The 139,395-nt window shown below is 40.7% G+C and overlaps 2 protein-coding genes and 1 pseudogene across 8 annotated transcripts; 2 read left to right on the plus strand and 1 right to left on the minus strand.

The window, feature by feature from the left end:
* Window positions 1-1,092: 1,092 nt before the first annotated feature.
* vav3 (vav guanine nucleotide exchange factor 3) lies at window positions 1,093-98,899 on the minus strand. Of its 4 annotated transcripts, XM_023949928.1 has the most exons (28): window positions 98,488-98,894; window positions 83,054-83,170; window positions 54,138-54,196; window positions 53,978-54,043; window positions 53,154-53,262; window positions 51,060-51,161; window positions 49,296-49,364; window positions 48,913-49,016; window positions 48,645-48,744; window positions 47,388-47,483; window positions 42,681-42,749; window positions 42,236-42,322; window positions 42,079-42,164; window positions 40,735-40,867; window positions 39,014-39,123; window positions 36,054-36,155; window positions 32,528-32,619; window positions 31,422-31,444; window positions 29,567-29,585; window positions 25,319-25,449; window positions 22,572-22,637; window positions 20,468-20,502; window positions 20,227-20,343; window positions 17,464-17,551; window positions 17,063-17,192; window positions 9,354-9,434; window positions 7,514-7,665; window positions 1,093-4,495 (listed from the first exon to the last, which is right to left on the minus strand). In XM_023949928.1, the coding sequence occupies exons 1-28, from the start codon at window positions 98,692-98,694 to the stop codon at window positions 4,451-4,453; spliced, it is 2,595 nt and encodes an 864-aa protein (XP_023805696.1). In that variant the 5' UTR covers window positions 98,695-98,894; the 3' UTR covers window positions 1,093-4,450. The 4 variants fall into 4 exon arrangements, with proteins under 4 accessions (XP_023805696.1, XP_023805697.1, XP_023805698.1 ...); XM_023949929.1 differs by lacking the exon at window positions 9,354-9,434 and having other exon boundaries at window positions 98,488-98,891; XM_023949930.1 differs by lacking the exons at window positions 1,093-4,495; window positions 7,514-7,665; window positions 9,354-9,434; window positions 17,063-17,192; window positions 17,464-17,551 and adding an exon at window positions 18,139-18,445 and having other exon boundaries at window positions 98,488-98,899.
* Window positions 98,900-113,868: 14,969 nt separating this feature from the next.
* LOC101155972 lies at window positions 113,869-125,169 on the plus strand (annotated as a pseudogene). 3 transcript variants are annotated; one of them, XR_002292598.2, is made up of 10 exons: window positions 113,873-113,995; window positions 114,355-114,429; window positions 114,772-114,975; window positions 115,697-115,795; window positions 117,636-117,728; window positions 117,798-117,954; window positions 118,037-118,152; window positions 121,614-121,691; window positions 122,618-122,757; window positions 123,434-125,169. The product of XR_002292598.2 is annotated as a crystallin J1B-like, transcript variant X1 (transcript). The 3 variants fall into 3 exon arrangements; XR_002292599.2 differs by having other exon boundaries at window positions 113,876-113,995; window positions 114,772-114,951; XR_002292600.2 differs by lacking the exon at window positions 121,614-121,691 and having other exon boundaries at window positions 113,869-113,995.
* Window positions 125,170-125,533: 364 nt separating this feature from the next.
* Window positions 125,534-135,748, plus strand: LOC101156208 (endophilin-B1). Its single transcript, XM_023950215.1, has 9 exons — window positions 125,534-125,858; window positions 126,211-126,352; window positions 127,485-127,613; window positions 128,368-128,501; window positions 129,769-129,861; window positions 132,178-132,267; window positions 132,339-132,439; window positions 132,700-132,910; window positions 134,899-135,748. The coding sequence occupies exons 1-9, from the start codon at window positions 125,796-125,798 to the stop codon at window positions 135,004-135,006; spliced, it is 1,071 nt and encodes a 356-aa protein (XP_023805983.1). The 5' UTR covers window positions 125,534-125,795; the 3' UTR covers window positions 135,007-135,748.
* Window positions 135,749-139,395: the final 3,647 nt, after the last annotated feature.

Genomic DNA, 139,395 nt, shown 5'->3' on the forward strand with positions numbered 1-139,395 from the left:
ACGACCGCCGCAGCGCCGTCGACTCCTGATCCCCACATTCATTTACACTTATTAGCCGACAGGCTGCTGAGAAACAGAGCCCCCCCCCCCCCCCCCCCCCCCCCCCCACTGACTGCAGCTTGTTTTTGTGCCTTTGGAGGAAATGCAATACTTACTCTCTGAGTGGTTAAGACTTTTTATTAATTTTAATAAGACTTACTGTTCATGCTGAGCTAAAGAAAAAAGAAAGTGATGAGTCAAACAAGAAGCGTTTTAACTTTGATTCCTAATTCAATTTCCTAATTTCTAATTCCTAATTTAAAGGTTTGTTTGTTATTTAACTTTTAATGTCGTATCCAGAAAAATAAGAGCGGAGGGCGTCTTGTGTTGGACAGATTAAACTGTTACAGTAGGGGGTTATGAACCTTCTGACACAGGAGGTGTATATTTGTATAAACCCCTTTTGAACTCTATTTGTATTATTTAGATTTATACATTTCTCAAAAAAGAGATGAGAAAAATGGAGGGGGATGTTAGAGATGGAAGATAAAGAAAAACAAAAGGGAGATTAAACTGTTGGAGTGTTAGAATTTAAAAAAGTAAATTTTTCTTTTTTGTACTGTGAAACTGAGATTTGGGCTGAATCTGAATCCTTCTTTTACCCTTTTGGCTCCTCCCTATTGCTCCAATTGTAGGTGTATTGTACTCAGAGTAACGTTGATTTCAGTCTGTTTTTTTTACATGTTGCAAACAAAGTTGGCATATTTACAAGTATATGCTATATATATATATATATAAGTATATGCTAATTCATCTAACACTTCTTAATTTCTATCTAGTTCCTGTGAACCGAAAAACATATGATGAATGGGTTTTTTGTGCCTTGTACAGAAATTATAGGATGTTTTTTTTATTTATTTCATGTGGCCCCAACAAGAAATGTTAACAATAATTGTTTGCGTCCCTAAAAGCATAAAGTTATTTAGAAAACATTCATTTCTAAGTTTTATATTTTAATTTTTCTTCAGTGATTTCCGTCGCTGCAGGGTTTATTAGAGAAGCGAGGGGCCATTCTATCCTGATGGATCCAAAAAGCAGAGAATAAGACGTCCAGACATTAAAAGAAGTGTATATCTTTATTGTAGGCTCTGTACATTATTTACAGTATGATACAGCAGCAACACAGGCTTCTGCTACACAGTCAGGATTGCACGGTTTTAGAGTTAGGCCACAGCGGTGGGGTAGCGCGGTTATCAAACACGGAGGGCACGGCGAGCACAGCACACGTCTTTGGCTTCATCTGGAAACTCGGTCGACTGAAATGAGTGACGGAGGACTGAAGGGACTTTGGCCACGCCCCTTTTTTTCTAGGTTTAAGGAATGAATTCTGCCAATGTAACGTGTTGGAAATGAACTCCCTAACTGGCAGAGCACAGAGGCAACAGGCGATGGGCTTTTCCCTTCTCCAGCGGAGGTTACAGCCCGCAGAGGCAGAGTGACGGTGCACAGACGGAGATTGGATGAGAGATGGATGAGGAAAGAGGGCAGTAAAGAGAGAGAAGTGACACGGTGAGATAGAGCCGGAGCGACGGGAGCCGACAGAGAGATGAATGCGGCGAGGTCGCAGAGGTGAGGAGATGCTGTAATGATTAGATCACGGATACCCTTGAGCCTTCCAGCCTTCCTCCTGCACAGGAAAAAAACTTTGAAAAAAAGGGAGGCAGTGATTGGTAATCCACTCCTGCTGCTTAGGTGAACTCGGACAGCGTTGCCATTTACAGATAACCAGCTCTTGCGCTCCCAGATGAGGAAAAAAAGGGACTTTTGTTATATCACGTTTGCGCCACTTTGGCGTCGCAGCACCCTCCAAAAAAAACAAAAAAATACCAGAACTCCTGCTGCTCATCTAAAGATGTCACCTCCAAACTCTAACACGAGGAGGTTTGGATGAATGCTTCCACCTAGTGGCCGTGTGGGTGTCAAACTCACGCGTGTAAACGTTGGTACGTCCAGATCAAGTTTTCTGCCCTCATCCGATTCCGAGTCATTTGATTTCGAGTATTGTCGATACAGACTCCCGATCCGATAATAAACATTTTTCTTTTATTAATCGTCTTTTATCATTTAGCACTTAAACAGAGCATTTCTGTGACGTTGCTTTAACCAGGAAACAAAAAACAGCTGTCATGTGACCAAGTTTGGTGACTTTAGCTTTAGGATCTTCAGAACCATTGAACATTTTTGATCAGATGGGATTTATATCTCCATTCAAAATTCATAATAGTTCATGAAAACTTTCCTCTTAAACGAATATGATGATGACTTTATTAATTCACGTTTTCCTGGACCTTTCACTTTGTAGACGGTCCCTCGCGAGCCTCTCGTCTGTCGGCTGAACAGAGAGCGTCATTCTTGATAAAAAGAAACTAAAATCTTTTTTCTTTTGTACGTCGTTGTTTGCATTAAGACAAACCAATAGAGACACTTGCTGTCTGTTTGAAACATTTATCAAGAGTTTTTTAGCCCTGAAGTTCGAATCTGTGAACATCTCGCTAACGTTACTGACCTGCTTTTATGCGCCTCCTGCTCATTGTGATCAACCATGACTTGCATCCGTCTATTCATAGGCTTAAAACATACAACCCTGATCATAATAATACGAATTAAATAAATATCTGATCCCTGATTGGGCTGGAACATCCGATTCTGATCAAGTCTGAAACGAAGTGATCCGGCCCGATTTCCGATCATGTGACCAGATCGAGACATCTCTAGTTTGAAAGACCGTTTTCATGCATAATGGCTTCATTAAGTCCACAGCAAAGACTGTCTTTACATCAGTCTGGGAAGTTGTGTATCTATGACAACACCTAGAGGCACAGATGAAGATGTGGCAGAGAGGCGGCGGCGGGAAGAGGGGCGGGGGGTGCTAAGGCAGCAAAGATTGCCTCAGGGTTGTTTCTCCGAGCCGAATCCCCCTGGTTAGCCTCGTGACAGCTTCCTTCATCTCACTTCACATTTCCATTTCTCTCCCGACTTCTCCTCAGCGGTCAAGTCGGGGAAAGTTTAGAGACGGGAAAAATCTGCAGAGAGGAGCGGAGTGAAGTGGGAGTAAAAATAAATAAAGAAAAGACTTCCGCTTTGAACTGTGGACATGAAAAAGAGCGGCCTTCACGCACGTGGCGGTGACCGGCGTGCCCTCTGTAGTCTGAGGGAAAATAATTAACAGTGGAGTAAACGGACGTGTTGGTACAACAACAGCCTTTTGAAGCCGCCTCAGCAGCAGAGAAACCCGCCGCCTGTGAGAGGAAGAATAAACATTCCCACACAAAGCCGACCTCCGAGGACTTCTTCTTCCTCTTGTTGCTTTAGATGTTGTTTTTTTTACGTCTGTTTATATTAAAAGAAGGTTGTTCAGTAACAGCTTCTTTCAACTGTGGGATAAACCTCTTTGAGGATTAAGGAGACCTTGCAGAGAGTGGATTTATTTATTCAATGTTTTGGCTTTTTTTTCTGTAAGAGAGCCGTGTTTCGACCAGAAGTCGTTCAAAAAGCGTCGACGGAACAGATTCGGATCAGCGGAAGGAGGCGGTTTTATGTCACCGCACTCGTAAAAACGAGGAATCCAAACGTCCAGGTAGGGCGCACGGCGACGAGCCGCTAATGTATCCCATCCGATAAGCCGTCACCCAATAGGCCTCTGTTGGCGGAGCTGCCACAGATAAGAGCGGTAGATCGCTCTCGCTTAAAAAAAAAAAAAAAAAAAACATGAGAGGCGGCGATGGAGATAAAGAATGTAGAGGGAGGAGGGGAAGAAAAAAAAGAGGAATCAATTGAGGTGTGGTGATGCTATCCAACACTACATTGGGTGCGTGCGCCGCCATCATGACGCGAAATGTGGGTCGCAGAGTCATCAATAACAACCTGCGCAGGGAACGCCAGACAAGCAAGGTCAAAGCCGGCTACAACAAGTGAGGAGAAGATGAGGGGGAGAAAAAAAAGGAAAAAAGCTTTCTGTGTTGCTCCTCCAGAGGGGCGATGACTTTCCTCCCTCGGCGGGGGCGCTGATGGATGATGGCGAGGAAAGATGAGCGCGTGAACGGAAGAGCGGCTCCTGAGTGCTCACTCGTGGGAGCGGTGGCGACAGCAGAGTTGGCAGGCGGGAACAGGTGGGAGTTGGGGGTGTGGGTGGGGAAGCGATGGCTGAGTTATGGATAGACGGATGAATACGGCGTTCCAAACCCCCCCCGCTGACAGTCAAACTGCTTGTTGGTACAGTCCTTTAGCCGCAAGCAGGAGTGACGGCGCATCTGCGACGTCTTTTAGCCCTTTTCACTACCGAAGGCCTCTGGGTTGGTTTAGGCATCGAGGCGCCCAGGAGGTGGCGGGGAAAGCAGAGGGTTGCTGCTCCCGTGCTTGCTTTGCGGTGCTTTTTTTTTTGTCCCGTCATCTGGCTCCTCCTCCTCAGGCTTCACTCCTCACCCTCTTCCACGTACGTGGACGGAAACCAGCCGACCTGACGAGAGAAGGAGATGCAAATGAGTCGCTCTCTAACTTCCTGACCCAACACCGCCGCTATATAAAGCCATTCCTCTGCGCAGTCACGCTCTTATTTTGAAAAGAGTCTTCGCATCAGATGCGAGGAAGAAGCAAAACGAGGGGCCGAACTAGAACATCAAAAGAATGAAAAAAAAAGCAGCTGTTGAGTCAGAAATCACTCGTCAATTCTACAACCAGCAGCTCAGCTTTAACCTAAAAACGCTGCTGTTGTTTTGCCATATCCTCATTAACCACATTAATTAAAGCTTTTTTTTTTAATATTCCCACTTAATCAGGTTAATTACACTTCAATAAAATGACTTCCTGCATGCACAACATTTACCATTTACAGAAACATGGCTATAGATAATTACATCCACTGCATTTTCTAACAAATGATCGGTGTCGGCGTGTGAATGAGCTCCAGAAGGAAACTTCTTCTAGATTCCAGAGCTTCACACATATTGTCAAACACACTTAGACAAACAGGAAGACTTTAATTTGATTATTATGATTGCAATTAGAATTTCTTCAATTGCAAAAGTTGCGTTCTAAAAATAGCCTGCAGTAAATGAAGTCTGCCAAGTAATCCTCTTTATGTTTTACACCTATTCTAGACGCTTTAAGGCCACTTTTCTCAGACAGATGTGAACGTTTTTCACACTTTTCTTTCTTTGTTTAAACTCTTAAAGTTCAAAACTTCGTAGGAAACAGTACTATAGAATGAATTCAAGATCTGATCGCATTCTAAGATTTGGGGAAAAATATGGCAAACCGAATGCATTCTGGACAGGAGACCTGACACGGAGGAGCTTGATTGACAGGGTCTACAGCCAATCAGAACACAGAAGACTGTTTTAAAAAGAATTTGCAAAAAAAAGAAATCTCAGCAAAATTGCATAAGGTGAACCAGGAAATAGCAAGGAACCATTGTATGGAAGTGTTAGCAGTAGGGGTGTGTGCTGGCACGAGTCTGGCGATATGATATGTATCGCGATACGATAAGAATTGGGACACAAGTGTCACTCGTTCTTATGTGGGGCCATTCTTATGGTACTGGCTGCAACGTAGTACGGTTTTGAGAGTTTACATGTTTAATAACAACAAAACTTGCTAGACTGACTGAACATTTAGCACTTAACACAAGCTGATTCTCGGGAGATCTTGTCGTTTTGGTGTGGTGTAGAGCTGCTCAAAGAGGCTCAGTGTGCTCTGCTGCCAACTATAACTTTTAGTGGAAAACTAGAGTCAGACGCTGAAGGACTCTCATAAATAATTAGATATTGTCTTGACAGCATTTTGAATTGATACAAATTTCACTAAATGAAATATTGGGATTTATCACTGATTTTGCCCTACAGCCCTGGTTAGCAGTTCTCACGCGCGTTGTGAGCATCATGCACATGTTAAAAGCATCACATGTTGTGATGCTTCCAGAGTTCAAATATGTGAACTTTGGCTATGTATCTTTTACTTCCTGATTGTTTGCGTGAACCAATCAGAAACTCAGCTTTGACGCGTGACTAGTGATGGGTCTTTACACACTTTTAAGATTTGATACAGATTATTTTTTGCATACAATTATAAATTATTGGTAATTTCTTATTGGTGATTTTTTTTCCAGAAGGATATTTGTTATCCTACAAACAAATACAATCAAAACTGACCATATGTATAACAACTTTAATGTGCAAGGTTAAAAATACAAAACTGTTCTTTCTAAAATACATCCACTCGTGCTGTATTGTGTGGTTGCTAATGGTAACACATACACACTCACAGCTCCACTGGTCATGTGACTGATGGAGCAGCGGAATGTGCCGTGGGCTGGGGGGTATTTCAACACAAAACACTGGACCAACTCACCTAGTGACCAAAAATATCCAGAAATATTACATTCATTTTCTCATTTACAGATTAGTAATTGATACTTTAATAGAGTAGATATCAAAATTGGTGATGTACAGGTATCTGTATTTCAATACATTGGTATCGATACTCTCATCGTTACCTATGACGTCCTGATGATGTCATTAGTGGGTGGAGTCCAAAGCTGATCATGGATATTAGTTCTCCTGAACTTGACAGTGTTTTTTTATTTGTTTGGAGAAAATAATATAAAGCTTCCCTAATGTTTTCTTGTATTATTATTTTTTTAACTAAGTGGACAGCAAGTCTACAAACTTGGTCGTAGATGGTGAACCTCACCGTACCGGCAGAGTCTCTGAATGATCTAATGAAGCCCAAAATGGAGACGAGATTGGAGATATGTTTGTCGAGCTCTTCAAAATAAATAAAACTGATCTCTCAACATCAGGATGTCTTGATGTAGCCATGAGGCTAAAAACGTTAGAGAGTAGCTCCTCCCACATGCCTTAAGTTTCTGAACACATTTTTGAAAAAACATAAAGAAGCAAATTTGACAAAAGAGAGGCAACACACGTCCATTTGATGTGCATGCAGCATAAAAGATGTTTGGATTTGACAAGTAAAATTATAACCTGAGATTTTAAGATTTACATATTTTTTGGCTTTAGGTGTTTGGGTTAAAAAAACAAAACATTTGAGTGTAATTAAAGAGCAAAAGGTATTGAACCACACTTTCAAACATAAAATTCTATATAATTCTTCTAGTAAATGATGGTTCCCAAATGAGACCTAAGACTTTGATTTTTTAGGGGTTTCTCTGATTGGCTAAACCACTACTGAAAAAGCTGTTTTGATATTTAGGATGAGAAAAGTGTTGTCCATGTGGACTGAACCTCCTGGTTCCCTTAGCAGGAAGGACCTGCTGTTTTGAAGGTGTGACAGCTCCAAAGACAAACCGGGACTCCCCAAAGACTCTGCTGTCACTGCTTCTGCTCCCAGGAGCTCCATCAATGCAAACATCTGGTCTCCTAAAGGAGCTCCTCCGAGTTGAATGCAACTCCGCTTCTCTAGCTTAAGAAACTTGGAGCTGCGGTGGCGCGATCCGCTTCCGTGCACGCCGACTCACCCTGCCGTTGACCTCGCCCCGCCACCAGCCGTTGGCTCCGGACTTGGTGTAGATCTTCACCACGTCCCCTTCCTGTAGCGATAACTCACGAGTGTCGCGGGAGCTGAAGTCGTAGCGGGCGATGGCCACGCCTATCACTTTAGGGGTAAGCACTGAAAAAACAAAACAAACAAAACCCCGCCCCTTTTTAATAAACAGATTCTGTCACATCTGCAGCGTCACATACATGCAGCCAAACTCAGATTAAGAAGAAAACTATTATTTTTGTTAAATACCCTATTTCTCACTAATAACCACCAGAGGGCGCTGTAGGTGTGTGTATCGGTATCTGCTACTGACAAAAACGCAAATGAAACGTGGCTTGGTCTTACGCTAGGCTTGGCGAAATCGTGCCAAAGCGACAGCGGATAAGGAATTTGATGTTTTTAGTGATTTGAAGTGATATTAAGTGTTTCATTGACATGCTCGCATTTTTTAATGCTACGGTTATGTGAATAATTGTTTATATTTTGCGCTAATATACTAAATTCCTCCTAAATACGGTAACAATAATGAAGTGTGCATATATTCAGTCTATTACTGTTATCTATTCCATTATTATGATTTGCCTTTAAAGATGAATTGTCAGTTATTGATCCCGTATTCTTTCGCAAAAGTGCGACTTATGCTATGTACATACCGAGTACCTGATGTGCGGTCAAGAATGCGCTGAATGTGGGTTTTTGGACGCACCTTTAGTGGGCCATGGCAACCCGATAGCGGCGCGTGTCCTCACAGTTGGAAGGGGCTTGGTGCAAAATGTCAAACGAGGGCAAATCTTGTGAAATTACTTTTTCACGACTCTGTTCCAATATGTGACTTAGTGCCACATATTGGTACTTGTGTGTGTTGAAAAGGGCGCTACGCATACATCACGAAAAATCCGAGTACCCCAACCTGGTGTAACTTTTATTCCGTATTCATTGACTGCGGGTTTTGTATGAAGAGCCCAAAAAGGAACTTCAAAACTCTCGCATTTACGAGACGCTAAGCTATATACTAATGCCGAAATGCGTATTTACAATTCATAGTTCAAAATATTTGGTAGTAAGCGACCAATTTTAACTAACCTACGGTTCCGTTTGAAAGTGTTTATTTAATTTATTTTAAATAAATCCTACGACTGATGATGTAATGCTCCTCCCATTTCAACTACAGCAGCGATTTGTTTTTTAAACAGCTCTGTTTGGAGCCCTCTGTTCTGCGTCGGCTCGCTGCTTTTGGTTGAAGCGCTTCAGCTTCTGACAGCCGAGCACGCCAGATTAGACGCCTCCTGTCGAGGAAACGGCTCTGTGAGAGACAGATGTGGAACAGGTGAGCTAGTTACCGGCACTCCAACCCGCCCTGCCAGTCTCTCCCCAACCCCCCCACACTGCCAGACACCCACCGCTGGCTCGGCCTCGGCTGAGCTGACAGGTGGAAATGGAATGTCAGACCTCTACAACCCAGCCATGGGGATGGAATATCTAATATAGAGGAGCTCTATGGTTTTCTTTTTTGGACACTTCCACCTTTACTTTGACAGACACACACAATCACTGGACTGCACACACTTCAAACGAAGAAGAACATCATTTTTTTCTGCACAAACTGCAGGAAATAAACAGCCACAAACAGACTGGGACACATGCCGCACATGCAACGGTGAAAACGTCCTTTCCCAGGCGTGCACACACGGCAACCGGATGAGAGATGAAGGGCGGGAGGAAAGACGAGGAAGAAAAGCTGCAGCCGGCATGCCAAGCAGCCCGAGACATCAAAGGATGAAGACAAAGAGTTTGACGGACAGCGATACCTGTACCTGACCAGAAGGGAGCGGAGGAGGGAGGAACAAAGCTGTAGCCGGCAGCGGTTACAAGAGACAGGCCGCAGAGCAATGGGGCTAAGGCGGGGCGGGGCGGGCCAGGCAGGTGGGGTGGGGGGAGGGGTGGGGGGCAGATATGAGAGAAGGGGGGAGGCGGGGATTGGGGGGGTGAAGGAGGAGAGAAGAAGCAAAGAGGAGAAAATGTGACACTTAAGAAAGAAAAGAACAAAGCAAATTTAAGGGCTTTTTTTTGAAAGATAGTTTCAGTTTAGTGACACTGAAACGATGCTAAAAGCTTAGCGTTAGCACGTCATCCACATAAATACAGAATCTGCTCACATTGAAAAATTTTTTTAATTTTTAATTTTCTTTTAATAAACCATATTTTTTGGAGTGACATAGCTTGGCCGGGGGTGTAACTTGCACTCAGGTGCAAGTTACACCCCGTGACTTTGAAAATAAATAAATAGCAACAGCCACTAGAGGGTGCTGCAGGTGTGTTTATAAGTATTTACCACTGATGGCTGCACAGAAGAAGAAGTGCCGCTCATTCAGTTAGTGTGGATGACTTGTTAGCATGTTACAGTATAAACTATACTGTTAGCTTAGCGTTAGCACGTCATCCACATAAATACAGAATCTGCTCACATTGAAAATTTTTTTTAATTTTTAATTTTCTTTTAATAAACCATATTTTTTGGAGTGACATAGCTTGGCCGGGGGTGTAACTTGCACTCAGGTGCAAGTTACACCCCGTGACTTTGAAAATAAATAAATAGCAACAGCCACTAGAGGGTGCTGCAGGTGTGTTTATAAGTATTTACCACTGATGGCTGCACAGAAGAAGAAGTGCCGCTCATTCAGTTAGTGTGGATGACTTGTTAGCATGTTACAGTATAAACTATGGCTCTCTGAATAATTGTTCATAAGTTGCGCTTATATAATAGATATCTCCAATGTTTTGTGAAGCTAAATACAGTTGCAACTATGAACCATGCAAATATTCAGTCTATTATTGTCATCTATTCTGTTATTAGTATTTGCCTTTCAAGACGAATTGTCCATTTTCTCGTATTTTGTTAAATACATTTTTCCCAAAAGTGCGACTTATAGCCCAAAAAATATGGTCCTCCATATGTATCAAGACTGTAGCATAAAAAACATTACCTGACTAAAATTTCCTCAAGACTTTTTTTAAAAAACATTTCCGACATTCATTTAAACTACTTTTTTGTATTTTCTAACATTTGTTTACAATGGTAATGAGTCTAAGCACAGTAGCTCTTTTAAATAGAGCTTCAGTTCAATATTTTGACCTTTATTTTTTCCGCGAACATTTGTGAGATTGAGTGTTAGCAAATATTTTTTAAACTTTTAGCGCTTTAGCCAATTTCTTAAGAGGAATAGTCATCCAAGAGATGTCCCCGTGTTTTAGCTTTGTATTCTTTCTCAGGTTAAATCCTTAAAGCTTCCAATTGCTTCAAATGTTTTAATTGCTTCAAATATTTTAATTGCTTCAAATTGCTTCAACTGTTTTAATTGCTTCAAATATTTTAATTACTTCAAATTGCTTCAACTGTTTTAATTGCTTCACATATTTTAATTGCTTCAAATTGCTTCAACTGTTTTAATTGCTTCAAATATTTTAATTGCTTCAAATTGCTTCAAATGTTTTAATTGCTTCAAATATTTTAATTGCTTCAAATTGCTTCAACTGTTTTAATTGCTTCAAATATTTTAATTGCTTCAAATGTTTTAATTGCTTCAAATTGCTTCAGTAAACCCCACAGTTCTTTTTTGAAATGCCAACATGTTAACTCTGTGGTAAATAACAGGCTAGCTGCTACAACTATATATAAAACAAGTGAAAAAGAAGAACTTTTGTACTTGAAATGATTCATGCAGTCTTTACTGTTTTGTACTGCGATACCAACTTATGCATGGAGGGGTGAGTGGCTTGCACAAAAGTCCACAAATATATAATCAACTGAAACATCTAGATTTTGTAGATTTTTTTAATATTTTGTAGGTTATGCAAATTAAACTGTTTGTTATTCAAACAACTATTCAGAATAGCGTCAAAGTCTATATACAAAAGACAAAACTCAAAAACAACAAAAAAATCTAAATATGTAAAAAAGAATAAAAGAAAAATAAAATATGTTAAATTTCGTTCACTCTATAGATATTTTCACCAGGTTTTCTTGTTTTGTTCTTCGTCTAAATGAAATAACATTTGCTCTAAAAGCACAACATCGTCTTCCTGTCAGGAAACGTTTGACAAATGGTGGAGGTTGGGATTTATTTTTTTACAACAAACACAGAGAGTCCGGCTGCAATGAGACTCCGGGGAGGAGAGGTTAGAAGCCAAACACTCAAAAGTCCACCACTAAGATTTGGTTGCTGCGATCCATCCATCTTCTACACCCACTTAAGTGCAGGGGGGGGTCGCGAGGTCTAGAGTGAGGTAACGCAGAGTGACAGGCAGGGTGCGCCGCAGTCCATCAGCACGCTAACACGTGGAGACAGACCGCCGGCGCTGCCTCGCACCTACACCCCACCTTAGAGCCCTAATTAAGCCGACACTTGTGTTTTTGGCGCAAAGGAACAGAATCGTACAGAGGAAAGTCCACTTCGCCTGTCAAGTCGGCCGCTGCCGAATGTAAAGTTTATATAAAGTGAATCCTGACTGATCAAGTAGAAGGGAAGCTTTTTCTGGAAGGATCTGAGGCCTTATGACTAAAGTCCAACAGTTTCTCTGAACCAAAATTCTAACAAGAAGAGTTTTCAGTTTATGTAAATAAAGTTTAATTCAAAAAAAGTTGGTTGAAATGTTTGCGAACACTCCAGACAGAAGCTAAATAACATGTCCATATTACCTCACAACTATTGAATTTGTCTGCTTTTATAACCTGTGTATTTATTTATGTTTATGATTGTTTAGGTATTTATTGCAAGGGTTCTGTGGTGTTTGGTCCTGTTCTGAGTTGTCTTGTCAGTCGCACCAGTTTCAGGTTAATCATCATCCACAGCTGTCTTCAGTTCAGTGATTTTTCCCTCAGCCTATATAAGTCTCTGGCTTGTCAGGTCACCAGTTCTGTTCTGCTGAGTCACCTTTTGCCCTGTTCACGGTTCTTTATTTAATGTTTGACTTGAAGCTGCCAAGTCTCCTACAAAATGTAGGAGACCCCAAATGAGTCCTTCATCCCCTTTTCCTGACATTTATGTCTTGGAAAAACAACCAGAATTGGGTCACAGATGAGATTGATGCTCAACTGGATCTGTATGAGGTCAGATCAGGATCCACTTGGATTGAATGAAAAAAACAGATTGTAAATAAAAAAGTGTTCATTTAAAAACATATTTAAACTTGAAAGAAATATTAAACACTTTACAAAACAGAAAATTGTACATTTTAGATTTTTTTTTTTCCAAATTTGAAGTATTTTTTTAATTGGAAGGAAAAATTAACCTAAAACTCTTATTTAAATAAAAATGTTTATCAGCTGCTTTTATTTTTCCATTCCTCTGTCTCTCTGCTTTCAGTCCTCAATTTACAGTTTCAATTCAGATTTTTCGATTTGTGAGCCGAGTCTACTTTTATGTGGGGGCGGTGCATTAAGACCATTGGCTAGTGGGACCTGATTGACATCAGGAGACGAGGTTATGATGACATCACTTTAATTAAAACAATTTTTCCAACTCTTAATATTTCTATAATCTTAAAATGTGTACTATCGGGTTTAAAACTGCATAAAAAAGCACATTTTGTTTTCAAATGTACAATTGTGTTCTTATGTACTTGTAGCTGACATGTTTGGCTCTCTGCTCCACGTTGATGTTGGTCTTTATGAATCAAAAGGAGACAGAAAAGAATCCAGACTGAGCTGAGCTTTCAAATATGATAGAGCGAGCTGGTGCTAAAGAAGAAAAACACCAGCGATGTTTTTTACTTCTAAATGAAAGGTTTATATTTACTTTTGTGACTGAATTTATTTTTAATATATCTTTTCCTTATATTTTTATTTATGTATTTTAATTTTTTGAGTTTTTTAATATTATTTTTTCCATATCTATTTAAGTTTTATTTTTATTTGTTTTAGTATTCTTTCCATTATTTTATATGATTTATTTTAATATTTCTATATCTTTATTTCATTTATTTATTTATTTGGGAAATTCTGAACACCTAAAGAGAAAAAAAAGGAAATTCTGATAAAGTCAACAGCTGCTTTTTTTTCTTTTTTTCTTTATTGACATTTGTTTCATATTTCTCTAAATTATTATACTAGTTAACTTATCTTTGATTCCAGTATCAGAAATTTGTCTGACAGAGAATTCTCAGCAAAAACTGTGCTGCTGCCACCAGTCCCCACCACAAAGTTCCCCGCCGCCCGGCGTTATTAAGACGGTGTCGGGCCGGCAGAGCTTTTGAAATGAGCACAGATCAACGGGCTGAGAGACAGCTCAGCTAATGCTATCCAGGTATGAGGGACATGAAGAGGGATCGTCCTCCAGCGGCAGGATTGGACGGGCTTAATTTCTATGGGAGCTGGCTGGGAGAGAGAAAGGAACACACAACTAATGTATACTAAAAAACGGTCATAGAGTGAAGATCAAAATGATCAAATCTGAATTTTTTTTTAGCTGAGCTGTTTGAAGAATTCATACAAATCTATCAAAATATGATTTTAAAATAGAAGGTTTTAGGTCAAAAAGTTGGTTTAACTGTAGAAACTGACGATGAATAGATCCTGGCCAACAACAAGTCATTGGAAATGAACTCATTTGAGCCGCTGTTGTCTTGACTTGTTTTTAACAGACTAAACCCCAGGCTCAGTGTCTATAAATGCGGTCTGTCGGCTCCTCGAACCCATGCTGCTTTAAGACATGCAGCGGCACGGCTCCAGAGGACATTTCCTTTGACTGTCATTGGAAAGTCGGAGTATCTGATTGCTTCTGATGGATTTTGTCCTGATCGTGTGTCAAATAAATGTTTTTCAGTTTTAAGATGCAATAGAAAAATAGAAATATTTGTTGCACTTTTCCTATTTGATGATCCGGTCACAGAGCATGGATGGACGAAGGAATTAGGATTGCTGCCTCCTCTCAGTGATAAATAATCTCTGAATGAGTAGGGAGTCAGGTTTGCAGCAGTGAAGACTGACGCGTCTGCAGAGTTCAGCAGAAACAGCAACTGCAGGCATGAGAGCCTCGATGCGTTCAAGTACCTCGCTAACTATCAGAAATGTTGGCGACGCAACAAATAAAAACAACTGAAAAGTGAGTCTAAGCACATTCCTGGACAAGAAAATACTTCTGAATGCATGGCAACCTTTTTTTAGTACATTTCAAACTAAATTAACTTTCTTATTGTGAACCTGAACGTTCCTAAAATGTGTTGGCTATCTTTTGAAGTATTTAAATACTGGATTTAAATATGAAATATTTCCCTACATATTAAAGTGGAAAAGCTGGACATCCTGCTATTTTCATGTTTCAAATACCTTATTTTATAATTTGTTGAATGTTACATAGTGTGTGAAATACAAAAAAACGTCTTTAAAGAATTGGTGTTTAGTCATTTTCCGCTGCGGCTAGCCTTGACTAAACAGACACCAGAGTCATTTATTTTGGGGAAAAAAACAAGATATTAGAAAAAAATCCCAAGACATTAGAAAACATACGACAATGTAAGAAAATAGGCGAAAAAATTCCAAAAAATGAAAAAATGGAAAGAACAAATGAAGACGTAAGAAAAAATACGAACACATCTGAAAAAAATCGGAAAAACTGTAAAAAAAAGAAAACGGACATTAGAAAAAATACCTAGAATCTTAGGTCAAATACCGTAATCCCCGCCCCCCCCCACCCCCGTTTTCAGGGGGTTGGGGACCAGAGACTCCATAAATAAGCAGAATCTATGAATATGGAGAACCACCTCCACCCCGGTGGCAGCAGAATGTCCGTCACCGATCCTTACTCATCAAAAACATTTCTGATGCTTTGTAAAACATTTATGAAAGAACATACTCAACTTAATTCAGAGTAATAGACTGAACCATAGTGTACTTTATAACATTAGAGGAGTGTCTCTCTGTCTCTGTGCCTAAAACCAGGAGTCCATGCTTCCACCTTCATTAGTTAAGTGCGATGAAGAGGCCAGTTTCTTCCTTCATTCATTAATCTGCATGATAATTATTTTCCGCAAATATCTTCTTCAGAGTACCAGGATATTTTCTGGCTGCTTCTGAGTCATGCAGGGGCACAAACTTGGGTAATAGCGATGCAGGAGCCGCTGGAAATAGGTGTGAAATATTCTTTAGCAGCCGGCGAGGAAGCTGACGGAGCGGCGAGCTCTTCATCTCCGCCTCCCTCCTCCCCCTCCTCCTTCAGACGCAAAAGTCTTGTGTTTAATCTTAGTGATGAACGTAAAGCGATCCGCGGATACGTGAAACCGCGAATGTTGAAACGCAAACAAGCAGGGGAACACTGTATTAAAGAAAGAATGGAGTCAAAAGAGTCATAATTTCAGAGGGCTCATATATTTGCTTAGCTGTAGTTCCAATTCTCCATGTTCCACGACGCTCCAAACGATTTGATCTGCAGTGATCCGACTGAGAGTGTTATCTAAACTAATAGCATGCTCTGTAGATTCTCTGAGCACCGTTTGACAGATGAGTCAAACGCAATTAAAACAGAGGAGACTTGACCCTCTTGGACCAAGTCCCACTGATCAGCTCCTGATTCCTGCTTCATATGTCATCTACAGATCTATCTGGAACAAAAACAAACAGGAATTTAAATCTGTTTAAAAATAAATTAGTGCCTGGCCATGATTTCAATTTTTTAAGCAGGAATAATTACATGATTTACTGTGAATAATTCCAATTATTACCATTTCTGGCTGCAAAAATGTATCAATTAAATACATTTACAAAATAAAAAATAATTTGTCAGGAACATGCAACAAAAAATACATTTTTTAAAACTTTATTAACTTTTTTTTCTTTTTTATACTGCATAGAAACAGTCTTACCTTTGAATAAAATAAAATAAAACACTTTTTTGAGTTCAATCTTTATATACATTTTTAATAAGAAGTACTTAATTCAAAACTAGAAACAGAATTTAAATTTACAAATTTGTAGTTTTTTACTATTAAAATGATCCTTTTTAGACATTATGCTTTATGGTCATCAGGTCAAGCTTTTTACTACCTTAAAATAAAAATAACTTCTACAAATAATTTTGACTATCTCCTTAATAAATTGTGATAAAGTGTGGATTTTTTAGCATGGATTTCAAAACTGAATTCCCTGCAAGTTTTTTTGTTGTTGGTCACCCCACATGTATTTAGCGTGAAAGCGTCATCATGATGTTCTGATTGGCTCTCCTGGTCTTTCTTCCCGCCTTTCTCTGACGTCGTCTAGTTTTATATTCGTTAATGAAATGGTCAATACCTTGTAGTTTTTAATAAATATTACTTCTGTCAGCAAAAACATTTAGCTGAAGCAGACTGCGATGAACATTTGACCAATATAGGAACGGAAGTAGCATTGAATTAAAACATGTAAACAAAAAGTACCTTCAAATAATCATCAGCATTAACTCAGTGATGAGTTAACTAAATAAAAATGGTTTTGAAGTCGGGATTTTAACTCTGCTCTTTGAGCGGATAGCGTCTCGTTAGCAACAGGACTCACTGTTTCCTCCTGATCGGTTGAGGCGATGCACAGCGGCGTTCTCCGCCTGGCGGTAGGGAAACTGCAGGGTTGTGTCCAGACTCTTGAAGCCTTCTCTCAGGGAGTGGTGCTTGTAGTACTCGATCAGCTCCTTAATCAATGCACAGGCACACAGCCGTAATGAATCCAACAACTGTGCGTCGCATTTACGCCTCAAGTGTTACGACTACAAAAACACACGACTCTGCGCATTTGGACATTCCACTTGAAGAAGAGGAAAGCCTATGCAGAGATATGTTTTATGCACACGACTGGACAAAAAAAGTCTGTTTTTGGATGCTTCATTAGCTGGACGGGATCATTTATTTATGAATTGCAGTGGTGGAATGAAAGAATAAATACAAAAGATAGAAAAGACTCACTAATATGCTCCTGAACTTCTTGTTCTCTGCGATGTAGTAGCAGCCGTCCTTGGTCAGGATCTTTATGTGCTTCACATCATTGTTGTACCTGTGGGCCATTGAATAAGTTATGAGTATAATTTTCCTCTCTGATCACCGCCATCGATTTGTGGCCGGCCTCTGGCCCTCCCGGAGAGCCGGGCCATCCCTCTAACGCGCGGGGGGACCCGAAGCTCGGTGGCCAGAGAGCGATGGGTGTTTAGGAGGCAGTGTGTGTTCCTGCCGTTGTGTTTGCATTCACAGAGGTGGCTGATGGGAGCTCGGAGTGTGGAACACAAAGGCTCCTTTGAGAACAGCTTTGCTGCAACAATCTGTGTAAGTCTTGTTCTGTTTCTCAGTGTTGTGATCAAATCCAGGTAGCAGGTGGCTGGAACATTGTAGCCAGGAGAAGCTCCCATTTATTTACATGCTAATATGTTCACATTGTCAAACAGAACTCCATAAATGCCTGTTTTTGTGCAGTTTTCTCACAAAAACATGACATTTTTATCGGCGAGGTTCAACCTTTTTCCGATCATTTCATCTTAAAATGGCTTTCGTGATTTTTGAATCGAATTTTGGCTTTCCTACTAAATTTTAAGCTACATTAGCGTTTTTACCCAGAGAGCTTTCTGCAGAGCGGTGTACGTCTAAAATAAACCTATTTTAATATTCTATGATTGACCTTTAATTGAATGAAAGACAGAATAAGGTCATTATTTGTAGTTTCTTTTATTTTAATAAAAGAAAGTCCTCCTCTGTGGTGGGGCGGGGCGGGGGCGGGGCTGTCAGCTATTAGAAATCCCAAAACCACAAAAGCAATCATTATTTTATCTTGAGATGGGGAGCAACAGGATTTTTCTAGCCCGCCGCCATTGCGGGAGGCGAGCATTTCACTTTGAATCCAGTCGGCCACGCCTCCACCTGTGAGCAGATTCCAGCCAAGCAGAACACCTGAGTCCGGCTGGAACCATTCGCCATAAAACAAAACCCACATTTCTATTATTCTTTTCTGCTGACAGAATAAGGATGAATTGAGAAAAAATCCAATAAAAAAAGCTTCAAAAATAAAAAAAGCTACAGAATTCCAGGACAAATATCAAATGGACAGCAGTGCATCCAGAAGACTGATTCCTTTTTTTGGGCTCCTTGGAAGCTAAAGTCACACAGACTGAAATGCAGACAACGTGAACATTAAAATTTCCCAGCCTGAAGTTGTGAAGTGCCTCTTTGTGTTCAGCTGAACAGAAACTGTTTCTATACGTGGCACAAAGGAATCTGTGAAATTCCCCTGGATTTATTTCTTGTCTTTTTATTAAATAAAAACACTAAAAAACACAGATTTAGGCCCTACAGGTTCCACACTTTGATAAACTACAAGAATCTTTTCATTATGTTGTCATTCGTATTAGAATTGTCCACTGAATATTGAATATTGTTAATTTTAATTGCATTGCTGAGCTAACTTTTGTTTGTGGTGTTTGACAGGTTTAGCATTTATTTTGACATTTGAATTAATTTTCTTCATTTTTCCTTTATAACTTTTTTTTAGCCAATTAAAAAGTAAAGGTTTAATACTAGCATTGGTAAGCTTTTTCAGCAAACATTGTCTTCACTGTGCAACTTTTAGCAATATTTAAAAAAAAGCAAATTTTTTCTTTTTCTTCTCTTCTCTTTATCTTTATCCAACAATTGTTAGGTAGTTTCAACATAATTAAACAAAATGATTCCTTTCTTTTAATCAAAACATTTATAATTGGTACATAAGAACATTGTCTATTTAAAAAATATGTATTATTAAACACAGCCTTACATTTTTGATTATAAATAATTATAAATCATTTCATGCATTTATAATTGGAAATATTTGATAAAGGTTTCTTTTCTTTCACAAAACAAACTAAGAACATTTTTAAAAGTAGCTTTTTAATTGCTCATTACTTGCTTGTACATGATTTTAATTAGCAAATGTTTTAAGTCATTGTTGAAAGCACAATGTATTTTTGACCTGATCCATGATCAGCATCTTGTTTGATCAAGTCCACTCCGCCCACTCAGACTGGGGTTAAGCACATCCCCCTCCCAAGATCCTATTAAACGGACTCCTCCAGCTCTGCAGTGCAGCTGGGAGTTGCATCAGGTCAATACTGTGGTTTGGCTAGAAGCTAGCAGAAACAAACAATGAACCCTAATTGTTTTTTTTGTAGCTAGATAACCAGGGGAGCTAATCATCTCATCTCGCAGACACATATACCAGCTGGGGTCAGAGGAGGACAAAGCGAAATGTCTGAATTTGAGCACTGGCCATCTCCTTAAAGGTTGATATCAATGTTTATGGAACCAGGATATCATCTGTGTTAAAGCATATGATTAGTGATATGCAGATTTTACAGGGGTTGTAGGTACTTGATAAGTAAATCCAGTAACTTATCTTGACATGTTTTATTATTCATTTCAAACCAACTCTGACAAATAAGGTTGTCTTTTTGTTTTTTTTCTACGCACTGAAGATCTAATAACGCTTTGACACCTGCAGGACAAACCGATATTAGATCAGCCTCCGGGGCGAGGGAGCCTACATGAAGGGCCAATTGGTTTGACTGTGTACGATGCATTTAGTGTCACTACAGACTGTCGAGTCATTTCCCCTAAACAAGAACATGAAATCTCAATCAGCTGGGTCCTAACGAGTTTAACGCAGCGAGGCATATTATTGCTAATTAAGGAGTCACACGTTGGACCTACTTTATGCTGATGGCGTACTCGGTGTACTCTTTGCTGCGATGGCGAACCAGGTAGGTGCTGTTGACTCGGTTTATGAGCTCCGCCTCTGCCTGCAGTCTCTCCATGGGACCTGCAAACCTGCAGCAGGGAAAAATGGTGTGTGTGTTTATGCATTCAGGTTGAAGCACGCCGGATTGCATTTGTGTCTGCGCTTCCTTCCGCCCTGCGATGCGTTTCGGCCGGGGCGGAGGTGTGAACGTACCAGGGCTGGGAGGAGAAATCGACAGGCTTCGGGACCTGGAGCAAGGGGCAAAAAGAAGTGGACATGTGTTTTTGTTGTTGTTGACACTAAGCTCTCACTAATCTGACACAAACTCAACCCCTTTAGCGTCAAAAAAAAAAAAAAAACCATGTCAGTGGCGCCAGAGAAAGGCTTCCAGCCTGATACTTATGACAGACGCTGTTACGCAGAACAGCCTCAATAAAACCGCTAAGTGCTCTCCTTATCTTTACTGCACCGAGACATGGCAGTAGGAGTTTATCAGCAGGAGGCTTCATTCTGCTGACGCAGCAGAACCGTCTGAGTTTGAAACGCAACATGACAACCCCAGCTGTGCCAAACGAAGAAAAAGCACTTTTGCTTAGCGTCCCACTTCAAGAAAATCACTGTTTCTATCCATCAAGAAATGACATATTTATCTGAAACTAGTATTTCTTTCAGGTACATTGCAAAAACACCACATTTTTACAAGTATATTTTGTCTAGTTTCAGGTTCAAATTTCTCTTTATACTTGATAGAAGACCAAACTAACCTACTGGTAACTTTTCAGTAACACTACGCAAAATTTTTGAGCAAAGGTTTGGTTTGTGAATAGTTGGAGGTCTAGCTGTAGACGGAGGTTGACTTATATCCTCTTTTTTTTTTTTTTTTTGGTTGTCTGGACCCATGGAGGGTCGTAGAGAGGAGCGGCCGCATCTTAACCCTTGTGCTATCTTGTGGGGTCCAGATGACCCCCACACTTACATTGAGGTGTTGTCCCTACCATGATAAAGGTGGATAGATTTCATGTAATCCATGGACACCAGTGAAGATCACAAATCATTGAAGAAAAAAGGTTCAGTGCACTGTCTAATGTTGGGAGTTGGGTCATGTAGACCCACTAAAGTGCCTTGGATAGCACAAGGGCTAAGGGGAGCGCAGGTGGGTCTTGAAGTTCCCCTGAGGCTTGTACGGCTACCGTGAAGGATGTCATGAAAGTGGAACGTACGGTTGTTGGGTTTGTGGTAAGTCAAGTATTCGTAAGACTAATGTATGTTGCCAAACTAATGGCGGTACGGGTGACACTGTCGTCCGGTGCCCTTATGTCACACTGTACTCGTTAGTAAGGTGTGAGTACTGGCTCATGACCGACCGCACACAAACGTCAGAAAGCCCTTAACAGTCAGGATTGCGCACTTATCACTAGAACAGCCCCAAGAGACTCTTAGCGCACGACTTGGGGTGGTAAATCTATCCTTGCTGCTCAACATGACCTGTAACTTGCCCGTAGAGAAATGTGCCTGAATATTTCCGCTCTATGGCTTCACCGAGTGATCTACAACCTCAATGTGTATCTCGTGTAGGTTAGCCCAGTTTTCGTGATTCGTAGGTTTTATGGTACATAACAGTAAAAATAGATTGAAATCAAATCAAACTTTAAAAACATAACACAAAGTGCGTTACATTAAACAAAATAAATAATATAAAAACAAGCGCAAAATCAAAATAGAGCTCCCTCCCCAGACCTACACACAACCCCCCATCCCCTAACTGATGAAGATAGACAATGGAAAATAACTTCAGAAGACAATAGTTTAAAGGTAAGCACATTTTATACCTAAGACAAATGATCTTAAAATGTGTCATTCTACTCTCACTTTTAAGATAAATATGTTTTAGAATTAAGGTGGACTTGAAGTGCTTAAAATAGGACATATTTGGAGAAAAGGTGTATAAATATAATCACTTTAGAGATATGAAATTCTTTTTGAGCAAAATACGCTTTTTTTAACCCTTAAGCATCAGAACTGTGGCTCCGGCGTTTCCATTCTTTCCACTGTGATAACTCTTCTAACCGTTTACATAATTAAAGTCATTCCAGCGGATTCTGCAACACTTTACGTTAGCAATGCACTGCATTTTGCTCTGCATCAGACTCGGCTGATTCCCCATGATGGCGTAAATGGCCAAAGATTTACGAGACGTCAAAAGCGACAACTTATTTTAAAAAGACATAGAAGGCAAATTCTACTCTTCTATTTCACCTAAAACATGAAAAATAACTTGGAAAATATCTTTTTCCAAAGTAGAAAAAAAGCTGCTTACGCATGGACAAGGCCGCACGGCTTCACTCGGGAAGAAGCCGACTTCTTTTGTCTCCAGGATTCTGCCCTGAAAGCACAGACACATAATTGTGTTACGCACATCTGGCCGAGCGCGTTTTCAGAACACAGGAGCAATGAGCCGGCAGCGCAAACACACAGCGGCAGCTCGCTGTCGGAGGAATTATTCCTGGCAGGAGGCGAGGAAGAGTTCCTTAGTTTTCTCAGGATGATGAGCCTTGAAGTATATTTGTTTCCCTCTGTTTATTGACAAAAGCAAACACTTTTTGTTTAATTTGGGCATTTTTTAAGTTGAAAAGGAAATGACTGGAAGTTTAAAACTCCAGCTTTTGTCAAACAAACACTAACATCCATTTAAAAACCATTTTTCTGGTTTATTCGTTTCTTGAAAAAGAAACAAAAGAAGAAAAAAAAGAACCCTTTTTGAATTCTGTCACAGCTCCAGTCGATAAGTGGTTAAGGCGCGCCAGATTCAAGGGGATTTATTCGTCACACGCTGCACACTCTTCAGGCCGTGCACGGATATTAGCCTCCTGCCGTGAACGCCTGACACAAAACCAAAAATATATAGAGAAATGCATCCAAAATGAATGAGGGAAGCATTTACCTGAAGCTGGGAGATGAGAAACACAACTAATCCAACTCTTAAAATGCAGTAAAACCATTCCCTTTTACTTTATTTTTTTCAAAAAAGGACTTGACCTCGTTAAAATGTGTCTAACGTACAAAAAATACCAAACAAATCAGGGATTTCCCGGAGTCTCAGAGATGCTCCTTGACTTATATGCTATGATGAGTTCTTCATCAAACAAATGAACGCATAATAATTACCAATTACACCAGCATGGAATTAACCAGGCCTAATGAAGCTTTTCCTAATGATGGATTCCAGATTAAGTCATCACGTTTTTTTCCCCCCAGTAAATGTCAATATTAATCCAAGCAAACCTTTTTTTTTTCATTTTAAGAACAATAAAGTTTCATGTTGGCATGGCAACCCAATCCCACTATTACCACTACTTACTGCACTATATACAGGGTCGGAGCTAGAACGTTTTATATAGGGGTTGGGAGGGGGGCAGAAGACTTTGGAAGGGTGGCAAAACACCAGAGTGGAAGGCCATTAAAAACTAAATGATTTGAAATACACATTTTATTATTATTATTTTGTTATTGTTGTTATTCTTTATTTAAAATATGCTAAATATGTTTAAATAAAATGCTTTTGTTATTTTTGTAATGCTTAAAGAAGTTTGTATTGATGATTTTAATAATAATACTATTATTGGCTCAAAAACTGCGGGGCCACCCTAACCCCCTATATAGTGCGTTCTCCTTTTTGTAGGGCTGTCTGAATCTACAATTCCAAAATCCAGTGAATTTCCCAGAAGTCTCTGCGAAAAACCAGTGTGCATCGATTATAGACCACAATGCATTGCGTCTGAACAATTTTTGCCAACAAAAATGTATTTAAATGTATTTTTTTAATAAATCATCAACGTTTTTATCTTAAGAACACAGTGGATTCATAAATAATTGTCGCAATACACATTATCAATTAGATTTTAACTTCGTAAAATCGATGATGTCATGTGTGCCGTTAAAAAAAATAAATAAATAAAGTAGTGAGTATGGTGTCCAAATTGCTTTTAAAAACCAGGGCACTACATAGGGCCACACTTTAGAGCTTTTTGGTAGTTAGGGGTTAGGGTGGGAATTCGGACACAACCCTGATTAACTCATGGCTTTATGACAGGCCCCCATCCTATTTTTTTCAGTCAAAGTTGACATGATTTTAAACCGTATTTCAGTTGAACTACTTTAAAGACATTTTGTGAAGGAACCTTGCTCTTTTCGGGGGTCAATCTTCTCCTGTTGTGCTCCTCCGCTGCATCCTCTCACAGACTAATCATGATCAAATCTGCTTACACAGAAAAGGTAAACAGACGGCCGCCGCTGAAAGAAATGAAATTACTGCGATCGATTCCATCTGTCACACATTCCTGGAACAGAAACGATTATAGAGCTGCTGCCGCAAAGGTGATGGGTATTGAATGTTTGCTAACTATGGGTCTGATTCTTCCTCCAGAAACACTTTCACACCCGCTAATTGAATTCTTTCTGCGTTTTAACCATTTTTTATTCAAGTGTAGGGAGATTTGCTGGAATCAGATCATTTGAAGGGTATATAAGTGGCTTTGCAGACTGTAAAAACAGCCAAAGTAGATGTAATCTTCCTGAAATGAAAGACCCACTCAGATGAAAATCGTGTTTTGGTGATTTCAACATGTTCTTGTGGTATTTTCATAATCATAATCACAAGACATCTGGGAACACTTTTAGAATATATATCAAAAAATGATCAGAGTGGGACTTTAAATAAAATGTTTTTAAAAAAAAATGTAAATGTGTTTTAAGAAGTTGTTCAATATTAGACATTAAGGGACACTTTTTGTGTCTAAAAACTGCAATGGACCACAAGTCAGGATGTTTCCTGAATCAATCACTAGTTTTAGTTTGAGTTTCAGGAAGTGCTTTTATTTTGTAGTAGTGTAAAATGTAAACATCAGTGGCTTATGTTCCCGCAAAACTTTTCTCGATGACAAGATTGTTTTTGAACTTCTAACCCTGTGATTTACCTGGAATAATTCAAGTGACGGCATCAAACCAGCACAAGCAGATTTAATGAAGTTTAATGCATCTTCCCAAACACTCTGTCAAATACCTCACCTGCCACCATCGGCTCTGCAGGTCGGCACATATCAACTCTATGATGTCTCCCGTTTGGATGTAGAGGGCTGGGCCAGAGGCGGGGCTTGGGTCGCCGCTGTAGTTGGTGACGGCGAGCATCTTGGGTAATCCTTTAAGAAAGAAGAACATCATCTAATGAATGTCATGGCAGGCGTCTGATCATTGTTGCCTAAATTTCCTTCTAAAAAAAAGTAAATCCAACTTTATTTAAAAAGTAATTTACATTTTATGCACTGCAGAGACCCGCAACAAAAGAAGACAGACTTCAAAATTAATGTAAATATTTTTTTCAATTCATAAAAGTAAACAAAATACAATAAATTGTACATGTACTGATATAATACTTAACAAATAAATAAATTACAAAATAAAAGATTCAAATCCTGAATCCGACTTCATCACTACGATCTCCTTTTCCCTCCTCTCGTGTCTAAATCTCAAACAAGCTTCGCTATAGTCGACCGGTGAGCAGATCCTCAAAAGTGGCGCCAAAGACACGAGTCCCTCGCAGTTAAAATTCAAGCGTAAAAATGTGGTGGGGAGCGAAGAAGTCATTGGCGGCGAACAGATCTACTGTATCTCTGCCATCTCCTCCTTCGAGATCAGCGCCCCCGCCTGAAAGGGAGCTCTGGAGACAAAGAGGCGAGGAGAATGGAGTCTCGGGGGAACCAATCGGATTGCTACCCACATGAGGACGAGCCGCGCGTTAGCGTACCTTTGAAAATAGACAACGAGAGGAGCGTTTTAAAGATTATAAAACACTTCGGGCTGAGGCAATCAAACGCCCATTGATTTTAACACCGCTTCAGTCAGAAATCATTTTCTGCGGCATAAATGGACGTAGGGGCTGGAGGGGTAAAAAGGGGGAGAGTGAAACGATTAGAGTCTCTTCGCCGCATCGCCTGCTGCATGTCGCTCCAGCTCTTTTACTGGGGCAGGTCATACATGTGCCCGTGTCTGTCAGCACGCTTTGATAGTCTGAGATGCTCAGGCAGTTTAAGAAAAAAAACAACAACAAAAGTATCTAAAAAACTGGCTAATAAAATGTTTCTCAAAGATATTTTATGTAGGAAGAAGAGTGGGAAACAGTGATGAGGTCACAGCAAATTCACCTGAAAGTGAACTGAAGCTTTAATGGACCGTTTATTGTTCTAACAGGAAAGTTGAAGAACTAAAACTAATGTCTGTTTTCTTGTTTTGTTAACTATCACCTGTAGCTTAAATTAGATGGATTTAGTCATTTATAGAGTTATGAGGTGCACTGTCAATGAATGGTCTGTTTTCGAACTTCTGTGATAAATAAGGTGCATCGATCCATAACATGCATTAAGCAAAACAAGAGTCTGTGAGTCAGTCAGACTTTATTACTGCTCTTGGGGCGTTTACAGTAACTCTAAAACTTAGTTGAAAGACGCAACACGTTAGGTACGTTAAAAGCGTTAGCCAGTTAGCGTCTTTACAATACCTGTAACTCTGTACCTTTGTTAGTAACACATAAAAAGAAAAACACTGTTAACGTATTTACAATAATACCCCACTCTGTTTGCAGCGTGTAAAAACCAGACTAACGTTGCTGTGACTATGCTAACTCAAAACCTTGTATTATGTAAAAAAACCAACACTCCAACGCGCTACATGTTAGCTGCGTTAGCGTATTCACAAAATACCCCACCTTTTTGGAACACGTAAGAAGACAGACTAACGTTGCTGTGACTACGCTAACTCCAAACCTTGTAACATCTATAAATATTTGTATATTGGAATAAACAGTGAGATACCACTATGTGTTAGTGTATTCACAATAACGCCAGAGCAAACACAGTGGTTATGTCCGAATTCCCACCCTAACCCCTAAATACTAAAAAACTACATAGTGCGGCACTATCTAGCGCCCTGAATTTTAAAAGCAATTCGGACACCATGCCCACTACTTTTCTTTTTGTTTGGCGGATATGACGTCATCGTCTTCACAAAGTTAAAATCTAATTATTATGAGCATTTTGCGATAATTATTTATGAGTCCACTGTCTTCTGAAGATAAAAACGTTGATGGTTTATAAAAAAAAAAAGATTTAAATACTGTAAATTCCGGACTACAAAGCGCACCCGATTACAAGCCGCACCCACCCATTTTCACGTTTTTAACTGCTTTTAAACATACACAAGTCGCATTGGAGTAAAAGCCACATGTATTAGGCAACATAGTAAATCTGACCAATCACGTCCTGATTCCCAAACACACTGTGGGAGGAGTCAGCCTTTCTCATGGACTCATGCATTTTGAGTATACCCACACCCGCTAAAAACCATGGTGTTCTGTTTTTGTATTCTGTTCACAAGTTCCTCAGTTATGGTTTTTTTATTTTTTTATTTTTTTTTGTTTTTTTTTACTTATTGACAATCTAGGTATCATACATAAAATTAAAAACAGTAACCATATAATCAACATTACATCCCTCAGTTATGATGAGGAAATTTACATCCGCGATCCCCCATTTCCCATGAGTCTTAGGGGTTAAGAGGCGGGGCCTCGCCACACTGTTGTACGTGTTTAAGAATGAGCAAGTATCAGCAGTGCATGGAGGGGTGAACGGGAACAGCTCTCCTTCCGCTTGTGTCGCGGCAGCGTTATGGGAGTAACAGGGCTGGTTAAAAAACACACCAGTAAAATAAAGCCGCGGCGACTGAAAAGCGCGCGCCTCAGCGCGATACGCGTGCCCCAGCGCAGCGCGTGCGTCAGAAGTTTCCTTCCACAACAAACACTGTTGCGCCGCGGACGCCTCTCTGCGCTCCGCGCTCGCCCCGCGCGGTCCCCTTCCCATCTTCTCCGACACCTCTGGCCAGGGTGGAGCAAATCGTGTCTGTGCAGAGCAATCGGACTTAATACTGTACGTTTTGTGGATGAGGGGCGAATGCGTTGTTACGTGTGGGAGCCATCAGACTGCCATCGACCCCGCAGCTCTATGTGATGAGCAGCAGGAGAACATGTCTCCAGCTCACACGGAGGCTGTGAGCTTTTCAATGCAAAATTCCGCTCAGTCCTTAGAAACCGTAAAACCGATCACGTAGATTTGTGTTTCCAGTCGTGTCCCGGCAAAATAATTATTCCCACATATTCACGTGCAGCCAGCCGAGTCACTATGACTCAGAGGTAAATTCACTCCGGAGCATGCGCTGTTCTCTCCGTCACTCAGCTGACCAGCTTTTCCAAACCCGTTGGTGATGGTGGATTTTCTCACGCTGCTTTTAACAATTGCTTTTAACTTGAAAGCTTCATCATATCTTAGCGGCGATCACGCGCACATTGGGTCTCATGGCACCAAAGGATTCTGGGATGCGGCCGGGCATGCGTGTTTCGTTTTATTGAACCATGACTGAAGTGTCTAAGACCTGAAGTGAGGTCCATGCTGTTTAGCTGTTTAGTGTGTTGAAAAAAAAAATGACTTGTGCTTGGTGTCAGATAGAGAATTTAAACCATTCACTGAGATTGAAAGTACGTACATGGCGGCCACCAATTAAATCCATAAATTAGCCGCATCACTGAACAAGCCGCAGGGCTCTAAGCGCAGGAAAAAAGTAACGGCTTATAGTCCAGAAATTACGGTACATTATTTGGGTGTCCCGTCGCAATGCATTGTGGTCCATATTCACCAATCTAGTGAGCATTGATGCACACTGGTTTTTTCGCAGAGACTTCTGTAAAATTTCCAGGGTACTGGATTTTGGAGTTGTAGATTCGGACAGCACTAACTACAACATGGCGAACGCATTATAGAGTGCTCTATATAGGGGTTAGGGTGGGAATTTGGATATACCCTTTGTCGGAGCGCTGTGAACCTCTCAAAATTGCACAACCAGAATGAATCCATATACCGTATAAGGAGCTCCGGGTTATAAGGCGCACTGCCACTTTTGAAAAATGTAAGGCTTAAGTTCCCCTTTTAGTGCAGACAATTTGGTAATTTTAACTTATCTGGTATTTATTCTCATGTTTATAGATTTATTTTTTGAGGTATTTCTTTACAAGCTAGGAGCCAAAACACATGACCTGAGGGTTAAAATGTCTGTTTAAATATTCAGTCAGGAAACGGCTACAATTGAGTAAAATTTAAATTGCTCAATGGGTTGAAACATAAAACTTTTCGGGTTAAGTTAGACAAAATAATCCTTTTTCTCTACCGCACATGTTATAAATTTCTAGTGAATAATTTATTGTTTTTTGCTCACCTGGATCTCGATGTTTGGCCTGTGAAAACAAACACACAGTTAAACTCAAACTGTACCTGAATATTTAAATGTCACGTCTGTTTTTAAAGTTTTTAGAAATCAATTCTCATGCTTCATGCAGTAGTTTAACTGGAAAAAGAATTTCTCGTAAAGATTCTATAGGCTGCTCCTGTTTTCACATTTACATATATATATCTTAAAGAAGTTCAAAGCCAGTTAAGAAAATGCCTTATTAAAGTCTTTGTCCTCCTGAATACCAGAGAAAAAGTTTTGTCCAATCAAAACATACAATTTTGATTGGACATCATTAAAAAGCCCTGGATGTTCTCTGTGGGAATCAAAACCACTTGATGTTGTTGTTTCCCTTTCAGCTTTTCCCATCAGGGGTCGCCACAGCGAACGAGTCGCACGGTAAACTTGGCAATGTTTTACGCCGGATGCCCTTCCTGACGCAACCCTCTCAAAGCAACCGGGCTTGGGACCGGCACAGAAGTGGGGAAGGGAACAAGGGGCAGCCCGGAGTCGAACCCTGGTTTCACGGACGGAAGGCGCCGCAAACCAGCACGAGCTAAACTGGCTCCCAATCAAAACCACTTGATGTGGTAGGGAGATATTCAGGTTTAGGAATGTCCTCTACAGAGGACAAATGTGCATTCCTGGTAGTCAGCAGGATATGATTTGTTATGTATCATCAATAGCTGTATTCATATGCACAAAGCCTCAGTCACACGCTGCCGGATTCGGGTTTGACCCACACCGGTGCTGCGGGTTTTTGGGTGTTCCGGACCTGTGGAGGGTCGGAGAGAGCAGCGCGGTTCCTTTGTGACTTGTACACACACTTTAAGGGGCGTCAGGAAACTGGAACGTACCATTGTAATGCGTGTGGTAAATATACTTGCACGGATAATGGAAGTTGAACGTGTTTGTGGCGCTCCAATGATCAATTTTCTAAAGGGTGACACTTCTGCGTTTTGCAAAAGATGCCACCCAAACGTCACTACCAAATCCGAGGCGCTGATTGGTCAAAATTGTTACTTTTCTTGTGTTCAACTGCCGAGTGCTTAGAAACTTGCGTAGTGACACACGTGTGCGAGCGTTCCCCGAAATATATTTACATAGCGTGTTTACAAAGACCTTTTATTGAAAGTAGTTGTGCAAAAGCGCACTCTACTCACTTGAACAAAGACAAATTTGTATGAAACGCCTGCAACTATTGTGTTATATAAGTGTTCTTTCAACTTGTCGCCTGAAGCGTGCCAGTAAAACAACCTATGCATGAACATTTTTGCCTTACGGGCTCGTTGAGCGGTTTACTGGCCAAAAATTTCAAGCGAGCCTGGTGCTGGTTTGCTCATTTTTCACCCGCAGTGACTGAGGCTTTTGGCCTCACATTTCATGACTCGCAAATATATCTTAAAGATGTTCAAAACAAATAGTTTTATATGGATCTACTGTGATGAATCAATACTTTTCTTTATATGCATATTTATCTGCATTTATGTGCAAAAAAAAAGCTGAGAAGCAGCAGACACGGTTTGCACCTTAGAAGCGCTGCAGAGCTGCAGAAGATGTGATCCTCAAAGCGGGACGTTTAGTCCATCGTTTGCATCAAAAAGCAGCCTGTTTCATCATTTCCTGTGCAGCAAGCGGCAGAAGCAGCTGCTGCTGACACCACTGCAGCCTGAGACTGTTAACAGGTCAGGTTGTTACTCAGAGGGAAATCGGTACTTTTTCCAGGCTGTGGAGCAGCTGCAGTCAATTTGGGTCTGCAGAGCAGAGCAGCCTTCAAAGTGCAGTAAACACACACATAGACACACGCAGAGAGACGGAGGAGGAAGCGGCGGCGGCGGCTCACCTGAGTTCTGACAGAGCTGGAATCTGAAAGAAGTTGGAGAACAGGCATGGTGAGTGACGGGCCGGCAACCACACTCCTGCATGTGCTCATCGCCTCCCTCATTAGTGAAGACGGCGGACGCTTTGTTATCTACTGCTCGCCTTCTACCTGACACCCGAACACCAAGAAGCGAGATGCTGTGGCGGCGGTGGTTTTTGTGCTCCAGCGCTTTCCTTTTTATTGCCTCCCTTAGGGACGGATTACACCTTTTCTCCTTTAGATCGGAACACGCCCCTGCACCTGTGCAAACAGACCCACCCCCCGCACACCGCCACCCCTCCCCTGAGGGCATGTTGTTGTTCACCTTGACCCGCTCGTAAAAAGATAAGCACAAGTGACTTATCACTTTTTTTTTTCTCTCTCTCTGCACAGAAAAGTTTCTGCACCCCGCTCTGATTCACGCCAAAGTTTGCACGCCAGCAAATAAATCGTAAATACTTTTTTCGAGCACTTTACCCTGACACGCACACATTGGGATGACGTGCTAAGCTGGTTTTTGCTTTTTCCATTCCCCGCGTTCCTTGTCTCTGAGCTGTCACGGCGCCGGCACCGGGAGCTGAGTGACAGATACACAACAGGGGCGTAATGAAAAAGTCTGGAGTTTCATAAAACTCCTCGGTAAAACTACTATTAGGCTTTGGGGAAACGCGCGGCGACTGACAGTGACATCGCCTTTAAGGTGCTCTGATGTGTCAGAACCGCCTGGGGAAGCCGCCGAGACGCTTTTTGAGTATCTGTGAGAGGGATCGAACGCTCGGATGCCCTTAGTTTAGGGGAATCAGGGCATGCACAAAGGTTTGTGCAGCTGCAGGAATTCCCACCAAGCTGTATTTCTATTCCCAACTTCTTTTTTTATCAAATCACTGCAGCTTTTCACAGCAAAATCCTCCTTATTTGTCTCCAGACAGGGTTTTTTTTTTTTGTGGTTATTTTATTCCGTGCAGCTGTGTGACACCTGTCAAAGTTGCTGCTATGCTGCTTGTAGAGCAAGTTTTACAGCTTCTCCAAAGAAAGAAATGTTGCGGTGCGTTGAATTCTGAGGTAATTGCGGCATGCAACAAACCTACCTGTTTTTCCACAGGAGCCGAAGCGACCCAGACACTCTTTATGGGCGCCGAGTCCACACTTGGAGCACAGGTAACCCTGGTTGAAGATGCCCCTAAAGCCAAAAGAGCAACACCAGTTAAGGAGAAACAGTGGAGGCTTTGGAGATTGGACCGGTCCTTTAAAGACCCGCTCCCATCATCTTTTGATCTATTTTCAAAAGGTTTATGCTATTTTTAGGTAAATCCAAAAACCTGTGTCGTTTTTTTAGTTTCTGCAGAGCGGCAGGAGTTCATTAAAAATACACCTCTGCGTTGTGTTCCCTCCCTGTTGCTGAGAGTTTTCTGTTTACACTCTCTCCCATTGGATCTATTGGTCTGCAAGTGGATGCATCAGAATCGAGCAGAGCGGGGAGCTTGTGGCCCAACAGGCATGTTTTCAACTGAAATTTTAGGTGTACTTTTTTTAATATTTGCCCTGCATCTTGAGGAAAATGACACAACAACATGTTAAAAACACCAAGAACACTATTTTTAATTTAGTAGATCTTTAACTGTGAAATAAGGCACATCCTTTCTAAGAGGAGGGCGTTTTGGCCTTCACTCTTTTAGGAAAACGCATTCATAAAGGAAAATATCAAGCAATCAAAGCTTGGGTAGAAATATTAATGAGAAATAAAATGATTGTAACAAGGAAGGGCAGTTCCCATCTGAATTAGTGCAGATTGAGGAAATATCAAGAAGAGAAAGAGAAGTTGTAAAAATGTTGTTTAACATTGATCTAATGGTTCCATTAAAGCTAAAAAAAAAAAGGTGGTTTTTATTTTTCGAACAACATAACAAATGTCAGAAAAAACACAGTAATTTATTTTTACTGTAAAGTCGTTTTCTTTTATTTTGAAATTTTCCTTTTTTATTTTTAAAATCAATGATTTCCAGTTTTTTCTTATGGATATAATATTCTAAAGTGTTATGTTCTGACATCTGAGCATTTCTACTACTCCAGGTAAAGGTGTACCGTTTTTTTTATTGATCATTCTTCATCAAAATAAAACAAAAATCCCTTCTTTTATTTTAAAGAATCCAGATATCTGACTTTAGCAGCTAACTTCAGCCATAACAAATCTAATTTTGTTTTCACTCAATACATATCAGCTTTATTTATATCGTGCCAATTCATAAGAAAAGCCATCTCGGGGCGTTTCTGCTGCGAAAAATCAATTCAGATCTAACTACACGAAATCTAATCACCTTGAAGGAGCCTGTGAGATAAGACGGGCTTCATAAAAAGTGTAATATCTCATATTCCAGCATTTTTTAAACTGCGTTTCAGAAAGACGGACATTTTTTTAAAGAAAACAAACAAAAAAATCTCTCAAATTAAAAGTCCAGCTTTAAAGATAATCAGGAATTTGTTAGGATAAAAAAACAAAAAAAACAACTGGTTATAAAAGAGACAGGAGCTTTTTGAATGAGAGAGCAGGAAGAAGTGGAAAAATCCAATAAAAACGGCACCACAGTGGAGGTCAGGATGAAAAGGCCACAGAGATAAAAAGGTGTCTTTACAGATATCACTTGTTTAAGACACAAAAATTGATAACTGCAGCTTTTTTTCACAATTTATAAACTTTTTTTTTAATATAAAATTCCATCAGATAAACTCTGTCGCTCCGACTAGCCGCTATGACCTGTTGACGTGACAAGAAAAGTCTTAAAATTCAAAGTCAGCAAACTGAAGAAGTCGTCTATAATGTTGTCAACTCTCATCAATTTATAAGATTATAATATTTGCACTGAAGGGCTAAAAGATGGAACTTTATTTTTTCAGTAAAAACGAATGAAAGTCTGTATTAGAACATTTTTAAGTTGCTTTGCGGTGCTACTTTTCTGACTTTTGTATATTAAAAGCTTAAAAAATGTGATACATTAGGGACATTTGTGGGAAAAAAACAGGTAGATAATGATCTAAAATGAGGAAGAACAAGAGAACTTGGAAGTGTAAAAAGAAAATGCTCCTGATGATAGAGAGGATCATGGGAAGGGTTTCACACAGGTGTAGTTGTCACTTTCCTTACGTTGATTCAGCTCATGTCTAAAAGTGTCAGATAAAGCTTTAGTCTCGTGCACCTGTACGGGCATTTGACCCGAACACGCGTGGTGGGTTTCTGGCTTGTTAGGTTGTAAAGCCGGTCCCGTAGTTCCTTTGAGGCTTGTCTGCCCACTTCATGAAAATGGAACATAGGATTGTCATCCGTGTGGTTAGCGTACTGTGAAGTATTTGTATGGTTTTATGTACCTGTAAGGTACAGATGATGCCTTTATGTAGAATGTTGCACGCACGGCATCCCCTTTGTACAGCGATGGGATTTCCCCACCAACTATATTTCCGATTGTCTAATTTCCTCATTTCTGAAGCTACGTTAATGCCGCCCTTTGCAACGTACATTCTTGTGGCTACTTCTAGTAAAAATTCTATGTACACTTGCGTTTCAGGCTTTCTCATTCAGACCTGTCGCTTTCACGCAAGTTCCTAAAACCATTTTTGGGCTCTAGATACAAAACCGTGTGGAACACAGGTTGAACTTTGACCAATCAGGGACTGAGATTTGGTAGTGAGGTATGGATGACCTCCTTTTGTCCTTTTTAACTCTTGTGCTATTTTGTGGGGTCTAGATGACCCTACTCCCAACGTTAACATTGGAAGTAGCGTCATCTGGACCCAACAAGACAGTGCGCTGAACCTATTTACTTCAATGATTTGTGATCTTCACTGGTGTCCATGGATTACATGAAATCCTCTTCACCTTTATCCACCTTTGTCATGGTAGAGAGAACACATCAATGTAAGGATTGGGTCATCTGGACCCCACAAGATAGCACAAGGGTTATGTCATGGAACCAATGATCATGGAGGAAAAATGACCAACAGTTTGTGACTGACAGGAATTACATGAAACCAAGTCTTATATATTTGGTAAAAGAGCTGCAAAAGAGAAACCGTGAAGCTAGATTCAGGAGATTTGCACCGCCTCGACACATTGTACCAAGACTCTTCTGGCTGTAGGTACATATGCTTGTATCGGGTAAGCGTGTTTAAGAACCCACATTCAGCGTTCTTGAACGCGCCTCACATGTCCAACGTTCAAGTAACATCAGGCTTAAGAAGTTGGACCTGATCTTTAAAGTCTAACACAAGTTTTTATCAGAATAACAGCTCAATAGAACGCATCAAACCCTTCAGGACAAACAGGAATCTATGCTCCTAACAAAAACAATGGTTTTCATCCGTCATCTGTTCTCCTTTAATATTGTTGGTAAATCCATCCAGTCTCCACCAATACTGTTGCCTTGAAAGGGGTTCAACAGCATTTTCGGTGAGATACATCAGGAGACGTAGCCGCTTGGGAGCCAATATTCTTCCAATGATTCAAAACAGCCGCAACAGAGATTCAGGCAAAAGAGGCTTTATCTCTACCGAGCCAGCAGATTGTTAGAAGGAGGAGGGACCACCGTGGCGTGCCTTTCTCTGTCTCGTCACAGCGTCCCTTACCTCAGCAGCATGTGGCAGGAGTTGCAGGAGGTGATTCTGTCGAAGGTGTGCATGCGGAACTCGTGGAAGTTGTCCGCCGCGTTCTCCGGTCGGATGTTGGATCTAAAGAAGAAGAGGGACGTTACAAGTTCAGATTCTCCCGTTCTTCCATTGAGAGACCTCAGCAGTTCTCAAGTATCTTCTGTTTTTAGGCCTCAAACCATAATCTGCTTCTTTTATTTTGAAGCTGTTATTGCAGCAGGTGAACTTTGCCTCACTGGTGCCCCCTTGAAATGAGGAGAACTGCAGGGAGACCAGTCAGGAGGTTTGTTAACCCCCACTGAGACATGGTTTTTATTTCTATCTTTACCCTCTAGTCTCCTGTATTTTCCTGCAAAACATTTTGTCATTCATATTTTTTTTTCTAAGAGCTGTTTATCTTTTAAAGTTATTCAGTTTATGATTAAAATGTGTCATCATTAACAAGATAAATGCAAAGTGTCCAAAAGTAGATGAAAAGAAGAAATGGACCTAAACAGGAGTGACATCATGTTTTATCTAACTACTGAAATCTGCTCTTTTCCATACATATTCTTCTCTCATTTAAAAACTTTAGTAATAAAAATGATGATATGGCACATAAGTCTTTCCCAATCCACATTGGTAAGTGTTGGAGTGAAATAACACTGTTTTTCATTTCAAATTAAAAGTCCTTTCAGGTGCGTAGGAGATGTGGGGAGCTTTTTTTTCACAGACAGCAGATCAACCCGGGAGGGCGCAGTTGTTCCACAAACACCTCCCTGTTGTTAATTTGACCTCCCGAGTCCGCCGCGACAGTTTGGGCTTCCTCACATTATCACCTCGCCGTCTTCTTCAGCTTCGCTTTTCCTCAAAGGCCTGGAACTGGAAACAGTCTTTCACAGGTTTTATTTTATCCTCCTGATTTTCGTCTCTGTTTCCAGCAGCCTCTGATTCCAACAGTGAAGGCACCAGATAGCTACTTTTGACTCCTTTTTCTTTTTTTTAATGTTGCGTCTATAGATAATTATGTAACTCTACTTTTATTTTGGCAAAAAAATCTCTTTTTTGAGCGCTCAATATTCAGTGGAGAAAGTAAAAGACGCTCTAACAAGAGTGAGAAAATGTGAAAAACACAAAGAGAAGAAAAACATTTTTACCTAATTTCTCCTGTGTGTCCAGAGGTGGAGCTACAGGTGCCCCCCACTAATTCTTGAGTCAATATTAAGATCAATATTGACAAAAAAATAAGAAATCATAAATACATGCTTGTTTAAGCATTACAAATAGCAACTCAGCTAAAAGAATAGCTCTTTTAATATTATTAACAATAACCATAATAAAACAGATTGAATATGTATTTTAGATCTTTTAATTTGCAATCGTCTTCTACTTGGGATTTCTCATTTGCCACCCTTCCAAAGTCTTCTGCCCCACCCAAAAATTGATCCATTTCAGTTTTCCGTTGGGGGACGCTTCCGTTTTTTTCTGTCTCCAGTGTCTAAATGTTGACAGAGAACAGTAGCAATAGTGCTAACAAGATTCTTTGAACAAAGCAGCAGTTTGGAGACAGGTAGAGCCTGCAATGCAGACGCTGTTGAGAATTCGTTATCGCCAAGTCAGCAATAACAATTTGTCGCAGTTTTCCTTTTTTGTGGTACCAGCAATGTTTGTGAAACTGTTTACTTCCAGCTTCAGTGACGTTAAGACACAACACTGGTGGTTTATTGGGCGACAAAATAAAAATAAAATCAAAATCTGCAGGTGCATTATTTCCTCAAACCTCTCCCAAAATCAATCCGTTTGGTGGTGAATGCACCGTCTGAATGTGTGAACCAGAGCAGAAAGCCATGAGACAGGATGAGGGGGGAAGAAAAGACGCCTCTGTGTTCCCATTCTGACTGGGGTGTTTCCGTGACTGGTAGAACCGGTTCGCTTGCTACTACTTTATTTATTTATTTTATTTATCTGAATTAGGACAGTGCATATTAAACAATGTTTCAGCAGCTGCTTCAAGATAAATATGCCAGAGAAGCTAAATTTCATCCGTTGTCCTAAAGCAGAATAAAGGGTTCAACAATTACATTTACAATAGCACAATATTAGTGATACAGATATTTACAAAGGCTATTTACTATAAAACTGAGTCTGAAAAAACCCAAGAAGAACACGAATAACAATGTCTGCAGCACTGGTTTGTTTTCAGCCATTGTTTAAGAGCTGTTTTGAAGGTAGAATAGTTTTTACAGTTACTTGTGACTACAACCTGTCACTATGACATGTTGTAATGACCTGTTGCTACAACTTATAGTGATGACCTGTCACTACAACATGTCATTATTACTTGTGACAATTATTTGTCGATACAACTTCTCACTACCACCTGTCAGTACAACTTGTGACTACAACCTGTTGCTACGACCTAATGTTATGCCCTTTCGCTCCGACTAGCCACTACGACCTTTTCATGTGTGAAATTCGTTCTCCCATCGGTGAGCTGCAGCCACGTTCGGAAACCATTTGGTGGTTTAACCCCAAATCCCAACCCTTAATGACCTGTAAAGTGTCAAGCATTTTTAGAGTCTTTGGTATGACTCGGTCTGGATTTGAACTCACGACCTTCCAGTCACAGGACAGACACTATACCCTAAGGCCACTGAGCTGGTCATTATGACTTGTGACAATGGCTTGTCGATACAACTTGTCTCTACAACCTGTCGCTATGACCTGTCTGTCGCTAGAAACTGTCCCTTTGAACTGTTGCTACGACTTTTCACTATGACTACCTTATGACCTGTTGCTATGGTCTGTTTTTTCAGGTTTCTCTTCGATTAGTATGCTCATAAAATGTAGCTCTCTGAGCGCTGGGTTTCAGTGGCACATCTTTTCATTTGGTCCTCCCATTGGCACCATCTGGCTTCGAGAGTGGAACAAGACCTGCTGTGATGGAGTCCCAAACTTACATGGCCATTCCAAACTGCTCCAGCCACTTCTTCTTCAGCTCTTTGGTCTTGAAGAAGAACTCAAAGCCACTCTGGCCCTGATTGTGAGTGAGGTAGAATCCATAGGACCACTGCAACAGATCGGAGTCACAGACAGGAAAGAATTAGACAGATGGGGACAAAGAGATGCTAAGCAGGGGAAGGGGGGACACTGAAGGAGACGTGGAGCAGAAAGGAGGAGAAGGCGAGGGCCAAGCAGCCGTCCCACGAACCCCTGCTGGTTATCAGACAGCATGCACAAACCCCAAACCGTGTTCAGGCCTGTAATCAGCCTTCATGATCCATTTCAAACGTGAGTCCGTCAAAACAAGCATCTGCTGCTTTGATGGGATTGCAAAGACTTTTCTTGGAGACACATTTTAAGGCGGCTAGTTGCGGTTTTGAAGGTCTTGCACTCGAAGGCTGAATGGAGCACAGGCAGAGCAGCAGATCGTGTTTGATGAATGAAAAAAGTCCAGAGAACAGCGTGACCACCGAAAAAACAAAGAGCGGCCGCTTGTTTGTTTGTCTTCACTGCTTCAAAAACCAATAACGTGGAGATTTAGTTCATTTTTTTGTGTTTTTTTTTTTAAACGGAAACAATATCCCCTGCTTAGGTTACCTGCATCGTCGCTCGCACATCACCGCTGCTCTGGTGATGAAGGCTCTTATACCTCCATCATTGCCTCCATAAACATGTCAGCTGCGACTGCGCTATCCGTCACGTCTACCCGTGAACGACAGCGAGTCGGCTCGTTGAAATATGAGCGCAAATGCCCATATGGGCCTAAGCTCCCTAATACCTCCACCCATTTACAACCTCATTATTACCCAAATCAGAGTCTCCTGGCACACCACAGACATCGTTTCTCATTATGATTGGCAATGTTCCCCCAACACACACGCACACACATGGAGCTCAGTATTCACTGTGTGTTTGTGTAGTTAGAACCAAATTGAGGTTTTATGATAACACCATCTGAGTGGGGGGGATCCAGAATGACACTGTTTCAAGTCAAGATGGAAAAACCACAAAATATTTAAGACTCTTTTCTTTTCTTATTTGATTGAAATGAGGCTGGAAGACAAACACAGGTGTGTCATGGCAGCCGGTTTTTATCAATAGGAGCATCTCATTTGGTCGATTTTATGCTTAAAGCATGTAAATAAAAAGGTTGTGGAAGGTATCAGAATACTCGAACATTTGCAATCAGTTACTGAAGATTCAAGTTCAAAGATATGAGATGTCCGAAACCGTTGGTTAACGGTCGCTGTAAGTATAGTAGAATGCAGTGAAAACACACTTCTGGTAATGATAATCGCTTAAAAATTGTAGAATAATGTATGATTTTAAGTACATACATCATTGACTCTATATGATAACTGGACTAAGTGGCCCCCTCCCCTCTTTCCAAAAGGCCAAAAATCCAGTAGACTTTTTTTTCTTAAGTTATAAACTGACCAATAAAGGTTTGTGGTCTCTCGTCGAACGCTTGAAACATTTGATTGGCCAATTCTCCCAACTTCCAACAACCTCACTCCTGATTGGCCTGAGTGGTTGCCATAGAAACAATTACTCTGATTGACTAGAACCAATCACTGCTTACTGACGACATCTGCCTCCAACATGGCTGGGTACGTATTGTGAATTGTGAAACAATCCAGTTTTCATAAACAGTCAATGGATTCATTCAAATCCAGACCTTTCGGTTTTCCTTGTCCGACGTTGGGTTGTTGGTGATCTTGAAGAGGTGCAGGTCAATTACTTCCTTCATCTCGTAGTTGTCTCCGCGCCGCTTGCAGACGATCACCGCCGCGTCAAACAAGAAGATGTGTCTACAAGAGCAAAGACCCAGGCAAAAATCCCACAAAACCATAGCATAAATGTGGGTGGAAGTCACCAAAAAGTCCTCATTCGAGTAAGTACTTAAGTCAAAAAGTGACTAGGAAACAACTATTTTAGTTTTGAGTAACAGTTTTCTTTTCTAATTGAAAAATGACTGGAAGCTGGAATAAAAAAGCATTTTTAACGTGTTTTTGTTTCTCTCGCTCTTCAATTTCAGTCGTTGATTTACAGTTTCAATTAAGACTTTTGGAGTTGAGCCTAAATTTATGTGGTGGCAGGGCTTTGAACCCATTGGCTAGCAGGACATGATTGACATCGGGTGACATGGGTCATGGTGACGTCAGTATCATCTTTAAAACACCATGTGTTGCTGACGAAGTCTGTGTCGTCCCTCCTCTGATGTGGCGTACAATAGTGATAATGCTCTCCCAAAGGTTGGTACGTCAGAGGAGGGACGTCGTAGGCGGGGCCACAACTCGTGACCCGATATTCAGGATCGCCTGATGCTTAAAATGTGCCACAGAACCTTTTATTGTGTGAGTACATTGACCAAACATCAAAAAGGCAAATGGCATTCGGTGTGAGCGTAGCTTCCGGAGTAAAACGTTTAATCCTTTGACATCAGAGCTTTAGCTTTAGTGTTTATATTCTTTTGACTACCATAACTCCTCAACCGTTTACACAATCAACGTGAATCAGCTGATTCTGTCACGGAGAAACGCCACTTTTAACCACTTCAACCATTAACGCCACATCGATGGCGTTAATGGTTGAAGAAGTAAGGTATGTCAGAGGGTGAGTTCCTTAGGTGTCACATCTCATATGTTGTGCTATCCTAGGCACTTTAACGTTGGGAGTTGGGTCATCTAGACCCACTAGACAGTGCTCTGAACCTTTTTTCTTCAATGATTTGTGATCTTCACTGGTGTCCATGGATTACATGAAATCCTCCTCACCTTTATCCACCTTTGTCATGGTAGGGATAACATGTCGATATAAGGGTGGGGGTCATCTGGACCCCATGAGATAGTACAAAGGTTAGAGGGTTACAAGTTACTTTAGTAAAAAAGAACTAGTTGCTTCGTAACTCTGTTTTATGGCCTACAGCGCAAGCATAAGTTTCATGGACATGCTACTGTCAATGCGCCGTCTGGCAGAGTTCCGGCGCCCAAACAGAGTCACCGGTCACGGCGAACCTCACCTGTCCTGCTTCGCCCGCCTGTCCACCGACGTCACTCGCACCTCCCCGTCACCTTTGGGCCTGCCGTAGTTCCTTAAGGACTGATTCTGGAAGAAGAAGATGATGAAGAAGATGTGACAGTATGACAGGAGGCCCCGCCCTCATTTAGGGAACTCACCAGGTTTTCTATGGATTTCTGGTACTGATCGATCTCCCGCAGAGTCTCGTTGTCTCTCTTTACTTCATTCACGTATTGAGCCAGATCCTATAAGCATACATTTCAATTGAATGTGTGGACACGTTTTTTTTTAAACGATTGGCACTTCTGTGAACTAAAAGGGACCCCACCCATATGTCAATACCTAATCAGAGCCTCTGATTGGTCAAAGTTCAACTGGTTTAACCTTCAATGCACAGTTTTTCCTGTTTTAAGCTTTAACAAGTTTTTCCCCACATTTCTAAACACTTTTATGTCAAGGTTAGGGTAAATAATCGGGGCATGGGCATGGGCAATGTCTTGTATGAGTTACAAGTCAAGTATTAGGAACTCATGGATGTTTCGAGACCTCCATAGGTCACTGAGGCCCTCATGTATCTCTGTAGGAGCTAGGATCGGGTCCTACCTTCATGGCGTCCAAGGCCTTCCGTAGGTTACTCTTGTCAGCGGTATCGTGAGTGTGCTTCACCAGCTCCTGAAAGTGGAGACAAAAAAATATAAAAAATAAACTGTTAAGCTGCAGGGAACAGGGAGCAGCACCACAATATAAAATATATTTTAAAAAAATAAAGACGATGTTTGAACTGGAGGTTGGAGATACGAAGTGGGAACGGTTTGCAGCAGGAAGCTGAAATCTATCAGATGGCCGTGGACGCCTGGGCGCGAGTCTGTATCTGAAATGACTTGCCGGTGCTGTGCTGCAGCGTAAACAAGACATCTAGACCTCAGCAGTGACGGATAAGGATGGATGTCACGCGTGTCTGTGACCACACACACACACACAGGCTAAGGGAGATATACAGTACGCATCTGCTGAAATCCCCGGTGTCAGTCAAGCTCAACGTGGGCATTATTATCACTGGCGGGGCCGACAGAGGCCTATTTATCAAGCCTTGGCTCCCACCTCTGCACATCCAGGGAGATACGGCGGAACGGGAATGATAGCGCGGACCGATGGACTCGATGAGGGAGCTGCTGCGGGTTCAGAACCAGGGAGGAGAAAATGATGAGCGCAGGCAGCCGGGAAGAAAAAAAAAAGATGGATGCCAAAAAGGAAAAGAGAGAAAAAGAGAGGTAGTCGGGGAGCAAAAGGAAGTGACAAGACATTAGTTGTGGAGATTCTGGCTGTCACAGCGTGAGAAAGTAACCCAGCAGATGCTTTATTCGGAGAGCATAGCTATTACCCGCCTGTTCTGCAGGGATCTCAGCCCATGTTGACACAACACACTCACTTTGTTACCACACACACTCACACACACACTTTTTTCACTTTTAGAGAGACACATTTAGAATGAAATGAAAGGAAATTGAAGGTTTCAAAATGATTACTTTAAAAAAAATCATTTGTGTAATTTATTAGTTTATTCCTACAGATGACAAGAAAGTAAAATTTGTACACATTTCTAAAATTTTATTTAAAAACCCACTCCGATCATCTTTTGATCTATCTATAGTTTGACGCAGAGCAACTCCCTCTTCCCCCTTTGCTGAGAGCTCTTTGTTTACAAGCTAACATGGTGCAACAAAAGTAGAGTATTGGAGCTATCCAGCCATACAGTTTTGAGCCAGCTACCAGCTCAGACGAGGAAAACGAAGACGTACATGGATCTAGTCGTCCACATCAGGATCAGGCGGAGCAGGGAGTTTGTTTCCCGCCCAGCGTATTTTCTAAGTCACAACTACAAGCTATTTCAAACAGCATCTTTTGATCTGCTCCTCACAAGGATTTGAATAAAGAAATACTCAGAAACTGTCTTTATATGTCCTCCATCATGAGAAAAATGCTTTCTGCCCTTTAGTTCATCTTCATTCCACTAGGGGCAGTAAAAGGGCTTTTCCTGCTCATTTCAAAATGGCTGCCTACTTGAAATCTCAAAAACACTCACAATCGTCTATTAATTGTTATTTAAAGGACAACTTGCTGCATTATTCAGATTTTTGATACATTTTTTCAATGTAAATTTTTTTGCATCAAACAGCAAAGAATAAAAAAACTTTCCATTCGTCGCAGCTTTACAGTCTTTAAGATAAACATTTAAAGAAATTATATTAATTTTAATTCAAATGAATTAATACATCAATTTCATTGTTTTATTTTAAGCATTAAAAACAGGTAAAAAATACACTAAATGAAATTGAAATTATTAAATTAATTTGAAAATAAAGAAAATTAACAAAGATTCGTAATTAATCTAGATTATAGAGACATTTTTGCAGTACTACAGTTGACACAAATTAGATTCAATAAATAGATTTCAAATGAAGTCATGTAGATTTGTATTTGTCATTTGAAAGTGAGTGGAAATGAAAAATAAATTAAATTCTGTTATTTAACACTCTTTTTAAAGATGCTAAAAATCGTATTTTTTCATTGTCAGACTCTGTAACCTTTCATGGACAGATCAGTGTCTGTGGCTCCTTCCTGCTCGGCTCCCTTCATCTGTTCTGCACCTCTTCCCCAATTGTCCTCCATCAGAGGAAATTCCTGCATCAGTCACTCCCCTCAAACACTCATAAACTCAACCTGCTGGAGCAGAAATGAGCAAAAGCACAGACAGCGCTGCCTCTGGTGGACAAAAGGCGAAACAACTCCGCCGGTTTTAAGGAGGCCTTTTTCTATTGCTTTTTTTTTTTCTCCTCCTGAATTGAAACCCAACTGATTAGTTTCTGTCGTCCGTAGATCCAGCTCCGTCATTCAAACCTCCGTCAAATCTGATAGCGGGCATTATCTCGCACAGATGAGAAGTGGGAGGATTGTAGGAAATATGTGCAGACGGATAAAAATAGACAGATCAATTATACAGGTGGTTACACACAGGGCGGGGAAAGAAAAATCTCCCTTCAGTCTCATTTTATGGAGTTTTCAGGGGAGATTTTTCCTGCTCTAGTGCAGAATATCCTATATAAGAACCAAATCAACAACATTTCTATGCAAATCAAGCTTATAATATGAGGAAGGTTGACTGCTGGCTGATTTGAAAAGCTCAAATATCAGTTTTTAGTGATGAAGGGGGGGAGGGGTGAGCTCCTGAAAGTAAAGTTATCCATGATTGAGGACATTTTTTTTTGTTTTTTTGGGGGGGGGGAATTCTGGAGAATTTTTTATATTTTTAACATTTACTGATACGTTTTGGACTTATTAAGCATTTTTAAATTCTAAAAGCTTTTATTTTGAAAGAGCTGGTGAGAATCGGGTTACCGTAGGGTTACCAATGCAAGCTATGAGTATACAATACGTTTTATTTGTATAAACAACCAGCCAAAGAGAGCTGACTCCATGGGTAGGAATCTATTTTGTCACAACAGTTGAAACTTCTGGAAAGAAGTGAAAGTTAATATTTCCAGCATAAAAACAATTGCATGTGTGGTAGACGGGGTCTCTGGCACTAAAATTATTTTAGAGCTATGGCGACAAAACTATATAAGAATATTTAACTGTGTCCAGAGTGATCTGTATGTAGCCAATGATACTGATACCACTGATATAATTAATACACATAATGTTCACCAAGCCATCTCCGGACTGTGGGGTATCTTCTGAGCAGGTGAAGTTTGCCAGTGCAAGGACTTGCAATGTGTTTTACAGCTTTTCTTGTCCATGGATTTTTTACCAGACTCTATGATAGCTGTAATGTTAGTACCAGTGTTAAAAAACAAAACTGGAAAGATTGGTTGCACTGAAAATTACAGACCGATAGCTGTAGCTAGTATTCCCTTTAAACTCTTTGAGATAATCCTGCTGGACATGATTACAGAGTTTGCGAAAACGACTCACAATCAATTTGGGTTTGAGGAAAAGCTTGGTACTCATATGCTCTTAAAGAAATGATTTGGAAATATAGGTGTCTAATTTCCTCTGTTTTTCTGTGTTTTTTAAGCGTTACTAAAGCGTTTGATGGAGTAAATCATAAGAAATTATTTATGAAACTGACGAAGAGAGGTGTACCTAAATGTGTTGTGCGTTTTCTGGCATATTGGTATGCTCAACAAACAATGCAGGTTAAATGGGAAAAACCAGGTGTCGGAACCTTTTGGGGTGAGACAAGGGGGCTTTCTCTCTTCTATTCTGTTTAATTCACACTTGGATGAATTGTCTCTTAAATTTAAAGCCTGTCACACTGGTTGTGTGGCTGGAGATCTCATTATCAACCATTATGTATGCCGACAATCTAGTTGTGTTGAGTTCAAGCACTGCTGGTCTTCAACAACTGCTTAACATCTGTTCAGCTTATGGGCTTGATGATGACATCACATTTAATGCACAAAAAAGTCTGATTAGGATTTCTCAGACAAAAGAAGACAAAAACAAAAAATTCCCTGAGTTTTACCTATTAAAATGCTGTGCTTGTGTGTACTAATAAGATCAAGTATCTTGGGCATGTCCTTTCAGAAGACTTGTCAGATGACGCAGATATATCTACAAGCAGTGTGGTGTGGTGTCTGGCCAAGCCAACACTCTTTCTCGAAAGTTTGGTATTTGTACAGAAGGAGTCAAGGTGACATTATTTAAAGCATTTTATAGTCCTCTGTATACAGCTCATCTTTGGGCGAACTATAAAAGTGCCAGTATGAGAAAGCTGCAGGTGGCGTACAAATGATGCTCTAAGAGTGCTTTTAAATAAGCCAAGGAGGACGAGTGCCAGTGAGCTGTTCGTTTCTCTCAGAATGAACACTCTCTGGGCTTGCATACGCTCACACATGTTCAAGTTTATCTGCAGATTCAATGCTTCAGAGAATACTCTCATCTTGGCTATAAGTAACATTAGATTTAGTGCCATAAGCTTCCAGTCAAATTTATGGAGGGACTGTCTTTTTATTTGTCATTGTGACAAATGTTTTTATGGTGTGGTATGTATAAGTAATGTTTTTATGTTGGTATTTATTCTTATCCTTTTTAATTAATGTATATTTTATTAACTACATACTGTACCTCAACTTGTGTATTCTTTTAAGGTAGTAGGTCTGTGTACTCCTTTTTACTGATTGGTCCATGAGTCTTGAATACATTATTTCTGTCTGTCTGTCTGTCTGTCTCTCTCTCTCTCTCTCCATCTTTCCATCTCTCTCTCTCTCTCTCTCTCTCTCTCCCTCTCTAATCGGGGACAGTCTGTACCTGCAGGAGGAGGTGATACTTCAGGACGCGCTGCATGGGAACCACCAGGAGATCTCTCAGTGTGAACTTTCCATAGTTTGCTCTCTTTGAGCATTCCTGCACAAACACAACACATCAATAGAAATTACATACATCTGCAGGGAATATTACTTTCCGTTTGATTACATCCTTTTTAGTTTGTTTTTTGAAGAAACTGGTGGAAAAATCAATAAAGTTCTGCAGTTTTATTGAAATCTGTCAAGGTAGATGTTTTTATTCTCTTGTAATGCCTGTTTTGCCCACTGGGGGGCGATCTTTAAACACAAAAAAAATCTCACACATTCATTCTAAATGTTCCTTCACTTTTTGCATGGAAATGTTTAATTTAGGTAGAAAACAGGATGAAATTTCATAATAGAATTGCAAAATGTATCTACATTAAAATATTTACATAAAAACAAATCCTAAAAATGTTGCCATTATTAAATATAATTGTTAAATGAGGGATTTAAATTGTGACATTTTTGTGTTACATACATTAATGACTTAAATTTTAAACAGAAAAATATCAGGAGTGGATTTTGTGGACCACTTGGTTTGTGGTAAAATACACATTTTATTTGTAAGAAAAAATGGGTTCTGGATTCTTCTGGGTTAAATCGGCTTTCAAACAGCAACGTGGTCATTTTTTGCCCAACAAATAACACTTTAAAGCCAAAACTAATGTTTTTTTTGTATAGTTTTGAAAAGTGTAAAATTAAGCTAAACAAAATTATATGCATTATTATAAAGCTACTTCCACCATGTTGGATGAAAAAGAAAAGGAAAGTTCCCTTACGTTTGCATTAAAAAAAGACTAAACATATCATTAAATTCATCAGTAGTTTAAAGAAAAATTGACTTAATGTTTTAAAAAAAATGTTAGTTTTGTCTTTTGCAGCTTTAAGGTTATATTTTATTTTGAAAAGGAAGACAGTATTTCTTAACGTTCCAAAAAAAATTCCTCAATTTGAATAAAAATGTATTTTTGAAAAAGCTTTTTAAAAAAAAACAGTTTTTGGATAATAAAAACTGTATAAGATTTATAAGAGCAAATTTAAAATCATAAATGAAAGTTTGTAACTTTTCACTGTAATTGTGAACAATAAAATGTTAATTAATACTTTAATCATGGAGAATAAAAAATTGAAAAAAATAACTAACAAAAAAAACCAATAAAAGTTAAAAGAATCTTACATAATTATGTTTAACAAGAACCAAAAACACTTCTTACTGTACCTCCAGCTTCATGCGTACATCCTCTCTGTTTTTGCAGATGTCATCCAGAGTGGCGATGGCGGTCTCCACATGGCTGCAGTATTTCCCATAGATGAGTAACCTGTTCCATTCAATTCCATTAGTAGAAACAGAAAAGATCTGCCGTTACAGCAAAACTTAACACAAGATCTCAGAGATGCTGACATTTTTTTTAAAGCCGTTTGAACATCAGAAGTCCAGAAAAAGTCCTGCCTTCCTCTTTGATGCTTCAGGTTCTTTTGGTTCATACCTCTCTTTGAAGGCGATGAAGATCTGATAAAGATTCTGAGCACTTCTGTGCAGGACCGAGTCTTGGAGTTCCAGAAGTAAACACTTGTGAACTCTAACTAGTTCCTGGCAAACAAGAGCAAAAGAAAATGTCAATGAATCTATTCAATCAAAACTTTACTTAAAAATTAATTTTGACAGTTTTCTTTAAGTAGAAATTCATTAAAGACCATTTTTTTAAATATTATTTTTTGTCAAAAGTGGTTTAAAAGTTAAATTAATTTGTGGTGATTGACTTTTTTAACTGAAAATAATCTTTACAAAGTAGAATAAACCATTTTCTTTTGGGGGTTCAAATCTTTATATAATCTGTAATTCAGGATGAAAGAAACAAAATGAACTTACTGGAATATTTACAAACACCTTTTCTATTTCCACCAAGGATAAAAACATGGTGAGGGGCGTCATAAAGTGCTGCAAGAGAGAAAAAAAAAAAAAGCAAATGAAGAACTTTAGTTTACATGTTTAGAGATGGGGAATGGAAAAACGGTTCTATATTTATGAGTCTATGTTCAGAAGAGCTGCATAAAGCAGAAACAAAGACGGTCAGTGTTGTGGCACTAAACTCATTGTCATTTTCATGATTTTCCTCCCAGAAAACTCCGACCACACTCATCAGTGGAGCGGACTTTCCGAACATACCATTGCTAAAATAACCATGTAAACAAAACATATCTCGTAATCATTTTCTTTTGGATTTTTATCTATACTGTTGATTTTTCCAAGAAAATTCTTTGTTTATTTTTATTATACTTTTGTTTATTTTTAGCTCAATTTTCAGTCCTGTTTTTTTTAATTTTCTCAATAACTGGCTGGCCTGGGACCACAGGGACAATATTCGTTTCACCCTGTTTCGACAAATAAAGATCCTGGAACCCTTAAACCCCGCCTCCTTGAGGGTGTATTTCACTGTGATTGGTTGCTTGCCTTGGGCAAACTCGGGAGTTATGAGTACGACACAAGTGACAAACCTTTGACTTCAGTATTGAAGCAGGTGAAAAACAAAAGTTCAGGCAGATCAGTTCACCAAATAACCACTAGGTGGCTTCTCAAACAATTTGATTTTGTTTGATTGACAAGTGACAGTTAAATCTGCAGAATTGTAACAGCTTCACAGGGTGTGTTCATGAACTGTCACATGCTAGCGCTGTATCAAAGAAACTCAAACACGACAGTGTAAAATAAAGAACATTTTTATTAGCTTAAGTGACGGCTAACTTCCTCCGTCCTTTTTTGAGTCAATTATTAAAACATAATCTAAAAAATAACAGATTTTTAAAGCAAACTGATGCTCCACACATTTTTTAAAATTTAAAATACACTTAACAATATTTATATTATGACAAATAATATAATAATATTTGTTATAACTTTATTATTATTATTTATTACCCATATTTGATTAAAATAGTTTAACATTTTATCTTACAATACTATGAACATCACTGACAAAGATGACGAATGGTTTTTTATTTTTTTATTTTTTTTTATCAAAAACACGTATTTAAAGGGGGGGTGTCATTTGTTGTGAACACTAATACCAGTACAAATAAATCAAACTTTATTAATAAAGCACTTTTTATACTTTAGTAAGTGCTTTACAAAATAAAAGCATATTTCAACCTTATAAAAACAAAAGCAAAACGAAGACCTTCAAATTAAAATAAGAAAAAAAACGATTAAAAACATACAATGACCTCATTTCATCTTTTAATAATGTCCCAACAAAAAACTAACCTTTTTATTATTTTCTACTTTATTATTTTCTACTAAAACTATGAACTATTTAAAAATTATGAAGTGAAATAGATTTAAAGTAGATTTTAGTAGTAGATTTAAAGACGAGAAAGGTACTGTTTTCCTTCTCCATGTGCTGAAGAACATGATGTACCCAAAAGTGTTTTTCAAAAAGATATTCACGAAAAATAACATTCCTCGTTGGAAACTACTACCTAACAGAAACATTTGATGGTGTTACTAAGCACAAAAAGTACTACTACTGACTATTTACTTCTAAATATTTAGAGATTTCATCACAATGCACTGACACAAAACCAATCTGAGTTTTTCTTTTCTAAATCTGAAGTATTTCATATTCAGACTGTGTACCTTCTCTATAGACTCCAAGGTCTCTGTGTATTTCTCCTCCGTCTGCTTGATCTCTGTTAAGCAGCAACTCCGGATGTCGGTCTCTGCTTGCTTCTGGAACGGCTGCACACACACAAACACACAAACACACACAGACGCTGCAGGGTGAGAACGGTTGATCTTCTAACCAGATGTAGTTAATCCAGGCTTTGAAGTAAGGTTACGGCCAGCAGATGTTCATCAAGTACATGATGACATTTGGGTTTTTTTTCTTTGTAAATTACCAAACAAGCCCCCAGGATCTGACAAAAATGGACTCGCCCACTCTTATGAGAAAGAAGTTTCACAGGAATATAGTCGTACCAAAAAAAAGTCAACATGTTAAGAGAAGAAAGTCGTAGAATTATTAGACAATTTAAACGAATAAAAATGTACAAAAGAAGTAAAGCAGATTCAGTGAAGGTCTAGCGCAGTGAGATGTTCATCCAATTCTATCAATTGTCTGCAACATAAACTAAACAGTAATGTTTCATCGTTTTTTGGGTAAAAATGTCTTAAAAGCTAAATGTAACTTCTTTTTCAAAAAGACAGAGTTTTATTCTTTTTAAAACATAAATTTCTGACTTTATTCTCATTAACTATTGAAGTTTATTTCTCATGATTATAGAACCTTTTGTCAGGATTGTGATCGTTGGTTTTGGTTCTTGTTCATGTTCTGTTTGAAATTCTCCTATTTTGTTAGTTTCTGGTTGTCATGTCATCTGTTGTGTCACTTTTTTTGTCTTGTTCAAGTTTCTTTATTAAATGTTTGAGTTTCCTGCATTTTGGGTCCTTCACCAACAGTTGCTGACCAACTTTATTAACTCTGCCATTTTTGCCTTTTTCCTCATTTTGTTTAACTTTTTTTTTCCACAATTGCACATGAACATTCTTTTAAAATGTTGCCTTTTTTCCAAAATAATTTTACAACTTTATTCACATATAGTTCTTTACTTTTCTTTTTTTTTATGATGGCTTGAAGACTCCATGGTAGATTAGATTATAAATGCTGTAAAGAATGTGAAATATGTTTGTTTGACCAAAAGAATTTTAGAATTAAATGTGGACTTATTTTTCATAGAATAAAATCTGTATGAATATATATATATATATATATATATATATATATATATATATATATATACATTCATTCCACATTCTGGAACATATGTGTGGAATATGAACTGGAAACCTAAAGGTCCCTATAGAATGAGAGGGCAAAGATCCTGTGGGACTTCCAGATCCAGACTGATAGGATGGTAATGGCGAACCAACCAGACATTGTAGTGGTGGATGAAGAACAGAGGAAAGCCGTTGTGGTGGATGTGGCAGTGACAAGCGATGGGAACATCAGGAAGAAGGAACATGAGAAATACCAGGGACTCAGAGAAGAACTGGAGAAAGCCTGGAAAGTGAAGGTGACAGTGGTGCCTGTGGTAATTGGAGCACTGGGGGCAGTAACCCCCAAGTTGAAGGAGTGGTTACAACAGATACCTGGAAAGACCTCAGACCTCTCAGTCCAGAAAAGAGCAGTGCTAAGAACAGCTAAGATACTGCAGGACCCTCAGGCTCCCAGGCCTCTGGTAGAGGACCCGAACTTGGAGGAGAAACCACCCGCGGAGGGTGAGAGGGGCGTTTTTTTAAATACATTTTTTAATACACTTTGTTCATTTTTTGGTTTATTTAACCCTTGTGCCACCCTCGGCAATAATATAATATATACACTTGAGTCAGAACTTTGAAACAGATTCCAACATTGTATATGTAGTTCTTTTTTTTGTGGATAAATCAAATTGATTAAAAAAACATAAATAGCAAAGTTGGGGGTTTAGGATTTTTTTGTTACTTTTCTTTACTTTTATTAAATGAATTTTTGTCATTAAGATTTTATTTTATTCAAACCCCCCAAAAAAACCAGAGCTGGATCGTTTTCCTGAACATTTTATGAAGATAAATTTAATAAAACATAGATCAAACACTGAAACCTCTTGCATCCGTTTAGTTTCTCGACTTTTAAACGGCGTGTAGCGACAAAAGTTATGTTGCTAAGGTAACGAGGAATCTGCAAAAACTAACCGGAGGAGCGATGGCTTCTGTTTTCATCAAGTCCTCGTAGATCTCCCCGCCTTCTTCATCGTCGTACACGCAGTCGTACAGATCCTCCTCATCCTCCACACCGTTCTCGCTGCAGCACAGAACAGAGAACATCGGCGGATTTCCTTTCTTTTCAAATCAACCAGTTTAAACCCAGAAAACAAACCGTCTTGCTCATTCATTCATTTTATTTTAACTTTTCCTCACACTTCCTCTGTTGTGTGGGATTGTGTGATCTAGCTAAACTGTTTGAATGTTTTATTCCTCCGTTTTGTGGCTGCCATCAGATCACCTTTGACCTCATGCCGCCAGGTTGCTTCCAAAAACACACAGACGATGTGGAGGAACTGCAGAATTATATCTGTTTGCTGTTTTGAAACCAAAAATATTTATAGTATATAGTATTTGTGCAAAGCTGTCAAATGTGGTGAAAAAAAGCTACTTTTTTATTGGAACTTCAAAAAATGAAAGCAAAAAGACACAATTATTTGAAAAGAGCAAAAAATCAGTGCAACACAGCTTCATTCTATTTAATATTTGTAATAAACTTAAATAAATGTAACCTTTTGTTAACAAAAGAGGACGATTTAAGATTATAGAATCATTACTGGGATTTTTTTCAAATAAAATTAATAATATTTGCAGCTTACTAAGGGATATCAAAAGTGGTATTGTCTTTAAAGTTTATCCAACTAATTTGAACAATTATAGATTTGTACCTCCAGCTGAGAAATTGTAATTTTCAGAGTAAAACGCAGCAAATTCGGAACTGGTGTGTAATAAACAGACAATATATAGTTTCATACTCCATAAGGTCCTCCAGGTGGTTGTATATGTCCTCATCGTCAACACTGTCCTCCGTTGGAAATGGTCTACAAGAAAAAAGGAACAATTTCCCAATTAAAAATACAATTTAACTTTTTTTTAGCTGCATTAGTTTTTTTTTCTTCTTTCATTTCAGCTTACCTGACTCCAGTTTGTTGTGCAATTGCAGTATGTGAAAGTCTGGACAATGTGTCCATAACCTGCAACAGAAACAGTTTTTTATTGATTTGATTAAAAACAAAAAAAAGAAAATTGGAACAGAAAGAAATTGAAAACACTGAAGGAATTTTTGCTGCATTTCCAAAAACAAACACAACAGGGCAGCATTTTCCTAGATTTGTTGAAAGAGTTCTGTTACTTATCCACAACACAAATTAGTGTTAAATCATATTTAATAAAATTGTGTTCTTTACAGAAAAAAAAGATCTATTCAGTATTCATGTCTTTGCATTCATCTAAAATCTAAATTATTTATTTTGCTAAACGTAAAATTATGACATATTTGGATGCTAAAAGTGACAAGAAGGAACATTCATGGCAGCTTAACATTAATAACAAACACTGGATATCTTGATCACAAGCGATGGAGCTTTAATGTCCACCATTTGTCCTCATCAGATGGCGTTATTATCATTAGCTTGGCATATAATTTCATGCTGCTGCCTCTGACCTTGTGTTTCTGAAAAATATCTGACCTGCTTGATGAATCTCAACCAAACCTGCAAATGTGCATAAAGACAAGAATTTGGCGGCTTCTTGTGTTGTTTCGCGTAAATAAACCAATAGATAAACAAAGTGGCGGCTTGAGAACAGGCCTATGGTCTCATACAGTGAATTATTGTCACCACTTGTCTTGATTTTTTTTTTTCTAAACTAAAAACAACTCTCTTACAGAGAATGGAGCAAGAGTTAGGTGTGAAAAGAACTGCTTTATTTAACTGATGTCTCATTTGTTTACCACAATCAAGTTTGTTTATTCAAATGGCAAGAGTTATTATAGCTCATGGTGTCCCACAAGGCTCTTCACTGGGCCCCATGCTTTTTTTCACTGCGTTATATAGGTAGAAAACATGTTTTGTTACTTTGCTGATGGTACTAAGCATTATTTATTGACGAAATCAGATGACTCTACCGTTGGCTTCATTACAAGCTTGTCTCAAATATTTAGGATCAAGGTGTTGATCGGGACAACCCAAACCTGGTCCCTAAGATCTACCACCCTATTTGTTTTCCTTGTAACTACTTGCTAACTGCATTTATCACGTATGTCAGTCAATCAAAACTAGGACTCCTCTCCATCCATCCATCCATCCGTCCATTCCTCTTTAAAACCCGCTTAATCACTTTCGGGGTCATGGAGATGCTGGAGCCTATCCCTGCTGTTGTTGGACGAAAGTGAGGTACACCCTGGATGGTTCTCAGGATTCACGGAATTTATCTAATTAGCTACAAGATATGAGACTGAGGAGACATGAAGTCCTCATGGGAGTTTCCATTGGATGGCATCACTTTGGGGACCTGTGCTACTGTCAAACACATTCAGACAATTACTTGTCTAATATTTACAATCAGTCAGCCCTAATGATGGTCTCGGGGTTTTCTAGAAAAAAAACTATAGTCTTTGGGTGAATCTGGGATGATGTAGCTCGACAGTCCACATCAGGTTCTATTCAAAATCTTGAGATTTTGTGTCAAGAACACGTCTTCTACGTCACGCATGAAACATGCTATCCTCACTGACTCATGTTCATCCATGCTCCATACACTCATCCCCTTACGATGAGTGTTTTAAAAAAAAGTAGATATAAAAATGTAATTAACACTGAAAAATAATAACAATGTCACATAAACGCATAAATGTGTTTTTCTTTTTTATAGGGCCCATTTAAATGGTCTTTTATTTAAAACAGTAGCTTTATTTCTTTTTTTAAACTAATTTGAATTTGTGTTTTGCTACTTGCATACCATCCATGACATCCCCTTCATTGCCTGAACACCAACGCATCACATATGTGACATAAATAGCTTTGGCTTGGAGAATATTCTCCATGATCAATAATGATGACACAACGTTCACCCTCCGGTAAGTGGAGTGAACACCGTCAGCGGTGAGGTCACCTCATTCGAGGCTGTTTTGTTGATTCCGTTGATCTGGGTGTGATCAGACCGTGTCACACATCAGATGTGGAGGAGTGACTTTAATCCTCCACGAACCTGAATGATTCTGAAAGACGATCTGTTTGAGGCGGTGCTGCATTAAGAAAAAACAAGCCAAAGCTACAACCGGTTCATGGCTTGTAGCTGATGATCACAGGGATGTAGAAGTGGGAGGACACGGTTGGTTAGAAGATGTCAACGCATGAGAGATTTAAAGAATGGTTCCGTGCATTTCTGCAGCAAAAAGCCCGCCAATAACTGCTTCATGAGCTTCAAGTAGGGCTATCTGGGCTATTCTGTTTAGGACCATCTAAGTATCAAAAAGAAGAAAAAAAGATGACTGACTGTGGCCTGTGAGCCTAAACTCAGGGTCACAAAGATGACAATCACAGCTTGCTGCCTCTTCATTTTCTGGAGGTGAGGGCCAAGACACATGCTGTGTGCACAATTACAGAGCAGGTTGAAACCAGCAGTCACAGTTTATTGTTGAACAAAGTCAATAAATACATTTAGCATAAAAAATCGCAAGGCAGAACAGAGATTTAGAGAATGAAAAATATCCATTTCTTCTGAACCCACTGAATCCCTTTCAGGGTCTGGGTTGCTGGAGCCTATCCCAGCGGTGGTTGGGTGAAGGTAGTGGACATTCTTTCTGTGGCAGTGCCGCACAACCACATGTTCACAGTGACACCAAAGGACAATTTAGATTCACCAACCAACCTATAAAACATGTTTGTGGACTGAGGGAGGAAACCAGAGTCCCCGGAGAAAACCCAAACACACACAGGAAGAACATGGGGCTTCACACACAAGGGTACCAGCCAGGATTCGAACCAGCCCCCGCCCCCATTTGATCCAAAATGGTAGCCACATTGACTCAATACTGCTCTAAACAACGCTCCACAAAATGTTAATTAAGCATGAACAACTGAAGTTACAAGTAAAAGTACACCCATGGGTCCCAGAGTTGTAACATCGCCTTTATTTTTGACAGATTTCTGCCTTTTTACATTGGAGTCAATGCTCTCTTCAGACATGATGGTCTTTTGTTGGTACTTGTGGTTAACCCTTCAACACTAAAGTTGTCGCCAGCAACACCTAAACAACAATACACTCTTTGACATACCATAACTCTTCAAAAGTTTACGCAATCGACGTAAATGAGCTGATTCTGACACACAATTGTGCTCCACATCAGTGCAAAGAGGCTTTCCTACACTTCAGAATCCACTGGAATTACGTCAATAAACGATTGAAGAGTTACGATAGCAGAAAGAATGTCAACCCCGGGGCTAAAGTTCTGGTACAAAAGGGTTAAAATTACGCCTCCCGAATAAATCCCAAACATATCGTTATCGCAATATCAAGCTATGCAATACTTATATCGCAAAAGACGGCAACAATTTTTTTAAATGGGTACCTTGAATGTGCTGAAACAATCTCATCCCTTGTGCTATCTTGTGGGGTCAAAATGACCCCACCCTTACATTGACGTGCTCTCCCTACCATCACAAAGGTGGATAAAGGTGGAAAGATTTCATGTAATCCATGGACACCAGTGAGGTTCACAAATCATTGAAGAAAAAAGGTTCAGAGCACTGTCTTGTGGGTCAAGATGACCCAACTCCCAATGTTAAAGTGCCTAGGATAGCACAATTGTTAAGGCACATTTAATTATGTAATGAATCAAATCTATCCATTTATGCAGTTGACCAATCGGATGGACCCCTTCACGTTGTTGACCAACGTACTGATGGAGACATTTAATGTAGAAGAAAAAAGGTTCAGAGCACTGTCTAGTGGGTCTAGATGACCCAACTCCCAATGGTGAAGTGCCTGGGATAGCACAAGGGTTAAATGAAACTGTTGCAGTGAAATATAAATGATGTTTTATGGTTGTTTTGCTATTTGTTCATGAATTGAAAGTTATTTCGTCATCGCAATATTGCTCACTAATATCGCAAATCTGGATTTTCCTCATATCGTACAGCCCTAATTAAAAAACAGCAATGAGAGGTGGGGGCTTGTTTCTAACACCATATTGAGGGACAAACATTTGTCCGGATGATGTTGTTATTATTATTATAGACTTTGTTCATTTTATCTGTCAGTGGTCTGAATGTGGCAGCTTTCGACTAAAGGAAAAGAGAGCCAAACCTGTTATTTACCGCTGAGTAGATGTTTGGAGGCAGTTTTGGAGGATATTCTGTGAAGCTCTGCACCTTTTTGGCTTGACTGAGCGCACGAGTCACACAGAATCACATACGAAACGGACCATCTGCACAGAGCCAAGAAGGCCTTCTACAGGCTGTGCGCACTGTCGCAAATAGTTTTAAGCAAGGGTGAAATAGATTTCTTTAATATTCATAAATGCAATCATCTTTGAAATAAGCATCGTTTCCACTGTTTTTAGGGCTCCAGTACCCATACTGTGATCTTAAAACAAACTGAGGCCATACCTCATGGTGTCCAGATAACACATAAATCTGACGTCAATGGACTCATGAAGACTCATGTTCTGCAGCTACAGATGATGAAGGCCTACCGGCGCTTTAGTAACAGCTAATAAATGTCTCCTCTCGCTCTACGGCTGGATGGAATGATTCACAACAAACCAGTTAAAGAGGGATGTGTGTGTAGAGACGAAAAGAGACGGGTGTTAGCGTCTTTATGGAGGACCGCAGCTGTTCAACATCTCTATTATCACATTCTAGACATCAGGAACCCTTTAAATAAAGCCACAGATGATGGAGGTAAACAGAAAATGGAGGCGTTTTCATAAAAAAAAAAACAATTTGTCAGAAGAGAGAGCACCTCAACCGAACGGGTGATAGATGTCAACAGTTGCATTGGCTTCACACAAAAGCTGTCCCAGTTTTTTCTTTTTCTTCTCTCCACTTTTCTTCCTCCTTTTTCTGCGTCTCCTTTTATATCCCTTCCCTTTGTCCTCTCAATTACTGATTACCAGCTAAAAATAGCGGCCGGTGGGGCGATCCAACGGAAGACGTATGATCCTGCCGCGGATTTTGCAGAAAGGCTTTGCATCACAAAGTGAGGAAAAACAAATGTTTGCCTGCAGATTGCAGCCAGCGCTCAAAGCGAACGCTAACATCTCCATACAGCCTCTGTCGTCGACAGCAGAACGAAAATAATTTTTTCGTCACGGTCCACGGCTGACCTAACTTTATCTTCACCTTTTGAAAGGAAAGCAGTGAAGCATTTCCCCTTGGCTGCTAACCTGCGAAATCTCCACAGGCAGGCTCTTCCCTCGAGCCTGTCATGATGTCAGAGGGTGCCTCTCTTCAGTTTGAGTCAAAAACTTCTAGACCAGAAGGCACTTGTTGAGACTTCCCAATTACATAATCGAGGACACCCAGCTAAAATACCCTTAAATTGTATTCTTCAAAAACAGTATAATCTAGAATGTATATTAAAATCCAGAATTCTAATAAACATACTTCTAAGGATTGTTCCATGTGCAGACTTTTATTTTGAAGGGTCAGCTAATTTTGATGCATTGTGACTCACAGGAACCTGCAATTTGGCGTAGAAAGCATTAAAAAGTCATTGAAGAGACTTTCATCTGACTGACAGACAAAAAAGTGATGCTTATAATAAAAAGTACTGCTCTGTTCTGTATTTTGGGTACTTTTTTGACTTTTTACTTGGCCTGCACAATAAGCTGAAAATTTAGCGACATGGTGATGTCAGCTTGTGCAATACGTGTATCCCAATATTTATGATACATTGCAAGATTTCCCTTATGTTGTGCAGTGCTAGATAGTTGTCCCATAATGTATAAACTACCATAGCAGTACCCTGAACAGACTCCATAGTTCCAAATTGTTCCAATAAAAGCACCTCGAAATTCAAAATATCCATGTATTAAACTATTTTTCCCTCCTTTTTTGTGCATTACGTTGACTGTTTGGAATTTTATGCGAGTCAAACAGATTGGAGTTCTTGGTGATTAGCATTAATGTCGCTCTGTGCGTGTTTGCAAACAAAGACATCCCCCGTGGGCGAGAATCAATCTAAACAGCAAGAGTTAATGGAGGCTTGATTTGCTCAGAGGGACTAAAATGAATTGACAATCAGTGTCACCCCTTTAATATGTAATTGATGTAATATGAACGCAAATACACACCCACACACGCTGCATTCAGTTGGTAGTAGAACGATATTTTAAAATAATAATAGCTTAAAAAATAATATAACAGATAGATGTGTATCAAAGCATAGCCATGAATAATTGCAGCTATTTGTCTTTTTTCATGTTCTAAAGACATCATTATTATTCACAAACCAGAACTAATTGTCATATGTTGAGCGTTCGCAACATTTGAAAGGATAGATTGTCTCGAGCTCGCTTTCAAGTGGTAGGGGTGTGGCCTCCCAACAAGCTGACTCCTGATTGGCAAGAGTGGTTGTCATAGAAATGTTGACTCACACCGACTTGGACAATCACTACTTCCTTGGAACCGAAATTAAGACATTTCCTATGGCGAAGTCACACTCAGTTGATCTAGCTCTCTTATGCAGTCAATGTTTCAGTCAATGAGAACATCTATCCATCCATCCATATGTTGCTAATACATACCCCTATTTTTACTGTTGTCAAACAGTCTGACACTGTGATTGTGTTTCTCATAAAAATAAAAGTATTTAACCAAAACTACCCTGAATACAGGGATTTCTTCAAAATGTGAAGAAAATGTGTACACCTTCCTTCAGCACTGCAGGGGGAACCCAAGGTCTCCAAGTCCAGACGAGAGACATGGTGTCTTCGGGTGTATTCTGGATCTTTCTTGGATGTTCTGCACATCAGGGCATGATGCAAAAAACTAACTCAAAAGATGCTTCAGCCATCTCACCTTTTTCTATATTTTTTAAGAAAATAACGTATTTAATGTCAGACATTTAAGCCTTTGACAATAAAGATGCTGCTGGAAACACCTAAAAAAAAAGGCAATTTACGCAATTCACGTAATTTTAAATGAATTTTGATGCAGAGAAAATTGGCTTTGCAAAGTGGCTTTGTGCAGAGCTCTTCTGCTTTTCCCCACTGTAATGATACTAAATTTGTAAATGGTGGAAGAGTTCCAGTAGCCCAAAGAATGTTAAAGCTCCACAAAATAAAATTCCACAAACTTGGTTCTAAAACTCCATTTTTTTAAAGACCAATATCTTTTTTGGCTGAGAAGTTGCTGACAATCTGGCTTCATATGAGTCCAAAAGACTTGTATTTGTGCAGTTGATGGTCCAGGTCTTGTAGGTAAAGTGTGTTCAGTCCCAAAGCCTGGCAGAGTTTTAGACGGTAAAGAATGAGCACTAAAGTGTGGGTTCAAACTAAAGGTAAAGTCACTCCCAAAGCTCCTCTGATGATCCTTTGTGGCTTCACTTTATGTACTTTCCTGGAGGAAGAGGAAGGCTTGGAGTGTTTTCCTCTACTTCTCCAGCTCTATCTCAACAAGCTGAGGTCACAAGCAAGGCCATCTTTGCTGTCCAGGTAAATCACATCAACCTCCGCCGACTGCAGCGCCGCAGGACACACACCGGCTCATGCGTGCATTCACGCCACCACCAGCACAACCCTTCACTCTTTTCTGCAGGTCCGGTTCCTGCATTCAGGGGATGGCATGTTGCTCATGCCGTCACACGTTTCCATGGCATTCACACATGGACAGACAGACACATTCGAACTGCTGTTTCCACCAACAGATCAGATCTGCTAGAGTGTTGTGGTGCCAACGGACAGCTCATCAGGCATGCAAACACTGCCGTGCATGAGAAAAACCTTCAATCTGAAGAGGAACATAAATTTGGACGGATTTAAGTGATGTCTTATATCACTTATAAGAAGGATCATTTTAACGTATTTATACCTTTTTAATTTTGTAAACATTAATGTATATAGATATTTGTTACAAAATAATTAAAGAGAAGTAGACATTAAGGTAAAAAATTTTAAACCAGAATTACGTTTTTAAGTAGAAACATGAGTGGCAAAGAGTAAACCTTTCTTTATCAGCAACTTAAACATGAAAAAATAGAAATTATAGCAATTAAGACAAAGTAGCTTATTTATATGTGTCATTTCCAGAACTAAATGCTTTCTTACCTTTAAAATATATTTTTTTAATTGTATACGTTTTGTAAATGATCGAGATTTGTATAAACTTTCCAAAGGCGCAACGAGCTTCATCTATTGTGGGTGCATAGGCAAGACCCTTTGTGCTGCTGCCTAACTGTGTGGCTACAAGGAGACCCAAGTCGGGGTCTCCCTGTGCCGGTCCCCAGTCCGGATAAAATACAGGGCGTAAAAACCACCTGGACGCATCAGTGAAAGCCTATTCAATAGGGCGACTCCTGACGGGATGTGTCGAAAGATAAACAACATCATCTAGATTTGTATCTAAGACACATTGTCTCGTAAAATAAAGAAACGTGGCTTTAAGCAGCTCTCTTAACGCTTTCTAGCTTTCTATAGACCAACTGCAGTGACATCACGTGTGCCTTTGTCCACTATTTTGGGAGTCATTGCTTTGATACATCCAACAAGTACAAGAGAAATAGCTACCAAATCTCATTATGGTACACGTGTCGCCAACAAAGAAACTCCAAATCCAAGCCACAAAGACAAAAAAACTACAAAATGCCGTAGTCAAACGGTCTGTGGAAAACCTTGCGGCGACAAAAGATTGACACGACTAAGCAGCAACGCTCTATGTTTGATCCCACAATTTGACTCCCAAAATGGCGGAGGGGACGTTGACGCAGGAGCAGAAGTCTATAGCTATCTTTATAGAATGAATGCAATTTGCAACAATGCAAATAACAAGTGTGTTTTTAAAGGATAATACTCCCACCCAATCCTGGTCCTCTGCCCTGGCTCTCCTGATCCATGTCAGAAGCAGCATATAGGCCGGAGTAGGCAAAGGAACAAGCAGCATGGTCAATCCCAAAGACTGCTGGGAGTTTTTACTAACTTTTAAAAGAAAAGTGGAATCAAAACACTTTTAAAGACGGGATCTTGGATTTTTGAATTCTTCGCATTTGCTGCTTAACTGCGCTCTGAACCTTTTTTCTTCAATGATTTGTGATCTTCACTGGTGTCCATGGATTACATGAAATCCTTTTCAACTTTATCCAACTTTGTCATGGTAGGGAAGTCACGTCAATGTAAGGGTGGGGTCATCTAGACCCCATAAGATAGCACAAGGGTTAAAGCTGAAGCACATCTATTTATCTGTAAGAGAACGCTTGTTCCGGAAAAGACCATAAGACACACTAAAAATAATGCATCAAATATCAGCAGACAACAATTCTCCTCCGCTCCTGTTGTTGGTATCGTCATTGACTCCATTGTGCTGAAGACATAACCTCATTTTTCCAACCGTTCTAAGTTTGACCTCCAACCCATTTTCCTTTGTTCCTTCATGGTGACGTGACCATTTATCCTTCAGAGCTTAATTACTGACTTACAGTAAATCTTGGTTGGAATTGAACACTTGGAGCAAAATCATCTCCCCATGAGTCTCTTTACTCAAAAAAAAACAAAAAAACTACTATGAAGCAAGCAGGACGTGTGTTTCAGCTCTCAGTAGCCAGTATGCAGAGTATAAACGGCTTGTCAAAACCATAACAAAGTGCGAAAGCCAGTCTGAGTGGGAGCTGTTAACGATGCCTTTAGGCAGCTAGTGAAAATCCATATGGACATTCCTCTGTAACTTTTATTTCAGTAGGTAGTCTTTGATCCCGCTGTGTTCAAGTCGGCCACGTCTCACCCTGAAAACCTCCTTGGTTCGCTGCTCCGGTCGGAGCCAGCCCCGGCAAAGGCCCTTCAGTCGGCAACACGTCACACTATCCCACCCATCCATGGTGCCATAAATCCAAATTATGTTTTAAAAAGTGGACATAGTAATATCTCCAATGTTATATCGAGACAAACAAACCCAGAAGATAAATGGAGAATTTCTACTTTCCAGTCTGTTGGTCATTAAATATCCAGCATCAGCAGGTTTGTCTTTTACGGTCATTTTATTATATGACACCTTTTTTTTGGGCCATGGGCCAGTTTATCCATCCATCCATTTTCTAAACCCACTAAAAGGAGTGGAGAGAATCCAATGGTTTTCCAAAATAAAACTATCTTAAGAATAAAACAATAAATAAAACAACATAAGTTATAATTTTTTTATATATCTTTGTGGCTCTGTACCAAGTGACCCATGGACCGGTCCGCAGCCCAGGGCTTTGCCTGGACTCACATGTTTCAAATCTCTGTTTTAATTAGAGAGCTTCAAGAACCCTGATCTGCAGAAGTCTAATCTGATGTAAGGCATGGTAATGGGAGAGTTCATGTATGATCAAACCAAGTGACGAAACTGTCATCTGTCTCAGAAGCTACACAAAGAAAGGCCGTCTATGCAAATGCATCCAACCATGTTTTTTTTTAAATGATTATACTAATGCATTCCCACTTCTAGGTCTGCGCGGTTGCAGCGTTGGCCACAAAGAGCCAAATTGTCACATTCATAAGGCATAAGTGGGTTAGCGCCAATTAGAAAACCCCAAGGACTCGCCGTTGTAATTATGAGCACTCAAACACAGCATTTCACTCGTGTTTCTGAGCGTTAGCCGTACCACTGCAAGGAATTTTGCTGTGGTCTTTCTCGGGGAGTTTTGCTTAAATAATTGATGCTGCAAAGTAAAATATATCACTTACCTAAACATGTTAATAAGCTCACAGCAACAGCAGGGTTTTAACAGGATTATAACAGACCAACACAGTCAGTTGGGGATGTTTTTCAAGTGTTAAACTTAGATTTTCTCTATCTGTTAAGATGTTCATGTAGAAGATCCCCCTGTAGTTTTCCAAACAGTACCAGTGTCAAATCAGGATATTGCGTATTAAAGCTCCCAGGGTTGTACTTTGCAATTCTCCGGGAGATTCGTCACACTAATCATGTCTTACGATATGAATAACTTGATGTAGAAGTAAAGGAAATAATACACATTTTTATAATACGACCAAAATCGAGGTAGTTTTGTCCAAAATAAATTTACAGTTGCATTGTGGGACTTTTGAAATTTTGAAATAAGAAAAAAAATCTCGAAATGAAAAAAAGAAGTGAAAAGAAATTGTGAGTTACAGTAAATAGTTATTCCTTTGTAGACTACTTTTAATACTTCTAAGACCTTTATTGATATGAAACCTGATGTCATCAACAATTTCCAAAATTGCAACGCTGGACAATAAAATGTTTGCATAAAAGACTTTTTTAGTTGCATTTATTGGAATTTGGCACAAAAAAAACATGTACGCTCCTTTTCAAGCAGTCTTTTTTCTTTGTGTCTGCTCCTAGTTCACAACAATTTAAATAAAAATCAAAATCATGATATTTTTCTTGCCAAATTCCAAAAAAATGTCATTTTCTAGGACATAGTTTCTGCAGGGCGGCAGTAGTTCATTAGAATTTGGCTCTGAGTTGTGGGCAGGACTGTAGCAGAAGAGCATCCCCAACTCCTCTTCCCCATCCCTTTGCTGAGATCTGTCTGTTTTGCTGCAAGCACAGCCCCTCACACCCCCAACCAAAGATTACTAGTGCAAACAAAAATGTAGTGCAATGTTGGAGCTATCCAGATGTACTGTTTTGAGCCAAATGTCAGCTCAGACGAGGATGCATCAGAATGGAGCAGAGCAGGCAACCTGTGGCCCCACCCAGGGTATTTTCTATGTCACATATACGCTCTTTTTCAAGCAGCCTTTTCTTTTTGTCTGCTCCTGATTCACAACAATTTGAATAAAGAGATACTCAGAAATGCAATTTGAAGCTTAATTTTCTTAATATATGTCTCCCATCATCAGAAAGAGGCCACAGAACATGATAAAAACACCATTGGAGTGGGTCTTTGATGTAAAGTTATGCTTTTCAGACATGCAGACACAGAATGGACACCAAACAGTGGTAGAACTATAGCTGCACATTTGATCAATCCCACTGCTTGAGCTACGTTAAGGTATTGGCATCCTCTCCCCCCTGTTTTTTTTTTTTCTTTTCTTTTGGAGGGGCGGCCGGTTCTGCTAGAGATGCTCACATTGCGTTTTTACTCAGAGGTAAACTCGTAGGTGCAACTTTTTTTTTTTTTTCAACAAACGCCATCCGGCTTGTACACCAGGTGCAACATGTTTTCACGCTATGGTCACATTTGCACAGATTTTTCCACACGCTTCAGTGAATAAAGCCTTAGGCATTTTGATGCAAATGCAGGTTTGGTTCCACTCTGATGGAAGCCAGTCCAAACTCACAGGAAGAAGTAAACCTACCAAACCTCCAGTACCAAACTCCTTTGGGGTTTTATTATTTTTGTCCTTTTTTGCCTCTATGGTTAAATTTGAAATTTTGTTTGGTTTGTTTTCAGTTGTGTTTTCTTGGTTTTACCAACATTTTCTTTCAGTCACACCAGGTTTAAGTTTTCTGATTATCCACAGCTGTCTGCAGTGACGTTAATCATCCTCTGTGTATATAAGAGTCTGGTTTCCAGGTCAGCTGCTTCGTCACCTTTTTCATTTTTCCCTTGTTTTCGTTTGCTTGTTTGGCTAATGTGTTAAAACCTTTAGGTTTTATCCCATTTTCTTTGGTGATGGTAAACCAAAGATTTCTTAATTACTGAACATTATGCATTTGAATTGGCGACAAAAAAGAAATTAGATCTTTATAATACTACATTTTACATAAGACATGCAGAGAAATTCTGAGGAAACTGATTTTAAGGTTTTTCAAAAACACAATGAGAGATTTGACACATTTTAACATAAGAAAATAATCATCTTGGCTTCATAGTACTAACACATGTGCTGAATAAATGTGACAATGTTAGGTTTGTATATCAATGTTTGATTAGATTGAATGTTCTACCAAACTCTCATAAATCCCTGTTTATAAATCAATAGACATTAGCAGCAATGCAAGCAAACTGTCCTCCTTTCTTAAATGCACAGACAGAAGTTAAAGGAATAACATATTGACATCCCAGCTCTAAATTCAAAAGTGGCCTAAATGGTCAACATTGATGTGTGAGGTGTCATAAGTCACGTGACCGTACGAGGAGCGAGTGCCCGCTATGTCACCGGTGACGCTTCCGCTTTGATAGATCGATAGAAAGTCGAGCCGCCCGCCCAACCAGAACTTCACTACTGTATACGCAATAAAATGGCAGCAACCACAAGGTTAGAAAATAGACTCGGATCAATTTATCACACGACTACTCACTCCATCAGTCTCTACTTCAAATCAATGTTTCAGCCCTTGTAAATAACCAGGGTGCAGTCAAAGACTATAAAACAGCCTCCAATAAAGAGTTTTTGGATCCAATTTGTATCCAAATCTGGCTAAAATTAACGTTTTTCCATCTGGTTTGGAAAAGTTCAGGGTTTGTGTTCCTGATTCACCATCATTTGTGAAATGTATCATAACAGTAGTGTTTTTACGCTTTCCCAACATTACATTTTCTGCCAGATGACTAAAAACTAAAGCAGGACTTTTTGAGATAAATTCCTTCCCTTTAAAGTCTGATCTACTGAATTCATTTAAACTTTGTTTTTTTTCCTTCCGGTATGATTTCAGCAAAGCTGTTTTTCTGTGGATATTATATAACTCTTGGTACATCAGGGGGAGTTGAATTTTCTTTTCCTATTTTGTTTTCCTTTTTTTGAGTGTGGAGGATGGAGATTAGTTGAAAGAATCAGCCCCGCTTTAAATGGCGACGCATTCGCCCACTCCACCTCCACCTCTGGGAAGCCATACAGACCCCCCACCCCCCACCACCACCCCCCGTCCCCAGTATGAGCCTCGAGTCTCTGGAAGAAGCATTGTTGCCTGGCGTACACACAAACGGCAGGATCCTAACGTTACTGAAAGAACATCTGAGCGCGATCAGAAGGACGTCAGTGATCAGTGAGAATCCCATTGGCTACTGTTATCATATGACGGCTGCTGCCTGTGGCCTTTAATGACAGATTTTAAAAGAAAGGTCTTGGGATGCGTCAGATTCAGTTATCATATTTACAGGACTATGGGGCACAATATAATTTATAATAAAAATGATAACTGATGGGATTTATGCGCTTTACAATGTGTCCATTATTCATTCACTCTTCATTCATACTTGGTGATAGTAAGCTACTGATTTAGCCACAACTGCCCTGGGGCAGACTGACAGAGGCGGGGCTGCCCGTATGTGCCTATGGCCCCTCTGACCATTACCTAAACATTCATATGCGTTCACACACCAATGGAGCATTGCTGGATCCAGGGAGGGTGAAGTGTCTTGCCCAAGGACACAAGAGTTGACTGGTGGGAGCGTGGATCGAACTGCAAACCATTCGATCATTGGACGACCTGCTCAACCACCTGAGCCACGGTCGCCAGATATAAGGCGGTCCATCAATGATTGGTCTACTTCTGTCATGTATAAGGCGGTTTAAGTGAGACAAAAGGTTTAGAGAAAAGTTTGTCAGACTACATTAACTGCATTCACAGTAACTCTAGTACTAGTTTTTAACACGCTACACGTTAGCGTATTCGCAATACAGTAAACCCTTGTTTTTTTCGCAGGGGTTACGTTCCAAAAAGAACCCGTGATAGGCAAAATCCGTGAAGTAAAAACCTCTATTTTTTTTTCAATTATTATACAATTAAATACTCTATTATACATTGAAAAGAAAGAACAAACCATTTTACAGGCTCAAGCATTTGTTTCACAAATAAATGTTCTTTAGAAACGTTTTTTCAACAAATAACTTCTGTACTGTCAAATAATAATTTTAATCATCAATGTGAACAGAAGGCTTCAAATCGCGGAGATTAGCCCCGCCCACCGCGACCCGATAAATTGGATTAAACGGGAGAAAATTTAAAATGATTATGAAAAAAATACAAAGTACAGTGGGACAAATAGCGACTCAGGTGTATTTAACTGCTCTAGCCGCTGCATTCTGACTCCGCTCTGCAGTGTTTTCTTCTTGAAGCCCGCGTTGCAGGTGTATTTGTTAGGGAGAAGAACATAGTCATAGGCAGTTGTTGCTCTTTTTTCTATGGGTTTTAGAGAAACTCGAAATTGCAAGAGAATTTGTAAATTTGGCAAGCATTTTTACGCACGTGTACATATTAAACTGCAGCGTTATTGACGCACAGGTAGAGAAGAAGCAGAGTGACTTTTTAGCCAATCAGAATGCAGAACACAATGCACGATGCAAATCCGTGAAGTAGCGAAACCGTGAAAAGTAAACCGCGTTATAGCAAGGGATCACTGTACCTGTTTGCAATATGTTAACGCGTAAAAAACCACACATCATCCATGTTGTTGTTTACACAATGACAACCTTGTTCGCAACTCTTCAAAAAAACCAGACTGCTAAATCAAAAGTACGTCTACAGTTCATTCCTCGTCCATTAATTCCAGAACCAGATTTAATCTATTTACAAGATGCTTTTGATTATAAAAGTGCCCTGCTGTTTTGGGGGGGAGGAATTCAGGCATTTAAGTGCATCTTATAGTGCAGAAAATGCAATAATCAAATACTGATGGGATGTCCTGGAAGTTGGCACCAGCAAAGGGGTCCATGTTGACATCCACATGGGTGGCAGCTGTTCTTTGGTCACAGTTGGGACCGTGTTCACAGTACTGAGATCTTGTACAGCTTTGTTTAGATATTTACTTTGACCATTAAGATACCTCTTCATGCCTCAAATCCCTCTCACATCAGCTGCTGCTAATATTCGAAGTCGCTCTAAAAGATTTGTGAATGTTTTTTTTGAGTCTACAACACTGATTCTTGGTTGAATTGAAGCTCAAACCCCCCCAAAAATGTGGTGACTTTTGCGTTTCCTCCAGCTGGCTACACACTTGGCTTTTTCTGCTCGGTTAAGTTTCTAAGTGGAGCAAGAAGCATCCTCAAATTTGCAGTGTGCATATGTGCAGCTTTGTTTCTGTGGTTAACAAGATGAGAAATAGTGTTTGTGTGTCTCTGTGTGTGTGCACAAGCTTTTAAATACTTGCATTCATGATCATTTCACACCTTTGATGTAAAATGACCTTAAATTATTGAATTAACACCAAATATTCTGTGTATTTCAGCTTTTAGATATACAAATACCCCATTATCTAAAAAGTTTCTACGTTTGGTCATCATTTCTAGAAGAACAAGAACGATGCTCTGATCAGTTTTTAACACTGAAAAGCTCGTGTTATCTTTTTAAAACCACAACACGTTGGTTTCTTTTTAGCTACAGGTGGCAGATGAGCAAATACTGAAGATGAAATCTGTCAGAAAATAGGTCAGCGAAGAGAAGAGGACCTGCACCTTCGTCTTTATCATCTTTGCTACCAACAGCGGTGGCTTAAAGCTTTCCAGGGCTGGCCCATGCTAAGCGTGCCCTACAAACCCCTCAACTCAGCTCTACGCCACACAGAAGAGCGATGGACGACTCCCTGACAATTCCCACTATCAAGATTTCACAAGTGGGACCATTAAGATTTTGTTTTTACACTTTTAGAAAACTGTAAATGTACGATTAAAAAAAAAGCAACCACACCATTTGAATCTCCACCAGGACAATACTTTCAATTGCTCTCGCCTGGTCTTTTTCAAACACAATCTCTCGAACATGAACGCACGTGTTTCCATTTCCACAGGCCGGGACCCGGTCACAGGAACAAGGAGGCCTAGGGTGGAAGTTTAATTGTCTTACTCTGACACACACACACACACACACACACATATATATGTATAACAAAGGTCTTTGACAAGCTTGTTGGCCCCAGGAGACCTGGGTGGGAAATGCAGAGCAGCAGGGGAGGCAATTTTGGTCCTGACAGATAAACTGATCATTAAGCCGATACAGATGCACCAATCCGAGTAAAATCTGAACATTCAGACACAATGAAATAAAAGAAAACAGAACTAAAGGGGTCTTGATGTGACCGTTTCCTCTTCCTGTTTCCTGCTGTGAAGACGTCAGATGAGTCACTACCCGAGGGAATTAACTGAGGCTGAACACACACTCCTGTGCAAACCTCCTATCATTTTACAGCCTCAGTTTCAGTTTCACACTGAAAAGGGTTCATGTGGCATTTTAAATGTCAGAAAACTGCTTTTAGAGAATTTACCAGTGTTTGGCTCTTTTATCACTATCTGATGCCACAGAGACTAAAGCTGGCACCCCTGGTTTCTGGCTTTCAGGGCAGATCCGCTCAATATTCATGATAGAACCATTACCAAGACACAGACTGGGTGGGTAGAAATCAATTTCCAGTCAAAGTGTAGCTGGTGGGAATTTCCTTTACACTCACATGCACTAATAATAAGGTCTGGTTATATTCCACAGATAGTTTTAGCTGAGAAATACAGACCATACCCCTCCTTTTGTCTAGGCAGACCAAATTTGGGATATTAGGTTCGTTGACGGTCAATTGCCGACTTACCAAACGGCAAAAATCATTACTTTTTACTTTTAGAAGACACTGTTTTCCCTCAGACACAAGTATTACAAAGTTAATGATATTTTTCAAAAGTGCTGACATGCTTACATGTAAATCTTAAGTCATTTCAGGGTATTGATTCTGACATAAAGAACAGGATTAACAGCTGGAGATTTTCAATCAGTTTTGACATTATTTCAAACAACTTTATATTATATTACAATTTTTTTAAACCACGTTAACCTTTATTTAATTTTACATTTACAAGAAATATACAATAGAAGAACCAACATTTGTTTAACGATTTTCCCAGTAAAGCTTTGAAATCCATAAGTAGCTTTAAGCACAAGATGAGGACATGACTAGTCCTAAAGCAAATCGTCAAACTCTTCACATGAACCAAAACCTTTACCCCAGATTTTACTATAATTTGACACTCTCTCATAGCTTAGCATGTCATCTGCTGCTGCCGATTCCAAATACATCGTTCTCAGAAAACAGATGTGCAAGACTTTTCTATAGAACATGATTTAAAAAAAAGAACACTGACCTCAAGGTACAGTTCTTCTCTCCACAGCTGAAATAATAATCAGAAGTAATACAATAATCAACCGTCTTTAGCTGACAGCTGTTGTTCACATTGAAAATTGGGATTCTTTGCAATTGTCAACTGGAACACAAACCTGACAACAATAAATGGTGAAGTTTAAGAGAAAAACTTATAGAAACACTTTTTTTATGTCTATGGTTTACAGTAAATTTGTGTTTCACTTAAAAACATCTACCCACGTATTGTGATTAAAAAAAAAGTTCATGCAAATAACAAAAGTTAGGACGAAATGACAAGGTTTTGTTGTGTCAATCATCTCAAAGATCATATGATTTTGGCTCATATGACGTGCAGGCTGATCCAGAGCGTCAAAACTGAGGTCCAAGGCAGTTACTTCAATTCAACTAATGGGAAAAACGGACTAGAAGTTGAATGGATAAGACAGTAAGCTTTAATGTATACTGTTGATTATCCATCCACCCAACAATCTTCTTTATCCCATTTGGGGGCACCAGGTTGCTGGAGCCTATCCCAGTTACTGTAAAGACCCTGGACGGATTGACAGTCTGATGCAGAGCAACACAATCACTCGCACACACACCTAGGGACAATTTTGAGCCACCAATCAACCTATGAAGCACATTTTTTGGGTTGTGTTCCTGGAGAAGACCCACACACATACGAGTAGAACAAACAAACTACACACTGGTTTAAACCCAGCCAGGACTTAAACCAGGATTTGTCTCTGTATTGTTTTGTAGTATTAACCAATCACTAATAATTCTATTTTTTAAGGTAAATGTCTCTAAGGATGTCAAAACTCTAAATCCCCTCATTTCAAAGACACGTCCACCTTCCTGCTTTGGTTTTCTGAACAGCTCAAAGGGATGCTTGCTACAGCTGAGGTGTTCACACAGCCCCTAAAGGGATCAAGAGCCAGCCTCAAAGGTGTTTTCCTTTCACACCCTAAAACAACAACACAATTCATCTCTGCAACTGGTAAGTAAAGTGGCAGGAGGCTCTGTGGACCCACCAGGAGAGCCGAGCCTGGGCTCCGTTGTGTGTTTGCACGTCTGTGTGCGTTTACGCTCGGAGAAGCACTAAGCATGATCCAGTGGAAGCAGCTGCCATGCAGTCGCAGGGAAAGCATGAATTATCCACAGAGCTTTCAGCACAGCAGCTTTACAGAAGGCCCTGGCAAACGCTTTGGAAATGGCTATGTCCAATTGCAGCGTAAGTGGAACCTAAGCGAAGCACTCGAGCGTCTTCTGACTGAAAATTTATTTCAAAAAAACAAGGGGTCAAGATGCAGGTCCCCGACGGCGTGAATCCTTTTACTACAATTCAACACTGCATCTGGAATCCAAGTAAAAATGGACGTCTGCTTGTAAAATGACAAGCAATCCAGGTTTGAATGGAAGATTTTCCCTATTTTTCTCCGTATACACCTTTCATTTAAAGGTGTAATCCTTTAAATGAAAATTATGTTCTTGTGACATTTTTCTCATGATAGTGGGGAAATATAAAGAGTATTAAGCCTAAAAGTGCTCTTTTTTTAACCATTTCTTCATTCAAATCGTTGTGAAGCAGCAGATATAAACTGGCGTTTGAAAAGGTTTGTAGATGTGACATAGAAGCTACAATCAGCAGGCCACAAGCTCCCTGCTCCACTCTGATGCATCCATTTGCAGACAAATACATGCATGTACGTCTTTGTTTTCCTCGTCTGAGCTGAAATCTGGCTCAAAACTGTAAGCTCCAATACTGCTCGCCATTTTTGTTGCAAAGACAATGTTAGGTTGGGGATCCATTGCTCTGGCTCTGCCTGTACAGTAGGGGTTTGTTGCGGTGCTCGTTCTCATCAGGCCGGCTGGAGTCCTGTTCTGTGGTCTAATAGCCGTAGAGTGGGCCCTGAGCTAGCTTGTTGAGCGTGCGCTGTGGCAATGACCCTCGTGGTCGGGCTGGGCCTTGAAATAAATGGGTCCCCGTTATATTGTTTCTGCTCAGCAGTATCAAGACAGGCTTTTTCTATAAGCTGCGGTTCTTACGTTTCTGTTCAGGGTTGTATTGGAGGAACTTGGTGAGTGGTGGAAGGAATCTGGTGAGGGAGGGGTGCCAACTGTGAGTGATTGTCCTGTGTTTTCTGTTCTGATCATTTTTTATATTTTATGGCTATTTTATTTGCTTTGTCATCTAGACCCCACTAGACAGTCCGCTGAACTTTTTTTCTTCAATGATTTGTGATCCTCACTGGTGTCCATGGATTACATGAAATCTTTCCACATTCATCCACCTTTGTCATGGTAGGAAGAACACGTCAATGTAAGGGTGGGGTCATCTGGACCCCATAGGATGGCACAAGGGTTAAAACAACATAACCATAATTCAAAGTCCACTGGGAACTCTTTTAGAATAGATCAAAAGATGCTCGGAGTGACATGCAACACTTTACAGTAGTGAAGCACTTACGCAAACAACACAAATTAGCAGAATCTGTTTAGGAGAAAATCATTTTTCAATGTCAGAATCCATTGGAAATGGTAATTGCGTAAACAGTCGAAGAGTGATGGTACTTCTTGTGTTGATTAGCGGTCTGGCCACAGCTCGGGTGCTAAAGGGTTAATTCAGATGTGAATTGGTGAGTTTGTGGGAAATGGTTGGAATTCAGTCATTAAAGTGAAAGTTTGCATTTGGCAAGTCCAAACACCAATCAAAGGACAGCGTTGTACAGCTGTCCATCTCCGGCTGACATTTCTGTAACAAAACATCAATAAACAACACCTTAAAAGACGAATGCTGTCTCCGTCTTTGGGCAGAGAAGCGTTTTGGATTTTGAGGGGGAAAAAAAGGCTTTAATTAAGATAGTTGTAGGCGTGCTCACGGCTCCATTAAACTGACAGTGTAATTAGAGGTTTAGGGAACTGACACCTCTAAAGTGAAACCTCCCACACCATGCTGCAAAGGCTCAACTGGTTATATGCTCTGTGGCAGCATTAGTCGAGGAGAAATCGCTGTCAGGAAATAACCAACACTTTTAAAACTGCCTATCCTAAGTCCTTGTGGGTCTGTTTTTCTGCAGTGCAGCCTTGCAGTACGAAGATAAACCTCGACTCTCCATTAGCGGAAAGTCGACATATGATATCTGACCCAAGCGATCTCTGCAGAACAGAGCAGAGCTAAAGGACAAAGGAAAGGGACGGGGGAGGAGGAAAAAAATGAAGGAATCTTGTTGAGAGGTGCATCAGCCTTCAGCCGGTTTTTACAGTTTAATTTATCATTGGAAGGAGACAATCAATAACCTCCATCTGTCTCACTTTTATACTTTGGGTCCTAATTTCAAACCCAACAGGAAAGCCACAAAATAAACTAGTAGGACATAAAAGAACGAGGCATCCTATGGCTCAAACAGCCACTAATGATCACAGAAAAGGTGACTCACTACTTGATATCAACATTTCACATCTGCTGCTTACGTGGCAGATGACTTAGTCAGCCAGGGTCGTAAAAACAATGTACACAAAAATTGCATTTGACTGCAAACTGATTTGCATATCGTTTAGCTGCCAAACACGCAGGTGGTACTTTCTGAATGACTACAAGAAAACAGACATGAGAGTGGGAATAATGAATTGTAAATGACCGACAAAGAAGCATGGAGTCCTCCACATGGTAACAAATCCATCTGAGTGTTTTCTTACAGTTTTAGTTTGCTCTGAGAAGATGACATATCATACTTGTTAAAGTATGACCAGGCTTTTAGATAGTATTAAGATAGGTAGTCCTTAGCCGAGGGTACACGGATACGCCTCAAAGGGATGTCATGGATGACTGGTGCTATCCTACTTTAGAATACGATTAGATTTTGTCACAACTTCCCTTAGGGGCGGATAGGGGCAAAATGTCAGCAAACCTGGACATGGGGTGCAGGTGGTCCACAAAATATATCAAGGTCACGATATGACGGCAACACCTGTACATCATAACTTAGATTAGCCTTACGGATCCCTCACGAAAAGATTACTACGCACAACAATTTTCAACGAGCCTCAAAAAACCTGGAAGACAACGCTCGTCCTACCCTTAAGATGCGGCGACTACTGTCTACGGCCCTTCATGGAACCGGACAACCAAAAAAACCTCCAAACAGGTCAACCCCCTTACAAGTGCATGTAACAGTAACTTAAACTGATCATTTCTGCAATCAGCTTCACACTAGAAATCCGGTAACTTGAAGGTTAACACAACCGGGGATGACAAATTTTTCCCTCCATGAGGGGCTCAATCATATGACTCTATGGACAGCCCATGTCAGCACTTTGATTCTATTTTAAAATACACTAAAATAAGCAGTTGAGTGGAAACTACAGCCTTAGTCACTGGCTGTCAGGATTCAAGGCATCAATAGAATATAGCTCAGTGTAACAAGTGATTATAAAAACAATTCCCTGTCATCTGTTTCACCTGTCAAAGAAATCTCTCAGGGTCTTAACATGAAACCACTCTTAGCTTATTGTAAGTACAATAGTTTTGTACATGATTTTTGCTAATTTTTTCATCATCTTTCATTTAGAGTTATTGGGAAAAGCACACACAACGTTCGGATATGTAGTCTGAGGCTAATCGGAGATGCTTAGTGCAGCAAAATAAACACAGCACTTATAAACATGTAAATGTTAGTTGTGTTAAGAAACTCCTTGGTTTGTTTTCTCGCAGTTAAGAAAGGAACATTAAAGATGCTTCCGGATCTGGACCACAGAACGAGTGCACTCTTCCTGTCTCTGGCAGGTGTTTGGTTGAGTCAAACTTTACAGACATTTAAAGGCATCTACGACCACAGAAACTGAATCTATTTTCTCTACATCAATTGTTCACCTGCTGCGACAGGTGCCATTGTGTTTTTAGACATTTTTAGCTTTATCTGGTTGAAGGTTGTATCAAAGTTTCGTACCCGCTTGCGCATTAAGCTTGGTCAATATTTCTTTTTTTCTGCGCACCGACTTCAAACACTTCCAGATCAAAGCCTTTCAAGAAAACGATGGGTCGTGACTGGTGCCAGGAGCTCTGTCTGGGTTCATTCCAACATGAATAACACTTGCTTGAGTTTCAGAAGTCCGGTTGTACTTAGACATGTTTGCTATATTTCTTATAAATCTAAAGAGAAATAAACAAACATGACTTTGTGTGTGCGGATGGTCTGTACATGCAGGTTTCTTTAGTCCCTAATGAACCCACAAGCCCCTGTCTGTCTACAAGACAGATGTGGAAAGCAGATGTTCCTGCTCTGAGGAAACATTGCAACAGATTGACTTCTGCTCTATGTTTCCCTAAAACTACAGCTACAGTTAGACAGTGCAAAGATTTATTAGGAAAGCTTTTTTTTGTTGGTGCTTTTAGTAGCTTCGTAATGACGTTTTGTTTGATATTCCGTCCTAGGTCCAAGGGAGGGATCAGGAGCTTAAGAGATTTTGAGCACGTTTCTTAAAACAAACTATCAAACGAACTCTAATACAAGCTGGCACAGCTGATGTTTTATTCAAAAGTAGTCCAGCTGCTATTTTTAAAACAAGGACGGGAGGAAAAAAAAAGGCACAAATGGTGGAGGAACTACCAGTGAATGGCAGCTTTGCCCATTCCCTCCTCTCCTCACTCCATTAGCCTCTGCAGAGTCAGCCGAGCAAAGAGCAGCAAACCAGCCTGCAGTCAGATTTCAGCACGTTGGCTTCATAGGGAAAAGTGGGCCTCAACACGGAGTTATCACTGCAGCCAAGCTGAATCGCTGGAGGAGAACCGGGAGAACGCCGTGCAACAGAGAAAACACCTGATCTGATCAAATCCCTCTCATGTCATTAACAAAAGACTCTACTAATTTGGATTTAATTTCATTTTTACCCCAAAAACGTTATTTAAAAGGTCAACTACCAAACCACAACTTGTAAATATTTATCAGATTTAATTTGGACTTAATCAATAAATCACAATTAATCTATCGGCATTATCTAAAAATGTTAAAAGTAATCTATTGAACAACCTTTAGGCTCTATTAAAAAAAAACTATTTTGAATTTTTTATATACATTTTTAAAAAATACTTCTTTATATTAACAACTTGACAATTTGTCCATTTATATTTTGTCGTTTAAACTTGCATATCTTACATTAAGGAACCACTTTTAATTAATTTAACTTTTAATTTAATTTATTGAAATATATATAAATAAAAAGGACAATTGTAACGCCCACTCTGTCCCACCAGTGTGTTTGTTGGTATGGCCCTGTTTTTTTGTTTTTTTTGCAGGACTGAAGCCTCAAAGCTTCGGTTGCTTTCCAGTATAAGTCGAAGCTTCAAGTTTCATGAAGCTTCAATTCAGGTTTTCATAAAATGCTGTCACTTTGATTAAATAACAAGAATTCATTTCATGTATCTTTTGTTTCACTATATTAGCTCTTTTTATGGTGCTATTGTAACCCTCGTGCTATCCTAGGCACTTTAACATTGGGAGTTGGGTCATCTAGACCCACTAGACAGTACTCTGAACCCTTTTTTTTCAATGATTTGTGATCCTCACTGGTGTCCGTGGATTACATGAAATCTTTCCACTTTTATCCACCTTTGTCATGGTAGGGAGAATACGTCAATGTAAGCGTGGGCTCATAGGATAGCACAAGGGCTAAACCTGTCCAAAAACATGCTACATAGGTTGATTGGCAACTTTAAATTGTCCATAGGTGAGTGTGAGAGTGAGTGGATGTGTGATTGAGTATATTCCACCCTGCGACAGACTGGTGACCAGTCCAGGGTATCCCTTGCCTACGCCCAAGTGGCCGGGATAGGCTCCAGCAACCCCGAAAGGGAATAAACGGTTAAGAAGATGAATGAATGAATTCTAAACCTGTTAGTATTAACAGCAGGAAAAAAATCCAAATTTGTTATACTAAGACTACAGTCACAGATCCCAGCATGCCACTGCACTGCCACCTAAATGAAGATTTTTAGACTACTCATTTGTAATCTGAAGGTGGGAGTCTGTATTTTTACATGCTATGCTGTGGACGCAGAGGTTTTCAGAGAACGTTTCCAGACAATTTTTTGACGTTGGGTCCCCGGGCTCATGTGGAGGTCGCATGGTAGCAGTCCAGTGACAGGCGGGTGGTCAGGAAAGCGGCAGCACGATAATTGGCTGATGGGTGGGTCTTCGAGGTCCCTGAAATGGTGTGATGATGGGCCGCTACTAGACTGCCACCCTCCGGCTGCCCCCCATGCTGCCATCCCACTGCAGCTGATTGCTAGAAATTGTACATCAATTGCGTGGGCACTCGACCAGGGCTGTTGTCATGGGTCGGGGGGCCCTGTGATGACCAGACGACAATCTGGTGATCCCGGTCACCATGGATCCAAATGGGGAGATGGCATTGATGCTCTTCATCTGAAGAAGACTTCTGCTGTGGTTGGACCACTTGGACTTTTGTTTTAGGCGTTGGGGCTTGTCCTTGCTGGTTGTCTTAAAATTAGTACATTAAGAGTATTATAATGAGTGCTCAAAATCTGCGTTGCGCATGACCAGTGGTGCAGAAATTATATGTACCCCCCCTGGTACCGGGCGGTTGGCACTTCATATGGACGGCCGCCTTCCGGAGACATTTGCACATCGTCCAGTCAGAGCTGCTGCTGGCCAGTGATCCAGCTGCCACAGTCCTGTGGTCGCCCGGCTGCTGCCCAGCTGTCGCTCGACTTCGAATTGGCATCAACCCTGCCCGACTGACTGTTATTCAAACTGATCTTCAAAAAAACGGGTGGCGGCAGATAATCCTAAAGATTCTGGCGACACCGCTTCACCGCGAAGCAGTTGTATTTGTGACTGCAGCATAACAAAAATATTCATACACCATGGTCAACAAATACAATCTTATTCAGTGTAATTGATGTCATAAAGCTGTTGCAGCATAAATTTATGAACCAATTACGATTTAAGTGTCCTTTCCTGCGTCAGTTACCACTAGTTACAGAGTTTAGCTTCAAAGGTAATCTGGTGGTTAAAAATAATTAGCTTCTGAAATATTCTTCCAATTGTGATTTTCTTTCAAAAGCCCTTCTCTTTAAAGTAGAAACTGCTTTTCTGATCAAACATCATATTTTAAAAAAATGTAAAACAATAAACCCCTCAAAAAAGGACTTAATCCACTTGTATTTAAATGTTGTTCATTTCCCAGAAGCCAGAATAACATTTCTAATTTCAGATCCTTCTTCCCACAGTGAAAACGCTTCCCCACTAGAACAGGAAAAAGGAACTTGCCAGAGGATAGAAAGTGTTTTTAATTATGAATGATATAATGAAGAGCTGCTTTAATTCTCACAGCTGCTTTAGCCCGGAGCCCCAGCAGAGATAAATGCACTTCTACTCCCAGCTTCTAAATCCTTTTTTTGTTCCCTGTTTTTATTCTCAGATTTTAGGGATTACTTTTTTTCTTCAGTGGATCTCTAATTATAAATGATTAACCATTTATTTTTTGAATGTGTCTAAATTACAAGAATATGTTTAATTAAACAGTCACAGAAATAGTAAAACAAGCTCCTAGCCTCCCACTGAGAGGACATAATTGATAGTTTGGAAAGGCAAACTCAAATTTTAAAGTTGATGTTTTTTGTATTATTAAAAAATTGCCAAAAAGAATTTCTAGAATCTCCATTATTAATATCATGTCATAGTTGCTGTTGTTTGCCAGCAGTTCTTTGTAAAAACGTTTTCTCCGGCCAATAAAAAGGAAGTCCAAAACCAAAGCTAATGTGTGCTGGTGGTGCACCTATTTTACTGAGAAATTTCACTGAAACTTTTAAAAACAGAGCCCATTATTACATAAATAAAGTTTTTATTGAAGAAAATCCCAATTAATGAGGTGAAACCTTATTATTCTTGTAATTACTGAATAAAATGGGTATGCTGGGAAAACCAGCATAAACCAGAAAGAGCAGCAAATGTGACATAATCTGTTATCATCCGGTGCCAACGTTTGGGTTGTTAAATTTGTACATTCAAAACAATTTTAATTTAAATGTAGCTGTTTGATTAAATCAATTAGGGCTCCAATAAAATATTCAACTGAATACTTTTTCAATCTTCTTTCCATAAAGGAGTTGAAAGTGAATGTTTACATTGCCAAAACTACTAAAAAAGACTCAATGTCAATTCACAAGTTCACAATTGGAGTCAATTAAATTCAAAAACTGATTTTAATGGTTATGAAAAGAGTTTTACCATAGTAAGGATAAAAACCGAACCAATGGGAAAATCACTGATAAAAGTAACAGTAACAGTAAAGATTAATTATGATGCCTTTACAAAAAATAAATCAATTTGTAAATCTAATAAATCAACATTCCTTCAATTCCATAAGCTAAATATGTAATAATAAGCCCCATTTTGACTGGAATAAGTTAGAGCTCACTGGACAGCTGTTTAATCTATTGATGTCCACGTTTCACTTAGAAAGCAAAGACTGCTATTAAACAAAAATAACTGTTGGACTTTATAAATCTGCATCACATATTGCAATGCAAATCAGGAGAAAAAAACATAATATTTTTAACACCTCCTAAGTTTTACCTTAAAAGGCAGATGAAAGTCCAACTTTGATAAAAAATGTGTTATTGACATATTTTTGTGGCATATAGAGAAGATTAATCTCTATAATTGCATTTCTGAGTATTTATCTATTCAAATTGTTGTGAATCAGTAGCAGACTAAAAAATGTTGAAAAAGAGCGTATTTGTGACGTAAACATTACACTGAATGGGTCAGAAGCTCACAGCTCCGCTCCATTCTGATGCGTCCCCTTCTAGACGACGAGATCCGTGACTGTGCCTGTAATGTTAGGCTGGGGGTGTGAGGGGCTGTAAGCTACCGGAAGAGTGTGTAAACAGAGAGCTGCTAAAGAGCCTCAGCGTGCCTCGTCAACTAGCGGCCGGGGCTTTTAGTGGAAAACAAGAGTCAAATGCTGAAGGACGCTCATAAACAACTAAATAAATACTGTCTGGACAGTATTTTAAATCCATAAAAGTTTCGCCAAATGAATTTTTCCCTACACCCCTAGGGCGGGGTTCCCCTGTGCCAACGGTCCTGGCTACAACTCACAGGCAAATTACTAATGAACTCCTGCCACTCTGCTGAAACTAGGTCTTAGAAAAACAACAAAGGTTGTGGGGTTTTTTTGGGCCAAAAGCGGTATATTTAAAATACCACTAGGAACACTTTTACAATAGTTCAAAAGATGATCGGATTGGGACTTTAAACTAAGATGTTTCAACATCTCCCAATAAACTGGTGGTGTGCATCAGTGACCCGCAGCACAGAACAGCTAAAGGCCACGGCTTCCAACCAAACCTCCTGGGTGCTTTTTGAACTGCAACAGCAGGCATGTCAGACATATCCACAGCCCTGCAAGCGAGGAGCCGCGTCACAGTAATGAACCCCAGCTCCCTTTTAACCCCTTTTAAACACTACGGGCTGACATGTTTTTCACTTTAATAGGAGGAAGTGATTTAACTGCAAGGCTTTTGACTTTTCATCCTCGACTAAGGAGTATAAATGTGAAAAAAAGGGCCCCTACTGTTAAAAAACAACATTTATTCTAGTTTAAATCCATAGGAATGTAAAGGAAAACCTTTTTTTTTTGTGTAAAAAAAATGTTTCACTTTTGCTGACTTCCACATGATACGTGGGAGTGTGAGCACATTTGCCGAGTTCAGTGCAGTCTTTAGGGACAGCTGGCATGCACAGCGAGGGTGGATGCAGGCTGTCGGCGCAAGACAGAAGAAGAAAATAACAGAGCGTGCTGTGGTTGTACGACTGTGGAGCTTTTGCTTTTCCTACCTTCCCAAAGTTCCTGACGTCAAAAAGGTCAAAAGCATCGAAAAGATCGCTTTTCTTCATTCCAAATACCTCGTTGCACGCTGCCAGGAAAGTCCTGATGTTCTTCAGGCACAGGAACTGCATTGGGACGATAGAAAAGGATTCTTCAGTCAGTGAAAAACCAAAAAAATCAGACATAATCTACACAAGGCTTGTTGCTTTTTGTACTTTTAAACATCAAACTCTACTTTTCTGGTCTGCCAACTTGATTGAACTCATTTTCACAGCTAAAAATGGTAAAAGATTGTAGATCTAAGAGACCAAAACTACAGGTGATGTGACATGCTTTCATTTCTCAGATTCATAACGCAGTCTCTGCCCAGACAAAATAAACAAACTAAAGATGCAGAAGCATTTTTTAAAGGAATTAAGGGAACTGAAATGTGTTTGAGGAAACTGAGGATCTCCAAGAGGAGCTCAAACCGCTGGTCTTAACAGGAAGATGTCAACATATCGCAATCAATCAACATGCATCTGTGGCTTCCTGAAGAGAGAAGAAATACAAAAAATACCCCAAAATGAAGTTCTGCTGTCGAAAAAAATTGTGTTTTAGGAAATCATTTTCCAGGGGAAGCCCCCATCTGGACTGAATGTGACGATGACCTCATAGGGTGTAACGATTTAACCTTTGGGGCCATGAGCTTGCCAATTTTATTTGTTTTCCCCTGAAACGTGTCTCCTAAGCGGAAACAGCTGAGCGATTTACTTGAAGGCGTTCAGAGTGAAAGTGTGGCCTTCCTTTGAAGCTACGCCCGTCTGGCTGTGTTCAGGAACCAACAGTGCTAAAAGAAGTCATTGGTCAGAGCAATGAGCTAACTTAGCCCAACACTTTTGACACAACCGTGCCTCTACACTTCCTTTTTTACCTCCAAACCCTACATAAAAACTCACATAAAACAACTCAGTCATTTGCAATAATCTTTCAGACATTTGCAAAAATAGAACACTATATCATCTGTGTATGTGTAAAGCGCTTTAGGACTTATGTAAAGTTAAAAAAAAGTGCAATAAACTGTCAGTATATACCAATTTACTAAGTGCCAAAGATATTGACCAATTTCCAAAGAATACAAAAAAGCGTTCTAAAGTTAGCATTCTAAATTCGACTTGTATTTGCACAGATTTACAAACCTAGCTGCCAGAAACATTTTTATTTCCAACAATAATTTTCTTTGACAGAGAGTCCGTGCAAATGTACAGACCATTGACGTCACTCAGAAAATGGCTTCCTTACGGCTCCAACAACTTAAAGTCAACTCAATCGCCATTTTTTTGCAATGGAACCAGATATCGTAAGTAGCAGGAGTGCCAATCCGGAGTGACCTCGTTGGAAGTCCACACTCCAACCAATTGAAAGTAGGCTCGAGAGAATTTGTCAATCTAACATCTTGGGCATTCAACGTGAGACCACATGCTTTTCATAAGGCATTTCATTGGTCCATTTATAACTTGAATAATTTGCACAACAGAAAAAATTACAAAAAAAAATTGGAATTAGGAAGATCATGTCAAAAAAGTTATCAAACCAAGAATGGTTATTCTGACAAATATAATTCTTGAGTAACAGCTGTTAATTTCTTTATAGAAGTCTATGGGATTTTGACTTCTTAGAGCCAGTGAGTACTTCCTGTTTAGAAAGTGAGGGCGGGGGTCCCTTTCTACTTTCTAGTCCAGTTCTACAGTCAATGGTACAGACCAACTAGAGCTGAAAAGGCCTGAATTCAAAGCTGGAAAAAAAGCTGCTTCCCTCTGATAAAACACGGAGTTCCTTTGGGAGCATCCAGAAACACCAAAAAGACAAGATGTGTTCGTCTGATAAACATAACTTGGCGTGTAAACATTTATTAAATGTCCCTTCGATTCCTTCTCGCCTCTTCACTCTTATCTGGGATCTCAATGGCCAGGAGCTCCTCCCTGTCCCATCAATAAGGTCTAATTCAATTGGAGCGGAGAGGCTTTTCTGATCTGATGCACAGACATGCAGCACGCGGCCCCGATCTGATTTATTTCTGGGCGGGAAAAGTGTAGTCTAAGACAAAAAATGCACATCTGCTTTGGGATTGGAAGATAACAACTGAGTTTGACACGAGCGCTTTGAGAAGGCCTCGCAGGTTCCTTTTGAGAAACAGGATATTGCTAAAACAAAACTGTTACCCAACCGCAAAAAGAGAAGGACTCCTCACACTCAAAGTCGGGGGGGGTATCGGCTCCGGTTTCAGGCAAAAATGATCCAAAAACAGAGCTGCTACAGAGAGGACGTCAGTCCATGAAGGTCTGACAGGTCTGACGCCTTAAGAAAAATATACACTTGCTTTAATCCTGCAAAACCCTTGAAACATGAAAGATTTTATATCACAGACTTGTAGTTTTTATTTATTAAAGAAGAATATCGGCTTTTTCGTCTTTGCAGTCCCTTCAAATGAATTTAAAGACATCGTTTGATCTAGTGGTCTTTTGACTATGATTATGCAGTTTTTAGCCATATTTCTGTATTGCTGTCCGTCTGCTCTTGATGCACAACAAGTTGAATGAGGAATACCTAAAAATATCTAATATAAGCTTAATTTTGTTTATATATGTCCTTCAAAATGCTACAAGAACATGTTTAAAACACCAAGAATATAGTTTTCATTGGAGTTGGTCTTTAACCCTTGTGCTATCCTAGGAAATTTACCATTGGGAGTTGGGTCATCTAGACCCACTAGACCCACTAGACAGTGCGCTGAACCTTTTTTCCTTCAAGGATTTGTGATCTTCACTGGTGTCCATGGAATACATGAAATCTTTCCACCTTTATCCACCTTTGTCATGGTAGGGAGAACACATTAATGTAAGGGTGGGGTCATAGGATAGAACAAGGGTTAAAGGATATAAACACTGTATACAGAATCCACAGAGCCCCTTATAATAGAAAAAAATGCACAAAATCATAAAATCTAAAGATTTAAAAACACTTCAAATTGAAAGGAAAAGAAAAAAAAAACAATATTTATTCAAAAAAATCCAGCGATTCTTGTTTACTGTCAATTTGTGTATTTCAAAAATTAAAAGCATTTTAACATCCCAAAACAATAAAAACTAGAGGACTGGTTGGACTTCAACATCTTAACAGGAAACAGGAATTCAGCCGACACCAAAACACACACTTTATTCAAAATCCCAGAGTTTGATCCTCAGGAAAAGAGAGGGAATACAAATGTACTTTTGATATGAAGCCGTGCTGTGGTTCCTCAACAATCCACTTCTGCATTCATCGATGCGAGTCGAAGCTCCATAGCAACAAGCTGGAGCTTTTTTACGGCCCCTGTGTGAATTCTTCAGATGGTGGGGTAGAAATCTCGTCCACGTTCTCTCGCCGTTGTACATCATGAAAGACCGTTTGGCCATCACACGGCTTTGAGCGCCAGTTGCATTCGAATGAATGTCTCTTTGGGTGCAGAGACATACATTTATCCTTCAGAAAGTCAAAACCCGTGAGTGACAGTCAAGCAAGGGGGGGGCCACATCCAACGACGCGCAGGCAGCTTTGTCCGCCGGAAACGGGAGGAGGATGATAAACGAGCTTCTGGCTGACATAGATGGCTGCCCTCCAGACGGGGGGCTGAAGGCCACCATCAACACACTCATCTCAATAGAAAACTGTCGACATGAAGCGATTGGTCAGCAGCTTTTTAAATTCCTAGACAAAACACAACAGTGAGTGACCCTTCTTCAAAAACCCACAGGCATCTGCGTAGCTGCACATGACCGGAAACCCTGACAATGCAGCCGCGTGGACGTGTAGTCACTTTTTCCTGTCACTGCTGTGCAGACAAAGAGTTTCTGATGAGCTTGAGGTTTTCACACTTGGACACTTTTCTATGCGGATCAGGATTTAAGGTCTGGATCCATCGTTAAAGTCCGACTCTTTCAACTCTTTCAACTCACAACATCTTTTGATCTATTCTAAAAGCATTCCCAGTGGTCTTTTAATTACGATTATGCCATTTTTAGCCAAAATCAAAAAAAAACTGCGACATTTTCTAGTACATAGTTTCTGCGGAGCGGCAGTAGCCAGGAACGTTGGTGCGGATCAAACTCGCACCCCCTTTCCTTCCCCATGGCTGAGAGCTCTCTGTTTACACTGTGTTCCGCTAGCTTACAGCTCCTCACACCCCCAACCAAACATAACCAGTGCAACAAAAATGGTGAGAAATATTGGAGCTATCCAGCTGTACAGTGTTGAGCCAGGCGCCAGGTCAGATGGGGAAAATGGTAATGGAACTAAGTTGTTGCTCTAGTCAACTTAAATAAAGAAATCTTCAGAAATACAATGTTAAGCTTAATTTTCTTTATATATGTCCTCCATCATGAGAAAAATGCCACAAGAACATGTTAAAAAAACACCAAAACCATAATTTCATTTTTAGTTTCAATTCAGATGACTATGATAAACAAGTAATGCTATGTTCACACCGCCTTTCTGCAACCCGAGTTCAAGTGACCACTTCCAATAAAGTCTACGTAAAAAGGCGATTACGCTGGTTTTGGACTTACAGCATTGAAAACTCTCACGTTCACACATGGCTATGGACATTTCTACAACCGGTTTCGGGCTCTACACGCGTGGGCATTAAACGCATGTTGCAAGCTAAACCAGCGCAAATTTTGACCAATTGAGGACTCAGATTTGGTAGTGATGTATGGATGGCGCTCCCTTTAAACCCATGGAAGTGTCAACCATTTGAAAAGTAGTCATGGAGGAAAGATTAATAATTGCGGTTAGAATTATGACACCAAGTATTTCATAAACCGGTATAGAGCTGTGAAAGAAAAAGCCTGGAGCAAGATTCGCGAGATTTGCACCGCTTTCAAAAATCACACCAAGCTTCTCCCAACTGTATGTGGTCTACATGCCCTAATAAACAGTAGAAGAAGAAGAACAGAAGAACTCCCTCCCATGCTTGTCCAGTGTGAACACCGTGGGCTGTATTTGCGTTCAGGATCCCGCGTTTAGCTCGTTCTTGAACATGTGTCAAATACTTGGTGTGAACGTAAATGTCTAAAAGAAAAACTAGATAAGCAAGTTAGATATTTGGTTAAAAAACTATCAAATGTTTTAGATACTTTCACTAAACTCCACACTGTTAAGGCATCTAAAGGCAAAAGAAAGCAGATAAAGTAAACCAAAAGAGCCAAACAAAAGAAAACTACACTTCAGATTCAGGTAGAGGAAAACACTCCAAAAACACCTTTGAAAACAAGAGGAAATAGGGATTTGTGGCTGAGGTTACAAAATGAAAAGCATCTGTTGGAAAAGCGACACCGCGATCCATCATTTGGTGAATAAGCAGAGCTGCCCCCCATTCAGCGTTGTTTACCTAAAGGTCCAGGAAATAATGAAACGTTGATTAAATGTGGTTTGTTGGAGAATAGACCATTTTTGAGATCAACCTTTTAACCCAATGTCTTATTTTTAACTCACTGAAGTGTCTAAGGCGTAAAAAGCTGCAGCTCAGACCAGAAAAGATTGCATGACAGTTTAGCTTTCCTCTGAATTGACAAAATATGCCTGATCACTGTTACCATGGTGGCATAGCCGTATCTTCACAGAGCTAATGAAAAATAATTATATATGCTGACATGCTGACAGAGAGATTTAACCTAAAAGAAAAAACCAAGAGGAGAGCGGCAAACGGCATGGTCACAGAGCTAACCTCTAGTGGTTTAGTGGTTGATCAGAATGATACATTTAAGGACCTCACTGTTTGTTTTATGTGTCCTTTTCCAGGAAACCAACTGATGATGAACATGTCAACTTACTCACTGACTCAATTTCTGCTTTATTTATTTAACTTTTTACTTTGTTTTATGTTGCAGAACTGATAAAAACAAAGCCACACATTTGTCCAAAACAATAAAATAACGCAAAAAACAGTGTTTTTTTTATTAAATATATACTTTCTTGGCAGCGGACAGTTATTTGAGATCAGAGATGGGCTTTTTAACCCTTTAACGCCATTCTTTTCAGCTACCATAACTCTTTGACTGTTTTCAGGGTTAACGTAACGTTAATTTTTGAAGAGTTATGGTAGCTCTTCGAGTGGATTCAAAAGCAGAAGGTTGCACACTTTGTTTAGTAATGTGTTGCATAACGGAGCAAAGCCAAAATACGACAGAATCGGCTGGTTCACGTTGACCGCGTAGACAGTCATAAACTTCCGGGAATTCAAAGAATGTTGGTTATGTAGGCGACGCCTCCAATGTTAAAGGGTTAAGAAAATTGGTGTATGAATTAATTAAACAAATATCAATAATTGATTACTTTAGTATCTAGACATCGCAAATACAAATGAATAAAGACAGTGAAGTCCACTGCTAGGTGCTAAAATCTCAAATTTTGAACCCAATTGTAACATAAAATAAGGCTAGCCTAATGTTTGTTTTGTTTTTGATAAAAGATAAAGACAGCCACAACACTACAGCGCCCCCTGATGGTTGGGGGGAAAACAATACTTTCAATGCAAAATTATATAACTGAATTCGTTAAAATGTCGAAAATACACAGTAAAGCTTTTTTTAATGATGAGTTATCAATAAATAGTAGGTCATTGCTATTTGAGACAATACCATGTTGCTAAATGATAAAAATAAGTCCACTTCACTTAGCAGGTTGTAAAATCAAACCTGCACCTAAGTTAGCAACTTTTAGGCCACTAAAGGTTCGCTTGCAAGTGGACCCTGGAGCAGTTTAGCAACAACGTGAATTCATACGTAATATTCGCCAAAAACCTAAAAGTAAATAAAAATAAAACTGAAAATTTTGAGTAGAAACAGCCCTGGACCTTAACCATCATCAGCTCTAGGCTCTGGGGTTTATTCATCTTATACATCATCGACCTACCCGCCAAAACACGTGCATTTTCACATCCATCATTCATTTGTATTTTGTTGCTGCCCTATCCTAACATGAATAGACCCTTAAACCCCAGCAACACAACCGCATTGAAACTGCCTTTTTTTGCCTGAATGGCATTTTAAATGAACATCAACAAGAAGAAGATGACAAAAGCCCGCCATCCTGACAATTCCTCTTTGATTTCTCCATCTATGCCTACAGACCCACACTTTCTCCACGGATTACCAAAAAAAAAAACCTTCCAGCAAAGCATCCGATGCTTATAAACTGTCACAATGAGGCAAAATGGGGACGACTGTGCCTCCCCCACAACACCAATAAGTGTCAGGAAGACCATTTTCTATTAAACCTAGAATTTGACCCCCTGTGACCTCTACATATAGGCAAAGCTCACTCCACCCCCACTATCACAGAGGGAGGGTTAAAAGTGTTACGGTGGGGGAGAGATGGGGAGTCTCTCCACGCAGGAAGGTTAAGCAGTAAGACTGAACGTGGGACTCGCTTGACGGGATTCAAAGGAGCTCGGCTGGTGATGTAAACTGCTTTTGGATAAAGTTTTGAATCAAAAACATCAGAAGACGAGGACACAGAAGCCCTGAACCTCTTGAAAAATTACTATAAAGTTACTATAGATGAAGCCAACATATAGCGTAAAGTTTGGTGTTGGATGTTAGTAAAGATATAAAATAAAGTATGGAAGGCTACATATGTATCATACTTTGGGAATTTATGAGTTATGAAAACTACATCTTTTGGAGAACAACAAAAGGGATTGTGTTTGTTGTTCAGATTTAAACTTTTCTCCTGATTAGCTAAAGAAGTAAAGAGTTTCCAGCCGGCCTCCACCCATAACTTCTACCCTGACTCATCCAGAGTAGAGCGCCTCATGTGCAGCCGCCCAACTGCAAAAAAAAAAGGCACGGGGTCAATAGTTCTTTAACCCCTGGGAGGCCATTTCCAATCCTCCTATGAATACTGACCGGCCAAGCCGATGGAGGTTATGTCACCGCTCCATGTGCCAAGCTAGTGCAGCCAGAACGCTGCAGATGTCTTTCTGCTTTTTTGTCCAAACGTTTGGACCCATTTTATCCAAAGCACCGCTGCTCCCGGTGCTTCCCATCCCATCCCCTCTGTGATGAAGTGGGCGGAGCTGCTAATGGCTCTCTTTAATCATCATCACGATGAAGGCTGAGGTCTCCCCTGATGTGAGGACTTCTCTTATACGCACCATCGATGATGAAAACTGTTTATTTTAAGAAGAAAACAATAGGCGGCGTTGGGTTTCTGTGCAGTGATTCACCCAAGTCTGCGCCCAAACGCTGCGTAACCAAACAATGATTGATTGCGGGCGCTTTCCCCATATCATCTGCACCATAATGTGGGCAGCCGTTGAGGTTTGTTACCTAGGAGACGAAACCAAAGGTCAAATCGCTGCGACATGCGATGTAACACGCCGCCGGTACATGTTCAAACCGCCGCAATGACACTGCGGAACAAATGAGCGCAACCCCACTCCATCGCTATGGAATGGTGAACACCAGCATGGCGGGGCGCGCGTGTTCACACGCTGGCAGCTGCAACCCGGGCTTCCGAAATCAATCAAACCCCGGCAACCCTGCGCGCAGAATGCTAACAGCAAGCAATGGCTGGTATGCACGGGACACGGCGCAACACGATGGCTGTGAGGCACAGTCGGTGACGTCTGACTATGAATTCTGAGCGTGCAATCTGCTTCTTTCTTTACTACTGGAAATAAATCAGGGGACAAAGGAAGAAGAGAGGGCAGCAAATGTCCGCAGAGTGCAATTATGGAATTGTATTGCAACCAGTGTCTGAAAACTTCACCAACAACAGCTCCAATGTAACACGCATCAAGACAACTCTTTCTGGTCATTCAGCTGCCCCTTTATTTTGTTTTAAACTCTAGATTTCATTTAAAAATGATTTTTCAGTACAACAATCCAAAAAATAAGTTATTTTTGGTCTTTTACCATATTTTTCGCAATGTAAGGCGCACTTTAAAGTCTTCCTATAGACTTTTATAGAGAAATAAACAACTTTACTCAGTCATTCTATTGCTCAGAATAACTGTTCTTGATCTGTTGATTGATTCTCATCCTGTTTATGGTATTTCCTTTCTATGAAGCAAGTTTTTCAAGTAGTAAACTGACAAATCAGATGCCTTGATAGACATTTGCGGCGTCAAACATTTGATTCTCCTGGGCCTGCTTTTAAGTGGTAGGGGGTGTGCCCTCCCAACAAGCTTACTCCTGATTGGCAAGACTGGTTGCCACAGAAACTCCAGATGATTGGTTGCAAAACATGGAGAGAGAAAAAAACTAAACTGACTAAATTTCGTTGGAGCCGGAAAATTTTCTCTGAGTGGCATCACACTCACTCGTTCCGGTTCTCAGACACATCATCTCTGTTGAACTTTTGTCTCTGACGAAAGAGCTTCATCCTCTCTGAAGACTTCAGCGGCTCAATCTGTGAATCCAGCTTCTCTGTTCTTAGTTTCACATCACAGAACTTCCGTCTGTGATTCATAAAATATACATGTGTGTCATGAATAATTTAAGAAAGATATATAGACTGTCTAAATCTTCTCTGTCTGCATATCAAATTTGGCTGGGATGACACATCTACTGCAAAACCAAGAATAATGATCTCTTGGCTCGATCGATGGAGCAAGAACAACAAACGGGCATTTATTTTGAAAAGGGGAGGCATCTGTTTCCCATTTACGTCAATAAAGGAAAGAAATCATTGGTGGGAATTTGTGCAGAGATTCCTTCTATTTTTACAGTTTTCTGTCAATTTGTATAGACTTTTTTTTTTTACTCCGAAACTCCCTTCAACTCTTTAGTCTTCCTCTCGCTTTTATTTTCAAAATAAAAGACTGCAAACTCGGTCAAAAAGGTATAGTCTTTTGTTTGTTTGTTTGTTCAGTCAATCAAAGAGAAAGAACTTTTTCTTCCCTCCGTGTGCCCGACATGTCAGTGCTTTGGTTGTAATCGAGAGCAAGTTTAGTTTCACTTCCTTCCTCTATTCCATTTCCTGAGTTCCTGTCTGCGTCGAGGTGAAAAACTTTCAGCAGCGTCGCTGTGAATCTGCAGCTTTTTCATCCTGTGTCATGGAAAGCCAGACGGTACAGAGATAAACCAAACCGTCCATTTCATTGGTTTAGTTTCTTCCAACATTTTAAATGAACTCCAACAAAAGCATGTTTTGTATTTACTGTTGTAAATCAGTTGTCATGGTAGACTTTTTTTTCTCTTTTGCTCATGTTGTGACCACTTTAATAGGTTTCGGGGATCCTCCATCACCAAAATTTGTACTTATTTTCATTTTAGACGTTAAATTTAATAGTAAAACAAAATATTGGTTTGTTGTTTTGCCACAAATTTACAGGATTCAACTAAAAAAAAGAGCCATCTGTCATTTAGCACTATTTGGTAGAGTTCAATTGAAGAATGAAACCAATAATAATCATAAATTAGTTCAAATCCATCACCACAAATTCTAAAATACGTAATGAAATAAATTCCTTTTCCATTAAATAAGCTATTTTGAGACAAAAAAATTGCTTTTTAATTTATTTTGATGTTAGAATTCATCATTTTATTTTGGTGAACTTTTAAGCTTCAAGATGCTTTAGAGTCCCACGGGCAGGAGGCAACGTGGGAATCAAACCTGTGGCTTTCCAATCATAGGTCGACCACAGCTGCCCTTTAAAACAATGGCTGAGGGAACCGAGCCTCAGAATCAGTTCCCAAATTCAAGCCCAACGTGGAAGTATCAACTGTCGCATTTCCTCACATGACCACTAGAGGTTGGTTTTCCAAAAGGAGTAGGAATACCGGTAAGCTGAAATATATCCTGGATACAACAATCTTTGATTATTATTTAGCTATTTTTATTACTGGAGCTCAATTGTATGCATAATGATCATTATTTTATTTGCATTATTATTTTCAGAATGCAGTGGTTTGAGTCGACTCAATGTGCCCAACCCACTTCACGTTTTCACACTTTAAATACATGGTTTTCACACGAAAAGCAAAAAAACAGTTATTTAGTTGAATTGTAAAAAAGCTTAAATAAATGGATTCCAGATTGAATTAATTAGAAACTTTGTGAAATATTTCACATTTTATGTCTCCAAAACTTTCTTATTTACACTGACCAAAAATATAAACGCAACACTTTTGTTATTGCTCCCATTTTTTATGGTATGAACTCAAAGATGTGAAACATTTTCCACATACACAAAATAACCAGTTCTCTGAAATATTGTTCACAAATCTGTCTAAATCTGTGATAGTGAGCACTTCTCCTTTGCCAAGACAATCCATCCCACCTCACAGGTGTGCCATATCAAGATGCTGATTAGACAGCATGATTATTGCACAGGTGTGCCTTAGACTGGCCACAAGAAAAGGCCACTCTGAAATCATCAGTTTTGTTTTATTTAGGGGGTCAGAGGACTCAAAAAATGGGAGCAATAACAAAAGTGTTGCGATTATATTTTTGGTCAGTGTAGCAATAAAATGAGTGAATATCCTTGTTTTCACAGGAAAAAAAGGGAGAATTGACATCTGGCAAAACACTTACTAATGCATTTATTGTTACATGGAGTCCAATTCTGACCCATCAATACCATTTAAAACAAAAATTATTTCTAAATTATGTTAAAAAAACAAAAAAAAACAGGGCCAATGTATTCCAGATGTGTGTTTGTGGGATGAATCCTGACAAGCAACCAACAGTTTCTCCCAGAGGGTAACCTCCAATTTCATCTCAATGACATCCGGGCCAACCGCTGATTATATGGCGTTGTATCCGTGCGCCGCGTTCGCTGTGGTGACCCTGGATCGAGGATATGCAAGTGGGCCCATAATGCAAAGCAAAGCTGTAGGAAAGCAAGAAGGCACGTATTCTTAAGCCTTTTAACTTGTACTCTGAGCATCAAACTTTAAACTATGCAATTTCACGCATACGTTCACAGAGCAAATAGTCACCTAATCTCTGCACTCGTATCACTTCAAAGAACGCTAAAAACCTCTTTAGTTCATTTGCAAGTTAAAAAAAAATCCATCCTGTCTCTTTTGCACTCTTTGAAATGACTGTGCTTGTGATTTGCTCATCGCCTCGCTCGATTAACTTAAATGACCACGCCAAGCACCAAAACATAATTAACGCAGCAAATAAAAAAAATATAAAAAAACGAGCTGCAGCTCATCTTGATTCCAGCTTTACACACGTATGCTCTCCAGAGCCTCTCCTGCTTTTTTACTTTAATTAAGCGGCCCACAACAGCGAAGCCCGCCACCCCTCCAGGTCTGTGTGCTCTGAGATGCCTCAGTGGAAGAGAGGCAGACGCTTTGTAGCTCCGTCCTTTCACTGCCTTTGTCTCTCCGTCTTAGGGGTCCCATGAGTGAGGCCTCAGCGGTGTCCCATGTGTTATTATTGGCCAATGATAAAGTAGCTGCCACAGCCCTCATGCATTATGCAGGGTAAAAGGGATGCAACTCCTCCCTAAGTTATGTAAATTAAACCTGGGGGGGGGGGCTTCTACCTCCCAAATATATAGCTTTTATCACAATAGGAAAGAGAAACTATATGCTTTTAATCTTGGAAATGTTTTATATAAAACTGTTTGCCGCTAGTTTAGCGGGTTTACGAGATGCTAACTAGTGGTGTTTTGATGTTACGATGGTTACGCATTCAAAAAAAAGGGGCTTTTATCACATTATGGGGAAGAGAGAAAATATGCTTTAATTCTTGGAAATGTTTTATGTAAAACTGTTTGTCGCTAGTTTAGCGGGTTTACGAGATGCTAACTAGTGGTGTTTTGATGTTACGATGGTTGCGCATCCCAGAGACGATATGCTTTTAGTCTTAGAAATGTTTTATAAAAAGCAATTTATGTTGCTACCTCTGCAAAGTTTCCGGAATGCTAACTGGTGAGATTTTACGTTATGGTGGCTTGAACTTCCATATAAGGGGCTTTTATCAAAATTGGAAAGAGAAAGGATATGCTTTTGTTCTCTGAATATTTTATACAAAGTTGTTTCTGGCGCTAGCTTTGCAGAGATCCAGGAGTTGCTTCGGTTACTCGTTTCAAATGGAGGGAAATTGCCAAGAAAGAAAAATGTGCTGTTTGCTTTCAAGCTTAAACAGACCAAACTCTCCAAAACAAGAACTGACTTGCCAGGGCAGCGTGCTTAAAGATGATCCAATCCTGTCGTCTTCTCCCGATCATTTATTAATGAGCACCTTTTCCTCTCACTTCATCCACTTTACTACAAAAACAAATGTACAACCTTTTTGTCTTTGTACATCACCTCCTCTGCCCTGTTTAATCGACAATACATTTGCATTCACACTGTCGGAGAACCATACCAAGGTTCATTTGCAAAAACAATTTTCTCACAATTCTCAGGCAAACCAGTTTCCTTTTGTAAAAGCTAAGAAACAGACCAAAGAGACTTCCGTAAAAATGATTTTGTAATTATGGTCTACTAGGATTGGGACACCGAATGGGACACTGGTGTAGTGGTTAGCATTGTTGCATCACAGTAGGGAGGTTCTGGTTTGAATCCCGTGTGAGTCCTTCTGAATGGAGTTTGCACGTTCTCTTTGTGCATGCGTGGGTTTTTTCCGTTTTTTTTCCGGGGTCCAAAAACGAGCTTCATAGGTTATTAGGTGCCTCAGAGTTAGTGTTTGTGGTCGTCTTTCTTTGTGTTCAATAGCTGGGATGGGCTCCTTTATCCCCATGACCTATACAAGACCTAGCAGGTCTAGAGGATGGACGGATAGGCAATGATTGAGGCTCTACCAGACTAGGTCAATTCATTGAAACACAGAAATAAACTTCAGAAGTGTTCAAACAGGAGATGGAAATAGCGTCAGCGCTAGTAGCAGCACTCAGACGCCAAAACATGTAGATTGTCTTAGTTGATCTATATTCCTGCTAATGCTAATTTCCTCATCAATGTAGATTTATGTTGAAACACTTAAGAACCTGGTATAAACTCATTGAAACAATGTTATTAGGTCACGACAAATTAAATGTCTTTTTTCGGCAATGATACTGATCCTGGCGCAACGTTCCCATTACCATCAAATGGACTAACAGTCTCCTCTTACAGCGCCAATCCAGTTGTGTCTTGGAGTAAGTCTTGGAGTAACCGAAGCTCTGGATTGGTTGACTTCCATTGCCTCCTGATGACATTTAAAACCCCCACACTAAGCTAAGATGCCCCGCTCACCCAGTGTGCTGCAGCCAAACGGCGGGCGCCCAATTCGATTGTAAACCAACTTGTAAATCAGATCGGAAAGTGCAGGAAGCAGCGCAGCATCAGATAGGCTGTGTGCCGCAGAATTGTAGTTTGCAATGAGATTAAGAAATAAATAATCTGTTGAAGCCAATATTCTCTGGGAAAGGTGTTTTCCAGTCTGATCCTCCTGAGCCTGCAGACTCTGTAGGTGAGCGACTACCACCCTGTGTGTTGTCCCAGAGCCAGACACCCTGATTCAGTGTTATAACGGCAAATATTAATCTGATCTGAGTCAGGCTGGCCTGTGATTAAAGCAGATGGTACCTGGAGAACACAGCCACATGCTTCACAGGCTTCTCTGTTGGATTAAATATATCAAATAACAATAAGCGTACTTTCAAATAATCATATTTTTTGAGTCAGGAAATGAGTATTTCCCCAACTAGTCAATAGGTTAATTTAAAAAAAGGGATTTTTGCTCAAAATAGTGTCACTGAAACATCTACAGCCTTTTATTTACAATAAACTGACATGAGCTGTCCAACTCTACACTGTTTGTTATTACTTATTAATAAAGTTTAAATATTTAAAAAAAACTTACACTGGTATGATTTTCCTCTAAATAGAATAGTTTTATTAAAATATACGCAGTTTCCCACACATGTTTCTAAGTCTAAATCTAAAGGCGAACGCAAGTTTTAAGAAAATAAAAGCCGCTCCGAACTCCGTAGCATTTTTCGCTTGTTTTTCCTCCTCCGCTGACTGTCTGAAACACTTAAGAGATCAAACAGAAATTCTGAGCTCTTTAGTGACTTAGAGAATTTAAAACCGATTCGGCATACATTGCGAGTAAAAATACTAAACGGACGGTAAAAGAAAGAAGTTTGGTTTAGTTTGATAACTCGTTACTTTAAAGCTTTTCCGCTATCTGGCTGCACCCAGCGAGAGCGCCGCTAAGGTGCGGGCAACTGTCTAAGAAAGTTAAAATATCACGAAAAAGGTTTTTTTATATTTTACTTTCACCTAGCCGAATTTTCTGTTTATATGTTTTAGTTACACCGATGTTAGGTTTAAATGTAAAATAAATTCTATGTTGTTCGAAAAGAGAATAAAACTTAAAGCTGGGTTAGTTCCTACGGAGTTTGGTCGCGACATCTCCACAGTCCATCCGGCAATGAATGAGCGGCGGAGTGGTCGTCAGGGCTGAGTCTCACCTGTGACATTTGCGGCCGGAGGTTGATCACCTTCAGGTTGATGCTCTGTGGCCTCAGGTTGTTGAGCAGGTGGCACAAGAGGACTCCATCCCGAAGGGTTTGAGCCAGATCGAATACCTGCGCGGACTCCCATGTCACTCGGTGGCTAGCTGGAAGCACCTTGCAGTTGATCAGCCACAGCGCGCACTGCCTCCAATACTCCATCATGATTCCCGTCTTCGGCGTTTGCGAGATCCTCCGGCGATCGGTCCGTGGGCAGACGCTTAAATCCCACTCATGCTACATGGATGGAGCGCGCGCGCGGCCGGGGAAAGCAGAAGTTGGGCTGCCGGTGATGCGCGCAGCCGCCCCGCGGATGACAGCTATGCTGCGCGTGGAGCGCGTGCTCCCTCCCCATCCATCTCTCTCTTTGCGCTCGTCTCTCTTCCCTCCCCCCAGGTCCTCACCTCTTCCGCCTGCAACACACAGCAGCTCGTTAACTTCTGCCGGAGATAAAACCCACAAGAACCAGAGTGAGAACGAGTCATTAAAAACTGACCACAGATCAAACCTTCTGCCATGTTTAACCTGAAAGTATCTCCCTTGTTGAATGCAAAGACTGTATTTGCGCCCGGCTTGATACTGAAAGTGATCAGTTATTAAAATAAAATAAACCCAGACTGCAAAAATTGAACTTAAAACCATTCTAATTTGTGAAAATAAAGTGGGGTTTTTTTTAAATAGCAAGAATTTGGTCAAAGAACCCAAAAAGCTTGTATGGAGCCATTTATTTTACTTTCTTCAATTGTTTATGTTTGTAAAGTACACCAGTTTTTTCTCCAGAGGACTGACCTTACAATATGATACTCCTACCACCATGCTGAGTTTCTATCTTTTATCTGTGTTTGTGTGTTCAAATGTATACTTTTTTAGCACTTTTTCACACTGCTAGATACTAAAACATGACTGTCTAGTTTGAGCCTGTTATCATTTATGAAATAAGGCAAACAATGTGTGCAAGCCCAAACAGACATGGTTTTGTTCCCTTAAACCTCCCAAATAAACTAGTTTTTGATCGTTTTTAAAGTTGTAAGATTTTTTTTGCTGCATTCTTTTTTGACTGTTTGCCGGTGGAAAAAGTTTTCATTTGTATTTAATTTACAGTTAAAGAAAATTATTATCTTTGCTGGGTTCATCAAAAATCCTTTCAGTTTCCTGTTTTTTCTGGTGTTTTTGCTCATTAGAGAGGGAAAACAGCACTTTTGAGGGTCAACAGCTTGTCAATCAACTTCCTTTAATGTTTCTATGTCCTTTCGTTTTGTTCAGCTTGAGCCAAATATTCATATATTATGTCTTCACAATATTCTGATTAAAATGTGCAAGTAAAAGCTGAACGCCACATTTGCGAGCTCGTCATGTTAATACTGTTCAACATCTACAACTTCTAAATCCAACATTTTTTCCACAGTTTACAGACAATACTCAAAGAGTTTGATTGATTGAAATCTCTAGATTTGTAGAAAGGTACTAAAGGTGGATTTTGTTTTCTTTTTTTTGTGGAAATTCAAGATGGCAGCCTTTTCCTGTGGTCAAAGTCAACAAAACTTCAATGGTTGTAGACTTAAGCTGCTGGCATTTGTGTGAAATTTTGTGAACAACAAAAGTTTTCTTTTCCCATATAGAAAAATGGGAAAATTGCAGAATCTCACACTTTGCCACAGAATTGCCACCAAGCTGTAGGTCTACTGGTCATCCAATAATATTTTTAAAAACCTCCTTTGAAATTTTCCAGACAAAATCTTTGTTTGTTTCTCCCACTGTGATGTCATCATTTTTGGGGGCGGGGCCATTCACTATTCCCAAAACACATTTCCACGGGGTAATAGGTATGACAGAAGGAAATATTGTGAAAACAAGATGATCCTTGCAGCCAAGGAGGACTGATACGGGCCAAGACATTTATTTAACTTCTCCATTACATATGAATGGGGACAGATTAGCAACAGTTTAGCACTAACTGTAGACAATAACTCATCACAACATTTAGATGAAGAGAGTTGATAGCTTTAGTATTTCTCAAATAAAAAGTTAAAGCTTCACCTGATTGGAATTGGCTTCAACAAAATCATAGTTTTTTAGTCTACTACTTAAAAACTCCGAGTTACAAGTGTTCATAGACATGGAAACAGTTTTTGAGCCGTTTCGTTGTGTGGCTTTTACCGTCACTTCCACTTTCTGTTGACAGCTTGCGTTATGTCTGTTGATTTGGAGAAACCAGGAGATGCAACTTCTGCTTTTAGTACTTCAAAGAAAATCCCTTCACTTCTTAGTGAATTCAAACGGATTTTATTAAAAAAGAGATTTCTTTTCTTTATTTCTTTTATTATTTGTTTCATAAAATTATGTGTACGAATGCTGCGATCTGGTGTGTTTCCTCGCTGAGAGAATGGACGGAACAAAACATTTAGACTGTAAAAAACAAAAGGAAAATGATCAATAACAGTTTACAATTAAAGCTTTTTCTTGAGTGTTTTAGCTTCAATTTCCCAGGTTTCTTTATTTTTCCTTCAGCTGATCTCCCGTTGGTGCCATCGATTGCTTTTGTGTCAGTTACTGTTCAGTTTCCACTTCTGCTTTTTTATGGTTTTCCTGTTTTCAGTTTCCTATAACTGTTTTCAATAGGATGCTTTATCACGGCTCCTTACAGTCACTGTTACCCATATTTTCACACATAGATGGTGGCAAAGCCGTAAACCTGTGAACACCGGGAGCAATGTGGGGTTCAGCGTCAACACACTGGCAGGGCAAAGCAGGAACCGAACCTTTGGACAAAAAGGTTGACCATTGTACCGCTGCACCATAGCCAACTGCAGTCCAAATACCCACTGTAAGCTGTTTGGAAGATGTTCATGCCTGAACATACAGATGGTTCTGCTCACCAAGTGTGATAATAAAAATATTTTCTTTTTTCTTTTGTGACAATGTTGAAGTGAACTCAGTCTTTGGTAAGGTGTGCCGCTAGCTTATTAGTGACGGCACACAGATGCTGGACACAAGCAGCCTGTGACACTCAAGTGCCCATACGCCACCTGTAGGTTGCCCATGCAAATTACACGCTGTCTAACTCCTAATTTTGGGGGGGTGGAAACCATAAAAATAATCTAGACGTTGCTGCATGTCACCTACTTCACCCTTGAGTGTTTTATAAGTATTTGCTATGGACTGTCACCCGCAGCATGCCGGAAGAAAACCGTGCATAAACATTGTTGCTCTACGGGTTCACTAAGGGGTCTACAACTTTAATGTTTCTTTCGGGTTACCTGCTTACCCCATCCATGTTTGCCCCGTTTTTCACCTGCAGACTGTCCGTAGATCTTCCCATGAAGCTACGTTCACTCCGGGGAAATGTCAGGCATCCAAGAACACTCTGAACGCAGGTTCTTGAACTGATCCCATGGTGTTCACACTGAACAAGCAGGGAGGGGTCTTCTTTTTCTACTGTTTTCTTGAGCATGTCCACCACCTACAGTTGGAAGAGGCTTGGAGGGAAATGTCCGGGAGGTACAAATCTTGTGAATCTCTTGAATTTTGCTCCAGGCTTTTTTTTTTTCACAGTCCGATATGTGACAGACTTGGTGTCATAGAATTTCACAAACTGCAATTATAAATTTCTCCTCTTTGATCTATTTTTCAAACGGTTGGCACTCCCGGTAAATAAAAGGGATGCCATCCATACTTCACCTCCAAATCCGAGTTCCTGATTGGTCAAAGTGCGACCTGGTCTAACTTGCAATTTATGTTCAAAGACTGCGTGTTTTGTTTGTAAAGCCCAAAAATGGTCGTAGAAACATTTGTAGCCATGTGTGAATGTGAAAGTTTTTAACCAGGAGCCCGAAACACGCATTTACACATGTTTGCACAGACCTTTTGGTCGCTTGAATGCACGTTAACGGTGTGAACGTAGCTTGTGGGCAGCTGTGACTAAGGCATGAGACAAGAAACCCAATACCTGAGACTAATACAAACGTTGATGAGCAAAGTGCCGGTAATCTCATTAGCTCATGAGATTGGTTTAGGTGGTTCCTACACTGTAATGGAAAACTACAGTTGAGCTGCTTTCACACATACCAACCAGATTTTCCCAAAACAATATGCAGAATTACAAAAAGAAAATTAGTATCAGTATATCTGAACACGTTAGCGAACAATCTGAAGATCTATCCCAATGATTACAAATTCTGTGCATCTTCTCCACAGAATTCTGTCGAGGGTTTAGCTGCATTGCAGAGCTTGGATGTTTGCTCTCCTGTTTATCTCTGATGTATTCGGAGAAGATCCTTAGAGAATGACGAGGTCGTGCAGCCTGGAGATGAGATTCCATGGCTGGAATAGTGCAGATGGCATCGGCCGGATGCCGGCTCACTTCACGGCGCCCTTCTCCTGTTTCAACTTCCTCTTCCAAACAGGACAGCAGGGCCGCTGTTTCCAGCAGTCATCTGGTTAATCCTGCAAAAGGGCCTGTGGAACAAAAACAAACAAACCTATACAGAGTCAGTTCCAAAGTGATGGATTTTAATTCATTAAACTATTTGACAATCGTAGTAATGAAATCATGTGTGTACCATATAGACCAATGGTTGACGGTTGTGCCGCTGCACCACAGTTCCAACTGTGGCTCCAAATACACACCTTAAGCTGTTTGGTAACTGGAAGCAGTTCGTGCCTGAACATGTAGACTTTTCTGCTCACAAATGTGTGATAATGAAACTTCTTTTTGTGACGCTGTTGAAGGGAACTCAGTCAAGGCCACAAGACTCAAAGTAATCAGTGAAACACCACAAGGAGACTACAATTTATGAGGATACTAAAAAAAAGGAAGAAATCAACTAAACGTTTGACATGTAACCATTTATTGGCAATGTGTTCAGCTGTTAATAGGCAGAAAAATTGTGTAAAATGTGTACTGCTCCTGATAGCTGCCTGCACTTGAGGAAATGTCTTCTCTTCCATGATACTAATGCTTTAGTCACATGCACCAACAGCTGACCAATTTTGGGGTTATCTTGTCCCGTAGAGCGTCATGGAGAGGAGGGGCTGCATCTCGAGAAGAGCGCTGGCATGTCTTAAAGTCTCTTTGAGGCTCGTACAGCCACCTCAAGGGACGTCATGAAAATGGAATGTACCATTGTTGTACATATAGTTATTGTATCCTGAAGTACACACAATGTTGTGACGTATGAGTGATGTCGTCATACGGTGCCCTAGCGCCGCACTCTAGTCGTTAGTTAGATGCACACACTGGCTCCTTAGTGACCGTGCTGAAATGCTGCGTGCACGGGGTGTTGCATAAGTGCCTTTAGGACATCTGTAGGATCCCCACACAAACAACGCAATGATTGTCTAATTTCCTCATTTCTAACTGCCAAGGGACGTGCATGGAGCACACACCCATAACTGAAACAGCTCGAACAAGCTCCCAATATGCTTTGCAAAGCTAAACCAGGTTGAACTTTGACCAATCGGGGACTTGGATCTGGTAGTGTCATATGATTGGCGTCCCTTTTAATTCACAGAAGGGCCAACCATTTGAAAATTGATCATAAAGAAAAATATAAATGCGTTGTGTGCCCACTTGGGATTTTACAACACCCAGTCTTTCATAAATCAGAATAGAGGAGTGAAAGAAAAACCCTGGAGAAAGATTTGCGAGATTTGGAGCGTTTTGACGTTTCACAACAAGCCTCTTCCAACTGTAGGTGGTGGACATGCGCTAGTAAACAGTAGAAAAAGAAGCTGCTTGACCCGTCTGAATGTTCAGTCTTGAATGTTTAATAAATGACCAATGTGAACGTAGCTTTACAATTGAAAGAATCAAGGATTTTAGGCGACCTGAGGGCACCTTTTTGTTACCAAAACCGTTTATTTTTTTATTTTCTTTAGGTTGGACGGCTGTAGCATAAAATTGGTGGTTAGCGTGAGCACGGGCCCGGCCCGGGGGCAGGTGTATGCTCAAATATTTCACCGCCATTTTCACCGTGGAAACAATCAAGCTAATTATGCGACATTTAAGAGCTTTTTCCATCCATTCCTGTAACACAGTTTTATTTTCTCCAGATTTTAACAATAACACTGTCAAAGTGCAAAAAAAAATCTTTATTTTTGTCCGCCATCGCTTCTACTGCCATGATTTCGCAGAAAGCCTATCATCAAAAACTTGAGTACCCCCCACTAAGCTAGCATGAGGCGTCACACCGTCATCCTGCACCTCTGACAGTCTGTATTTTGTGGAGACTCGTCCTGCTCATTGTGTCACTTGATCTGGTGACAGTGGCTGATCTATTTTCATCCCTGTGTGAAGGACGTGTTATCTCCCCCCAGCAGAGAAAGCACAAGCCTCCACTCCTATAACAGATGATCCCTGTCATACTCTCAGAGACACGATTTCCCTTAAACTCCCCCCCTTTTGACCTCAGTCCCCACTTTCTTGTTAACTGGAAAGAAACACCTCTTCATTTAAAATGAGATCAGTGAATTTGAACTCACGAGTAACGCTGAACGGTGACCATCGCGGATCCTTCCTGTTATGTCCAACTGTTATTGATTGCATGACCCCACACTCAGCACTCTATTTTGCTGTTTTAGGAGGACAGAGGAGAAATCAATGACCTGGGATACCCATGAGAGGGCGACTGGCGAGGTAACAGTGGGGGGCAGGGAGGGGCAGACATCAGCTGGGGGAACTGACAGGATGGAGGCAATGGAGTGGAAGAAACTGAGAGATGACCAATTAAAATAACAAAGAACGAGTCAGCATGAAGCCTCTGGGTTCTGGTGTTACAGCAGAACGGAAATGAACATTTGCCACCATGTTTTTACAACATTGGAAAGACTTTTATTTTATTTAAAGTCTCACTCCGGTCATCTTTTGATCTATTGTAGAAGCATGATTATGCTGTTTTTAGCTAAAATGAATTAAAAAAAAAACTTTTGTCATTCTGATTCACGATTCAAATAAAGAAATGTTCAGAAAAACAATTTTAGATTTACTTTCCTTCCATCATCAGAAAATGCTACTTAAGACATTTTCATTGGAGTGGATCTTTAAATAAATTTGTTTTTGCGTTCGGTTTAAGCTCTTTTTAGCCCCTCGACAACTTTTACTTTGCCTGATCTTTTCCACGTCTTCAAAGGAAAATTGCCAAAATTAGACAATAACAGATCAGGAAATAGTGGTATAGGAAATATTACAGTTTTTCTCAAATGCTAAAACACATTTCACAAATGTGTCCTCCATGTTCCCCGATGTCTTAACACAACACCCTTTTCTAAAGCTACATAAACACAACTACACCTTCCCACTTCAAAACTCAAACTTTCACAGCACAAGAGACGCTCGAAGCTTTCAAAACTGTAAACACTAGACACATAACACACCACAGCAAAACAATGGATAACACAATACTCAATTTGTGACAAGAGCCTGGCAATACATATTTTTAGAAACTTTACAGTAATAGATGTTCTTAGTTCTCTGCAGAGGATTAGGTATTTAGATTTGTGAGTTTTATATGAAGAGTAAAAATCTAAATTCTGCATGTAAACTGCTGTAACACAACTCAATGCAAAAACAGAATCAGAATCAGAATCAGAATCAGAAATACTTTATTGATCCCACACGTGGGAAATTTGTTCGTTACCATAACAACTGACAGGAAAAAGAGTAAGAATAATATAAATAAAAATAAAAAAGAGAACAAGGAAAATGTGGTATAATTTAAAGAGCTATTTACATAACAGTGCAGGTAAAGAGATGTGCAAAAGAAATGTGCAAAATAAAGAAAAGAGAAAAAAAAATGTGCAAAGGTTATCTTCTGCATTGTGAATTATTGAACAGGGTTATAGTATTTGGCAGGAAGGATTTCTGGTACCGGGCAGTTTTGGAGCGGAGCTGTCTGAGCCTTCTAGAGAAGGAGCTCCGCTGTTTGTCCAGAACAGGGTGGAGAGGATGCTCTGGGTTGTCCATGATGGATAAGAGCTTGTTCAGTGACCTCCTCTCCATCACTGCTTCAAAGGTTTCCTGTTTGCAGCCAATGACAGAACCCGCCTTCCTGATCAGCTTGTTCAGTCTGTTGGTGTCACTGACTGCAATGCTGCTTCCCCAGCAGACCACAGAGGAGAACAAGGTGCTGGCCACCACAGACTGGTAAAAGATCCCCAGCATCTTGCTGCACACATCAAATGACCTCAGCTTCCTCAGGAAGTAGAGTCTGCTGCAGGCCTTTTTGTACACAGCAGTACTGTGGCTCCTCCAGCTCAGTCTACTGTCGATAGTCACACCCAGATATTTGTACTCCTCCACCGCTTCCACATCCCTGCCCAGGATGCAGAGGGGTTGTAAGACAGTCCTTTTCCTCCGGAAGTCGATCACCATCTCCCTGGTCTTGTCCACATTGAGCAGCAGGTGATTCTCTCCAGCCCACTCCACAAATCCGTCCACCAGCCTCCTGTACTCCTCCTCCCGTCCACCGCTTATACACCCCACAACCACAGAGTCATCAGAGAATTTCTGTAGGTGACATGACTCTGAGTTGTGCTGGAAATCTGAGGTGTATAAGGTGAACAGGAATGGAGAGAGCACAGTGCCCTGTGGGGCTCCCACACCACTCAGCACCACGTCAGACAGGACGCCGCCCAGTCGGACAAACTGTGGCCTGTCTGTCAGGTAGTCAGTGATCCAGGAGACGGTGGACGCACCAGCACCCATCAGCCGCAGCTTATCACCCAGTAAAGAAGGCCGGATGGTGTTAAAGGCACTGGAGAAATCAAAGAAGGTGATTCTCACCATGCCTCCGCCACCATCCAGGTGTGAGTGAGCTCGCTGCAGCAGATGGATGACAGCATCATCCACCCCCAGGCGCGGCCGGTAGGCAAACTGCAGGGGGTCCAGAGAAGAGCTCACCACCGGTCTCACTTGAGCCAACACCAGCCTCTCCAGCACCTTCATCACATGGGAGGTGAGGGCAACTGGACGGAAATCCCCGAGGTGAGATGGAGACGTCTTCTTAGGAACGGGGACCAGGCAGGAGGTCTTCCAGAGGAGCGGCACCTTCTCCAGTCTGAGGCTCAGGTTGAAGAGATGCTGGAGAACCGCAGACAGCTGGTGGGCACAGGTCCTCAGGGTACGAGGGCTGACGCCATCCGGGCCGGCTGCTTTGTGCTGGTTAAGTTTCTCCAGCTGTTTCTTCACCTGGCAGGCTGTTACAGTCAGACAGGGAGGGAGGGGGGTGGTGGTTGGACTGGGGGGAGGGGTGATGGACTGTGGGCCCAGTAGGTGTGGTGTGTTAGAGGGGGAAGGAAGGTGAGGAGGTGTGGGGGGTTCATGAGGGGGGAGGTCAGTCAGCTGAGAGGCAGCAGGAGCGGGGGGGTGGTGTGGTGGAGTTGGGGGGGAGGAGGTTGAGGCATTCAGAGAGCTAAACCTGTTGAAAAAGGTGTTAAGCTCGTCAGCTCTCTCTTTGCTGCCTCTGATGGGTCTGCTTCTCCCCCCACATCCTGTGATCTTCTTCATTCCAGACCACACCGCTCTCATGTTGTCCTGCTGGAGTTTGGATTCCAGCTTCCTCCTGTAGGAATCTCTCCCGTTCCTCAGCTGATCCCTAAGTTGGTGCTGCACCCTCTTCAGCTCCTCACGGTCTCCAGACCTGAAGGCTCTCTTCTTCCTGTTCAGGAGGTTCTTCAGGTCACAGCTGATCCAGGGTTTGTTGTTGGGGAAGCATCGAACAGTTCGAGTAGGCATAACAGACTCCTCACAGAATTTAATATATTCTGTGATGCAGTCCGTCATGCCATCAATGTCCTCCCCATGAGGCGTGCAAAGAGCGTCCCAGTCCGTGGACCCAAGACAGTCCTGCAGGGCCTGCTCCGTTTCTGGGGTCCACCTCCTCACAGCCTTTTTGTGGACACGTTCCCGCATGGCAATAGGGACATAGTTTGGGATGAGGTGAACCAGGTTATGGTCAGACCTGCCGAGGGGGGGGAGGGCTGTGGCTCTGTATGCCTTCTTTGCATTTGCATACAGCAGATCCAGAGTTTTATTTTCCCGGGTGGGACAGTTCACATATTGAGTGAAGTCCCCAAGCGTTCTGTCCATGGTGATGTGGTTGAAGTCCCCAGTGATGATGCAGAAAGAGTTAGGCTGCTGTGTCTGCAGGCGGGAAACGGTGGTAGTGATGACGTCAGCGGCGGCCTCAGCATCGGCGGATGGAGGAACATACACATTCACCACCACAACCGATGTGAATTCCCTCGGCAGATAATAGGGCCGGAGTCCCACCGCCAGCAGCTCCACATGCGGCGTGCAGAGTCGCTCCTTCACGCAGACGTGTCCGGGGTTACACCACCGCTCACTCACGTAAAGAGCGATCCCGCCTCCCCTCTTCTTACCGCAGCTGGCTGCATCTCTGTCCGCTCTCACAGTCGTAAAACCAGGAACCGCGACGCTGCTGTCCGGGATGTGGGAGTGCAGCCACGTCTCGGTGAAGCTCAGTAGGCTGCATTCCCGATACTCCGTCTGGGTGTTCATTAGCGTCGTTAGCTCCTCGGTCTTGTTGGCCAGTGAGCGCACATTCCCCATAATGACTGCAGGCACGACAGGCTTAAATCTCCTTCTGTTCATCTTAACGTGAGTCCCGGCTCTGCGACCCCGACGTCTCCTCCGTATCTCCTTCGGAATCTCATGCCGAGCTCCATGAAACAATTGCACACAACAGTACTCTTGAAAACAGGATTGAGTGTGAAGTCATTTTATTTACTTTACAGTATGATCACTGTACGGCATCATGTCGCTGACCTGCATCGGGCCACATCACCTCATCCACATCGCAGGCTATATTGTCTCTTGCCAGGCACTGCCGGAAAAACACTCTGGAATGACGAATCCATCCTTGGAAGGCCTCCACTGGGATGTCAGCACAGGCCAGCTCTGTTGCCCTTAGGAGGTTCTCTCTAGTGTATGGGTGTCTGTCATAAACTTACCATCTTCTCGATGAGAAGAACTCCTCTATAGGGTTCAGGAAAGGGGAGTAGGGTGGCAGATAGATGTTTAAAAAGTGGTTACTGTTGGTGGTGAACCACTCTGATTTGGTTTGTTCTGTGGAAGGCAACATTGTCCCAAATGATCACATAAATGTGATGTGATGGCCCAGGATGGTGTTGTTGGCGGTCAAGGAGGATGTCTTTTAGCTCCTCTAGAAAGGTGAGGAGACGTTGGGTGTTGTAGGACCCAAGGACAGCATGCCGGTGGACTAGCCCCTCCAAACCCATGGCCGCACAAAGAGTAGTATCACCTCCTTCTGGCCAGGAACCTCAGTGATGGCTCTTTGGCCAATGATGTTACGGCCTCTTTGCATTCATTTCTGCGGGTTGAAACCAACCACATCCAGGAAGAGGTACTCATGAGGTCTGGCCATCACATCCAACTGCAATATCCTCTGTTAAAATGTGAAAGTGCACAGGTGTTTAGAACATTAGAACAACATTCAATCAGGTAGCACAGTATTGTCCAGACCTAATGTAGGCCACTGAGCAATACAGTATCTCGACTAACTGTACTGTGAACATGGATGTATACTTACTTGTGCATACTTGTAACGCAGGTCTTTGTGTCGCGCAGAGTTGCGCTCAAAGGGAACCCTATAGACCTGTTTCATCCACATCTTTTGGCGCTGGAGAACTCGGTCTATTGTGGCCAAGCTGACATCATCAACGTGCTGAAAGTTGACATCATCGGCAATGACTTTGTGTTTGATCTCCCGGAGTCTGATGAGGTTGTTCTCACAAACCATAGCCACAAGGCGGGTATCTTTTGCCGCTGTAAATGTCACGGTGAGGTGGCTCGAGAGCCGGTTGGACCCAGATGCAGAGGCAGGAGGCAAGGATCAGGGCTAGTGGGTTTTAATGCACAAAAAGAACAAACAAAAAGCGCTGCAGAGCAGGATGACAAAAACCAAACGAAAACTCACTGTGGCGTGGCGAGGGACAAGGAACGAGGAACAGGGCATGACATGGCATGAACACCAGAACAGGAATACTAATGGACCAACACTGGAGGAAGGCAGAGACAAGACTTAAATACAGACAGGGCAGACAAGACACAGGTGGACACGATCAGGGCTGATGGGGACCAAAGGAAGTAAAACTCAAGAAAACAGACAAGACAGGAGACTTTCAAAATAAAACAGGAAACAGAAACAAGACAGAACAAGGACCAAAAACAAGACAACAAGTTCAAATCATGACAGTACCCCCCCCTCAAGGAACCGCTCCGAGGTTCCAAAAGTCACATGAGGGGGGGGCCCCGGAGGATAAACCTCGACGGGCACAAGAGTCCAGAGGACGGCCGGGGGGCCGAGCGGTCCGGCGTGGCAGGTCCGGCATGAGATGCGTGGAGGGGTAGTCAGGCGTGGAGTCGTCGGGCGTGGAGTCGTCGGGCGTGGAGTCGTTGGGCGTGGAGTCGTCGGGCGTGGAGTCGTCGGGCGTGGAGTCGTCGGGCGTGGAGTCGTCGGGCGTGGAGTCGTCGGGCGTGCAGTCAGGCTCTGGCGGGTCGGGCCAGCAGTCAGGCTCTGGCGGGTCGGGCCAGCAGTCAGGCTCTGGCGGGTCGGGCCAGCAGTCAGGCTCTGGCGGGTCGGGCCAGCAGTCAGGCTCTGGCGGGTCGGGCCAGCAGTCAGGCTCTGGCGGGTCGGGCCAGCAGTCAGGCTCTGGCGGGTCGGGCCAGCAGTCAGGCTCTGGCGGGTCGGGCCAGCAGTCAGGCTCTGGCGGGTCGGGCGTGGAGCCGAGCTCAGGCGGGTCGGGCGTGGAGCCGAGCTCAGGCGGGTCGGGCGTGGAGCCGAGCTCAGGCGGGTCGGGCGTGGAGCCGAGCTCAGGCGGGTCGGGCGTGGAGCCGAGCTCAGGCGGGTCGGGCGTGGAGCCGAGCTCAGGCGGGTCGGGCGTGGAGCCGAGCTCAGGCGGGTCGGGCGTGGCAGTGGAACCGGGGACCCGTCGGGGCGCAGGCGGCACCCCCCTGGGAGCCGGGACGGGTCGGGGCGCAGGCGGCACCCCCCTGGGAGCCGGGACGGGTCGGGGCGCAGGCGGCACCCCCCTGGGAGCTGGGATGGGTCGGGGTGCGTCCGGGACCACCACTGAACGTGGTTGTGGTGCATCCGGGACCACCACCGGAACATGACGTGGATGGGGTGCATCTGGCACCACCACTGGAAAGCGATGTGGTGCGTGCCGGACCACCTCTGGAACAGGAAGGGGACGGCGGGGACGACGGCGACGACCCCCCCTCAGGGCAAGACGGCTCCCTGTGAAGTCCAGGTGGCTCCCACTCCAGGCATACGAGGCAAACTGGGCCTGGTCGAAAACCCAGTAAGACCTCGTGCGCTCGGCTTCCTGACAATAAGCCTCTAGGAGCTGCATGTCCCGCTCTGCTGGGTCCAAAAAATATGGTTGGTCCATTCTGTCACGGTGAGGTGGCTCGAGAGCCGGTTGGACCCAGATGCAGAGGCAGGAGGCAAGGATCAGGGCTAGTGGGTTTTAATGCACAAAAAGAACAAACAAAAAGCGCTGCAGAGCAGGATGACAAAAACCAAACGAAAACTCACTGTGGCGTGGCGTGGCGTGGCGTGGCGTGGCGTGGCGTGGCGTGGCGTGGCGTGGCGTGGGACAAGAAACGAGGAACAGGGCATGACATGGCATGAACACCAGAACAGGAATACTAATGGACCAACACTGGAGGAAGGCAGAGACAAGACTTAAATACAGACAGGGCAGACAAGACACAGGTGGACACGATCAGGGCTGATGGGGACCAAAGGAAGTAAAACTCAAGAAAACAGACAAGACAGGAGACTTTCAAAATAAAACAGGAAACAGATACAAGACAGAACAAGGACCAAAAACAAGACAACAAGTTCAAATCATGACAGTAAATATGGCAACCCTCCCAGCTCTATGTGTCATTCCTTCAACTCTAAAGAAAGAAATGTGTTGTCGATTGACATGTTTTACAATACAGTAACAACTGATCTGAAACCAATAGACTACTTTCACAGGCTTGTAAAATTGGATTGTGACAAAGAAAGCAATATTGTACCTGTTGTACTGTATACCTGTTGAATTGCCTGAAAGCCCTGATAATGGTTTACACAGTGAACTTCATAAGGTTTGGACGGACTCTTTGTCCTGCTTCAGCTTTTGTCATGCCATGGAAAATGACATGGTCAATGACTGTTGCTCGCATCTCGTCCGTAATGATGGTGCGAGTTTGTCTTGCTCTCCATCCTGGACCTCCTCCTCTCCCTTGTTGGCCTGCTCCTCTTCCTCCTCTGATTTTAACTCCTCTTTCTTGTTGGCCTGCTCCTCTTCCTCCATGGCCAGCTCTTCTCCCTCCTCTGATTCATATTCCTCTTCCCCTGACTGTTCCTTCATCCATTGTGTTTCTTTGAAATCTTGTTTAGAATTAGCAACAAGTGTCTTCAATTTTGAGTCTTTGTGTGTGTCATGGTTTGAGTTTCTTTTGTATTGGTTTTTGCTTTCTGTCTTGTTCTGTCATGGTTAAGTTCTGTTTCCTGTTTTATTTTGAAAGGTTTCCTGTCTTGTCTTGTTTCTTGAGTTTTACTTCCTTTGGTCCCCATCTGCCCTGATTGTGTTCACCTGTGTCGTGTCTGCCCTGTCTGTTTATAAGTTCTGTCTCTGCCTTCCTCTTGTGCTGGTCCATTAACTTCTGGTCGTGTGTTTAACGTCTTCATGTGGCCTCGTCCGTTCATGCCATGTTTCATGCCCCGCCACAGTGAGTTTTTGTTTTGTCATCCTGCTCTGCAGAGCTTTTTGTTATAATTAAACCCCTTGCCCTTGAACCCGTTTGCCTCCCGTCTCTGCGCCTGGGTCCTACCGGCTCTCGAGCCTCCCGCACATGACAGTGTGTTAAGAATGTGTGTTCATTGTGTTCAAATCTTGCTGACTGTGGCTAGTATTTTGCATCACATGAGCTTTCATTTGAGAATATGAACAGATTTCTTTTGCAACTTCTCTTTTAGCAAAGAAAAACATGTTAATATTTATGAGAACAGAGGATTGTGTTCTGTGAAGTGTGTCTTCATGTGAAATGTGTTTAAGATATTGGAAAAAGGTGGTAAAATTTAGTAAATGTGTTTAGACAACTGGTCATTTGGTTAAGGGGATTGACTTTTTGAGAAAAACTGTAATCATTTTATGGCTTTATTTTCATTTCCTAAATCACTATAGTATATAAGTATAAAACATATAAAACATGTTTTTTTGTTGTAATGCTGTATTTGGAAATTTGAAGTTTATTTTTCTAATTTTGAAATCTCTCTTTGAAACTCCGTCAGGATCATTATGCAACAGTTTTTCGACCCGTAGTGGTTGAATGCTTATATCACCCTCTCTGAAGGACCCCCTCCCCACCAGAAAACAGTATTTCAGACAACATTTCACGTGGTGGCGTGAGAGTTAAAGACTGGCCACTGAGGTAAGAGTTTAAACACCTGATTTCTGAGATCAAACTAAAAAAATTCTTTGTTTTTTTGTGTTTCATGAATAGCTTTTGTTTTAAAGTATATCAAAGTCAGTAACTAACATTTATCCTAATAATTTCTACATTTTTGTAGTTTAAGTAGTGTAAAATTAGTTTAATCTGTTGTTCTGATGGACATAAAATGTAACAGATCTCTCGTTTATGTTAGTTAAAGCTAAATTTAGCCAAATTTAGTGTCATCAAGTTTTTTAGGGACAGTCTTGTCAAGGCAGCAATTTATTTTTGTTTTCTTACAAAATGTCAGCTGTCATTGCAACTGTCTTGTATCTTATCCATGTTTTCCTCTAATACAGTGACAAAAATGGCCTTGACCGTGGCTGACAGAGCCATTGGAGCCATCATCGGTGCAGCAGTGGCAGACGCCGCTGGTGAGATAAAGTGCATGCAACTTGCATTTGTTGTTCTTATAAAAACAAATGTTTCCTTAAAAATATTTGCAGATATTTTTGTTGTATTTGTGATAAAAGTCTGTAAAATGTGCAAGTGAGCTGGTTTTCACAATTACTTGAGCGTTATCTGCAGCCTGTTCCATCAGAAACATCTGTTGGAGCTGATAAAACACAAGGGTGGCGTGTTTTTTTCATGAGTCACGAAAACAAAAGTGTGCTTTTCCAGCGGCTGCATGGAAAACTGAAAGCTGAAGGAGAACAGGAGTTCCTGCCACTGCAGGAGACTCATTTCACCTTCACCTGTCATGTTCTTGTCGTCAGCCCAGCCAATGCACTGGATTTACAACCCCGACAGGCTGAAGGAAGTCCTCTCCGATCTGGAGCCCTGTCCAGAGTTTCGGCCTCAGTCAGCCAATCCTTTTTACTGCAGGGCAACAGGCGAGCAGACCTGCTATGGGGACCAGGCGTACGTCCTGCTGGAGTCTCTGAGTCAGTGTGGAGGTACTTCTGTTGACCCAAATCCAGGTTTTTCAGAGCTCAGAATGCTTCTTTTATTTTTAGTTTTTCAGTCAGATTTAAGATATTAACACTGTTAAGCCCACTGCATCAAAGAATTGACAGAAAAGGAACATTTATTGAAATTAGGACTTTTTTTCTCCTTGATGAAATCCACAAAAAATATTTTTTCCAATACATTTTTTATGACATACGATGGTATGATAAGTTGGTTCATTTGGTAACGTTTTGCTCACAAATCTTAGTTTGAGATGCATAAAGATTGACAAGAATGTACAGGAAGATTTTTCCCTTATTTAGCCACTGTCTCAAATTTGATCCACACTTTCATAACATGGTTTAAATGGATTATAAAGAATCAACTAATTCCGCTTTAAATTTAGAAAGTAGTCATTTGAAAAGAGGATTACCAATAGATGAGTTATTTCCTTTGAAAAGTTTTGAAAATTAGCAAAACTTTTCCCGCCAAAAGTGTTTCTTGGATTTTAATGGAGGCAGCCTTCGCGAAATGAGCAGGAAAAAGCTCTTCTACTGCCCCTAGTGGCATGAAAATGCACTACAGGGCAGGAAGCATGGGACCAAAATACAAACAATTGGTTTTTAAGGAAGTTTTGGATCTTGCCAAGAAGTAAAGTACTCAGAAATGCGTGAATCAAATATACTACAATGGGTTATGTAGGGTTAAGAAAACAAAGTCAGAATCTTTTTTCTACTTTTCCTTTTTTGGCAGATCTGGATGTGAAAGACTTAACTGAGCGCTTCTACAAGTTCTTTGGACCGGAGACTGTGTACGATCTACCTGTTAATGATCCCTACAGGAAAAAAGAAGGTGCTTTCTCTGTCCAGCTGCTGCACAAACATTAAAGCCTGAGCTGCTGCATGTTCAGGACGGCCATTTGCACATGTTAATCACATTGACCTAATTTGAGAACTGGATTGATCAAATGTGACGTCACCCATAGAAAATGAATAACTTCCAGGCTTCAACTAAACAAAATCAGTTCATTCGTCAATTTTGCGCAATACAGACACCGCCATGTTGGAACCAGAAATCATCAGTAAGAAGTGGTTGGTCCGAGTCAACGTTTCTATTGTCTCGCCAATCAGGAGTGAGCCTGTTGGAAATCCACACTGATACCACTTAAATCTGTCAATCAAACGTTTTGAACATTCAACATACTTTTAGACCGCATACTTTTGTTGAGGAAACTGATTGGCCAGTTTATAACTTGAATAACTTACAATAGAGAAAAATTATCATGACAAAAAGCCAGTATTAGCAAGAACGTGTAAAAAAAAAAAGGCATCAGAGAAACAATGGTTGTTATGACAAATAGGGTAATAGCTTTATATTTCTCAACAGAAGTCTATGGGATTTTAGCTTCCTGGAACTAGCAGCTAAACTTCCTGTTTGGAACGAGAGGGTGGAGGGGTCACTCAGTCAAGTTCTCATATACAGTCAATGGTTAATCACCAACTTTTACAGTCCTGCTGGGATGCTGGAGCCTCTGCTATCGTCTGATAACAGCATGTAAAGGCTTTTTTTCCCCTTGCTAATGGGCCTATCCATGAAAACCATTCAATGTCTTCACTGAATTAGCAGTTTTCTGTTCTTTTTGTCGTTAATGTGTGGATGTCCCATGAAGTGCGTTCGAGCAGTAAATTACCATAGTCGCACAGTACACCACTGGGTCCAGTAAATTTTAGAGAGTTTTCTAACTCATAGCAGAACAGGGATGTACATCCCAGCCCAACAAAATAGAGAACTCCAAAAAGACGTCTTTTTCTCCTCTTCTGGTTGAATTGATATTAAAGTATACAGATGTATATCCAAAAATCATTCTAGTGCTAAAAGTAACAGCAATGACAAATAAGCTTGTGTTGGTTAAAAAGGTATAAAATTGAACAGGAAGTAAATAATCAGTTTCTGGCGAACTTGGTCAGTTTCTCTTCCTGTTTTGCTCTCTGTTGCCTTTTATGCATATGTAATGTAAACAAAAAGACATCCAATCACAAGCTTGCTTCAGCCAAGTTGGGTTTGGCTGAAGGTGAACCACAGAGGGATGTATGCGCCAAACATACGATAATACTTTTTTTAAAAGCCCTTTAAACAATACCTGAATAAATTAAAATGACACATAAAGAACCAACCAGCCTAAAAGACCCAGAATGCAAGTTTTTATGTTTGAATTGTATTGTATTGAGATGTGTATCAATTCTAGTCAATCGGATAGATAGACATTCCTAATTAATGCTTTATGTCCAAAGTCCCTCACTACCCCCCGGTTAGTGCATTACATAGGACATTCTTTGTTTTTTTTAGGGTGTCCCAATCTACAATTCCAAAATCCAGTGCCCTGGAAATTTACCAGAAGTCTCAGCAAAAAACAAGTAGGCATCAATGTTCACTGGATTGGCAAATATAGACCACAATGCATTGCGTGTAAAGTATTTGTCATTTGAAAAAAAATATATTTAAATGTATTTTTTATAAATTATCCAAGTTTGGGTGACGTCCTATTTGGTGTTTAGGTGACCATGGTGTCTAAATTACATTAAAATCTGAGGCACTTCGTAGTCTCACACTATATAGTCGTGTAGGATTAGGGACTAGTGAGGGAATTCAGACACAGCCACGCTACCATTCAGACTAATGCTTCCAAATGCAGGGCCCAAAGCCGTTCTTCCGATCGATGGCCCGTGGAGGCACAGCAGCCTGAAGGCTTTCATCAGAAACGTGGATGCTGGCAAAGAAGAAACCGGTAAATGTTGCAGGTATCAAGCATCTTCTGTCAACGACTGCTGTGTTGTTACTGCTGTTTGTATCCAAGGCTGTGACGTGGACTGTCAGATAGATGGCATCACCAAACTGGCTCCGGTGGTGGCCGCCTTCGCCGGCAAGCCGGAGATGCTTGAGAAGGTGGAGAAGGCCGTCCGAGTCACGCAGAACAACGACATGTGCGTGGCGGTGACTCTGGCTGCAGCAAGGTCAGGAGGACAGGTGCTACCAGGAAAAGAAAGTTGTGAGCTTCCTGTCCGTCTGACTTTATGTTCCTGTTTGACGTCTTAGGGTTTTAGAGCATTTCATCCTGAACGGTCCTGATCCGAAGGTGCTGGATGTGGTTCTTGCTCAGCTGAATGACCCAAAGAGACAAAACCCTCAGGATCTGGACAAGGCAGTGGTTGGTAGGGCTTAAGAAGTTCTATTCCTTTCAAAGAACACAATATTTTTCGATGTATTATTATATTTTTAGCTATTTTTAACTACACTGAGTCATTTTGAAAACTAATTGATCAATAGCACACAATAAGGCGCACTGGACAATAAGGCACATCACCAATGAATGGTCTACTTTCAAACCTATGTCATTTATAATTTTGAAACTATAATGCATTATACGAGATAAGAGATAAGTCTGTACATCTGTGTCACAGTACCTCTAGAACTTGTTTGTAACATGCTACATGTTAGCCACATTTTAAGTGTTACTGCGTCAGCGAATTCTCTAAACCTGCATCTCTCAGGTTGTGCGCGAATTCCCTCCCTCCTCACCACACAGTGCACCTTATAGTGCATTCGCCATTTTGTAGGACTGTCTACAATTCCAAAATTGAGTGCCCTAGAACTTTCCCAGAAGTCTCTGTGAAAAAGCGGTGCGCATCGATACTCACTAGATTGGGGAATATAGACCACAATGCATTGCGTTTGAGCAATTTTAGTAAAAATGTTCAAATCAATTAGAAAAGAAAAAAAAAGTAGTGGGCATGGCGTCCGAATTGCTTTTGAAATCCAGGGCGATAGTCCCGCACTATATGGTTTTTTAGTAGTTAGGGAGAAGGGCGGGAATACACATATAGCCCCAATCTTGATTGACGTAAAAACTATGCTATGCCAACTCCCAACCAAGTTAGTAACACAAAAAACAACGCACACAGTCGAACACTGCCACACGTTAGCATATTTACAAAAACGTTTACTCCGAAACTGGTATCATTAAAAAAAAGCCTGATAGCATTAAAACAAACATTACTGTGACTATGCTAACTCCCAACCGTGTTAGTAACACGTAAAATAAATAAAAAACACAGTCCAACACCACTACATATCGGCCGTTTCATGTGGAACTCGTTAAATAAAGACTGAAATTTTAACAGCGCGCTGTGTACCTCTCAAAATCAGTGACCAGAATTGATCAAAATATAGAAGGCGCTACGGATTATAGGGCACACTGTCAATTTTGGAAAAAAATTTGGGCTTTTACATACGCCTTCTAGTTTAGAAAATATGATAATTTTAAAAAAAAGTAAAACACATTAATTTTTTTATTTTTATAGTAAAATATTTTTGTTATTATTGTAAATTACTGTAACACATTTTGGGATCTATTGGGGAAAAAAATTTCGACAGAAAAATCTATTTTCATTAATTAGTGAAAAATTATTAGAAGGCGCTTAATTTTTATAATCAACACTGTAATTTAGGACGACCTATTTAAAGAAAATCAAATGTTTGTATAAAGAGAAGTTTATATAACCTTTTTATTTTCTAAATCACCCAGCATGCATTGCTCATTTGCTATATTTTCCATGTAAAGCAGAAGCTAAAGTTACGGCGTGTCCAAGTGAAATCTCCTCTCATGGTTTGTTTAAAGGCCATCAACTTTTTTATTTGGAGCATTTTGAAGTTGCTGGTTAGAAAAATGGATGCTAGAAGAGAAATTTCAAATAGACTTACTTAACATAAATTCTCAATCTGGTTTTTACATTTCCCAATACGTGGCTTTTGAGAATGTCATATGTCAAAACTGACAAGAATGAGAGAATAGCAAAAAAAAACTTCAATGGAAGAGATCAAACTGACAAAACAATCAATTTTAGAATTCTTCAAGAGCTTTATCAATTTTTTCAGAAGTGTGAAGTCACATTTCCTCTCATCTTCATCACAAGTCATCCTCAGAGCCTACACCACCACCTGCTGATGGCAACATGCAGCTCAGTCACACTGCAAAAACAGGAAAAGAACACGAATCTTCAGAAGAAAGTCACTGATAAGTAGTTGAATTATCTGTCCATTTTTACTTAACAAGAAATGTAATAATAATACATTAAAATCTAAACACAAAGAATTCCACACAAACATTCAAAACAGTAAAAACAAAATAAAAATTAACTTCTGGACAGAATAACTTTAAATTGAATGTTATACAGCCTAATAAGTATTTTTCGCTAGTTTAAATCAAACTGGTTTGTATATTTTTTTAATGTACTTAATTGAAGTTAATTTTGATAACAGTTACAAAAACTAGTCTCAGTACAAAGTGGCCCAACATAACAGATTCTAATAGAATCAAACACCAGCACTTATTCTTAGAACATAAATGTACATTTTTGATGAATGACAATGAAAGCCAGTTTAACTTGTCAACATTTATTGAACTTTAAATAACATCCCTAAAATGTAACCAAAAATTCAAGCACACTTTGAATTTTTTTGGTCTTAAATCAATCAAAATATTTTTGTCAAGAGTATGAAGCAAACAGATTTAGACTCATTTTAATAATAATAATTTACTTATTTCTAGATCCTAGCTCTTAATGAGACAAACATTCTCGACTTTTTAGAGCAAAAAGAAGCTAAAAACAACTTGGAACCTGGTAAAGGGATTCATGTATTCAATTTTCACACTATCCTGGTAAAAAAAAAAGTGCATTTAACAGGGGAACGCCAATTTTGGGAGTGCGCCAAGCTAACGTCGTTCAAAATCCACAACTTCCAATTTCAGCATTTTATACAAAGTAGCTACATGATGATGCCCAAGGAGTTAGAAGGCGATTGATTTTTACTAAATTTGTTACTTGTACAAAACCTGGGTCGTGGTTGTAGATTTAACCTGGCAGCATGTGTGTGACATTTTGTAAAGCTCGCTCCAACAAAAGTCTTCATTTCCCACATCGTTGGAAAATTGCCAAATTTCACATCAAATGGCCGCCAAGCCGTAGACTCATCCAATAATAAGTTAAAAACCTCTTTTAGACATCCCCGACACGTGTGTTTGATTTCCTTGGTGGATTTTGACCCATTGATTGAGCCTCAGAAGAGATTTTGGCCCCCGTTCGTCTTTTATTTGGATGGTTTCTCCTGCTGTGATGTCAGAAAACTGATGCAAAGAAAAACTGATGCAAAAAACTGGTTGGTGGAAAAATCCAAGAAAAGGTCACTTCAAGATCAACTTTCACACAATTAGACTGTGAAATCAATGAAGAAAAGGGATCCGCTTTCAAATTAAAAGCGTCCGGACTATACCCTTATTTTCCAAACTGTTTTGCTTTTGATATGAGAACATTTAAAAATAGCTTTACCCTGAATTCCTTCAATTTTTTCTTCACAGTTTTTATCTGAAATGAGCCATGACTTCATCAGGGTGGTTCATTTTTAGAGATCTATATGAATTTCTTTAAACCATGGTGGATTTTTATGTAGGAAAATCCCTTCACTGATATGCAGTGAAGGTCAGAAACATGACAATAATTACAGAAAATACATTAAAATGCACAGTCTTTCCCTTTTAATCAACAAAAACATGGAAAACGGTGTCACTGCAGCAAAGTAAATGTTTCCTCTCTTTCCCAACGTGTCTCCATGGAAGCGCATGTCCACCAGGTGAAGGACAGCCTAGCCCAGCAATCCCATCAGCTCATACCTGCTGTGTTCACTAACACATGAGGTAAGCAAGCAGACAGCAGCAGGGCTCCAGTCTGTTGACTTGGCACTGCCTGGCTGCACGCTCTTCCTGCCAGCAGATCCGCTGGTCTTTGATCTCTAATGGTCTTCCTCCTCCTTCCTCCCCGTTTCGCTCGTCCTGCTGAGTCAACGTCTCCGGTTTGAAACGAAAGCGAGCACGTTTCTGTCTCCAGGTCCCTGATGATGGCTGTGAAAGAAAAAAAGAAAAAAAAAGAAGGCAAAATGAGGGAGTTAAATCAGGTTCAGCTCAAAGTGAAGGATAGACTGGATTTTAAATTCCCAAGAAATGGTTGACAATTTTAAAACTCAAAAATGGATTTTGAAAACTTGAGGAAAGTATTGGAAATCTAAAAAATAAAAATGTAAATTTGAAAAACAAATTAACATTAAAATTTGCTAAATTAATTTGTAAATTAAAAAACATTATATTGTAAATTTGATAGAAATGTTAAAAATATAAGTTTAAATATTTGAAAAATAAAATTTTAAATAAAAATATGTATATTTGTTTAAACATTTATTGTTTTATTTAAAACCTGAAAGAAATATTGAAAATTTGCAAATGAAGAAAGTTAGAAAATAAATATATTTTAATTCACATTTGGTAACATTTTTAGGTTAACTTTTTTCTTCTTTAAAAGTTTCATGATTTCCTTCTAGTTTAAAATGAATTTATTTCAAATTTACAATAAAATGTCTACATTTCTTTTAAGTTTACCATTGAAGTTGAAAACGTTTTTCCTTTCCTGTTTTTTTGTTTTTCAGTTTTACAATCTGGTTTTTTTGTTCACCTCAAGAATATCCTGATTTCATATGAAATGTGGAGCATTTATGGAGAAATGGAAGCCTGGTTAAATGAAGCAACAAACCGGATCCCATTTGTCATTAATGGTCTGAATGTGTGTCCAGCTCTGCCCGGTGCCTTCCAGGCGGCGCTCCATGGAGTCCTGACGCTGAGCCGACTGGATGAAGCCGTCAGAGACACGATGCGGCGTGGAGGATGCACCGCCAGCCGAGCCTCCTTTATAGGAGCTTGTTTGGGAGCACAGGTCAGTTAATGCTGGTTGGCTTTGATGGCCTAAATCCTCAGAAATGGGCTGGTGGTGTAGTGGTCAGTGGTCCAGCCTTACTTTTGTTTTATTGTAGAAGCGTTCCCAGTGGTCTTAGAATTAGGATTATGCCATTTTTAGGCAAAATCCAAAAAACCTGTGTCGTTTTCTGAATTGTGGTGGGGACCAGAGCAGTCCTGCCCCCTTTTCCCTCATCATTACTGGAGCTCCTAACCCAAATCCAGCCCTGGAGGTCCACCCTCCTTCTGGTTTTCCAGAAAGCCTGCCTGGTCTGCTGCTGATTACCTGGATCAGGTGTATTTGGCCAATAAGGAGCTTGTTTGTTGGAAAACATGTTGGACACCGGCCTTCGAGGCCTGGATTTGGACACCTCTCTTGCTAGCTTACAGTGGCAAATTTCTAATGAACTCCTGCCGCTCTGCAGAAACAATGTCCTAGAAAATGGCACAATTTTTTGCCTAAAAACGGCCTAATCATAATTAAAGACCATCCCTCTGAATACAAACCTATCCACTGTGGAAGAATTATGCAGGATGGAAGCTGTCTTTCCTGTAGATTTTTGCTTTTTCATTTTTAGTATTTGGAAAGTGTTCCAGTTCATTTGCGCTAAAGACTCAGCATTTTTTGTTTTTTTTTTGCCTCATGTCTTTTTCAGAGCGGTCTTCAGGGAGTTCCGGAGTCGTGGAGGAAGAGGACGCTCAGATTCCCTCTCCTGTTGGAGCTGGCCAAAAGTGTGGTCAACAAGAGTCGAAGCGTGTAGTTCAGCTCCCGCTGTGCCACAAACACAACAGGCCATGTTGCGTTCGCTTACAGGGACATGATCCTCGCAGACTTTCCCGCTACAGATGGGTTTTTCTTTGGCAGCTGCAGCTAATGACAGCTTCATTCTAAAGCCATGTGCTGAATGAAACTTGAATCCTTTTGCTCTGTCAGAAGCTCCATCATGTAACCAAGTGATAGTTTGTGCAGGCTTCTGGTTTTTGGACGTCTCTGCTCCCATCGCGCTTCTGTTCTGTTGTCTGTATCAGGGGCTGATCGGAAAATCCTTTTTTGTCAGCTCAGAGCAGGGCTCTCTGGTCTTATTCCTCGGAGTGCTCTCTGTTATCGTGAAGTGAAAGAGCAGCGACGGGCGGATTTACTGCTGGAACAACCTCCACCTTCCTCAGAGGGCCCCGCTCTGCTCTGCAGTCTTTCTACAAGTGCTGATGTGTTCAACGCCTCCACCCCGACATGTATGAAAGTTGGATTTGTCCTCATCTTAACTTAAAAACGCAGCTTGACAGACAGTGAAAAACTGTTTGGTTTTCAGTATTTATGCCTCTCTTGTTACCTTAACCATAAGGAAATGTTTTAAACCAACAGTTGCAGTGGTAAAGCTTTAATTTCTGGTGAGCAAAAGTTTTATTGAATGCAGTACGGAGGCAGAGATGGCAGCTGACGGTGTGTTGGAAGCCTGCAGAGGGGAAGTCTGCCTCTGCTTGACTTCCTCCCACACAGCAGGTAGCAGCCCCACTCTGGCATAATCGCAACCAGATCTGATGATGGGTTGTGTTTTTCTAAAAAATTGGCCTGACTTCCCTCCAAAGATGCCTTTCTTACAAAAGGTTTGTAAAAAAAAAAAAAGAAAAAAAAAAGCACCATATTTATTTAATCTCTATACGTTTTGTGCAAAAAGCCATAAAAATGTAGTAGTTTTTAATTTCTCTGCCTTGGCTGACTGATGTTCCAAACATGAAAACTTTGCTTAGGTTCTCCACCAGAAACGAGAAGAAACTTAATCCAAACATTGCATATTGATGTCATTCTCCAAAACAACTCATTAAGAAGTAGGTAAAAAAAGTCAATTTTTAAACAATTAAAGTAATTTTCTAGTTTAAAAAATGCCCTTTTCAATGGTAACGTAACAAAAATGCCGATCATGTGACGCCACGTGAAAAGCGTCTGTTCCATGATTTGTGCTGCAGTTAATCAAATCAAATCCAATCCAATCAAACTTTATTTATAAAGTATAAGGGTAACTCTTTACAAAATTAAACATCTTTAAAAAAAACGGACACAGTACCCTTTGACATTACCAACGCAACATAGTTTAAAAATATTAAATAGAACTTGAAATATGAATTTGAAATTTAAGAAAGTTACTTTTTCCCCTCGTTTATCATTTATTTTCTTTATTTGTATTTTTTAAAGAGGCAAAATAAAGTCACTATTGTGTTCTGCTTGTGTGGTGCATTCAGTGTGTGTTTTAAAATCCCACTCCAATCATCTTTTGATCTATTTTAAAAGGTTTCCCAATGGGTTTTTAATGATGATTTTCATTGTAGTGGGTCTTTAAATGATGTGTGTACATTATGAAAAATTTCAGTGTTAATAAAGTTATTACAAACACTTGTATACATGTCTTATTACACACCTTGCACACAGCTATTCAAAAGACACTTTATCTCGCTTCTTGTCACTCCCTAGTTTATCTTATCTCAATATGATAATAAACTGTACACAATGAAACTGCGACACGAAACTACGACATTTCCGCGTAATATGTATGCAGCAAATGGATTTTAATGCCCAAGAAGTCATGCAAAGAAAGATGGAAACCTTCCACCTTCGACTATGTTCGTTTTAAGGTTTTGCCAACTAAAAATGTATGTTTGAAGTTTTTCGGTCATGCCAGCGTTGGACTATTATTATAATTGTATTTTAAAAATATAAATCAGAAAAAAATGTTTTATTTTTATTTTTTTCCCTCTTTTTTTTCTTTAGTTGTTAACTTGTCATTTAAATGTCGTTTTCTGGGGATTCCGGTATTCATTAAGCGCATGCGTACAACCCGTCAGTGCTGTCAAAATGTTAGGGTGGTAACGGGATCCATCTCGGAGTATACTATCTTTGTCTAGCTAAACAGCTGGGTGGACCAGCGACGAAATTTTGCTTCAATGACATTTTCCTTAGTGATGGCAGTTGGAGTGTGAGACCAACCTGATTTAGTAGCAGGGTTTTATCTTCACAGCTGTGCCATGGATTTCAATGTAAAGCGGTTCGCCGCAGACGCCGGTACTTTTCTGAGCCGTGCGGTACAAGTAAGTTTATGCACTGACGGGGGAAGTTGTGGCTAACTTTAGCCGTTAGCCTTATCAGTATAGAAGGCGTTAGCTCCCTTGCTAAGATGCTAACATTAGCGCCGCGAATTTTGTAGAGCTAATTAGCACATTTATTGCTAAAACTATTCTTACACGCCGTGAATTAAATTTTTATTTGTCAGAGTGTTTTAGTTAGTTGGACAAAACCACAAGTTGTAATCAAACTGCGAATAAAAGCCACAGAAAACCGTATGCTAATCAGATTGGGGGAACTTCTATTTCCATTAGCTTCCCTTCATGCTAACCGTGACACAGTCACAGTCAGCTCCTCAACTCAACCCACATTGTCCAGTTTACAGAGGAGAAGCTCGGCCAGGCTGAGAAGACTGAGCTGGACGCTCACCTGGAGAACCTGCTGGTCAGAGCTGAGAACACCAAGCAGTGGACAGAAAAGATCATGAAGCAGACAGAAGTCCTCCTCCAGCCCAACCCAAGTAAGAAGACCACACTAATGCATTCATCGGACCTGATACATCAACAAACTGGAGCTTTTATTTTGGTGGCAGACATGTTTGTTTTCATCTCTTTTGAGTGGGGGGAATGTCCAGTGTTTGCTGGATTATTTATAAATTAATGAATTATTAACTATTAATAAATACAGAATCCACATTCTGATTGGTCGTTATAGTGATTTTTTAAAGCAATGTTCAAGCTAGGTCTTCTACTTTAAGGGCTTGATGTACTATCTTATTAAATTAAAACTATGTACATAAAAAAAAGAAAAGACAATTCCAAAATTATTCATCTGGCTGCATAAAATGTTTAAATATTAACTTTTACATTGTTCTTAGGCCATCAACCTTATCTTTTTTAGATTTTAAATCATTTATTTTAATGTCATTCTATTACTTTGAAATGTTTTCATTAAAACTAAGTGTCTCAAAGTCTCATTTAGTGTATTTTTTAAAAGTTACTGTGTCTAAAATCTATTATATGATCATTTAGGGGGGGGGGGGGGGGGTCGTTATTCCTTAAAAAATTGTCCATCTTGGAATTTTTAGTGGTAAAATAGGCTCCCCCCTCACCTGGGTGTTGATTTTTTTTTAAAGATAATGCCCTTTTTTAATGTCTAAAAGCCCACTCTAAACAACAAAAATACTTAAAAATAACAATAAAATTCTATACTAGTTACTTTTTTTATTGTAACTGGATACAAGCATTTATAATTTGTATTCTAAATATTTTTTTAAGTAATTAAATAACCTCGAGGGTCCTTATCAATTTAAATGTAGACATTTTAAACGTGTTTTTTTTTACTATCAGAATAGGATCTGGTCTAAAAAGCTCTGCAGTGAGAGTATTGGTGGAGGTGGGGGGGTCTGTGTGGCCTCAGCTGTTGGCCTCGCACTGTGATGCCGTCTCACTGCGGTCCGAACCCCATCAGAAGCCAAACAAACAGAACGTCTGGTGGTTCCAGGTCTAATGCATTTGTCTTCAAACCCACCGCATGCACATGAATAGATTCTTGGAAAAGAAAAAAAAAGTTTCTTGATGAAAGCGGCTGCTGGTTTTTCCCCACACAAGTCTTGTGACTCCATGATTGAGTTTGGACGCTGTCATCTGCAGATGTCCGGCTGGAGGAGTTTGTGTACGAGAAGCTGGAGAAAAAAGCCCCCACGCGAATGAACAACCACGAGTTGCTGGGACAGTCCATGATCGAGTCAGGAAGTGAATTCGGCCCTGGAACGGCGTACGGTGAGTGGCGTCCGTGACGCTCTGATGACACCTGCTGTCTGTCACGAACGTTGTCTGTGATTAAGCAGATTCTTTTGGTGCAGAGTAGAAATCTGAGGGGGGATAAAACCCCATTTTTACTAGTAAGTCTGTAAAGAAATGTTGGCGTAGATGGGATCATCCAAAGAATGGAATCAAAAACTTAGAGAAAAATGCATATTATAACCAACAACAATGCAGTGATTGTGTTTTTTTTGTTGTTTTTGCATCAGTAACGTCTTTGTTTCTTAAGGCCGTTTTGTTCCGCCGGACTTTCAAACTATAACTTTATTTGAATAGAAATCGTTAACGACACGGAACTGGTTTGTTTTGAGGTGTTTTAGTTTGAGAAAGCATCAATTGTATGGTAACAAATACAACAAAAAAGTGTGAAAGTTGTCGTTTTTTTAACATGTAGTGAGAATTTAAACACTTTTGTGTCTAGCTTGGTGTCAACAAAAGAAAAAGTTGAACTGTACTTTACTTATTATGTCTTCTTTTGTTAAATTCCGCTGAAAATTCAGTTTTTTCCAGCTGGTTTGTTTTTTTTCCTTCTTTAGTCAAATTGGTTTATGTTTTTATAATGAGATATGAGCTCCAATATTCTTATCTGCTGACAGCTTTAGATATGTCATTTGGCTGTGATTGTGTGCTCTAGAATCTATTTCCTGCTGCATTGTGGGTCAGTTCCTGCTCTGTGTAAAGTGTGTTGCTTCCCCTGTGCTGACCGTGACAGGAAACGCCCTGATAAAATGCGGCGAGACGCAGAAGCAGATTGGCGGGGCCGAGCGCGAGTTCATCCAGAGTGCCGCCATCAACTTCCTCACACCTTTTCGAAATTTTCTGGAAGGGGATTTTAAAACCATCCTGGTGAGTTTGACGACTGACTCAGTCATTGTTTAGCTCAGGGGGGCCCAAATCCAGGCCTGGAGGCCTCCTCCTGGTTTTCCAGAAATCCTGCCTTATCTGCTGCTGATTACCTGGATCAGGCCTGTTTAGCCAATAAGGAGCTTGTTTGTTGGAAAACATGGTGGACACCGGCCTTCAAGGCCGGATTTGGACAGCCTTGGTTCGGAGGATCAACAACACACTAGCATGAGCTGCTAGACACTGACATGTCATTTAGAGATTCCCCCTTCATGTTTTGACAACACGGGCTCTCTTTTAAATCACAGGTTTCCTCTTCAGTCAACAATGAAAGTCTGAAAAGCTGCAAATCGAACCAGAGACTCGAATCCATGAAAACAGACGTCATGTCATTGAGGACATTAATGGCTGGATTTGTCTCAACTTACTTCAAACAAACAAACAAAAGTAAAAGCGACGGCCCTGTCTTTGGGGCTAAAGGTCGCCACAGAGCTTCACTCTAGTCCTCTGAAAACCACCAACCAGGCCAGAAACCTGGCTGCAGTCATGGACACAGACCTGAGTTTTGATAAACACGTGAAAGCAGTCGCAAAATCAGCTGACTGTCTTCTGAAAATGAATTCACGGATTAAAGATCTGAGATTCTTCATGCTTTCATCTTTAGGCGACTTGCTGACTGGAACGGTGTTCTTACTACCAAAAAAAACAATCAGGGAACCGCATCTTATTCAGAACTCTGCTGATGGGGTTCTCCCAAGGACTAAAACAAAGTAGAACCCCATCAGTCCAGCTCTGAGGTCTTTAGACTTTAGAACGTTTGAATTGTTTCGCACCAAAAGACATGATTGACCTCCTGACGCAGCAGCCAGACCTCTCTGCTCGTCTGGATCTGCTTTTTTGTCATAAACCAATCATGGAGAAGCTGCATTCAGCTTCTATGCTCCACAGATCTGGAGCCAGCCTTAGATCAGCTGAAGCTGTTGATTTAAATCCAGGTGAAAGACTGGCCTGTTCTCAGCTGCATGTGATCAGTTTGGATTCACACGTTAACATCTGTTCTGTTCCTTTAAGATGAAGAGAACTTTCTTTACATTTTTATTTTTAATGATCGCTCCTTTAACTGCGTCTTTTATGTCAAACACTTTGAATTGTTGAAATTAACTTTGCCATGTACAACATTTGTATTACACAATCCTACTTATTGTGTTTTTTAAACTTGTGTTTTTCAAAAATGTTCTTATGAAACATTTGTCTTCTATATTTCCCTTAGAAAGAGCGGAAGCTGCTGCAGGTGAAACGTCTGGACCTGGATGCAGCAAAAACCCGACTAAAGAAAGCCAGGATGAGCGACGCCAGAGCTGCTGTGAGGACACACGCACACACACGCACACACACACCAACACACACACACACATACACACATTCACATTCATATTCACATACAAACACACACACACATACAAACACACACACAAAGATGCACACAAGAAACAGATGCAGATGCACAAACAAACAAACACATACACATAGATGCACATACAGACACACATACACAAACAGCATGCATACACACGATATGCACACTCACGTATACAGTGATGCATGTGTGAATTCACAAACACAAAAACACACACAGACCTACACGCACAAAGATATACATACAAACACACACACAAAGATGCACATTCAAAAACACACACTCAGAAACAGCATGCCTACACAAAGTATCCCCACACACATTTACAAGGATGCACAGACATACACACACACACACACACCCAAAAACACAGACAGACCCAAACACACACACACACAGATGCATATGCAAACACACACACACGGCATGCATACACACAATAAGCACAGAAACACACAGATAACATGCACACAGAGGTGCACAACACCCACCAAAAAACGCACCAAAAGATTCCTAATTGGTGTCAGTTGATCTGCCTTAAAGATGTTGACGTGTCTTTCTTAGTCTCTCTCTGCATCCACAGAAGTTCTGATGGTCACACACAGACGCACACACAGACACACACACAGACGCACACACTAACACACAAAAAACGCACCAAAAGATTCCTAATTGGTGTCAGTTGATCTGCCTTAAAGATGTGGGCGTGTCTTTCTTAGTCTCTCTCTGCATCCACACAAGTTCTGATGGTCACACACACACACACACACACACCCACACAGTTACACAGGTTTCACCTCATGTGACTCATGAAGTCACATGAGGAGCTACAGGAAGCGAGGAGTTCCCTTTTTGCTCTCACTATGTTCTCAGTTTTAGGAGTCCGACTGATTTAAACTGAAGTCTGTTCTTCTTCAGCGTCTTTTCCATCTTCATCTTCCTTCTAGTGTTGGAATCTTTGGAGATTCTTTGGACGGGTTTTGTCAGAGCAGCTTCAGTTAAACCAGCATTTCCGACCTAAGATAACTATTCGTAGTTCTAAATGTGTTTTTCGTTTCGTCTGCGTTTTCAGTGCGTTTCAGAGCTGCAGTTCCTCCTGAAGCATTTCTGCAGTGGAGCTGCACCTCTGTGCCTCGATGCCTACATTTCCCAGAAAGCTTTCTTGAATTTTGACAGAATAAACGGGTTTAAAGAAAGTGATTGTGAAACATTTGTTGTTGGTTTCTGTGCAGCGAGTAACACAAGCTGCACATTTGCTAAAGAACGCTCCGTCCCGTCAGCTTGTGTGTCGCCGTTTCACATTCTCCCAAAGACGGCGGCGGCGTGGCGTGTTGGCCGTGCAGCAGCTGCAGCTCTAACTCATGTGTCACTGTTGTTTTTTTGTTTGTTTTTTGTTTTGAAAACTTAAAGCTGCAGATGTGAGCGGAGGAAACAAGAGGTGAGTGGAATGTTGGAGCAATGTTTGGTAAAGCCAGCAGGTGGCGCCTGTCCCTCCATGACCCTCATCCTACATGGACATGAGCCAAACCCTGCAAAAACCTACCGCTTCAGATCGGATCAAATCAGATTTGTTCAAAGATCCACTACACGGAAAATGGTGTTTTCAACTTGAAGGAGGACAGAAACCAAATCAATTATTCTTCCGATTGCATTTCTGAGTATGTATTTATTCAAGTAGTCGTAAATCAGGAGCAGATAAAAAGAAAATGCAGCTGTAAGAAGCTTGTAGCAGTGATGTAGAAGCTCACTGCTCCGCTCCATTCTGATGCATCCACCTGCAGATGAATAGATCCAGGTTTTAAAGTCCCACTCCCATCATCTGTTGATCTATTTTCAAAATGTTTCCAGTGTTTTTTTTTTTTTATAACGATTATGCTGTTTTCAGCCAAAAACAAACAATACCCAGTCATTGTCTTGGACAGTTTCTACAGAACACACAGTAAGTCCGCCCCATCGTCATCAATAAGCTCTTTACCAAACGGCGTGTTTCTTTTTCTTCTTCTCCTGATTCACAACAGTTTGCATAAAGAAATACTCAGAAATGCAATTTTGAGCTCATTTTTCTTTATAAATGTCCTTTTATCAGAAAAATGCCACAAAACAAGTTAAAACCCAATTTTCATCAGAGTGGGTCTTCAAAATAAAAGCCCACTTTGTAAACTGAAACTGTTCATATGATGGTATTTTTCTCCAAAACCATTTCACAAAATAGAAATAACGGAAATCCAAACGGGTTCATTCTTTGAGTCTCTTTCCCTGCAGGCGGAGCAGGAGCTCAGGATGACGCAGAGCGAGTTCGATCGGCAGGCGGAGATCACACGTCTGCTGCTAGAGGGCGTCAGCAGCACCCATGTATGTCGCCCATCCGCACCCAGCGCTCCACGGCGCCGCCGTTTCTCAACGCTTCCTCTGTGCGTTCGCAGGCACACCACCTCCGCTGCCTGAACGACCTGGTAGAGGCCCAAACCACCTATTACGCTCAGTGCTACCAGTACATGGTGGATCTGCAGAAGCAGCTGGGCAGGTGATCATTCTGCTGCAGCAAATGTTCACGTTTTAGCAGCTGATGTTGATTTCATGTCTTTATTTTGTTGCAATGAAACCTAAAGGGAAGTTTCCAACATTTATGGAAGTGAAACCTTCTTTGATCCAGCTGAAAATGGAAAAAGTAGAACTAGTTTCAAACTAAAACTCCATTCTCAGAAGTTCTCCTTCAAGATGAACTCAACTTCTCATTTTGGGCAGCAGTTCCTGTGCTGATCATCTCCCCTCCCCTCCCACCAGCTTCCCCTCGACGTTTTCCAACAACAACCAGGTGTCGGGCGGCGCCAGCATCTCCGTGCCCACCATCCCGGTGTCGGCCTCCCTGCCCAGCGTGTCGGCGGGCCAGAGCAGCCTGAGTGCGTCGGCCGGCTTCAGCGGCAGCCGCAAAGCCCGGGTCCTCTACGACTACGACGCCGCCAGCAGCAGCGAGCTCTCCCTGCTGGCCGACGAGGTGAGCACGCGCTCTCAATACGCCAAACGTACCAGCAGGACGTTCCTCGGGTCGAAACCCGGGACCACCTCTGAGCCTCAAAGCCTCCAAGCAGCACTTGATGCTGTGAAGCTGAATGGACGGTCGTCCGGTATCCTCCATGGTTTTGAGGCCGAGTATTGTCTGTATACGAGAACTGGAGTGAGTGTGCCGTCACCTATAGAAAATGACCTTCCAGTTCCAACGAAAGAACTTTTTTTTTTCTTTTTTTTGCGATACCGCCATGTTGTAGCCAGAAATCTTAAATAGTGATCAGTCTGAGTTATCGTTTCTATGGCAACCACTCTCACCAATCAGGAGTGACTATGTTGGAAGGCCACACCCCTAATACTTAAGAGCAGACCGGACATCTCTTTTATTTGTTTGATTTACGTAACATTGATTTTAGCAGGAGGATCAATACAGAACAGATTCTCATCAACAATGATCGGAAGCGAAATGTGACAGAAGCTGATGACATCATCTGTTATTGCACGCATGTAGTACAATTGCATGCAGATTTAACCTGTCCTTAATTGTCCTTTTTAACTTTGCTGATGATGAAAACTTTTCTAAAAGAAGTTATGAATGACCAGAACCTTTGATACTTTATATGGGAGTACAGAGGCGGAGAGAGAGCAGGCGAGTGTTGGAAGACAATGAAATGAAACAAAATCAGCTTTTAAACTACGTTGCCAACTTCCTTCAATGGACAGTCTATGCAAATGCCTGTTTCTCGCTTCCGCATTGGCCCTTTCGCTCACACGTAGTTGCACAAGCTTCTACGACTATTTTTGGGCTCCACATACAAAACGTGCGGCTACTGAATGTGCGTTGAAGATGAAACCAGTTTAACTTTAACCAATCGGGGACGTATGGATGACGTCTCCTTTAATTCTCAGAAGTGCCAACAGTTTAGAAATTGGTAGAGAAAGGAATAATTGGGGTTTGTGTTCTGCCGCAATTCCACAACACAAAGTCCTTCATGTATCAGAATAAAGCTGGGAAAGAAAAAGCCTGGAACAAGATTGACCAGATTTGCATCAAGACTCTTCCAGAAGAGAAGGAAGCCCCTCCTTGCATGTCCAGTGTGAACACCATAAGCATCCCCAACGTGAATGAAGCATGAACATTTCCACATGATGATGCGTGTTTCATGGAACGCTTTCTTCACAGTAGCCTCTCCTAAACTATCACCAACACTTTCCTGTGAATTCACACTTGCAATTTTTTTGGACGGTCAGCAAAAGTGTTTCTGCAGGCGGAGCAGCCATGCTGTGTCCCCGGTATGGCTAAAAAGTGGTTCTACTCTATGGAGAAGATCATCAAACGTGTCGATTGACGTGAAAGTACCTGAAGTGCACTTGGTCATCATGTAAAATACGCTTAACTTGCACTACAGAATGGAAGTCACCTCCCCATCTAGTGGGCGAACGTAGCACTTCCTCTGCCTCATGGTGCATCTACACGTTTGCCAACGCAACGTGTCGCATATCAAGATGTCGTCCATGTTGAAAGTTGCCAAATAAAACGCTGGAGACAATCAAATCAGGCTTGAAAAGTGGAAACGCCTCTCAGCAATTCGTCGCATTTATCCCGGACGGTTGCGAGCGAAGCCTGCCGCCCTTAGTAGGAACCAGTCCACACGGTATCGGGTTTGGACGATTGATACACATCGCTGTGGAGCGTAAACCAGGCATGGATCAAAGGTTTGAAACGTTTGTCTTTTTTTTGAGGCTATCTATCTCATTGTGAAATGTGAAAAAAAAAGGTGTTAAAGCAAGAATGGTTATTCTGGTAAATGGATTAGCTGTTTGTTCTGGCTTCTTGAAACCAGCATGTACTTCCTGTTTGGAACGCAAGGAGGGGAGGGGCCACTCAGTCCAGTTCTCATAGACAGTCAGCGGTGCTAAGAGTAAAACTTTAGCTGCTTTAATAAATGAAAAAAAGCCATTTTTTTCCCCTGACAGGTGATCACGGTCAGCAGCGTCTTCGGCATGGATTCAGACTGGCTGATGGGAGAGCGCGGGAGCCAGAAGGGCAAAGTACCCATCACCTACCTGGAGCTGCTGAACTGAGGCGCACAGGCCCCTCCCCTGTTTATGCCCTGCAGCAGGGACAGCGCCCCCCCCCCCCCCCCCCCCCCCCCCGACTCCCACATACTTCTTTTAGAATTCATCGCCCTCGACAGCGCCAACAAAGTGGCGGGACCGCAGACGGACACCCTCGCCCATGCAATTTTTTGCAGTGCCTTTTTCTAAAACCACGTGTTTGATGCAATTCCAGCTGAAATATCTGCCAGCTTTAGTTGTTGGTTTTTTTTAAAGCAGTGTTTGTTTACAAGGCATACCTGATGGTGACCTAAATGCATTTTTTCCCCCCTTAAGTATATAAAAAAGAAGCACTTCAAGCTGAAACTGGTGAGATTTTGTCTTATTTTACGGCGCGGCGTCCGTTTTGACGGCGTATCTGAGCTGACGGTGGTCTCGACTGAACCCTTCAGTATTTTTAAATCACTGGAAACCAACTCCTCCGCCTTTTTACTTAAGAAAACCGCCGCCCTCTGTAACTCCATGTATGTAATGTATCCCTGCAAAACTGCACACAGTATTTATTTCTTCTCGATTTGCCATTTACCCCTAAATACTCTCAAATTTCCAATATTTACCAGTTTATTACTAACATGCCGCTTTACTCTGAATGTGTATGGATAAACTTTTTTTTTTAAACTATTTTGTGGGAACTTTATTATTAGTGCTTATGTCTTGTGTGTAACTGATGCAACAGCTCAGCTGTGAAATAAAAATCTGTACAAAAGTGTCTTGTGTTGGGCCTCGTAGATTCCTGGTGAAACCACTAGGGGGCAGGAAAGACTACCGAAGCAGTCTGAAGTGGGAAGTGGGTGCATTTTGGGCCAAATCCAACATTGTTCCAACTGAAAGAAGGATTTGAAACAAAAATGCAACACAAACCACATCAACCTTGGCATGAATTAAAATGGTTTATTGGAAATGTTTTGAAATAGTTGAGCCACAAGTTTGGAGGTGAAAAATTTAATGAACATGAAGAAGAAAAATTCCTGAAGTAATCTCAGAAGATTTCTGCTACTTTTGCTCCATCTGATGATCTCAGCTTCTCGTGAAAGTTCAGGCAACTGAAACTTTTTTTTTTGTCTCCTGGCATGTGCAGCTTTCTGCATTTCCTCTTGAGCCACACTGCTTTAGAACATTTCACAATAACCCCCTACCAGTCCACGAGAGCCTTTATAATAAGCTCTTCCTGCCTGATCAGGTCCATGAAGGAACCTTATCCAGAAGAGGAAGTCCTTTCTTCAGGCTGCCTGCACATCTGGGGACAAACAACGGCAAATGATTACCTTCTATTTAAACGAAGTAGAAGAACACTTGAATGAACTCAAAGAGTACTGCTCGGATTAAATTAAGACAAGTTCTGGCTCATTTCACGCTGTTACAGTAAACTCTGTCAACCAAACGAAGAGCCGCCTGATTAGTTCAGCCGTTCTGAAAGAAAGCACTTCCTCTTTCTTTTGTTTTTTTTCTTTTCTCAGATGTTGACGCAGAGCAGGCTGATGTAAACAAGCGTCGACAGGATTGAATCATCACTTTAGAACATGACATGAGTTCTACACTAATCACAATAAGTTAGGGACATTGTTATTTAAATGGGTCATTTTTCCTATTTGGTCTGAATTTTAATGAAATATGTAAACGTTAACTTTAATATAACTAATAACACAAACACATTTTCATTAGTTTGGAGTTAATTACCCCACAAATGAAGACGATAGTAAAGATAGCCCCAAATGACAAAAACTGACCATGTCAGTGGCAGCTGTTTTCACCATTTGATGCAATGATGGCTTGACAGTGATGTTTCATGCTCCTCATTAGCCTCATGATGTTCAAAGCTGCATTCCCATTGGGCATGTGATGCGTGTTCTTTAGGTACCGGTCATGGTTGGGGTCTTTCATTGGCGGGGCTCCACTCCTGGGTCTGTCACAAACTCTGCCAGAAGTTCTGCTATGATGCAAGTCTGCTGATGATACTTGGGGGGGACAAGTTCACGTGCAACATCTGACTGCCTACTACCAACCTGAAGGCGCTTCGATCGGGTGATGCTGCTAATCCCTATCCCATGGCTGTTTGAATGATGTACCAGTACTTGGAACGACTTTTAACCCTTGTGCTATCCTATGGGGTCAATGATGATCATTGACCTGTTCTCCCTAACATGATAAAGGCGGATAAAGGCGCAGAGGATTTCATGTACCGTATTTTCCGGACTATAAGTCGCACCGGAGTATAAGTCGCACCAGCCCAAAAATGCATTACAAAGTAGAAAAAAACGCATATAAGTCGCACTGGACTATAAGTCGCATTTTAACTTTCACAACCTTAAATGACACAATCATAGCAGACTGTTTATCTAATAATTTCACAGTAATTTTTTCTCAAACTTATTTATTTATTCTTTTCATGAAGCATCATTGGCCAACTAATTCTCTGTTTTCATCCTGTATTTGTAGAAAATGTTGTCATTTTTATTGCATTCTGAATCTATGAAATCATTGGAAAATAGAATATTATGTTGTTAGCCTTCAAGATATTACTGTAAAAAAAAGTTTGCTGATTCTCTGAGTCACTTAACATACTCTTAACACTTAACATACCTCATACATCAAATTGACCCAGGAACATCATCTCTGTTCCTCACAAATGAACATAACAGGAGGGTTAACAATGTATTTATTTCAATTTATTTCTAAATTGAAAATCTTATTTATTTATTTTAGAACATTTTGGTTTTGACCCTAATAAGTAAGACAAACTCTACACAGTTAGTCAATTACTTGAAAAACACAACACAAAGTTTGTCTATGACCACAATACAACTGCCTCCCTATATCGAAAAGTCATAAATGCATACTTGAAAGTTTATATGTGTATTTAGACAGTAAATATGCTATATGCAATGAATAATGTAGCTTGTACTCCAAATGTGTACTTATTTATCCCTTGTGCTATCCTAGGCACATCTAGACCCACTAGACAGTGCGCTGAACCTTTTTTCTTCAATGATTTGTGATCTTCACTGGTGTCCATGGATTACATGAAATCTTTCCACCTTTATCCACCTTTGTCATGGTAGGGAGAACACGTCAATGTAAGGGTGGGGTCATCTAAGATAGCACAAGGGCTAAAATATAGTGCATGTGGACAGGAGGTTATGTATCCAGTATACACAGTATACAATGAGGCAAAATCTAAGATCTGTAATGTTCATCATAGATGCATTTCAAATGAGACAGAATGTTAAAAAAAATCCAAGAAACTACATTGTATCGTTTTGAAAGAATTTATTTTTATAATTATGCAAAAAGTAAAAATTCTGTCCCTCACAGACATATTTTTTCTTCTTTAAGCCACTCTTCTATCCTTCACTGGTGACTTGTATTAACTGTATAAAAGACTGTCAACACCCTTCAACGGTCGGACTGCAGCCTGTCCACCAGGAATACACCAAAGAGCTGTCAAAGGACACCAGGGACAAGACTGGGATGAACTAGACACCATCTTGATGATCCTAAGGAGGATGGAAAGAATGTCTTTCTGTGTTTGGAGGGGGACAAATTCTGTGTTGCATGGGGGTGGAAACATCATGGTGTGGAGCTGCTTTTTTGCAAAGGTGACAGGAAAACTGATCTAAATGAAGGAAAGAATGAACGGGTCCAATGGTTGGTTCGATAATAGACAAAAAAAAACCAACTCCTTCCATCGGTGAAAGCATTGAGTGTGAAATGTGGTTGGATCTTCCAGCATGACAAAAATCTCAAACACACACATCAGCCAGGCAACGAAGGAGTGGCCACATAAAAAAGCTTAAGGAGTGGTCTGACCAGTCTCCAAACCTCAATCCAATAGAGAATCAGTGGAGGGAATTGAAAGTCCATGTTGGCCAGCAACAGCCACAAAACATCACAGCTCTAGAGGAGATCTGTATTGAAGAATGGACCAAAATATCAGCTACAGTGTGTTTAAACCTGGTGGAGGCCTACCGAAAACATTTGACCTCTGTTATTCACAAACAACTTTACATTACAAAGTATTGACATGAGCTTTTATTTTTTAACCGAATATTTCTTTTACGTACCACTATAGAAATAAAATCATAAAAAAAAAAAATCAAAATGATGGATTCCTTATGTACGTTCTTTCTCTCAAAACCACAACTTCCAAAATCAGTGAATTACAAAAACTGTTTTGCCTGAGTGTTTTCCAAAATATCTAATATTGTATATTCAGTAGTTTTCAATTGGTTAGAGTGAACCCTCTTAAGAGTTTAGGTTTAAACAAAAAAGCAACAAGATGGATGGTAAAGTGAAGTTGGGATTGCGCAAGGAGTTTATAAATATTAATTGAAATGTTCTGCTTAGACTTTAGGTAAT

This window comes from Oryzias latipes, chromosome 20 (genome assembly GCF_002234675.1).
Source record: "Oryzias latipes chromosome 20, ASM223467v1".
Lineage (NCBI taxonomy): Eukaryota > Metazoa > Chordata > Actinopteri > Beloniformes > Adrianichthyidae > Oryzias > Oryzias latipes.

Coding starts and splice junctions, on each gene's coding strand:
- vav3 (XM_023949928.1), bottom strand. CDS start 98,694: ATGATGGAGTATTGGAGGCAGTGCGCGCTGTGGCTGATCAACTGCAAG. Junction 49,017..49,295: donor AGGTGTTTGTAAATATTCCA/GTAAGTTCATTT, acceptor CTTGTTTGCCAG/GAACTAGTTAGAGTTCACAA. Junction 42,165..42,235: donor AGAAATCCATAGAAAACCTG/GTGAGTTCCCTA, acceptor TTCTTCTTCCAG/AATCAGTCCTTAAGGAACTA.
- LOC101156208 (XM_023950215.1), top strand. CDS start 125,796: ATGGATTTCAATGTAAAGCGGTTCGCCGCAGACGCCGGTACTTTTCTG. Junction 127,614..128,367: donor CGGCCCTGGAACGGCGTACG/GTGAGTGGCGTC, acceptor TGACCGTGACAG/GAAACGCCCTGATAAAATGC. Junction 129,862..132,177: donor TGAGCGACGCCAGAGCTGCT/GTGAGGACACAC, acceptor CTTTCCCTGCAG/GCGGAGCAGGAGCTCAGGAT.